The sequence below is a fragment of the Coregonus clupeaformis genome, chromosome 7 (genome assembly GCF_020615455.1).
Source record: "Coregonus clupeaformis isolate EN_2021a chromosome 7, ASM2061545v1, whole genome shotgun sequence".
Lineage (NCBI taxonomy): Eukaryota > Metazoa > Chordata > Actinopteri > Salmoniformes > Salmonidae > Coregonus > Coregonus clupeaformis.
The window spans coordinates 10930003-11074181 of NC_059198.1; the positions used below are offsets into that span (position 1 = coordinate 10930003).

Consider the following 144179-nt stretch of genomic DNA (forward strand, 5'->3'; position numbering starts at 1 on the left):
TTGTACTGTGGAGACTGAAGGTGACGTGTTTGTTTTGTTTTGTGTAGAGCAGAGCAACATGATTTTGTTCATAATTCATAAGAGCATGCATAGAAAGCAACTTAAACAGTTTTGAACACAGTTCCTTCTGGGATTACTTTACATGAGTGTGACCGTGTTTTAACCTCTATTTAGTAGTTTGAATGATATGACAATGAACTGTCAACTTACACAACATTCAGTAACTTGTGTGTCTTGCCAGGGTGGGACTGGAGGAGAATGTCATGTATTTTGTAGTAAGAACAATGAAACAGGCAATAGTGACCTTAGAGATCAATACAGTATCTTTCTCTACAATAGTGACTAGAGCTGATTGAGTTGTGCGCATAGATTTATAAGAATAGGATTAAATCAAAGATTTTAAAATCATGCAAAAAAATCATTTCTCACAAAACTGGACACACTGGACACACACACACATACACTACATGACCAAAAGTATGTGGACACCTGCTCATCGAACATCTCATTCCAAAATCATGGACATTAATATGGAGTTGATGTTGCTGTGGGGACTTGATTCTATTCAGCCACAAGAGCATTAGTGAGGTCGGGCACTGATGTTGGGCGATTAGGCCTGGCTCGTAGTCTGCGTTCCAATTCATCCCAAAGGTGTTCGATGGGATTGAGGTCAGGGCTCTGTGCAGGCAAGTCAAGTTATTCCACACCGATCCCGACAAACCATTTCTGTATGGACCTCGCTTTGTGCATGGGGGCATTGTCATGCTGAAACAGGAAAGGGCCTTCCCCAAACTGTTGCCACAAAGTTGGAAGCACAGACTTGTTTAGAATGTCATTGTATAGGGCCTCCCGAGTGGCGAAGCAGTCTAAGGCGAATGTTTTGAAGGACGCATGACTCGACTTTCGCCTCCCGAGCCTGTTGGGGAGTTGCAGCGATGAGACAAGAAAGAAAATGGGGAGAAAAAGGGGGTAAAATACACAAAAAAAAGAATGTAATTGTATGCTGTAGCGTTAAGATTTCCCTTCACTGGAACTAAGGGGACTAGCCCTAGCCCGAACCATGAAAAACAGCACCAGACCATTATTCCTCCACCAAACTTTACAGTTGGCACTATGCATTGGGGCAGGTAGCGTTCTCCTGGCATCCGCCAAACCCAGATTAGTCCGTTAGACTGCCAGATGGTGAAGCGTGATTCATCACTCCAGAGAACGCGTTTCCTATGCTCCAGAGTCCAATGGCGGCGAGCTTTACGCCGACGCTTGGCATTGCGCATGGTGATCTTAGGCTTGTGTGCAGCTGCTCGGCCATGGAAACCCATTTCATGAAGCCGACAAACAGTTCTTGTGCTGACGTTGCTTCCAGAGGCAGTTTGGAACTCGGTAGTGAGTGTTGCAACCAAGGACAGATGATTTTTAGGCAATACTCACTTCAGCACTCTGTGGTCCTGTTCTGTGAGCTTGTGTGGCCTACCGTTTTGCGGCTGAGCCGTTGTGGCTCCTAGACGTTTCCACTTCACAATAACAGCACTTACAGTTGACCAGGGCAGCTCTAGCAGGGCAGACATTTGACGAACTGACTTGTTGGAAAGGTGGCATCCCATGACGGTGCCACATTGAAAGTCACTGAGCTCTTCAGTATGGCCATTCTACTGCCAATGTTTGTCTATGGAGATTGCATGGCTGTGTGCTCGATTTTATACACCTGTCAGCAACGGGTGTGGCTGAACTAGCCGAATCCACTAATTTGAAGGGATGTCCGTATACTTTTGTATATATAGTGTATTCAGACTAATGCGTACCATGTTCAAATGATCCTTCAATTGATTTACAAAACCTGACTAAAAAGAGCATGCATGACCCTCTTTGGGTAAACCTTCTAGACAGAAAATAATTTCTGGTCAAATATTTACATAATAGCAAATTCACTCCAGATACACTCACTGTAACACAATCCTGTATCACCCATTACGAATGTGTACATTTTATACAGTTTACCATCACAATTTTAAACAGCCTACCAGAGAAGTCAAGTGTAGACAACACAAAACACAAACAGAAATGTGACTAGAAATATTTGCATCACTAAATCAAAAGTGCTTAGGATAATAACTACAATTTCTTCCATTCATCAAAACAAAATCCATTCCTTTCTTTGATTGTCTCAACACTTAGTCTTTAAACCTGAGCCATATCCTGAATGTCTTCTGCCAATGTGTTATGCTGGTGAATGAGGAAGTATGGGATGGATGTACGTCTATTGCATATAAACATAGGGGTTGGCTTTGTGCTGCCCAGCGTTCATCACACAGTGGGGCATAACGTTCCTCTGAGAGTGCCCCATGGCATGACTCATGTCGTTGCTGCTGCCGTCCGACCACGGGGGTGAGTCCATGGGCTCCCGCTTTATGGCGTGGAGCAGTCCATGACCTTTGAACTCGTAGCTCAGCTTGTAGTCCTGCTGCATGTATCCCTTGTTGTGATCCACGGGGCCGCTTGCATACACGTCCATGCAGTTGATGCTCTGGCTGCTACATAGGGGGTCTGAGTGGGAGAGCCTCTGGGGACTGAACTGGGACTGGTCCTTGTTGATCACACTCTTCAAGGGCCTGCCGCCCCCTACATTATTATAGTTCTGGAAGTGGCCGTTGTTGTAGGGCGGACTGATGGGGCTGATACCTGCCTTGCCCCGCTGGCACGGCGAGTACTGCTCGTAGTAGTCCGCCTCCGACTTCATCTGAAGTCCATTGTTGTCGCCGTAGCCGTTGCCGTAGCGACGATCTACGGGCTCCCGGCACGTCCACGGACGGCCGTAGGCGTCGCAGCCGTTCTCCGAGTCAGAGTCCTGCTCCACCTTGATGGGCATCTCGGGCAGCAGGCGGCCATCGTAGCACTCGCCGTAGCCGTTCTCACTCTTCACCGCCTCTCCCAAGCAGTAGGGGTCCGAGCCGTCTGGGCTCTGGAGGCTCCCGTACATCTTGGGCACGTAAACCTCACCACCTCGCCCTCCTCCATGACACATGCTGGGGGACATGCGGTAGGGCTTGCCATAGTGGCCCGCCTTCCCGAGTCGATTCGAGAGGATGTAGCCGCCACTCTGCCCAGCCCGGACGGTCCCTGAGGCAGGCCGCATGGGCCACGGGGAGTCCGGGCCTGGACCTTTGTGGTGGGGGACGCCCTCCATAGAGGTCTTGCAGTAGTTGAGGGGCTCGTCCTGGCCGTAGTAGCCCCCCTCCGACTTGTACTTGAGGCGCTGCTGGGACCCCCCAGGGTTGGTGCAGTTGAGGAGCAGCGGGTCCCCGCCATCCACCATCGCCACACTGCCAGCGTGCCTCCTGAAGTGCTGCTCTCTCTCACTGCAACATGGAGGAAGAGGGAAGAGAGGTAGGAAGATTATGGTGATTTATTAGATCTGAAAACAAACCATTTTGGCAGCCCCAACTGTTTTGTGTCAGTATTGTAATGACATCTGATTACTTCAACAGATTATCCCTCCCGTTCATTACAGTATAAATTATTCTATTTATTTTTATGCAACATTTATTTCGACAGGGAGTCATGCATACCTATCAACACACATCAATATACACTATACACATCACTATACACATTAATATACACATCAATATGAGAGAGATGATCATATAGGGAACAAGACTCTTTTTTGCTATGTCAACAAGAGAGGAATACAATTCTCCTGCTTTATCCTGTCTCATCAGAACAGTGTATGTGGATTATAATAATCATATATTTCTCATGTCCTTTCAGCTATCCATTTTGTCCGTTCAAATAATCAAGTCAACAACAACATTGACATCGAATTCTCAGAATGACAAAAACGAAGCCGTATTTATTTCTGAGAATGATTTAATCTTTCCCAGGATCTAAACACAGCCAGGCAGATTATATAACTTCCTGCCAAAGCTGGGGATCAGTTAGCCTAGAGAACTGTGTTATCTTCCTTCCCTTCCCTACAAATTGTATTTCAATGCCCTCAGTGATAAACAGATACATGTTTAGTTCTTAAGACCCCAACTGTGTTTCAATGACACATTCTGGGCTTAAGTCTGTGCACCGTGTCGAGGGTAGGCCTACAGAGACCAAAACCTATTGAATGTCTCTTTAGTGAACTCTGCTGGTAAGAGCATGACCCGTTCTGTCATTTATCAACATCACAAACAATATCACTCCTTCTCTGTCTCTCTCCCTCTACTCATCATTCAATTCTGTCATTTAGCTGGTTTTGGCAGAGGGTAAAAGAACCATGGACTGTGGAGACACTGAGGTCGTGGAGGAGACACTGAGGTTGTGGAGGAGACACTGATGTCATGGAGGAGACACTGAGGTCACTTCATAACAGCTTTAACTGGAATTAGTGGGAAGCTCTTTTGACGTATGATCGTCGATTCACCTCAGAAGCAAGGTATGCTTCAGGTTTATAAAGTGTGTAGACCTATGTCTTACATCGGGAGTCTGTCAAATCCCTAATGCTTATGTAATGTGTATTGGACTTATACTCTGAACAAGTGTTGTCATGAAACATCATGATCCTATGGTAGAACAATAGTAATGGATTAAATATACATGGAATAATATCAAAGTCTGGTGCAACGTATTTTCTTTTGGATATCTGTACTGCCTCATGAAAGAACAGTCCGTTAAACAGTCACCTGGAGCTAACCTTGCAGATAGCATTACTGGGTGATCTGAAAAGTCATAGTCAATCGATCAATAATATAATAATACTTTTAGCAAAAATGTATTCTGTAGAAACAATGAGAATAGAAAGGTTCAGAATTTTTGTAAAACATCACAGTACAGTTTAAATATATATGGCAAATAGAAATCCTATATGGATGGTGTTAAGAGGTAGGGCGGCAGGTAGCTTAGTGGGTAAGAGCGTTGGGCCAGTAACCGAAAGGTCGCTGGTTCTAATCCCCGACTAGGTGAAAAATCTGTCGATGTGCCCTTGAGCAAGGCACTTAACCCTAATTGCTCTTGTAAGTCGCTCTGGATAAGGCGTCTGCTAAATGACCAATTATTATTATTATAAGAGATAGATGGGAGGTGTTGAATGGAGCTGAAGGATGGGACTAATAACAACTAACAACAAAATAATAACAAGATAACTAATAATGTAAGCATACTGTGTCCATAATAAGTATATAGGTTGTATGTTGGGAGCTTTTGGGAAAGAGCACAGTTAGAAAGATATGGCATATAGAAGCAAACCGGATGGACATCATAAAAATGATCGGAGAGGTTGAGAGTAGAAGAAGTTCAGGAGAAAAAAACTAACAAAATATAATTATTGTAAAATTGACTGTGTCCATAAAATGTAGATAGTAAGTATAAGCTGGAAGTAGAGGCCTAAGCATTGTTGTTCACTAGTTTACCCCAAGTAGGGAAAGGGTGGCGGGGTTGGAAAGTAATAAAGGGGAATATATATATAAAAAACATGGGGGATTGGAAGTGATGCAGACAATTACATTGATAGAAGTTACAATCTATCTGCAATATTAAGCTGATCTACCCCCCAAAATTTTTTTTACAGTCACCTCAATGTAGCTTTGTATGACTTTTACAATGTTTGAATCATATGTTGTGCAGGTGCAAGTCTATGATCCATGTACGTATAACCTCAAGATATCTGTGATTGTTTTAGGGCTTCATCACTATCACCCTAAAGTTACAAAGGGTTGATTTATTATAGAAAAGTAAGCCATTTTGTGCTTCTCCTTCATATCAACTGTGGAACCACCTGAGTTGGAGTGTGAAAAGAGAATACTATTTTGGAGATATTACACATTACTCATAGCGAACACAAGAGGGAGTTGTAGGGCCCTAGTTGACTACTACTGAGTGTGCCCTCCAACTCAACTTTTACCCTCAAAGCCTGCTTTACTCCCTAATGATCCATGAAGCACAGGCCCGAGTCCAAAAACAGAAAATCCATTTGTTGTCCTAATTGAGTATTGTGAGCCGTCCAAAGCTCCTTTTAGTGTGTGTGCGTGCGTGTTTGTGTGGTGTCTGTGTTTGAGCTGGTGGAAAGAGAAAGAAGCCAGCTTCTGTGTGAAGCTATTGTTCTTGATGTAACAGGTTGTTTCTGATTGGTCTAGGCGAGCAGGGGGTGAACACAATACCTGGCGGCATTTGCCCTTGGTGACCCAGATCTGTCCAGTTAATGCGCCGGGCCTAGCTTAGCCTGGCCCCTTGGCTGACCTTGCCCCTTTCTCACTCCAAACACTTGGACTGTGCCAACTCTGTCCCAAATCTAACTATTAGGACCACACTGAAGTTGCTGTTCAAATAAATAAAAGAATGGTCTGAGAATGGTTGGTCTGCAGATAAGGCAAAACTAGATTGACTGAGCCATGCTCCAAGGATTTCCATCCGCCTCAAAGTTAGTAGTAAACTTATAAGGCATGACATAGCCCCCATCTTCAATAAAAAATGGGAGTTTTAAATAATATCACTCTCAATTGAAGCCTATAAAGTGAGTACATTTAGAAGTATAGTCAGTGTAAGCCTATATGATGACGTCAGAGTCTAGCTGGGTCCTTCCATCCTTACCCATGATCTAGTGCAGTGATGATGCCCCCTCCGCTCTTCTGCTTGCCCCTCATCATCATGCCCTTCATCTTCATCTCTGTGATGGAGGGCAGCAGAAGAGGCACGGCCACACAGAACAGGGCCAGCTGGGGGGGTAGCAGGGCCCCCGAACCCGACTTCTTCTTCTGGCCCTGGAGGAACTTGAGCCGCCCCTGGAACTGCATGGTCTAACAGAGGGACACAAGGTTAGAGGTTACAACTTGGAGGTGGAGTGTTTAGCACCCAAAATAGGTACAGTGAGGGGAAAAAGTATTTGATCCCCTGCTGATTTTGTACGTTTGCCAGCTGACAAAGAAATGATCAGTCTATAATTTTAATGGTAGGTTTATTTGAACAGTGAGAGACAGAATAACAAAAACAAAATCCAGAAAAACGCATGTAATGAGGGAAATAAGTATTTGACCCCCTCTCAATCAGAAATATTTCTGGCTCCCAGGTGTCTTTTATACAGGTAACGAGCTGAGATTAGGAGCACACTCTTAGAAGCAATCAATCAATCAGATTCCAAACTCTCCACCATGGCCAAGACCAAAGAGCTCTCCAAGGATGTCAGGGACAATATTGTAGACCTACACAAGGCTGGAATTGGGCTACAAGACCATCGCCAAGCAGCTTGGTGAGAAGGTGACAACAGTTGGTGTGATTATTCGCAAATGGAAGAAACACAAAAGAACTGTCAATCTCCCTCGGCCTGGGGCTCCATGCAAGATCTCACCTCATGGAGTTGCATTGCTCATGAGAACAGTGAGGAATCAGCCCAGAACTACACGGGAGGATCTTGTCAATGAGCTCAAGGCAGCTGGGACCATAGTCACCAAGAAAACAATTGGTAACACACTACGCCGTGAAGGACTGAAATCCTGCAGCGCCCGCAAGGTCCCCCTGCTCAAGAAAGCACATATACAGGCCAGTCTGAAGTTTGCCAATGAACATCTGAATGATTCAGAGGAGAACTGGGTGAAAGTGTTGTCGTCAGATGAGACCAAAATGGAGCTCTTTGGCATCAACTCAACTCGCCGTGTTTGGAGGAGGAGGAATGCTGCCTATGACCCCAAGAACACCATCCCCACCGTCAACCATGGAGGTGGAAACATTATGCTTTGGGGGTGTTTTTCTGCTAAGGGGACAGGACAACTTCACCGCATCAAAGGGACGATGGACGGGGCCATCTACCGTCAAATCTTGGGTGAGAACCTCCTTCCCTCAGCCAGGGCATTGTAAATGGATCGTGGATGGGTATTCCAGCATGACAATGACCCAAAACACACGGCCAAGGCAACAAAGGAGTGGCTCAAGAAGAAGCACATTAAGGTCCTGGAGTGGCCTAGCCAATCTGTGGACACACCCGTCGCTATGGGCGGGCCATAGGGGGCCGGGCCCGCCCCAAAAAATGCTTGTGCCCCCCCCACTTGAGGGAATGTATTATTAAATATACGTACTGTAGGCTAATAATAATTGTGCCCTGCCCTCCCATGCATTTCATATGCCCCCCTTAAGACTGAGGTCTGCCGACGGGTCTGTCTGTGGAGGGAGCTGAAGGTTCGAGTTGCCAAACGTCAGCCTCGAAACCTTAATGACTTGGAGAAGATCTGCAAAGAGGAGTGGGACAAAATCCCTCCTGAGATGTGTGCAAACCTGGTGGCCAACTACAAGAAATGTCTGACCTCTGTGATTGCCAACAAGGGTTTTGCCACCAAGTACTAAGTCATGTTTTGCAGAGGGGTCAAATACTTATTTCCCTCATTAAAATGCAAATCAATTTATAACATTTTTGACATGCGTTTTTCTGGATTTTTTTGTTGCTATTCTGTCTCTCACTGTTCAAATAAACCTACCATTAAAATTATAGACTGATAATTTCTTTGTCAGTGGGCAAACGTACAAAATCAGCAGGGGATCAAATGCTTTTTTCCCTCACTGTATAAAGAACATGTTCATGTCGAGAACTTTTGCCAGATGCTGTTTAGAACACTATAATTTGAAGCACTATTATGCTATTAATGAATTCTGGCTTACAACTTGTCTGATCTCAGCACTTTTGGTAATGCAAAAAATAGTTTATTCAGTCACAACAGCCTAGAGAAATAACTGAACGACCAAAGCTGTCTTTGCCAGCCATCGAAATGGACCCGTTGACAGGAGGATCTCTGTTGACCTTCCCTACAGTGTTCAAACCAAGGCCAACTTCAAGCCCCATCCATTTCCATTGACGGATCCAAACCTCCAAACCACTCTGGTCAGAACTATGGAAGGTGGACCAATGGCTGTAAATAGTAAATACATCTGTGTCCAAGCACCAAATCTCCTGGCCTGCTATGCCTGGGATATGGGGACATTCTATTTATACCTACACTCAAGTTACAATTTCAGCAAACATGACACCAAATGGGAGATTTTCCTTTGGTAAGTATATCCCAGTCAGTTCTCATTAGAGGCATCATGGCTGGGTGGGGTCTTTGGATGGGTTAGTCCACTCACCAGAAAGCCAGAGGTGCTGTCCAGCAGGCAGCGTACGCGAGAGATGAAACAGCGGTTGAGGAAGGAGGAGAACTCAGGAGCAACTCCCCCCGCCTCCTGAGAATGGAACAGGCTGCTCACCACAAAGTCCTCTCCTATCAAAATAAATAAACTAATATTCACTATATTGCAGATTTCCAGTATCTTACTGTAGACAAGCCTTAAAATACTTACAGTGTAGGTAAACAATTGTAGAGTCGATTATGTTAGAGATAGGCCTTCATATTTCTCACACACCTCATCCCTGTGGTGGAGAGGTGGCATTGGAAGGAGGTGTTTTTGTGAGAAATACGAAGGCCTATCTCTAACATAATCAAGCATAGTCTGGTGGGGACTTTCCGCTCATACATTGACCATTAATCACAGTCTGGTTAGTGGTTGTGAATAGAGTTAACAGCATTTGATTACAGTGCTCCTTATTCAAAACAAACAGTCTAGTCTTACTGTTTGCTGAATCAGTGCTCCTCATTTCTGCTCGCTCACTCCCGCTGTTTCTAGGCAGAGGGCCTCCCTCCACTAAAACCCCCCTGACCCTCCCTACCTTTACTGTTGCGGGTAATTATATACACACCAGTTTCTGCGGCTGAATGGTGGTCCTGGGACGAGCCGTGCTGGCTGGGGTTCATGGCCCAGTGGAGCTGTTTTCTGAACTCCTGCCGGTCATCCACGTGGATATAATCAAAGACGTTCTGGTGCATCACGTCCGTCTGCATGGAGGGAGAGACCGAGACTATAACACATCAAGACCCCAGAACCATTAACCATTACCCCCACCCATAACCCATAACCCAGAGCCCATTACCAGGCCCCCCTCCGCTTGAAGTATTGATGGGATCCAGGATCTGGTTTATTGTGTTGGCAAACAGTGGCGCTCTCGCCACGTGACCTCTGCTGTGGTTCACTGGGTTGGCCTGACGGCCTCACACGCAGAGGGCTCTGGGGGTGACACCATAGTTCTGTAATGGGTCTGGCTAACGGGCTGCTAATCGGTCTGTCTGTCGCTCAGATTGGGATTGGTGTGATTTTGTATGAGTTTCGAAGCTGGATCGAATCTTGTTTAGGACATTTTGTGGTTGGAATAACTTATAAATAACTTGAAATCTAAATAAATATACAACACTTTGTTTAAAGAATGTGACTGTTTGAATGACTCAGTGAATGACTTTACACAATTTCAGTTAAATCGTGTATTCAGAGCAATATCCACAGCAGCTCTGAAAAAGTGGCATATTTACTGGAAGATTGTCTGAGATCAGCTGGTTGTTGTTGCCAATATATTACACTTTTTTTGTGTGCTGCTGCAATTCCTCAAGGAATGCTTCTACTAAACTACACTACAGGCAGCATTTACAGTGGCTCTCCAATGTCACTGAGCCACGGGGCCAGTGAGGGCAAGTCTTGTTTGTCAAACATTGCGTGACACCAGCTCCTGAAGAGCAGCCCAGCCCAGCCCTGCTGAAAACCCCCCTTACAACCCAACCCAGCCCACATTTGTAATGCCTCTTTCTTTCCAGCAATAGCTGTGCTTTCTGTCAGGGAAATGACAGATCCCCACTGAAATATTCAACCTTCCCCCCATAATTTCCACATTGGAGACACGCAAGGTTTTTTGAACATTTGCCTTGCAAAACAATTCCTCCAACCGAAGCACATGGCAAGCGCCACCACAGTTCCCACCGGCAGACAGATCGGGTGTCTATTGTGTGAGATTCTCTTGTAAAATAAGAATAAGTGATATTTTCTCTGGCCCTCGCGTCTTGATCTTCAAAAGCATAATTACAACGGAACAAATAGGATCAAAGCGACAATGCTGTTTCTGCACCATTTCAGTGCTTTCTTGTGGTGTCGTCCTAAAAACAGCCCTATATATGTCTTCAGTGTTGCCTATTAGTGTGTCTGTCTTCTTTATGGCTTCTTAATTATGGATGTCTGGAATGTTTTGTCAAGGTTTAAGTGGTATTATCAGACTCTTTCTCACAATCACACCCAACTGCATGATGTATACATAATGCCACAACTTGACAGTTATAAGCCGTAAATTAAATAGTAAACTATATTGTGCACACTCTATATACAAAAGTATGTGGACACCCCTTCAAATTAGTGGATTCGGCTATTTCAGCCACACCCGTTGCTGACAGGTGTATAAAATCAAGCACACCGCCATGCAATCTTCATAGACAAACATTGGCAGTAGAATGGCCTTACTGAAGAACTCAGTGACTTTCCACGTGGCACCATCATACGATGCCACCTTTCCAACAAGTCAGTTCGTGAAATTTCTGCCCTGCTACAGCTGCCCCTGTCAACTGTAAGTGCTGTTATTGTGAAGTGGAAATGTCTAGGAGCAGCAACGGCTCAGCCGCGAAATGGTAGGCCACACAAGCTCACAGAACGAGACGTGCTGAAGCGCGTAACGTGTAAAAATCGTCTGTCCTTGGTTGCAACACTCACTACCGAGTTCCAAACTGCCTCTGCGAGCAACGTCAGCACAAGAACTGTTCGTCGGGAGCTTCATGAAATGGGTTTCCATGGCCGAGCAGCCGCACACAATCCTAAAATCACCATGCGCAAGCGTCGGCTGGAGTGGTGTAAAGCTCGCCACCATTGGGCTCTGGAGCAGTGGAAACACGTTCTCTGGAGTGATGAATCACGCTTCACCATCTGGCAGTCCGACGGACGAATCTGGGTTTGGCAGATGCCAGGAGAACACTACCTGCCCGAATGCCTAGTGCCAACTGTAAAGTTTGGTGGAGGAGGAATAATGGTCTGGGGCTGTTTTTCATGGTTTGGGCTAGGCCCCTTAGTTCCAGTGAAGGGAAGTCTTAACGCTACAGCATACAATGACATTCTAAACGATTCTGTGCTTCCAACTTTGTGGTAACAGTTTGGGGAAGGCCTTTTCCTGTTTCAGCATGACAATGCCCCCATGCACAAAGCGAGGTCCATACAGAAATGGTTTGTCGAGATCGGTGTAGAATAACTTGACTGGCCTGCACAGAGCCCTGACCTCAACCCCATCGAACACCTTTGGGATGAATTGGAACGCAGACTGCGAGCCAGGCCTAATCGCCGACCTCACTAATGTGTCCGACCTCACTAATGCTCTTGTGGCTGAATGGAAGCATGTCCCCACAGCAATGTTCCAACATCTAGTGGAAAGCCTTCCCAGAAGAGTTGAGACTGTTATAGCAACAAAGGGGGGGCATTTTGGTCATGTAGTGTATATATAAACTCATATTATGAGTTGAAGTTTGTTTTGTATTAGAAAATTGAACAGACTTACACGCTTAAAAAATGATTAATTGTATGTTTTTTTAAAGGTGAACAACGATTTATACTGAGTGATCTATAGTCACAAGTGTGTGTGAGTGAGTGTGTCAGTGGGGGTTAGGACAACTTATGGGCTACTGTGAAATGTAACAATTCTGTGTCAGACCATGCAACATCCTTCTGTAGGTGATTCTAAATGGCAGGACTAAACACTGTCACAGAAACCTCCTTTTTCACACCCCTTGTGAAATATAATTTGTGAAATATAATTTTAATCTCCCCAATCCTCTACAGAATTGAGGGCCGATGACACAAAGCCACTTGAACTGGACACAGTTGAATTTGGCTGTAAACGCGGCTGTGTCATGAACGAGCACTCACAGCTCCGGAGTGACATACGGCTAAAGTCTCTGGCACGCAGCAAGGCACCACTTTCAGACCACTTCAGTTTTCATTTCATTTTAATGATGCTGTTATTGCACCCAACTCCTTGTAAGGCAAGTGCAGGCACTCTTGCAGAATAATCTCCCGCGCTCAAACGGCTGCCTTGTCTGGGGAGCTGGTGGCGCTGCTAATAGTGTTAAAGCACTTTATTCATGACTGTGAGGGGAAATGATTTAAGTAGGGGAGGACAGGCATGCCCAGTTGATAAAATCAATAATTAACGTCATGGAGGAAGTCGGAGAAGCCGGAGATCGCCTCGTCTTACGCCTGCCTGGCCCGGTCACTACCTCCTGACCCCCTCAGAACCTTTCTCTCTCTCTCTCTGAACAGCTGCTGAGCTGACCTCCCCATCACCTTTTCCCTCTGGTGAAGGGTTCAGGGAGTTCTTTACACCCCACCAAATAATCTGACAGACCCGCATAGAGAGGGATGGAGAGATGGAGCAAAGTGAAGGGGAGAGAGGCTAAGAGAGGTCAGGGGATGGAAAGCCAAGAGACAGTGGCAGGGTAACTAGGCCTAGCCTTTGACTGACACCTCAACATTGTGAACTGGTGTGACTGTATCTTCTTTTGTGTGTCTGCTGCTGTGGCCGGCTCCCATTGGGACAGCAGTTTCTACCAGGCTGACACTGAGTGCAGTGGGCCATGGCCCCTGTCTCAACCCTCTTGGGGCTCTCTCAATGTGCAGAGTACATATACAGTCCCTCTACTCTAGTTAGCCTGGCTGTCGCCCTTAATCGCTGCTTCACGACTGTGGTAAATGTCAGCAGAAATACCTTTAACTGAACGTATGTTATCTGTTACCAGTATGCCCTGGAAGACCATATAAAATACATAAAATTAATAAAATATCTTAATAATGAGACATACCTGATGGAAGCCCAAGTAGTCAACGATGGTGGAGGAGGCATAGAAGACCATTCCATCACTGCTCACCACCAGCGCAAAGCCAGTCAGGGACTAGAGGGGACAAAAGAGAGACACACGTTAGTTTGCATGAATCATGATAGCGGCACTTGGCTTTGGAGCTTGGCTCATCTTGTTTGGGTTATTAGCAATTTAATATCACAGATATGAGGGTGAGTTTTTACATTTCCTGACAGTGTTTGTCTTCCAAAAGCCCTTCCAAGGAACACTCAAAAGATGACAACACCGAGCAAAGCCATCACAGAGGTTTTCAATCGACTGCCCTCATATTGAAAGTATTCATTAAATGGGATTCATACAGCTCATTCACAACAGGCTGTCCACAACTGAGGGGGAAGGAGGAAGTGCAGGAAGGAAGGAGGGAAGGAAGTAAGGGGGAGGGAGGCAGGGAAGGAGGGAGGGCGGGAGGGAGGGAGGGAGGGAGGGAGGGAGGGAGGGAGGGAGGGAGGGAAGGAAGGAAGGAAGGAAGGAAGGAAGGAAGGAAGGAAGGAAGGAAGGAAGGAAGGAAGGAAGGAAGGAAGGAAGGAAGGAAGGGGGAGGGAGGCAGGGAAGGAGGGAGTGCGGGAAGGAAGGAAGGAAGGGTGAGGGAGGGAGGGAGGGAGGGAGGGAGGGAGGGAGGGAGGGAGGGAGGGAGGGAAGGAAGGAAGGAAGGAAGGAAGGAAGGAAGGAAGGAAGGAAGGAAGGAAGGAAGGAAGGAAGGAAGGAAGGAAGGAAGGAAGGAAGGAAGGAAGGAAGGGAGGGGAGGGAGGCAGGGAAGGAGGAAGGGCGGGAAGGGAGGGGGGAGGGAGGCAGGGAAGGAGGGAGGGGAGGGAGGGAGGGAGGGAGGGAGGGAGGGAGGGAGGGAGGGAAGGAGGGAAGGAAGGAAGGAAGGAGGGAGGAAGGAAGGAAGGAAGGAAGGAAGGAAGGAAGGAAGGAAGGAAGGAAGGAAGGAAGGAAGGAAGGAAGGAAGGAAGGAAGGAAGGAAGGAAGGAAGGAAGGAAGGAAGGTAGGGAGGGGGAGGGGGAGGGAGGCAGGGAAGGAGGGAGTGCGGGAAGGAAGGAAGGGTGAGGGAGGGAGGGAGGGAGGGAGGGAGGGAAGGAAGGAAGGAAGGAAGGAAGGAAGGAAGGAAGGAAGGATGGAAGGAAGGTAGGAGGGAAGGAAGGAAGGAGGGAGGGAAGGAGGGAAGGAAGGGAGGGGGAGGGAGGCAGGGAAGGAGGGATGGCGGGAAGGAAGGAAGGAAGGAGGGAAGGAAGGGAGGGGGAGGGAGGCAGGGAAGGAGGGAGGCGGGAAGGAAGGAAGGAAGGAAGGGGAAGGGAGGGAGGGAGGGAGGGAGGGAGTGAGGGAGGGAGGGAGGGAGGGAGGGAAGGAAGGAGGGAAGGAAGGAAGGAAGGAAGGAAGGAAGGAAGGAAGGAAGGAAGGAAGGAAGGAAGGAAGGGAGGGAGGGAGGGAGGGAGGGAGGGAGGGAGGGAGGGAGGGAGGGAGGGAGGGAGGGAGGGGAAGGAAGGAAGGAAGGAAGGAAGGAAGGAAGGAAGGAAGGAAGGGAGGGAGGGAGGGAGGGAGGGAGGGAGGGAGGGAGGGAGGGAGGGAGGGAGGGAGGGAGGGAGGGATGGAAGGATGGAAGGAGGGCGGTGGAAGCAGAGGAGTCGGTTCCCCAAACTGTAATTTATGAACTTCCCAGTGTTTGTACTGGGTCCAAGACCCCGGCGATCGCGTGACTGGCGCTGTGCTCCTGCCAGAACCTGTCACCTCCAGTTTACTGTGAGCAACACCAGGTCAGCCCAGGCTGCTACACTGCTCCAGTCCTGGCTAGCACAGGCTAGCACTGGGACTACTACTGCTGCTGTTTGGCTATGTATTGATCTATGTTCAATGATGCTGTGTGTTTGGGGTGTGTGTACAGTCCATGATGGATAAGGGGTGGTCTGATCTGGTCTGGTGTGGTAGCTGTCTGTGGGCTAAGGTTTATGTTTGCCCTCTGTGGCTGCCCAGCTCTTACAGAGTGTGGCACAACACAACATACACAGCCACTGGCCTTCTGTTTCCTCAACCTCAAACTAACAACACGCCTCAGACTTCAACAGGCTTCTGTTCTTTGTCAACTTCTTTCCCCCCATTATTTTGCTCATGTCCTAATTCCCTAGTACTCCCTCATTTTGAGTGACAGGCATATTTCACAGATTTATTGAAAAACAAATTCCATGGCTGTGTGTCTGGTGGTGTAACCTCAAAATGACCGTCACATTATCTTAGCGAATGTGTTGTGATGCCTTGCATGATGCATGAGGACTACGGATCAATTAGCTCATTTAGAGGGGGAATGTCAGGAAGACGACAAAGAACAATAAAGAGAATGTCTACTAGACAATGCAATAAACAGCAGCAATAATGTAGCTTCTACCATGAACTACTAACTAACACCTTTTGACACCTGTGTCAATATAAACCTTTTCTAATTTGACGGTACAACAATTTGACAGTGTGTTTGATTTTGTGTGTAGATAAATACACTACCGGTCAAACGTTTTAGAACACCTACTCATTCAAGGGTTTTTCTTTATTTTTACTATTTTCTACATTGTAGAATAATAGTGAAGACATCAAAACTATGAAATAACACATATGGAATCATGTAGTAACCAAAAAAGTGTGAAACAAATCAAAATATTTGAGATTCTTCAAATAGCCACCCTTTGCCTTGATGACAGCTTTGCACACTCTTGGCATTATCTCAACCAGCTTCATGAGGTAATCACCTAAAATGCATTTCAATAAACAGGTGTGCCTTCTTAAAAGTTAATTTGTGGACTTTCTTTCCTTCTTAATGCGTTTGAGCCAATCAGTTGTGTTGTGACAAGGTAGGGGGGGTATACAGAAGATAGCCCTATCTGGTAAAAGACCAAGTCCATATTATGGCAAGAACAACTCAAATAAGCAAAGAGAAACGATTGTCCATCATTACTTTAAGACATGAAGGTCAATACGGAAAATGTCAAGAACTTTGAAAGTTTCTTCAAGTGCAGTCGCAAAAACCATCAAGAGCTATGATGAAACTGGCTCTCATGAGGATCGCCACAGGAATGAAAAATCCAGAGTTACCTCTGCTGCAGAAGATGAATTCATTAGAGTTACCAGCCTCAGAAATTGCAGCCCAAATAAATGCTTCATAGAGTTCAAGTAACAGACACATCTCAACATCAACTGTTCAGAGGAGACTGTTTGAATCAGGCCTTCATGGTCAATTGCTTCAAAGAAACCATTACGAAAGGACACCAAGAAGAAGAAGATACATGCTTGGGCCAAGAAACACGAGCAATGGACATTAGACCGGTGGAAATTTGTCCTTTGGTCTCGAGTCCAAATTGGAGATGTTTGGTTCCAACCGGCGTGTCTTTGTGAGACGCGGTGTGGGTGAACGGATGATCTCCGTATGTGTATTTCCCACCGTAAAGCATGGAGGAGGAGATGTTATGGTGTGGGGGGGGGGGCTTTGCTGGTGACACTGTCTGTGATTTATTTACAATTCGAGGCACACTTAACCAGCATGGCTACCACAGCATTCTGCAGCGATACACCATCCCATCTGGTTTGGGCTTAGTGGGACTATCATTTGTTTTTCAACAGGACAATGACCCAACACACCTCCAGGCTGTGTAAGGGCTATTTTACCAAGAAGGAGAGTGATGGAGTGCTGCATCAGATGACCTGGCCTCCACAATATCCCGACCTCATCCAAATTGAGATGGTTTGGGATGAGTCGGTCCGCAGAGTGAAGGAAAAGCAGCCAACAAGTGCTCAGCATATGTGGGAACTCCTTCAAGACCGTTGGAAAAGCATTCCAGGTGAAACTGGTTGAGAGAATGCCAAGAGTGTGCAAAGCTGTCATCAAGGCAAAGGGTGGCTATTTGAAGAATCTCAAACATAAAATATATATTTTTTGGTTACTACATGATTCCATATGTGTTATTTCATAGTTTTGATGTCTTCACTATTATTCTACAATGTAGAAAATAGTAAAAACAAAGAAAAACCCTTGAATGAGTAGGTGTTCTAAAACCTTTGACCGGTAGTGTATGTTGACCACAAAAACCATTGCAATTACTTAAAGGGATACTTCCGGATTTTCGCAATCTACTTCCCCAGAGTCAGATGAACTCGTGGATACCATTTTTATGTCTCAGTGTGCAGTTTAAAGGAAGTTGCTAACCAGCGTTAGTGCAATTGCTAACTAGCGTTATCACAATGACTGGAAGTCTATGGTAACTGCTAATATGCTAGTAGATACCACAGACTTCCAGTTATTGAGCTAATGCTAGTTAGCAGTGGCTCACGAAACTACCTCTAACTTCCTTCATACTGGATGCAGAGACATAAAAATGGTATCTATTAGTTCATCTGACTCTGGGGAATTAGATAAAGGGCTTGATTGCCAAAATCAGGAAGTATCCCTTTAAATATGACCAATAAAGTTTACTCAATTCAATTCACTACTGATCCTCCACACCCCAGGTTGAAAACAATAACAAAACCATGTTCATAGATTACAGGGAGACACTAAGAAAATCCACCCTGGTAATTGTCAACGGATGTATGACATCTCTCTTTATCACTACTGAGTCTCCCCAGATCCTTACAGGGTGAGCTCACTTCACTGGCATGCCATTTAATCCCCTGTTTATTGTGCACGCTCACTGCTAATGTACTAATGTATACAGGTACTGCTCTGAGACGTGTGTGTGTGTGTGTGTGCTTATATGTTTGCGGGCAATGGATCTCTAAGTGTGTGTGCATGAGTGCGCTGATGTGTGTGTGTGTGTGTGTGTGTGTGTGTGTAGAAAGATAGAGTCTCCCCTCCCCCTCTGTGTGTAGCGTTGTGGATGAAGACAGTGTTTGACATGTTTAAACTGCACATGCCTGGAACTGTCAGGGGGGCTGCTGATACACACACACACTCCTGCAACAGTCAGTGGGGTTGCTGACCTAGTAAATGCACTCCCCTTCCCCCAGCGACCAGCCATGGTGCAACCAAGCACTGCTCAGCGAAAACAGCAGGCCAGTGCGTGATAAGCTACTCTTGCATTCTGGCACGAATATCTATTATTGTTCTTTAACGCAGGTGTATGGGGGGGGGGGGTTAATAATGATAGTGGATATAGGAAACAGTGTATGTATTAGTAAATGTTTATTACTACTCACAATGAAGATGTAGATTTAGTATCACTTTCTTTGATGCCTAATGTGGTTTCACCAGTGCTTAATAGGACTTGCTATAAGCATTCATTGCACTATAACAGTCCAATACATAAATGCCGATAATGAATTCATAATACATTACACACCCAGATGGTTCATAGACAGAGCTGTCACTGTGTTCATGATGCTGCAGCACTCCAGCCAACCCCTCAGATATGATATGTTCTCTCTAAGCCAGATGTCACTGTATCACACTATCAATACTATCCCCTTGTTGGAATTCTCTCTCTCTCTCTTCCATTTGTTTTCACAGAGAGAGCGAGAGAGGGAGCATTTTAAAATCACTGCTTCCCAGCATTTATTTTTCTCCCGGTTCATGGAATTCCGACAGCATTAGGTAATGGAAACTTGCACCTGCTCCTGGCCTGGACCAGAAAACATTTCAAATTCAAAGTCCAAATACCCTCAAGACTCCTATAAACGAGGTGGAAGGTTAAAAGCTTTGACTTATAACTCTTAAGAGGCAGTTTGCACGCATTACCAAAAATACGCTCACTACATTTGGACACGGCAGAGGGCTGCGCTGAGGGAGAGAGAGAACGAGAGGGACTGGGATGGAGGGGTGACATGCCTTTGTCTCCACACATTTGATAGGTTTCCTCCTCTCTCACATTGTCACCACGAGATCAAAGCAGCAGTGCCAGGGTCGCAGTGAAAAAGAGCTGTTCCTAGTATTTTGAGTCATCTGCGGCAGCCGGCAGGGAGAGAGAGGGGAAACTCACTGGCAACCTCTCGCTGCCTCAGGAGAGCCCGTTGCCACAGCAACGGCAACCACCGTGAAGCTAGTCATTTCTGGAGTCACGCAAGGAAAGGCGACACATTATTGCCACAGTCAATCGACTCTTTGTTTATAGCCTGTGTTGTGACAGCCTGACACGTTAACCGAAGCCTCACTGGGCTCTTCTCTATGTGTGTGTATGTGTGTGTGTGTGTTTGTGTGTGTGTGTGTTCTGAATGTGTTTCTGTGTGTGTGTGTTTCTGTGTGTGTGCGTGTGCATGGGGGGATAGGCAGGGGTTGGTTAGGTTAGGAATAGTGTTATAGCCCTTTGTTTAATAAAACACTCATTACCACATTGAATGCCTAATTAGATCACAAACAATGATCTGAGCACACTGTGGTTCACATGTGTATTATAGCTCAGGACTAGCTCCAGTTGGGTCTCTCACGAACACACTGTTGTTCACACTCATCAGCCATGCACCTGTTTGGCTGGTATGGAGTCGGTCACTTCATGATGCAGTGGTACAGACACTTTAACAACATCTCTTATTTTGCAAGACTACTCTTCAATCTTGCACCTCCTCTCTTCTCTTATGCGCTCATTTTAGCACCAGTGACTGAGATTTCTCTCTGTGCATTTTCAGCAAGTTAACATTTATTGTCCTGAATCTTGTACTGGAGGCAGAACTGAGCGATTTCCGCTAGATGGGCCAGTCAAAATGGGTTATATTGTAAAAAAATTAATGAAAGCACAAATGTGCTTTTTGGTCTAAATTTAAGATTAGGATTAGGCATTAGGGTCAGCAGTGTGGTTAAGGTTAAGGTTAGGTTTAAAATGTGATTTTATGACTTTGTGGCTGTGCCAGCTAGTGACCATTCTGCAAAGCTGCCTCCAGAAGAAGATTAACGCTGAAAAATTCTAACCTCCGCATTTCCATGACTCCGGGTGTTTAAGTCAGTTTCCCGCCAGCAGACCTGCAGCGGGCCAACTGGTCATGATGAGTCCACTCTGGCATCTACTGGAGCTAAACTGCACTTATCCATTCCCTCTCTGTCCACCATCCCCACGTCCGTCATGCGATATTAGATCGCTCCAGCAGAGGTCAGGGGAAGAGGAAGGGGGGCTGTTGCCCCCTGTGCCCCACCCCTCATCCCAAAAGCCCTCAGGGCCTGCTACGGGATAACCCGAGGAGATGGTCGCTGTTGTGACAGGCACACTCTCTAACAATGACAACACACACACACAGATGCACTAAAGCACACACACTGACACACATATGCAAATGCATGCACATGTACACACACACACACATACACACACACACACACATTTGGCTGCTTACCTCCAGAAGGAGCCCACTCTCTGTGATGCTGTTGCCCATAGCCATAGGCAGGCTGTCTTTTCTGGGCTCGGGGAGGGGGTTGGTGGATGGACTGATATGTTTTCTGCTGGACGGCTTCTCATGATTCACTGGAAAATATGAGATAGGGAAAAGTCATAAATGGAGTCTCCACATAATATAAGAGTTACAAAGTTTCTATTCCCTATGACTTGACTTTACCTTTACTTGTTCTTACTTAGTGGTTGGCAAATTCAAGCGTTTTGCAAGAAAAAAGAAAATCAACTAGCTTTATCATTATGGAATTCCAAATCGACATTGATACATAAAATGATATTGTATGGGAGTGGGGAAAGGTTAGGCATAACCCCTACACAACATATTCCCAGTTAAATACAAGTTATTTAGCAGTGAGGATGGGGTACTTAAGAAGAGCAAACTTTACACGTTTCCACCACATGGCGCACTCTTTATTTTGGAAAAACCTCACAAAATGGCATTTAGAACATCTGATTTTCTGATCTGATTGGCACGAAACAGTGCGCACACACTGGCAATAACATTTCCCTGAGACTATTAAACCAATAGAGCTCTCGTGTTATCCTGCACTGTAAAGACAAAACACACAGGCTATCCTATTTTATTTGGTTTCTTACTCACTATTGAACGTACACATGGTTAATTCAGAAAGTAAACCAAATGCCAATTCCACATTTTCCTCATTGAAAAGCATTGAAGGGAATTGGAATTTCAGTGTACTTCCTGAATTGGCTGGAATTGACCCCAACCCTGCTCCACCCAGATGGGATCAGTGGCCGGCCTGTCAAACCTACACAGTCACGCACACTCACCGGGCCATGGTCCCAATGAAGGAGCAAGCGCCGGGACCTTACAGTGTATTCTACCAACACCTAGGACTCATTTTAACCCGCTCTCATTGCTCCACTCAGACACAACCCCTAACTCCCTCCCTCCTTCCTTTTCCACACCTCCGCTGGTTCTACAGCACTACACCGGCGAGCAGCAGCTTTTCCGACAATTTCCCTGAACTTAATTCCGTCCGAGGCACGCGAGCGATTTGAACCACTTTTTTTTTATGATACAAAGGCTAGAGCTACATGTTCATGTTCCTTCTCTGTTTTTACCACAGGTTGAATCTTTACTTCAATACACAAGGCGTACTCTACCTACTTCACCCCCTACTCTCCCCTCACGCACTCTTATTCTACAGTCACCTCAGTTTAGTCTGACTGGTGGAAACCAGGGCAGGTAATGAATCAGAGTTTTTCAATGACCATGATTTTTCTCTAGCACACGGACGCACACACACACACACACACACACACACACACACACACACACACACACACACTCTACTCTAGCCCTTACGAAAGCCTTGGAGAGGATGCGAGTCCGGAAAGACAAATATACTGGATGATTAATCATTGGAGTTGTGCTTCCTCAGCCAACAGTGACTTTATTCATTACACTTGTTTTGGTGTTGTCTCAAAGAAAACAGAAAACCTAATGATTCGACGTTTATATGCTCTCTATTAAGACACTCCGTTTAGTGTGAGGTGACAACTGTCAGGATATGTAGACTAGAGGCCCAATTATGATGGTATAAGTGGTCCTTCTTACTTGCCCTGCTTTAAATAATACAGCCCTCAAATGTCAGTAGCAGTCTGTGGTTGAGCCAACAACATTACAGGTGTGTTCCTAAAACTACAGGACTTCATATATAGTCCTATATGGTGGTGCATCATCTAATGCATGGCTAATACCCATCAGTCAAATACACAACTTGTGAAGTGGACACATTGGGAAGGAAGTGAGGGGCTCTATGTGCTCACAGCCCCCACATTTTGAAAGCAAGGGTACTCAAATGGGTACTATACTTTGGCATCCATGGCCGGGGACTCTTCCGGCAGCCTCAGGCCCAGCAAGCTGAGATTCCCCTGATGCCTTTATTCAATCAGCATATTATCTCAACTTACCGCTTCCCCTGACCTTTCTCCAGCGCTTGGTTCAAGTAGAAAGGGGGGACAAGGATGCTCGTTTTGGCAAGGCTCCAATGAGTAGGCTAGGCTTTGGCTGCAAATGAGGAAAGGAGGACAAACCGGTACGGTGTCGGTGATGTGTGCGTGTTGGAGATGGCATCTGTTGACTTGATCGTGTTAAGCGGGGTGTCAACGCCAGAACCTTTGGGCTACCGTGGATGCTGCCTAACGATGGGGGTGGCGTGGGGTGTGTGTGTGTTGGGATGGAAGGGGTGGTGTGGGGTGTGTGTTGAGGGAGGCAAGGGGGGCCAGCCCTCAGTGGTAATGAAATATGCGGGTGGAGCCAAGTGCGGCGGAAAAAAGTGGGGTTCGTCACGCACCCTTTTTACGTGTAACATCCCTCCCTAACCCACATCCTCCCGTCTACCAAACGAGGAAGTGGAGAGAGGCTTTGGCATGACATGTCACTAGATCAAATCATTAATTCATCTGTTCACCGTGCGACATGCTGTTATTCCTGGTGTAATAGCCCATTATAGGCACACAAAGACATGTTTCACAAGGCAATGAGCAACTGAGAGAACCAGTCGTGGGTTCAGAAGGAGGGAGAGGGGGGAGGGCGGGTAGAATTATAGGTATTGCGTGCAAAGCTGGAAAGTGTCATATTTCATTGTCTGTATCCTCTCACAAGCTTTCTGAGATTGCTACCCGTGCAGTTCATAAATAATAAAAGCACTCTCGTTTCTTGAGTAATTTGGTCCACGTTTTTGGGGGGGAATGGAATGGAAAGCCTAAAATGACTGTTTTAGTAGCCTACTCATTAGCTCTATATTCATTCATACAAATTGCTGAAAAAGTGTGTCAAGTCATTACAAGACTTTAAAAAACTAAAAACAGCCCTGTCTTACATTTTCCCTGTGTGTCAATACAGTATTTTCAAGTCTCCATGGAAGTGCAGTATTTTATGGCTGCTCCCTGTGAAGGCCTAGCATTCAGCTCCCAGCTTAGTAAATATTACTGGGGTGCCATCTTTTGGCAGAGCCTGTTGGGCTTTTAAAGACCTCCAGTCACGTGAGAGCTCCACTCTGTTCCCCTCCCCTCTGAAAGGCCTTGCGTGCACGCAGAGATAGCACACATATCTTCACTTGAGGCTATGGGGTGGTAGGTTGGGGAGGGGAAGGCAACTGGCTGACAGCCACCTCCTTTGCCTATTCCCTTTTCTCCCTCCCTCCCTCCCTCCCTCCCTCCCTCCCTCCCTCCCCTTTGCAGCTCAGGAAATCCACAGGAGAACGAGAAACACCAGAGGGAGGGAGAGAGAGAGAGAGAGAGAGAGAGAGAGAGAGAGAGAGAGAGAGAGAGAGAGAGAGAGAGAGAGAGAGAGAGAGAGAGAGAGAGAGAGAGAAGCGCGGGAGAGGGGAGGGAGCTGCAGTACAGGCAGAGTAGGAGCTGGCTGACCGAAGCCCCGTTGTCACGCAAACTAACCGTCTGTCAATCTTCTCTCTGGTCCCTGACAGAGCGCTGGCACCTGGCCAAACCCTTGCGTGCAAGCCGGCAAGCCACATTAGCCTATAAAGAATTTCATAATAACAACAGCTGTTAAATATTGATGACTGCTGGCAAGTGCTCAATGCTCTCTGCAAAGGTTAAGCCCGCAGTGTAATGGAACCTAATTCTTCATTATGATGTATCGAATATCCGGAAATCTCTTTTTTAGGTAATGTGCCATGAATTTGACGACGGACTAACTAAAGGAAGAGGGCAGCTACTTCGGCAGAGGTTTTGTTCCGCTGTAGTTTCTGCAGAGAAACAGAAGCCATTTGTTGTCGGTTCAGTTGCTGAGTTTTATTGCCTTGTTATAATGCCATAACATTGTAGTATAATCTGTGTTATTATTGTCATTCTAGATCCAATACCACGTTCGCATTAGAACTATAAATCCTTAATCTGACATGTTGTTTTTATAACATAAAAAGTATGTTTGTTCCATGTAAAAGATAGTTATATCTCAGTGAATATGTTGTTGTAACCGGTTGTTATAACCCAGATTTGGCAACTCTCCATTTCTGTTTCATAAAACAAAAGCCAACTCCAATTGGGGGGAAATCACAAATTTCATATTTCACTGTGGATTAGAATCAAGTGAGTGATTTAATGGAGAGCAGGACAGCAAGCGGAAGGAAGCCATACAGTGAGGGAAAAAAGTATTTGATCCCCTGCTGATTTTGTACGTTTGCCCACTGACAAAGAAATTATCAGTCTATAATTTTAATGGTAGGTTTATTTGAACAGTGAGAGACAGAATAACAACAAAACAATCCAGAAAAACACATGTCAAAAATGTTATAAATTGATTTGCATTTTAATGAGGGAAATAAGTATTTGACCCCTCTGCAAAACATGACTTAGTACATGGTGGCAAAACCCTTGTTGGCAATCAGAGAGGTCAGACGTTTCTTGTAGTTGGTCCCAGGTTTGCACACATCTCAGGAGGGATTTTGTTCCACTCCTCTTTGCAGATCTTCTCCAAGTCATTAAGGTTTCGAGGCTGACGTTTGGCAACTCGAACCTTCAGCTCCCTTCACAGATTTTCTATGGGATTAAGGTCTGGAGACTGGCTAGGCCACTCCAGGACCTTAATGTGCTTCTTCTTGAGCCACTCCTTTGTTGCCTTGGCCGTGTGTTCTGGGTCATTGTCATGCTGGAATAACCATCCACGACCCATTTTCAATGCCCTGGCTGAGGGAAGGAGGTTCTCACCCAAGATTTGACAGTACATGGCCCCGTCCATCGTCCCTTTGATGCAGTGAAGTTGTCCTGTCCCCTTAGCAGAAAAACACCCCCAAAGCATAATGTTTCCACCTCCATGTTTGACGGTGGGGATGGTGTTCTTGGGGTCATAGGCAGCATTCCTCCTCCTCCAAACACGGCGAGTTGAGTTGATGCCAAAGAGCTCCATTTTGGTCTCATCTGACCACAACACTTTCACCCAGTTTTCCTCTGAATCATTCAGATGTTCATTGGCAAACTTCAGACGAGCATGTATATGTGCTTTCTTGAGCAGGGGGACCTTGCGGGCGCTGCAGGATTTCAGTCCTTCACGGCGTAGTGTGTTACCAATTGTTTTCTTGGTGACTATGGTCCCAGCTGCCTTGAGATCATTGACAAGATCCTCCTGTGTAGTTCTGGGCTGATTCCTCACCGTTCTCATGATCATTGCAACTCCACGAGGTGAGCTCTTGCATGGAGCCCCAGGCCGAGGGAGATTGACAGTACTTTTGTCTTTCTTCCATTTGCAAATAATCGCACCAACTGTTCTCATCTTCTCACCAAGCTGCTTTGCGATGGTCTTGTAGCCTATTCCAGCCTTGTGTAGGTCTACAATCTTGTCCCTGACATCCTTGGAGAGCTCTTTGGTCTTGGCCATGGTGGAGAGTTTGGAATCTGATTGATTGATTGCTTCTGTGGACAGGTGTCTTTTATACAGGTAACAAGCTGAGATTAGGAGCACTCCCTTTAAGAGTGTGCTCCTAATCTCAGCTCGTTACCTGTATAAAAGACACCTGGGAGCCAGAAATCTTTCTGATTGAGAGGGGGTCAAATACTTATTTCCCTCATTAAAATGCAAATCAATTTATAACATTTTTGACATACGTTTTTCTGGATTCTTTTGTTGTTATTCTGTCTCTCACTGTTCAAATAAACCTACCATTAAAATTATAGACTGATCATTTCTTTGTCAGTGGGCAAACGTACAAAATCAGCAGGGGATCAAATACTTTTTTCCCTCACTGTATCTCTAGAGGGAACTCTTTTTTCTCTCTGAGCACATGAAAACAAAAGGCTCATTTGTAGCTGAAGATACTGAGCAAAGGGAAGTGATATCAGGACAAAGAAAAAATGATATCATATAAACAGAGGTTTTTATAGAAACATGATTGCTTCCATTGCTGTTTTCATTGGCTCAGAGTTGGAGGGTAATAGAAGTGTCTACATAGACCCCTGTCCTGACTGACAAAACATACTGTAACTTAAATGTTTGAATGTTACTGGCATATAACTATTATAGCTACTTCCATACAGTATATTGTTTGAATTTCAAAATAGACTACCATAGGTTTGTATATTACCCTGACATATCTGAAGCTAAAGGTAACTTGAGCAAAATATTTAATGACAAAATGACAGCCTTGACCACCACCACGGCAGCAATGTGGCCTCAAAAACATTCCGGAATGCTCCATGTCATGGAATGGGAAAACAAACCAAATCCATGATTTCCGCTACTTATCCACTCCATTGGGAAGACCAACAACATGCAAATACATTTAAGCAAATGGCCACAAGGAGTGTATACATTAGTGTGAGATGATGAAATTCAGCAGGAAGCATTTTTTTCTTGTGCCCAAATGAAATCATCACTGAATTTCCATTTGGTTATAGGACTACAAAGTGCCGTTCAACGATCCGATGGTTTGTTTAGCCTTAGTTTCTTATGTGGATATCAATCACATATTTTATTCATCTCCAGCAGGTCAGACCAGGGTAGACCCATCCGTGAGTCATTTTCCTTCCCCCTACTAGTTTCCCAGACACGGTTAGAAGAAGGAGACACACACGGTGAGAACGTTCCCTGGGAATCAATGGTCAACTCCATTGTTTCAGCCTCAGCGGCACTCTGACTGACTGTATACAGCAGTTCTATTTCTAGCTGTAGTAAATACCGGTTTCCTTTGATAAACTAAACTTGCTAATTCATTTGTTTCTGGGTTCCTCCTCTTCCAGACACCAAGGGTCGTTGCGATAAAGCTTGACTCTGTTATGGGCAGGGGGGACTGGCTTCTCTGTTGCTTTATCAACAATATCTTGTTGCCCGTTGAAGTTCTCTCCCGTCCCAGTCATATGGGTTGGGGCTAGCCATCTATTCATGTAACAGAGAGAGACCAAGTGGGTGCGTTTTACAGTGATATAAAACCAGAGCTGGAGACCTCACACACTGCATTGTCTGAGGCCTCAACACCCATTAATAACCTAATTTGTGTGTGTGTGTGTGTGTGTGTGTTTGTGTGTGTATGTATGTGTGTGTGTGTGTGTGTGTGTGTGTGTGTGTGTGTGTGTGTGTGTGTGTGTGTGTGTGTGTGTGTGTGTGTGTGTGTGTGTGTGTGCGTGCGTGCGCGCATGTGTCAAAAGCTATTTATAGCTTTTCTTTTTGATTCATGTTCTGACAAGAATGGTGGGAGTGCAATATTCAGAAAACTGCAGGATAATAAAAGTACAAATGGGGATTGCAACTCGCCACAATAAAGAGGCTATTGCTGTACTTTTTTATTTACATAATCTCAATTTTCACAAGCAGGGTGTAAACATACTTAACCAGCAATTCATTAATTGTTTCAAAGGAGAATGAACAGAGGGTACTTTCTCTTAAACTAACTTTAATAAATTTACAAAATATAGGCCTAAGTTACGTACACACGTGCGAGTCAACTCTTTTAGTAAGCTGTAAACTCATTTAGTAAGCTGTAAACTGTAGAAATGTAATTGATTTTAAGTTTTATTAGAGCAAAATCTGAATTGAAAAGCTCCCATTTACACTAATGCATTAAAAACAAACAACTTTGGGACTGAAATAGACGTGTTTCCAGATGTGGTGTACAGTATAAACCATCCATGTTTTATAGCATTTTGAAATGATGGCAAATACAGAGAGGGGGAGAGAGAGCCATATGGGATGTTGTGTGAGCTTGGCGCTGTATCAGAGTTATTGTAAGTGTTTGGTAGGGTCCAGGGTCCTAAAGTAAATCCACTTAATCAAAGTCAGAGTAAAACACAATCTACTTTGGGGCCCAAGGCCTCAGTTCCAGAACATTAAAGAATTATACATCAGATCACATTTTTCCTTTTTCAGTATATTCAATCCATGTGAAAGCTGAATCGTCTCCGCCATTTATTTTTTCTTCATGAAAATGGATTGAGACTTTACTTAAGCCGTGAGTTAAGAAGACTCACTTAAAAGTAGAACATGTTATGCCGGTAAAACAACAACAACGATGAACCTGACAGTGAATCCCTTGAATATAGCTTTCCAAAGTTCTGCTACTTATTTACCCTGCGCAGGAAACCCTTAAGACAAGTCAAACAACTTGCTAGTGGAAATAATTATTAGTTTTGGAGCCCACTATTTTGGTATCTTGAATGCAGAGCAACATTCCATCACGAGAAGAGAAAGAGAAAGAGGTTTAAAGAGAAAGAGAGAGAAGTGCACCGCAAGCAATGGAATTCAACGTTTGAAGCCTATCCACAAGAGAAAGCGCATACGCTTATGAGCATGGCTAGTATTGTCCTCCTACTCAACTGGTCAACACTTAGCGTTGGTCTGTTTTGAGGTTACACTTTCTAGCTAACCAGCGCAGGCCAGGACCTGACACCTGTCTCAGAAGGATGTGTTTTTACTTGGAATGTTATCATCACCTTCATCTGATGAAGTATTGCAACAGTGAGCCCTTGGAATCTTTATCCACACAACAAGAGAAGTAATCTGTTAAAAAGATGATGGTCCATTTCAGCCCATTGAGGGAAATAATAGTGTGCAGATGGTCCAGCGAGGGGAATCCATATGGGAGCTGGGCCGGAGAGCACTGTGGTAATGCACCCACAACACGCAATGCTAGCTCACTATGCTAACCTAACCCTGAGCTACAGCAGCAGCCTTCTGCCAGTAGGACTTTGCATCTTTTCATGTTGTACTACTGTGCCTGTTTAGCATTAGCGCTAAGGAAAACAGCTTTGTGGGAAAACACACGTGGGCACTGAACTGTTCTCTTCAGTTTCATTCAACATCCCCCGCCGGCCGCCACCACGCCTATCGCATGCATGTTTATATCTTTATCAAGAGTTAGTCTAGCCAAGTAGGATGCACAGCAGAGCGTAGGCTAATGATAACTAGATGGTCATTTTCTATTAAGCAAAATTGTGTGCCTTGCTTCAGCTCTTTGAAAGTATTTTTGTGGTAGTGGAAGAAGTGTTCTGATTTCTGATTTAAATAGCAGATAAGTAGAAAAATATTTTTTACGCTCTAAGTTTTTGTCTAACTTGTTGGGAAAGTGGTCAAAGTAGCTGATTTGTGTCAAAAGTTACATTGTTTACAGTAAATAGAATGTTGGAAGTCACAGTTTCAGAATGGGAGGTTTAGAATGTTGAATAAATCCCATTAAAGTGGATGAAGTTGAATAAAAGTTCAATAGTTTAAAAAGTATAAATGGTATCAAAAAGTTGTATGCAAGCACACTATTCCAGACCAGTCTATACGTTTTAAAGTTTGAATGGCGTTTCTAGCATAAACGATGTAAGAGGACTAGCGCGCTAAAGAATAATAATTATCAGTCCGATTTTTTTTAAACAACCACAGCAGCAACACTTTGGTGGCGGCAGGTAGCCTAGCGGTTCAAGCGTTGGGTCAGTAACCCAAAGGTTGCTAGTTCGAATCGCCAAGCTTACTAGGTGAAAAATCTGTTGATTTGAACTTTACCCTAATTGCTCCAGGGTCGCCATCAATAATGACTGATCCGTGACCCTACTCTCCGAGGGTGTCTCATTTCATTTAGCAGACGCTCTTATCCAGAGTGACTTACAGTTAGTGAGTGCATACATTTTCATACTGGCCCCCCGTGGGAATCAAACCCACAACCCTGGCGTTGCAAGCGCCATGCTCTACCAACTGAGCTACACGGAGTGGGATATGCAAAAGTGGCATATGCAAAAAACACATTTATATTTTACACTACAGGTTACACACTTGTACATGTGTGAAACAGGACAAATATAAGCACCCCCTTTTGACCTTTTGGCCACACTAATCAGATTGCTAAGAGTTAGTGTGCTGCTTAATGAGCTAGTGCTGTTGTGTAACATTACTGATGAGGGGAGACACAGAGAGCCAATGAGCTGAAGAATCATGGACCCTGTTGGCATTGACATTGTTAATACTGCCTCTGGCGAGAGAGGTAGAGTAAACGGACACCACCTGGCAACAGTCCAATCGGCTCTCTATGCAGCAATCAATTACCTGATTCACAAGGCGCAGACGGACCTGGCAGCCCGAGCGACAATCTACCTGTCACACAACACCTCGAAGTCGACCAAAGATTGAAATGCTAATGGCGATCATGAATTAGGTATAATCCGGATCACGGCTATCACTTGATCCCCAAACTGTGGGCACATTTTCCACCTTACGCCCACTTAATTGCAGTTCCTGGTCCAGGCCTCTAGAGCTGCTGTGGGTTTTGATGCTCCCCCCTGGTCACATTATCGCATTTTAGGTAGGCAGGTATTGACTCTTAACAAATCAATAATCAATGCCTTCGGAAATAAAGTGCCTTCGGAAAGTATTCAGACCCCTTGACTTTTTCCACATTTTGTTACGTTACAGCCTTATTCTAAAATTTATAAAATGTTTTTTTTTACTCATCAATCTATACACAATACCCCATAACGACAAAGCAAAAACTGGTTTTTAGAAATGTTTGCTAATAAAAAATAAATAAATAACTGAAATATTACATTTACATAAGTATTCAGACCCTTTACTCAGTACTTTGTAGAAGCACCTTTGGCAGCGATTACAGCATAGAGTCTTCTTGGGTATGACGCTACAAGCTTGGCACACCTGTATTTGGGGAGTTTCTCCCATTCTCTGCACATCCTCTCAAGCTCTGTCAGGTTGGATGGGGAGTGTTGTTGCACAGCTATTTTCATGTCTCTCCAGAGATGTTTGATCAGGTTCAAGTCCGGGCTCTGGCTAGGCCACTCAAGGACATTCAGAGACTTGTCCCAGAGCCACTCCTGCGTTGTCTTGGCTGTGTTCTTAGGGTTGTTGTCCTGTTGGAAGGTGAACCATCGCCCCAGTCAGTTCCTGAGCGCTCTGGAGCAGGTTTTCATCAAGGATCTCTCTGTACTTTGCTCTGTTCATCTTTGCCTCGATCCTGACTAGTCTCCCAGTCCTTGCCACCACCATGCTTCACCGTAGGGATGGTGCCAGGTTTCCTCCAGATGTAACGTTTGCCATTCAGGCCAAAGAGTTCAATCTTGGTTTCATCAGACCAGAGAATCTTGTTTAGGTGCCTTTTGGCAACCTCCAAGCGGGCTGTCATGTGCCTTTTACTGAGGAGTGGCTTCCGTCTGGCCACTCTACCATAAAGGCCTGATTGGTGGAGTGCTGCAGAGATGGTTGTCCTTCTGGAAGGTTCTCCCATCTCCACAGAGGAACTCTAGAGCTCTGTCAAAGTGACCATAGGGTTCTTGGTCACCTCCCTAACCAAGGCCCTTCTCCCCCGATTGCTCAGTTTGGCCGGGCGGCCAGCTCTAGGAAGAGTCTTGGTGGTTCCAAACTTCTTCCATTTAAGAATGAAGGAGGCCACTGTCTTCTTGGGGACCTTCAATGCTGCAGACATTTTTTGGTACCCTTCCCCAGATCTGTGCCTCGACACAATCCTGTCTCGGAGCTCTACGGACAATTCCTTCCACCTCATGGCTTGGTTTTTGCTCTGACATGCACTGTCAACTGTGGGATCTTATATAGACAGCTGTGTGCCTTTCCAAATCATGTCCAATCAATTGAATTTACCACAGGTGGACTCCAATCAAGTTGTAGAAACATCTCAAGGATGATCAATGGAAACAGGATGCACCTGAGCTCAATTTCGAGTCTCATAGCAAATGGTCTGAATACTTATGTAAATAAGGTATTTCTGTTTTTAATTTTTATAAATTTGCAAATATTTCTAAAAACCTGTTCTCGCTTTGTCATTATGGGGTATTGTGTGTAGACTGCTGAGATTTTTATTTATTTAATCAATTTTAGAATAAGGCTGTAACGTAAACAAATTGTGGAGGCACTGTATATGGATCATATTATGGACATAATATGGATCAGTGTAGTCATCTAATGTTGCGTGACATTTTCTCCTAGCTCGTATGTGACTTTGGATTTGACATATTGCATGTCATAAAGCATCATACACAACATGGTTCATGTGCCTCGTTCGTGACCACCCACTTCAGCCCTCTCGACAATCTCCCATTCGCCCCGTTCACATGTCACAGCCAGCCTTATTTATACATACAAACATTGTTTTCCCTGTTTATTCCAATCACTTCATTAGAATGTATGGCAGGCGGCCGGAGAGGAGGGGGGGGGTTATTTTCCCATGCATCCCCCTTGGTGCGATCTTCCTGCAGGCTGTTGAGGCTCACGCGCTTGACGGAGAGCGACCACCAGATCACGCAAGCCTGCTAAAAGGGGAAAAGCCATGGGAGTCACGCAGGACCCCAACAGAGCTACACGGCCCTGCTGCATTCTCTCTCTCTTTATGTACTGTGTGTGTGTCTATATATATTTTTTTTTTATATATATATTGCTCATCCAATGAAGCTTTAGTGTACAGTGTATACACTATACTTGTCTTGTCTTCCGTTCCACTTAACTACTGTCACTCTCAATATAGGCTAATTTTTCTCACTATACATCAAGTCAAATCACATTTTATTGGTCACATACACGTTTACATGCAAATGAATTTCAGCCACAATCTATGCCCCCTAGATTTCCACCACATTCCGTGCTCAATGTTGTTTATGAAGAAATCAAACGTGAGGGTGAAATACTAAACTGACTGGATTAATTTGAGATGCAGGATGCAGTCGCTAGGGGCTAATGGTTTGTCTAACAGCCATGGCCACTGGAGCTACTATTCCAACCGTCTGGGAGGAGAGGAGGAAGGAAGGAGGAGAGGATTTTTGTGCTACTATTCCAACCGTCTTCTCCAGAGATGGGAGGAGGAGAAGGGAAGGAGAGAGAAGGAGGAGAGGATTTTTATGCTACTATCCCAACCGTCTTCTCCAGAGGAATGAGGAGGAGGAGCGAAGGAGGGATGGAGGAGGAGGCGGAAGGAGGAGGAGGGGATTTTGGTGTTGTTGGCGAGCTGCGAGGCCACTAAGCCATGCGATTATCTTATTACCACGTGGTCTGATTTGGGGCCGGGCCCTCCCTCTACTAGAAAAAAAGCAGAGCCCTTCTCACGGAAGCCCGAGGAGGAGCTGCCGGGGTGTAACAGCGTCACCTCTGAGGTCAATTCAAAACCTCCTCCAAGCTACCGCCCCCCCATCCCTCCTCCTCCTCTCTTTCTCCCTTGGTATCCCTCTCCACCCGTAGCATCAAATAACCTCACTGAGTGAAGCAGTGGATCAGTTGAGTGCTTGATGAAATAGCTGAACATATGTTACTCTCCTGAATGTGTCCCTCGTTACCCAAAACAACCAGGACAGCACCAGACAGCTGTTCCATCTTTGTTAATCGCTTCTCGATCGAGATCAACGTGTAATGGACCGTTGGGGCCGGGCCTTAAGCTTTTGATGTGTACGGCTTATGATATTGTGGGGGGAATAATTACCATCCTAAACATGAGTCCAACTGTGAGAATAATCCCCAAAATGGACACCTCTAAAATGCCTATTGTGTGTGTGTGTGTGTGTGTGTGTGTGAGTGGTTGTTTGTATGTTTATACGTTTACCCTCATCTACAACTGCCCAGTGTTTACAATGTTTTTCATTCAACCAGATTACAGCAGTGTATGAATCTGCCTGGGTTTTACTGCTGATCCGATGAGCAGCTAGGTCAGGGCATCAGTGAGCAGCCTGCCAGCGGAGCTCCAGTCAAGCAGAGGCTTCCCTGATTTTGGATCGTGCCATAGAGTAACAAGCAGGAAACCTCCGGAGGGCAATAGGGGCAGTTGCCTGGCCTAGCTAGGCCCAGATTGGGGGGGTGGAGAAGGGGAGCTCCAAGGCCCTGTCGGCCCTGTCAGTGGCTGAATCATGCAGCTGTAACCTGGGGAGAGGAGGGAAACAGACAGTGGGCCTAGACCTTGGAACCTTGGAGCTGCCACAGCCATGCTCCTCTCCACTGGCTACTGACACAGAACGGCCCATGGAAAGCTGGCAGCCTCTCAACTTCCAGCTGCTTTTGGCCTGGTTCTCCCTCTTCCAAAAGAGTGAATAGAGTAATTATCTGCCCTATTCAATAAGGAGCTCAGCATTCTGGATTCTGGCATGGCCTGGCCTGCCTCAGTCTTTTTTGTCTCAGACTGCTGCCTAGCATCTCCTAACCTAAACGTGAATTGGCACAAATGATCGTAAATATTACTATGGTATTCATGTGGTCAGACTTGCAGGTGTAGGCTACAGCAATTTTAAATCCCTAATTTAGGTAAAGGGAAAAATTAAACGCTAGAAACTGCATTTATTCTCATTCCTAAATGTTTAGTTTTTGAAAACGATGCCAGTCTGTCTGTAACTTTTTGTGATGGGATAGTGGAAATTAGAAAACGTCTTCTCATTCCCTTTCTCAAAGCCTAAAATAAGAGGGCAGATGGGTGTTCAATGGGATGGTGAATCCAGCTTAAAGCTGTTATTTTTTAGACCAAATGACCATCAAAAAACGTATATCACAGGCAATATTTAGGGGGACTGGGTGCCATAGATTTCGCCCAGACCTTGTCACGAGAATGGGCCACTGTTAACAAACTCACTGTAAAGAGTGAATGGGCTGAAATGGCGACCTGCAATCATACATTTTGCATGTCGGTATTGTAGATCATCCATGATCACTCTTAGCGGAGAAAAGTTAATTTTAGTTATATTGGAAACATGTGGACTTCACTATGTTGCCATATAGGGTGATCCTTCAAAGCCTGTATTAAGGATCATATGTCAGATCCTGCCTCAATGTTAGAGAGAGAAAGCTAATCAAATATTGCCAGTGACTCAACGCGCTGAAGTCTAGGTCCATCAGGAGCTTTGAAGACATTAAGCCGTGCTACAGGATGTCCTGAGAACATGTGGGAACCTTAGTGAGATGAAAAAGGAGGGGAAAGGAGGGGAATTTGACTCGTTGCATGTGTACCCTAATGTGTGGCACGCTTTGCCAGATAACACTGGTAATTATCGCTGCCACAGTAATGAAGTTCTCCTATCATCCTGAGCAAATAAACAGTTTTTGGGGGTTGGTGTTTTGCTAGCAGCTGAATGAAGAAACCTGTGGCTAGGATTGTTGGATCGGGGCCCATGGTTGGCTGGATTGTTGGAGCAGGGCCCATGATTGGCTGGATTGTTGGAGAGGGGCCCATGATTGGCTGGATTGTTGGAGTGGGGCCCAATGGTTAGGCAGACAGACCATGTGGTTAGCTAACATCCCCAGTAGTGGCAGCCATAGACAATGTACCAGAGTCATATAGACAGATTGATCTAAAATGCATTAGGGCTGATGCTCTTGATGTTGCAGTTGAATGTTATACAGACATGATGTCAGTCAGATGCTACTGATATACAATGCTTCATACAAAACTACTGAATGGGAACATAAAGGCTATAGTATTGGTAGAATATTTTCATGACTTGTTCCTATCATCTCAAGTCTTTGAATGTAAGATGTGTTGGTTAGAAACTAAGGACCTAGTTCCAGCAATCACATGGGAAAAGGAAAGAACTGTGGAAAACAGCACTGTGAATATGGTACACTCAGAAATAATTAAGGTGTATTTTAAGGACAGGTGTGGTTTCACATTGATATCCAATTATAATGTTTTCTAAAAGGAATAGCTAGCATGGTGTGTTGGTTTGACAAAGTCTTGGGTATTTGTGGTTTGAAATGTTTGAGAAGAAACTACAGCAACTACCTATAATATGGTTACCTGATTCATTATGCATTGGTTAAAAAAAAAGTTGCATTTATGATGAGAGTTTCAGAGAAGTAAAATAACTGCTGTGTCTCCAATGCACTTGCAGGGCCTATATGTCACTCTGCCAATAGTTTCCTTCATGTTTTCCTTGCAGTGGAAGTTGATTTATGACACGCCCACAGGAATCTCTTTCAAATGACTTCAGTATGTTTCCAGAGTGGGGAACATTGCTGATTTCGCAAAGTATTAGCAGCTCAAAAATACTCCTTGTGTCACTTGGAGGAACTCACGCAAGCCTTGAGAGGCCGTTGAGGCCGTTCTCTCTCTCTGAACCTCTTCCACTGTGACTGGTGGCTAGTTTGTTTGGTTTCCTTTATCTTCCCATCAAAGCTCTCTCTGTTCTGCACTGAGCTGTGGAATCAGAACAAATGCAATACCCCTGACCAGACCCGTGACCTCTCTCTCGCTCATGGATGTTTTTTACCAGCTAAGGGAACCAAAAAAGATGAGCCAGACAAGAAAGGCATTGAGCCGGATGGAGGCAACATGTGCTAAACTCCTTACTTTCTCACCCGGCCGAGCCGACGCCAGATCAGCAGTATGGTGTAATGTTACCGCGGCGCTCGCTTACATCACCGTGCCACGGTGCATCCACAGGGGCCACCTGTGCTCTCAAGATTTTCACTGACTTCACACTTCATCCAATGACCCACCCGATCCACTTGCATCATAATATATCCACTTGTACCAGATAGCAACCATATCCAGACATCCAGTACTGCTGCAACTGCTTTCCATGTGACTGAATGGGAGCAGTAGGGGGGAGAGGAGGGAGGGAAGAGGGGGGGCACGAGGGGAGAAGAGGGAGGGGCGCGAGGATAGCGTGCAAAGAGCTAATGGAAAGTTTTAACCTCAAATTAGTCACATCAGTAGCCCGCAATCAACACATTTCGGGGTGCCAAATTTACATGCTTTACATTTCAAAGGGCAAAGACCTGCTGTTTCTTTTTCTTGACGTCTGTCTTAAATTACATTTATTAATTGCGTGAGCTGATTTTCCACTGCAGCGGGCAAAAGACTGCCATCAGCGATGGAGGAAACTCGTCTGGCATTTGATGGAAAATCTGAAGCGGATCGGTTCCATATCTAGAAACCCCTTACTTTGTAACCATGTTAACTATCCTGCCCCCATCTGCAGCTGCATTTCAATGGTTCAAACCAGTCAAATATGATATTAGGGGAAGTCAAGGAGGTATGTTGTGTGCTTGTGAAGCCATTTCATAATAAAGACGGTGATTCATTAACACCAGTGACTATTATCATCCCCACAAAGCAATTTTTAAAATGCTGTTTACCCTACATTATCCCTACAGGCTCTAAAGTCAAATGAGGTCGTGAAAGATTTGAATTTCAATCTATTTTTCCATAGCAAAATCTATTTACCTATCAGTACAAATGCAACTGGAGGGCCAAGTTAAATTATGGTAATTATTCTAACCTATATGCAAACAAGGTAAAAAAACAAATCATAAAATTAAACATGTTTGCTTGCAATGCTGGAAAATGTCAAGAAGATAAAACATAAATTGACATAAATCAATACAACTGATCCAGTATTTTGCTTCAACTCTGACGATCCGAAATATTGTCATACATCATGTTACCTGCATACCTTACCTATTTGTTAATCTCTTAAAGCTGGACACTTGTCAGTCTATGTCCTTGTCTGTGTCTGTGTGTGGTTGTTCTATCCACTAGCGCTGGATTTGTTTCCACTTTGCTCTGTGGTCCTATCTTTATATAGAACGTTGTAACGTATCCTTAAGAGCTACACCTGGGTCTCTGGAGTTTGGGTTGGAATCCCCACTCATTCTGCTGTGACTGACCTTGGGCCAAAATCACTCTCCACACTTTCCATATGACACGACTCCTGGTTTAATAAGGTTGGAAAAAGAAAATCCACTGTCCTGGGGAAAGTTTATGAAGAGACATCAATGTTAGGTGTAGTCAGCCTTTTAAACTCTACTCCCTATCTTCCATGCACCTGGCCTTATCCCGTCCGAGAATTGAGAGCAGAAAATATGCAACAGTCCACCAACTGCAACTGTTGGACTAATGCAGACCAAGTTTCAAAGCGCCAAAGAAAGAACAATTAAAATGTGACCGAAGGTTGGACATGTCATTGAGCACTGGACCTTGACAATGATCAATAAGGCCCAAGAGAGTTCTTTGTTTAAACGGTTAAAACATTTAAAATCATTAATATCATTCAAATCAGCGATCATTTTCCTTATATTTCCAATGAGAGAGTTTCTCATAAAGAAGCGATGGACCGTCGAGAGAAAAAAACATCAGCCCATCAAGAAGAAAAAGTAAGGGTTGGAGGAGATCTGAGGAGGACCATAAAGAGCACAGGCCTAATCCAACCCCTGCCATTGGACCATTAAAAGGTATGTGTGAAAAAAAAGTAATAGGCCTACACTCTGAAATGATTCTGTTGAAACACCTCGATGGGAGAGGGCCAGATGTGGCTCAGTCGCAGTGCCAGTTGGCACGGGTTCATGTTTCCCTGTGCCCTTGGTGGAACTTAGTGGGTCTTAGTGGACCGGGGTTCTTATAAAAGACGGCGGGGACCGACCCGGTTAACCCTGGGCCATATGGTGAGCGTATGCTAGTCTAGCTGTGCTGAGAAAATCAGACTCTGGGCCTGTTGTCGTCTGAGGAAGGCTTCTTCCACAGACTGTTTTGACTGTTCTGGAGTCACAGAGCCAGGGGAAAACACCCCTGAGTGAGGTAGACAGCAGCCCATATCACCCCTCTCCTCTCTCTTCTCCTCCCTAGACATCCACAGCTTCAGTCCATCCAAATATTTAGCCCCTATATGGCACAGTGGGAGCTGGCCGGTCCGGTCGCTGACTCTGTGCAAATGCTAACTTGCTGTGACATGGCAGCGTGGAGAGTAGTGTGGACTGGAGAGGGAGGGGGATTTAATGGGGTCATGTCAGCCAACAGAGAGGCCAATGGCAGACAGGCCCAAATGCTGTCGCTGCCCACTGTACCTACCTGCTCTTTCAGTGCATTTATGCTTTCTCATAGATAGAGAACAGAATAATCATTTACCGAACAGAGAGAATGCCGTGGTGTCCCTCTCTTTTCTGCTAATGTTTTCTTTGAGGTTTTGGTAACTCTTGATGTCCTATTCTGGCAGGCTTATAGTTTAAAGAGATTCTACCCCATGTCATTTCAATGAAATTACGCTGAACAAACGTGGAATGTGTGTGTCTGTGTGTGATTTCACCTGATCTCTGTTAGCTGTGACAGCTTTGTACTGGGGGGGCACGGAGGTCTGGGATTCCCAAAGCATGCAGAATAAATCCAGAACCTGCATGGACTCCCGGTCATTGCGTGCAGAGAGGCGGGGTTCCTCCACTCGCTCGCCCAGCCCACCTGGCAAAATCCCGCCCCTGATCTGAGTGAAGCCTCACAAGCATCCAATAGCAGCACTGTGCCCAATCAAGTAACCTCCATCCCCTCCCAACCCCTCCCTCCCAACCCCTCCCTTAGGCACCCAATTTAGCCTGAGCGCCTAGGTTTTGGCCATGCCGTGACAGACTTAATGGTGTTTAGCCATTGATTCATCTTTCACCCCCATTACCTCCATGGCTTTACCTCTATAACCAAATGAGCCCTTTGTCTATTTATCTATATTCTCATCGCCATGTGACTTTAATAATCCTCTGGAGATGCAAATGATTTCATGTTAACAGCTGATGGCTCTGAGCAATCACAGGGGGAACAGGTTTTAACTTGGTGGGAAGGATCATAACTGTACATCTGGATTTGACAATGGCAAACATGCCATTGTGAGAGAATGGCAGTTTCCCAACTGCTATTCTGATGTCTTATTGAAAGCACATTCATTTCCATACACATGCTGTACTTACAGTTATCAATGAGGGATAGGTACAAAGCAGCTTTATTACAGTACAAACACCTCTGAGTGATATTGAACTACTGTTCATACACAGAAGTTTTAGAGACATGCCTATTATAAAGTACTGCGATACTAGTTCAAATGAAACAGGAAAAAGGAAGTGGTCTTTTTCATATTGACTCACTTTTCTTGATAATGGCATTTTAATAGATTTAAAGCCACTCTGCGCTTCATCAGGCAAAGCCAGAAGGCCACACTACTCAAGAACAGGGAGCAAACAGATGTAGGAGTTTAGCCATATCCCATCGTTCAGATAAGAGTTCATTTGATAACAATAACAGAACATTACATTCACTTGATGCAAGAAGTGTCCTCAGAGGCGCCAAGCTGGTTCATTCTCATCTTGTGACACTGGCCTGACACCTCTGGTTAAATGTACAGTCACAGTGTGTTCTGCCGGGAAACATTTAAAAGTGAAAAAAGGAACACCACATTCTGCCAAATACTGATTTGATTTGACAGGGGTTTTATTTGCAGCGGAGCAAAATAATAATCCTGCAATACTATATTCATGTAAATAGAATATCAACCTAATGTTTTATCATTCAATGTCGCAGAGGGATAAACAAAACTTTCTGTGTTCAACTTTCGGGAAGGAAGATATTGTACCACATCCTTATTCCCTTGTTACCATATTAATTTGATTAACTGAACAAATACACCAGTTTAGCCCTGAAATAGTTATCGAAGGGGAAGTGTTGGTTCCTCATAGTAGTGCAGAAGCATGTTCTGATATGATGACATGGCCTAACTGTGACTAGCCTGTTTAGACCCGTCCATTGTCAAAAATCATGTTGTTGTTTTTATTACTGGTGTGGCTGATTCCCATGCAGAGGAAAGTCCCTGAAAGACATCCAAGACTGTACGAGTCCATCCAGAATCTCCTGTCAGGAATAATGTGGATCGTCCAATCCGATTTCCCAGTGAGGTGAGTGGAGAGAAGAGGGAACGGTTTGGCCAGTCATGAGGTGTAAATCTGATACTATTACAGCATTTGATGAAAGCCACCTGCACAAACAGCACTACAAAGGCTGCCCTGTTTTCACAAAGACCCTCCGTTTAATTTACTTTTAATTGAGCCTGATCTCTGACAGCTGACATTTTGGATTTACGGAGGCCGGAATGTCCGTAAAGACGGATGACTCGTTTGTGAATGGCCATAGGCGTTGCGCAACGTGCCACCCGCCCATTCAGTGTTTTTTCCTACAACTTATAATCAACAATTTGTTCTATAATAAACTGTCTCCTCTGGTGACAGCAGTGTTCATAAATGCTTGGTGAACGGCCTCTCTATTGAACGCAGCGCCGGACAGTGAATCCACCATCCACCGGACGTCCCACGAGGGTTGTGTTTACACAAGGGCAGCCGAGGAGATGTTCAGCGAGAAATACCCCCCAAATACATAATGATTTACAAACCACGCTACAGAGTTATGCAATGTCAAAACATGTGGCCTCCATGCAAAACAAACCCTCTGCACGCAAGGCAAGAAGCCACGGAGGTCATTCTGTGTTGAGGGAGCCAAGTTTCTCCTGTGCACTGTCTCCGTGCTCCGCTTATGCCGAACGTGTGGTCTGAAACGCTCACAACAGTACGTTTCTCCCAATATACAGTACCTTCAGAAAGTATTCACACCCCTTGACTTTTTCCACAGCCCCTTTCTATTGGTAAGCCTAAATAAGTTCAAGAGTAAAAATGTGGTTAACAAGTCACATAATAAGTTGCATTGACTCACTCTGTGTGCAATAACAGTGTTTAACATGATTTTTGAATGACTACCTCATCTCTGTACTCCACACATACAATTATCTGTAAGGTTCCTCAGTTGAGCAGTGAAAACACAGATTCAACCACAAAGACCAGAGAGGTTTTCCAATGCCTCACAAAGAAGGGCACCTGTTGGTAGATAGGCTAATACAAATTAAATAAAAAATTAAAACAGACAGACATTGAATATTCCTTTGAGCATGGTGAAATTATGAATTACACTTTGGATGGTGTATCAATACACCCAGTCTCTACAAAGATACAGGTGTCCTTCCTAACTCAGTTGTCAGAGAGGAAGGAAACCCCTCAGGGATTTCACCATGAGGCCAATGGTGATTTTAAAACAGTTACAGAGTATAATGGCTGTGATAGGATAAAACTGAGGATGGATCAACAACATTGTAGTTACTCCACAATACTAACCTAAATGACAGAGTGAAAAGAAGGAAGCCTCTACAGAATAAAAATATTCCAAAGCATGCATCCTGTTTGCAATAAGGCACTAAAGTAAAACAGCAAAAAATGTGGCAAAGAAATTAACTTTATGTCCTGAATACGAAGCGATATGTTAGGGGCAAATCCAACACAACACATCACTGAGTACCACTCTTCATATTTTCAAGCATGGTGATGGCTGCATCATGTTATGGGTATACTTGTCATCGACAAGGACTAGGACGTTTTTTAGGGTAAAAAGAAATGTAATAGACCTAAGCACAGGCAACATCCTAGAGGAAAACCTGGTTCAGTCTGCTTTCCAACATATACTGGGAATCAAATTCACCTTTCAGCAGGAAAATAACCTAAAACGCAAGGCCAAATATACACTAGTTGCAGTTTTTACTTAAATTGGCTTTAAAATCTATGGCAAGACTTGAAAATGGCTAAGAATGATCAACAACCAACTTACATGTACATTTACATCATTTAGCAGATGCTCTTATCCATTACAAATTGGGTCGGAACTTGACAGAGCTTGAAGAATGTTAAAAATAATTCAATTATTGTACAATCCAGGTGTGTAACACTCTTAGCGACTTACCCAAAAAGACTCACAGCTGTAATAGCTGCCAAAGGTGATTCTAACATGTATTGACTCAGGGGGTTGAACACTTATGTAATCAAGATATATTCTGGTTTTTTCTTTTTCTTTTCTTTTTTACAAATGTTAGAATTTTTCTTCTACTTTGACATCGCAGAGTATTTTGAGTAGATAGTTGACAAAAATCAATTTAAATCCCACCTTCTAACACAACAAAATGTGGAAAAATCAAGGGGTGTGAATACTTTCTGAAGGCAATGTAAGTCAACTGCTTAAATGGATTTACAGAGCACATGGACAATTTATTCCTACACGAGGTTGGAGAAAAGAGTAGTCCTACCCTGATGATTCGCAAACAAGAGCTTTCACACTGTAGAACACCAGTTTCTAAAATGTTACCAATAAAATACACAATAGCCTTGTTGTTACTCTGCAAAAGAGGAAACCCAATCATCTGATGGGCAGCACTTCCTGGTATTGTCCATCAACATGTCAAACGTCATTCCCAAAATATGAAAACAGTGGTGATGTCACCTCTGACCAATCACAGCCTTCATTTCAGTCTACACTAATCTCTATGTCAGTGAGAACCTCGCACTCTGAGCTGTTTATTGAAACAATGATTCTCTGATTTGATTATACTGCACTAATCTTCATGGATGGTGGATTTCTTATGCAATTGAGATTTTACAGTATTTATGTAGTTTGGATAGCTCCATCACTCCAAACTCCGCAGAAAGTATAAACATAATTTAAATCAAATTTATCAGCAGTGTAATTTGGAAGTTTGCTTCGCAGAGATTCCAGATTTTCTCTGGAATGGGAGAATTTATTGGGTGCGGCAGTATGTTTGCTTAGAGCCCAGTTAAAGAGTGTAAAACAGTAAAATTGTGAAATTAGAGATTAATCAGATGATACTAGGAAATCTAAGACAACTGCAGCTGGATACCTAAACTTATACGAGGACGATCTGATGGGAAACTGGCAGTGAGTGCAGCATCACCAGTAAACTGTCCTTTTAAAAGTCCTTGGTTGTAAAGTGAATGGGATCTGCATGTGTTCCTCTCATTGTTCTCTTCTCATAATGGACACAGACGGTTTGACTCTGGGGAGAAAGGGCTGGCGGAGGTCATTTCCTGTGTAACACCAGAGGGAAGGGAAGTCATCCTATTGTGTTCTATCCCATGCTTATGCCCCTTTCCTGCCCAGGATGACTAAGATGGCCGCCGCTGGCCATGACGAAGACTTGGACTAGTGGGGATGATATAAGAATAGTGACTCACCATTAGATTTTTAGACCAGTTAGAGAATTAAGGACACTGATTGAATTAACTTTCTACATATCATCTTGACTTGTGTCTATTCGTTTTTTCAAGCCCCTATAGGTTACTCCCAAACTGTTAAAAAGGTTTCAATCAAAATGCAGTTTAGTTGTGCTGGTATATGGTACATAAATCCCAAAGAGCATTCGTGTAGCACAATATTTATATTTTACACCTCTTTGCCAAGATTAAGCTCAGCACAAACACTCAAATCTATTGTGTACCATCCCTATCCTGACTCAAGCCATAACTGTCATAACGTAATGAGAAAAGGCCATACCAAAATCATGTGGTAGCGTAAGGGAGGAAAGCTTGGCACGGGCTGAGAGTTTAATGTATTGCTTCCACAGGCTGCATTGACTGCCCTCACAGAATGTGTCTTAATTTGCTAGCAGCACTCTCATCCCACAGATTCACAGCACAGCCAGTGTGACATGCGGTCGTTGGAGAGAGGGAGGAGAGGAGGGAGAGAGGGAGGAGAGGAGGGAGAGAGGGAGGAGAGGAGGGAGAGAGGGAGCAATTTACAGGTGGGGGGATGTAAATGTAAATATTGCCATTGTGAATAGGACAAAGCAGTGGCACTGTCCCCATGGGGAAAAACTGTCACCGCCACCTCCCCCATCTCCTCCTCTTCTCTCTCTCACTCTACCTCTCCCTGCTGTTCTCTCCATCGAACGATTCATACATGGACTCGATGTGCAACACTGCAGCGGAGGCTGTCATTTACATTCATACACAATCTATACACAGTGATATAATGCAACACTTCAAGATGGTCTCTCTCTCCTGTTGAACTCAATAACCTCTGCCTAATAGAGGATATTAAAGGCTTTGAGGGTCTTTATCAACTCTGGCAGGAGATAAAGACAAATGACTGTAAATTCAGAATTAACTAGAGAGGGTCAGGAACAGTGTTGTCTGAGTTAATGACACCACCCACAGAGAAGTGTCTTTGCAGTTTTGTACTGGGACAGTATATGTGACAGATCGTTCATTCAATCATTAATTCACTTATGCACTCATAACTGATCGTTTCCACACAGTTATGGCAGCAGACAGGAATCTTTTCTTGATATTCCCAGCATGTGATCCTGATACTGGAATAGGATACCTGACCCAGAGTCTCCGTGAGCCCTGCTGACAGAAATAATCCTGCCCCCCTTTTTATATCCGGCTGTCTAAGCACACTATCTCCTTTTTTTAACTCCTCCTGTTTAAATTCCTCTTTATTTTGGTTGCCTCAATAGTCACAGGCTATTAAACTCTGGAGATATAGATAAGCACCCGAGCCAGTCTGTTTTTAAACTCTCACACTGTGCCCCTCTGCCTGCTGCCTGTAAAGCATTGCAGTGTGTGTGTGCATGCTTCTCTATGTCTAAGTATGTGTCTGTATATGTTCATCTGTAAAGATCTGTGTGCGTAAGTGTATTTGTGTGTGTGTGCGTGCGTGCGTGTTTTTTGTGGAAGCTCACGCTCATTTCTGCAAGACTGGTCTCCTGCGCTCCTCGTTCGACAGATCGTTTTCATAACCACTTTTCTGAGGTCAGAGCCCAGCCTGCTGCAGTCACGCAATCCCCCGCCTGCCGGGCTGCACTACACCACTACTACTTCACCAAAGCCTCTTAAAGGGCCAGCAGTCCCTTTGTTTCTGCTGCTCTGCTGCTCTAAGCTGAGCTCAGAGCAGGCAGTCAACTGGTGGCAGGATGCTATGACACAACTGTGGTTTCTGCTCTGTAATAAATGTATTAAAATATATATTTAACTCTGGATGATATGATATATACAGTAATCGATGTTCTATTATGCCAGTTAATAAAACTATGAGGGATTCAGCCTGTGCCACTATAGCAGCTGTATAAATGGATGCTCTGTGACTGAGACAATATTACGTGTCAGAAGTCAATTAGGCTAGAGACGGCGTGGTTAGCACATACTTCACAAAGCAATTTCTAAGCATTGACTTCACAAACCACAGGTGAATAAAGGATGTTGGCTGCTCCTCCGAGTGACATCATAAAACCCTCAAGAGACAGACAGACACACACACACACACACACTGCTAACCCCACCCAACACATCAGGCCTATAGAGTCTCTCACTTCACTCAATAGATTCTCCTCCACTCTGACAAGTCAGGCCCTAACCAATAAATGACTCCACTCTGACAAGTCAGGCCCTAACCAATAAATTACTCCATTGAAACTCGGCGCCTATTTACACTTCTCTTTTTTTCCTCTGAACAGAACGAGGAGGTTTTTGTGTTTCTGTCAGACTGGGCCATGACATGGTAATGGCTGTCTGGAGCTCTCGAATTCCAATGGCGCATTGACAAAGCCTCCAATTGTCCACTGACCGCCTGTGTCCGACTCCCATGTTCTCCCCTGCCCGCACCCTGTCATAGACACCGTGCCAGCCAACATACAAAAACAACTGAGACTGAAGAGAGTGGTGGGAGAGGTAGGGGTGGGTTGGGTTGAGGTGGAAGTCACAATTTGAGAGGTTGCAGTACATTGCGTGTGAAGGTCGGGGCTAGAAATTGTCACATGTGGCCAAGTTCAGCGACTTAATTGAATCCAAACCTCCAGACAGACCAAGCGAGCTCCAGCAGTTCCACACAGATGGGGTGGCTGTGGCCATTTGATGTTTCGCTATGCTAATTGTCTTAGCTTTCTTCTCAAACGCTGTATTTTAATAGCTGGTCCACATGAGCTCCTGGATGCTTTGAAATGTCATTATCATAGGGAAATAACGCTGACACATACTGTACGCGCAGAGTGTAGTGTCGAATAAAAATGGCCTCATAGGTTTTTATGTGTTTTTCCAGATACATCCTGGAATCCCTGTTTTTGATTTTCATATTATGTCATCACTTGTGAGCCCCAGAATCCTGAGTCTTCTGTGAACCTGCCCCAAATATTGTATGATAACCAGAGGTGGTGGTAAATCTGGTTGGCCAACAGTGGGGGGACACTGAAGCATTCTGACTGCTGCTCTAGCTTCCATCCATCCAATCGGTGAGTCACAGACACTGAGGTGTTACACTCCAGCACAGCAGATTATCACCCTGCCCTTGTCATTAACTAGTCTCCCAGGAGACTGAACCAACATTCAAATTCAAATATGCTTTATTGGCAAACACCAAAGTTACCAAAGCACTTAATATACAGTTCATTTCATTCCGTAATATCATTCTGAACTAGTAGCTAATTTCCTACTAAGTAATAAATTCAACAAAACTCAATAAATTCAGCCAAACAGTTCAGAATCTCATAAGTGGAAATGAGCATGTATGCTGATGCCAATTAGGTCAATCTGGTTGAAGCGACATGCAAGTTGATGAAGGGATTTTTTGCATAAATCAGCAGCTTTGCCAAAATCCTGCTTGGTGCCTCACTGCGTGGTCGGCTTTTTAACCAGGGTTCCCACATAGACAATTCATGGAGAGGGGAGCACTTGAACATGATTAATGGGACACTGTGACTACACACACACACACACACACACACACACACACACACACCACACCACGGGCATATGGCTATTACTAAGTGGTCCTGTGTAGAGTAGTATATAGCAGAGACAGAGAGAGAAAGATCCTACATGATACACAGAGAGAGGACAAACGAGAGAGAGAGAGAGAGCGAGAGAGGAAGAGAGAGAGAGAGAGAGAGAGAGAGAGAGAGAGAGAGAGAGGGAGAGAGCGAGAGAGGAAGAGAGAGAGAGAGAGAGAGGGAGAGAGAAAGGGAGAGAGAGAGAGAGCGAGAGAGCGAGAGAGCGAGGGAACACCAAGGTGTGGTGCCGTGTTGTGTTGAGGGCCTCGCCAGGCCCTTAGGCCAGGGAGTGGTGTTGACACAGAGGCAGAAGGGTGTAAACTCTGAATAATTGGAGAGAGTCAACGAGGTAGTACATGACAAGACAGGATAACTTTATCTGCTACAAGAATCATAACAGCACCAATACAAGTGATATACAGTCGTGGTCAAAAGTTTTGAGAATGACACAAATACTAATTTTCACAAAGTCTGCTGCCTCAGTTTTGATGATGGCAATTTGCATATACTCCAGAATGTCATGAAGAGTGATCAGATGAATTGCAATTAATTGCAAAGTCCCTCTTTGCCATGAAAATGAACTTAATCCCCAAAAAACATTTCCACTGCATTTCAGCCCTGCCACAAAAGGACCAGCTGCCATCATGTCAGTGATTCTCTCGTTAACACAGGTGAGAGTGTTGACGAGGACAAGGCTGGAGATCACTCTGTCATGCTGATTGAGTTAGAATAACAGACTGGAAGCTTTAAAAGGAGGGTGGTGCTTGAAATCATTGTTCTTCCTCTGTTAACCATGGTTACCTGCAAGGAAACATGTGCTGTCATCATTGCTTTGCACAAAAAGGGCTTCACAGGCAAGGATATTGCTGCTAGTAAGATTGTACCTAAATCAACCATTTATCGGATCATCAAGAACTTCAAGGAGAGAGGTTCAATTGTTGTGAAGAAGGCGTCAGTGCGACCAAGAAAGTCCAGCAAGCGCCAGGACCGTCTCCTAAAGTTGATTCAGCTGCGGGATCGGGGCACCACCAGTGCAGAGCTTGCTCAGGAATGTCAGCAGGCAGGTGTGAGTGCATCTGCACGCACAGTGAGGCAAAGACTTTTGGAGGATGGCCTGGTGACTCCTGAGTGGCGCAGTGGTCTAAGGCACTGCATCGCAGTGCTAACTGTGCCACTAGAGATCCTGGTTAGAATCCAGGCTCTGTCGCAGCCGGCCGCGACCGGGAGACTCATGGGCGGCGCACAATTGGCCCAGCGTCGTCCATGGTAGGGGAGGGAATGGCCGGCAGGGATGTAGCTCAGTTGATAGAGCATGGCGTTTGCAACGCCAGGGTTGTGGGTTCGATTCCCACGGGGGGCCAGTATATATAAAAAAATATGTATTCACTAACTGTAAGTTGCTCTGGATAAGAGTGTCTGCTAAATGACGTAAATGTAATGTAAATGTCAAGAAGGGCAGCAAAGAAGCCACTTCTCTCCAGGAAAAACATCAGGGACAGACTGATATTCTGCAAAAGGTACAGGGATTGGACTGCTGAGGACTGGGGTAAAGTCATTTTCTCTGATGAATCCCCTTTCCGATTGTTTGGGGCATCCGGAAAACACCTTGTCCGGAGAAGACAAGGTGAGCGCTACCATCAGTCCTGTGTCATGCCAACAGTAAAGCATCCTGAGATCATTCATGTGTGGGGTTGCTTCTCAGCCAAGGGAGTGGGCTCACTCACAATTTTGTCTAAGAACACAGCCATGAATAAAGAATGGTACCAACACATCCTCCGAGAGCAACTTCTCCCAACCATCCAAGAACAGTTTGGTGACGACCAATGCCTTTTCCAGCATGATGGAGCACCTTGCCATAAGGCAAAAGTGATAACTAAGTGGCTCGGGAACAAAACATCGACATTTTGGGTCCATGGCCAGGAAACTCCCCCAGACCTTAATCCCATTGAGAACTTGTGGTCGATCCTCAAGAGGCGGGTGGACAAACAAAAACCCACAAATTCTGACAAACTCCAAGCATTGATTATGCAAGAATGGGCTGCCATCAGTCAGGATGTGGCCCAGAAGTTAATTGACAGCATGCCAGGGCGGATTGCAGAGGTCTTGAAAAAGAAGGGCCAACACTGCAAATATTGACTCTTTGCATAAACTTAATGTAATTGTCAATAAAAGCCTTTGACACTTATTGAATGCTTGTAATTATACTTCAGTATACCATAGTAACATCTGACAAAACTATCTCATTACACTGAAGCGGCGAACTTTGTGAAGACCAATACTTGTGTCATTCTCAAAACTTTTGACCACAACTTTAGTTTAATCTGGGCCCAGTCCAATGACAACAATGCCTCTACGTATTTACATTTTAGTCATTTAGCAGACGCTCTTATCCAGAGCAACTTACAGGAGCAATTAGGGTTAAGTGCCTTGCTCAAGGGCACATCGACAGATTTTTCACCTAGTCGGCTCAAGGATTAGAACCAGCGACCTTTCGGTTACTGGCACAACGCTCTTAACCACTAAGCTACCTGCCGCCCCGAATAAAGATAAAATATCATACTCTTTGTCACTCACGATATTACCGCTCACAAAATGCATCCCCCCTCCCCAATGTCAATAATATTTTCACAAGACACTCCCCTTGTACTGAAAAAATCCCCCCCCCACAAATAATTAACTAAAAAATAATACAATAATATATTTAACTAGGCAAGTCAGTTAACAACAAATTCTTATTTACAATGACAGCCTACACCGGCCAAACCCGGACGACGCTGGGCCAATTGTGCGCCGCCCTATGGGACTCCCAATCGCGGCCGGTTGTGATAGAGCCAGGAATCAAACCAGGGTGTCTGTAGTGACGCCTCAAGCACTGAGATGCAGTGCCTTAGACCGCCGCGCCACTCAGTTAACAATAACTGTAGCAACCCTGTGTTTATAAACGTGGATATCGACTTTTCCACTTCAGCATGGTTTTGTGGCACAGTCGATGCCACACAGGGCTACGGGTCAGAAGGTTGAGGGTTTGCCGAACACCACGGACAAGCTCTCTCCCTGTCTGTTTCACTACACTACAATCAGAGCCGGCTGCAGACAGTGATCAGCTATGCTACATTTAATGCTATATTTATAATTATATAAAATATATGCAACTAATTTTCCACCAACATTGTGACTGCTTGTGTTTATGCCACAAATAATAGGTAATACATTTTAAAAGTTAAATGACAAATATTTAGGCTATTCTGAAGCATTATGTTGTAGGTGTGTGAGGAATAGCCGCTTGGATTGGAGAGGAGGCAGAGCATGTGTTAAGCTTTCCTGAATAACTGGGCCTGCCGGAAGTATATATGGCCACATTATTACAGGATGACTTGGGAGAATGATGATTCTCAACAGACAGCACATCAGTATCAGAAGTAAAAATACAGCCAAACTGGCCTGCTACTGTGCCTTTCTAGACCATATAAACTGTCGAGAGTAGATCCACAACTGATTCAAATCGAATGAAACATTCAATTCACAGGGCTCTTGCGCCTTTATTCAAATGACAGAATTTTGTTCTCACTTGAAAACAATAATGCAATATTGTAGGCTAGTCTAGGAAGGATAATTTTATTGTCCCTAAACAAGATCAATAGGGGAGCTTTTTGAGCTGCATGTCTCATGTCTTCACTGATCTTTCATGCGTAGTGACGCACCTGGCCTCTCCGCTGCCTATCAGCTATTCTCTTTGTTCTTGTGGATTTATATAGGAAATTGGTGCAGCTTTGAATGATTTTATGTGTGGTATGATTGCTAATTAGCCTATTGCAGATCTGGACAAACAATCCACCTACCACTATTGTCACTATGAATGTTGGATAGTGAGCAGGATAGACAGTTAGACTGTATTGACCTGTAGTTAGCGTGCAAAAAAGCATAGTGCATAAGGGAAGTACCAAACCTTGATAGAGGAGGAGCATGCAAGCAGATGAGGAAATTTGGCTAGGATGGAAGAAATTATATAGTAAAACCTGCAAAACGGTGAATGTAAACCAGGGAGAAAAAAAACACCATAAAGCAGTGAATCACTGAAAATCATTTAGATATTGACGTGATTATACCACGGTATGTGGAAATACATTAACGACATTGCATGCGAACGGATCGGTATCCTGTAGATCCAACTGCCCTCTGTGAAAGGGCGTCTGCGTCTCCATGAATGTGCCCTTTGAGTCGTCTCAGCGCTAGGCAGGTTGTATTTACTGTATCAAGTAATAAGGGTGATGTTACTTCAAACAGCCACTGGAACGTTCAATTGATGTTATTATGGTATTTTTTTACTGCATGGTTCGACTGAGTCATGTTCGTGGATTCTTGTGTTGCACCCTTAAATTCCTCTGTGGATCTACTGTGTGATGTCTGTTGGCGGCTGGGGGAAAAACACTGGGAATTTGTTACAGTTAGAGAATTCCATCTGAATATGGAAGTTTGGATCAAAGTTCAGAGTTCTAATTCTTAATTCTATGGTTCAGAACTTCCAAATTTCCCCAAGAGATCTCATGAACCCATGGGAGAAACTGATAAGAGTGAGAAAAAAACATTTGTCAACCAACGCCTAATGAAAAGTCGATGACATTGTCGACAACGGTTGAGGTGGGAGGCGACGGCCAACAGGTCCCGATTGGGATAGGGTTTGGGTGCTGCTGTGTTTATGCATATTTAAATCTGTCTATCTGATGAAAACAAACACTAGTACATTAGTGTGGAGAATTTCCCCGGCATCGCACGCATCCTATTCGGGTGCTCTGACAGGGAGCCTCGGCAGCTGCTGAAGATGAGCATAACGTACTGTTCCTCAGCTGGCCAATTTAAACACGATACTCAGGGCCATGTCAACAGACCGTGGCATGGAATTCTTCCTTTGCGCAACGCTCCCGTTTGTAGCTAGTACAGGGGTACATCTTGATTAACTAATGTTAAAAGAAAATAGCACGCCCTCGCCCCTTAGTCATTCATTTTTGAGTGAAATCGGGATAGTTGACATTTATCGAATTCAAATCAAGGATTCCGTAATAATAAGAAGACATTGGATCATTTGATATCATAGTCATTCATTCTGCATTGTCCCATGAATAAGTTATAATAGCGCTCTGTATACACTCTGTATTCGTAGCACTAGGCCTCACTGTAATAAGGTCAGGATCAGGGATGATTTTGACAGTAACTGCTTCATAAATTGGGCTAGTAGGCTAGAAGCTCGGGTTACCAGGCTAGACTATGGTTTAACTTTGTTTTAGTTTTGGGCTTTAGTTATTTCAGATATGGGCACTTAAAGTATGTGCCCATGACAGGTCAGGTGTGCGACCAACTTACATATAAAACCATGGTGATGCATGTACAGTAAGCATCATTAACAGGCAATGGGGAAGAGTGTTTGTGCTCTTTGTACAGTGGCCAAATACAAAGTGCTGTACAACTGGCATAGGGGCCCAATTCATTAGCTCAGATTAGCTCAATTTCAGTTGCTATAATGAGAGACATCTGGGATGAGGCCTGTAAAATCGCCAGCGCTTTGTAACTGAGTGCTGTTTTATCTGGAAATTAGACAAAAGCTATTACAGAAAACAAACACATTTCCTGTTGGGTCTTTGAGAGGTGCCAATGCCAGCCCATAAATAAGTAAATATCACTATGAAATCTTTACGTGTTTAACTGGAACTCTTGGCTGTTAGAATGTTGAAGCTGAGAATTTCTGACAGCGTACAAACGTGTTTTTCTTCACAGACATTTTTTTCAGCTAGTTAATTAAATTATTATTTGTAGTTTATGCTCAGATAGTAAATGACACTGCAGTTCTCGAAGTGATACATATACAGTGGGGAAAAAAGTATTTAGTCAGCCACCAATTGTGCAAGTTCTCCCACTTAAAAAGATGAGAGAGGCCTGTAATTTTCATCATAGGTACATGTCAACTATGACAGACAAATTGAGGAAAAAAAATCCAGAAAATCACATTGTAGGATTTTTTATGAATTTATTTGCAAATTATGGTGGAAAATAAGTATTTGGTCACCTACAAACAAGCAAGATTTCTGGCTCTCACAGACCTGTAACTTCTTCTTTAAGAGGCTCCTCTGTCCTCCACTCGTTACCTGTATTAATGGCACCTGTTTGAACTTGTTATCAGTATAAAAGACACCTGTCCACAACCTCAAACAGTCACACTCCAAACTCCACTATGGCCAAGACCAAAGAGCTGTCAAAGGACACCAGAAACAAAATTGTAGACCTGCACCAGGCTGGGAAGACTGCATCTGCAATAGGTAAGCAGCTTGGTTTGAAGAAATCAACTGTGGGAGCAATTATTAGGAAATGGAAGACATACAAGACCACTGATAATCTCCCTCGATCTGGGGCTCCACGCAAGATCTCACCCTGTGGGGTCAAAATTATCACAAGAACGGTGAGCATAAATCCCAGAACCACACGGGGGGACCTAGTGAATGACCTGCAGAGAGCTGGGACCAAAGTAACAAAGCCTACCATCAGTAACACACTATGCCGCCAGGGACTCAAATCCTGCAGTGCCAGACGTGTCCCCCTGCTTAAGCCAGTACATGTCCAGGCCCGTCTGAAGTTTGCTAGAGTGCATTTGGATGATCCAGAAGAGGATTGGGAGAATGTCAGATGAAACCAAAATATAACGTTTTGGTAAAAACTCAACTCGTCGTGTTTGGAGGACAAATAATTCTGAGTTGCATCCAAAGAACACCATACCTACTGTGAAGCATGGGGGTGGAAACGTCATGCTTTGGGGCTGTTTTTCTGCAAAGGGACCAGGACGACTGATCCGTGTAAAGGAAAGAATGAATGGGGCCATGTATCGTGAGATTTTGAGTGAAAACCTCCTTCCATCAGCAAGGGCATTGAAGATGAAACGTGGCTGGGTCTTTCAGCATGACAATGATCCCAAACACACCGCCCGGGCAACGAAGGAGTGACTTCGTAAGAAGCATTTCAAGGTCCTGGAGTGGCCTAGCCAGTCTCCAGATCTCAACCCCATAGAAAATCTTTGGAGGGAGTTGAAAGTCCGTGTTGCCCAGCGACAGCTCCAAAACATCACTGCTCTAGAGGAGATCTGCATGGAGGAATGGGCCAAAATACCAGCAACAGTGTGTGAAAACCTTGTGAAGACTTACAGAAAACGTTTGACCTGTGTCATTGCCAACAAAGGGTATAAACAAAGTATTGAGAAACTTTTGTTATTGACCAAATACTTATTTTCCACCATAATTTGCCAATAAATTCATAAAAAATCCTACAATGTGATTTTCTGGAATTTTTTTTCTCATTTTGTCTGTCATAGTTGACGTGTACCTATGATGAAAATTACAGGCCTCTCTCATCTTTTTAAGTGGGAGAACATGCACAATTGGTGGCTGACTAAATACTTTTTTTCCCCACTGTAGATATTTTCCGTTTGTGGAAATAGGGTGATTTTGACACTGTGACACAAACATTCAAACAGAGGAATGCCATGCAGACACTAAGCACCACTGACTCCATCTTGTGAAGAGAAGCACTTTGTCAGAAGCCTACTGATAGGCAAAACATTATTATCTTCCCATCTCTCACGCACAGCTTATTTTCTCTGTTTCGTTTTTTTATTTTACTCTGGCAGCTCAGTTTTAGACATTTAAAGCCTCAACGCTGATCTCCCTGCAGTGCTGAGCGACGTGATGTCATTCAACAGCCTAGTGGGGCCGAGGCTGTATATCCGGCAGCATGTGGCCCTGTTTACTGTCAAACACTTCAGACATACCTTCCTTTCTTCTGTGTTACAAATTGTGCTTGGGGGCTTGAGAGCCCTGCCAAGGAGTAGTCACGCAAACTGCTCTGCAGCAAATAACTGGAGCATTCATTAGCCATAACTGTCCTCTGCCACTTCTCATTCACAGCAATTACTCCCTTATGTGCTTGGAACCATCCACTCGTTATGATCCAACTAACTGTTGTTTGGGTTAGCTTTTTTCTCCAGTTCGCTTTCTTTCGCTCTTTTCAGTTTTCTCTCTTTTTTTCCTCCCTCCCTCCCTCTTCTCCCTCTCTCTCTCTCTCTCTCTCTCTCTCTCTCTCTCTCTCTCTCTCTCTCTCTCTCTCTCTCTTCTTTCATTCAACAATAAAATATTTTCTGCTACACTCATTTCGTTGACATTGCTCTGTGTCACACAGACAGGTGATCCAGGAAATTACATATATAACAAAGTTTTACTTCCTCATGTTTTTTGTGCTTTCTAACCCTAAAAATATATATATTAGTTTGCAATACCTAATAGAAAAATGTAACTCCAACCCTTCGTTTCACATCTGTATTGAGTTACAGTGTCATGGTGTTTCCTACATATTGATAATGATAGGATTACTGGTACATATTCTTTATGATAAACTGGTACGTGTATTGAACTTTTACCGAGACATATACAATGGAGTAATTCATCCTATTACCACATAGAACCAGATAAATTTACAGAACAGTAGACATTAGATGGTGAAACCAGTGACAGCATGTTAACCCAATGTCCAGTACAGTACAGCACTTTACTGATTGGACGGTATTCCATAATCGCCCCCTTCTTCCAGATCTTTACCCACAGTGCTCACTTGGGGTCATGCCCAGGGCCACCTTGTTACCCCGACATTACTTTTTGCTGGAACAGCCATACTGAAAAGCTTTCCCCTCGATTTATTCATTAACGGATCCTATTACTGCCACCAGTGCGCCCGTTGTGGGCGCCCATCTCAAATTGGTGAAGTCCTGCGTGATAGCTAATAGGTCCTGGTATAGGAAACTGGCAATGGGGGAAGACCGGACGCCTGCCAACAGGGCCATGGTTGGTGATGCGTTGTAATCAATTACTTGATTACCAAAATCTACCGAAAAGGCATGGTTAAATGCACCTTTGAAAAATGAAGGTGTTTAGCTGGATTACATCGCTAAATCACAGCAATACAAAACTGGACAGACATGCAAAACACATTAAAATATCACTATCAATACATTTATCCATCTAAAATATAAGATTACAAATACATAAGATGACTACATATACAACAGCTTTCAATACCGAAGTGCTTAGGCTTAAGTTAATCAACTCAAATCAAACCAATGGCATTAAAAAAAAAAAACATTGTTGTTGTACTTTTACCCCTTTTTCTCCCCAATTGGTAGTTACAGTCTTGTCCCATCGCTGCAACTCCCCTATGGACTCAGGAGAGGCAAAGGTCGAGAGCCATGCGTCCTCGGAAACACAATCCTGCCAAGTCACACTGCTTCTTGACACACTGCGCACTTAACCCGGAAGCCAGCTGCACCAATGTCTCAGAGGAAACACCGTCCAGCTGGCGACCGAAGTCAGCTTGCAGGAATCCGGCCTGACACATGGAGTCGCTAGAGCGCGATGGGACAAGGAAATCCTGGCCAGCCAAACCCTCCCCTAACCTGGACGATGCTGGGCCAATTGTGCGCCACCTCATGGGTCTCCCATTCACGGCCGGCTGTGACACAGCCCGGGATCAAACCCAGGTCTGTAGTGACACCTCAAGCACTGCAATGCAGTGCCATAGACCGCTGCGCCAATCGGGAGGCCCGTTTTTCACAGTCTTAATGAGTTATCAAATGAGCTCTCTACATATGGCTGCAATAGTACCACATCTGCAAACCATACAGTGTACTTACACAGAGGGAAACGTGTATTTGTATGTGGTTTGTACAGTCTTAAAAGACGAAGAATTACGAAATTATAAAATCTAACAGCCCAATAAACATTTAATTTGTCATAACATCTTTTTATAAGAGCTGATTAACATTTGAAGACCTTGTTGAGTGCAAATTCATATCCCCCCCCCCCCCAAAAAAAAAAAACCATGAAACTAAACAAATGAATTAACAGCAGGAGTTGCTAACTGAGAATGAATTGTTATATAAATGGAAAACAAAGCAATAGGTGCCTCCTACACGTTGCCTATCCAGCTCATTGCCAGTACATTGAGATGTATAAAGGCCTAAGTGACATGCAGGGGAGGGGAACATAATTTCGCTTGTCTGACTGTGATTACAGAGGACAGACTCCAACAATTGTGTTGGGCCAACAAAAGGCCTCTTGGTTCCATATGAAGGCCACACAAACACCCCGCCATGCTGGGTTCTCAGCTCTGTGCTGCTCTGTGGTGCTCAACAGTAACAGTTTGCTGTTTGCAGTGTGAGGCCCCTCAATAAGGATTTGTGGTAATTCACTTATGGCCTTTTGTGATCCTGGGGGCGTCCTATGGTCTTTGTTCGCCAGTGGCCACTCAAGCGGAGAGGTCAGCTCAGACAAAGGGAGTGTCACGCCTTTGATTCAAACGGCTAACGAGTTCGACATTAGGATCCTAAATACATACACCAGCTCGCCATTCAGCCCCTTACTGCACACATACAAGAGGTTAACATGTTAACACTATTTTATGGTAGTGTATAGAGCTGAACCTGAAATATGGGTGGGAGGTACAAGGTCAAAAGCTCTTTGCAAGGAATGTTCAATTCATCATATAGAATCGCATTATCGTATTAGTTACCTCAATGGGGGGAAGACGCACTCATATTTGCATTGCAAATGTGATGATAAGCATACACGTACACTTATGTTGCTCATGCAAACATAACTTGCTCACGCAACGCATAAATAATTACCCATGGCGTTGTATGCAACAACCCAAAAAAAGGGCAATATTGGCATTTAGGTTAGTCAGGAGCTGTCGTAGAGAGAGATGCTCAAAGTCAGTGAAGCACAAGCAGATGGGAAGAGACTCCTCCACAGTGGATTCAACAGGAATACGCAGCAGGGGTGTCAGCTCACAGAGTGTGAATGAAGTGACTGGAGGGAGCTGTGTCTCAGCAGGTAGCCTAGCAGTTAAGAGCTTTGGGCCAGTCACCAAAAGGTCACTGGTTCAAATCTCTGAGCCGACTAGGTGAAAAATCTGCAGATGTGATGCCCTTGAGCAAGGTCCTTAACCTTAATTGCTCCTGTAAGTTGCTCTGGATAAGAGCGTCTGCTAAATGACTAAAATGTCTCTTTTAGTGGGGTTGATGATCACAGAGCCGCAACAACACTCCTCATTATCCTTCATTCCAGTGAAGAAAGGGGACAACTCATCATCACCAGAGCCATGAATTTAGAGAGTTCGGCAAACTTTTGTAGAATTTTGAATATTGTTCTAATTCTAGATATTCAGACACATAGATTTGTTAAAATATTCCCCATGTTATGTTGTAGTGTCAACTCTCTAAATATATGGCTCAGGTCATCTTTAGGTCCATTACAGGGGATAATCGGGAGAGATGTAAAGATGAGCAATCTGATGTCCGTTGTTGTAGAGGAAGAAGATATTATGGTGGACGTTGGATTGGCCCCCCCGGGTTAAGTTAGCTGTAGGAAGACAATAGTAGGACTTTCTATGAACCACAACAGTTTATAATGCATTACGATCACATTTATAGTCCCCGCTATCACTTTATAGGTGATTATACGACTCACTAAAAGCATATAATACAGCATTTCCAAATGCATGTACATGCTGTAACATCATTCATAATGCACTAGACAGAATGTACACATACAGGAGTTCAAAACACCATGAGAAAATAGTCCACGTTACATTAATTCCAAAGACAAAAGTGTTTGACATAGGCAGGAATGACCTTTGTCTTCTCAAGAACATTTGGGGGGGGGTGATTAAAAGTGCAACGGAATGAGCAGGATGAGGAATGAAGAGGAATGCAGCCACAGGCAACCTAGTTAGGATTCTGTTCTGTGCCTCTCTGACACCACAGCACAGCAGCAACGGCTAGTCACTTTGGATAATTCGTCAGACTTGTTCTGACACATGACATTCAACTAATACGATATGTTGAAACCCCAGGATCCCTCGGGCGCAATATATCGCGTGCAAAAGAGCTGACAGTGTATCTATAGGAGATGCACAGGGTACTGGATTTAGAAGGGTTGCAGTCATTACTTTGTAGTGTGATTGTGATAAATGTTCAAGTTTTGACTCTATTGTTTGGTTTTATTGTTCCATCACCGTGACATAATAGTTGGGTGGCAGTTTAGTCACAAGCATCAATTGAAAGGTCAATTAGTATGCTTTATCTGTCTGCAGATTGGTGCCTCTGTTGCCTCTTTTAGTAATTTACACAATTAGCCAACCATGTAGAAGGCACGGCATACTGAAACATTTGTTCTCTATATGCTTTTAAGATGTGCGACTCCACACATCAATAACCTTTGGAGTGGATGTCTTCAACTTGTCACAATCACTAATTGATAAAACATTACGGCACACTTCAACTGTTAACCCTTGTTAAGTGTTGTGTCAAGTTGGCTGAATGTCCTTTGGGTGGTGGACCATTCTTGATACACACATGAAACTGTTGAGCGTGAAAAACTCAGCAGCGTTGCAGTTCTTGACACATTCAAACCGGTGCGCCTGGCACCTATTACCATATCCCGTTCAAAGGCACTTAAATCTTTTGTCTTGCCCATTCACCCTTTCAATGGCAGACATACACAATCCATGTCTCAATTGTCTCAAGGCTTAAAAATCCTTCTTTAACCTGTCTCCTCACTTTCATCTACACTGATTGAAGTGGATTTAACAGGTGCCATCAATAAGGGATCATAGCTTTCACCTGGATTCACCTGGTCAGTCTGTGTAATGGAGGTGTTCCTAATGTTTTGTACACGCAGTGTATTGTATGTACTGTACAGTATCTCTATATTGTGGAGACATGTTTGATCCTGTGCCCACCAACCCCACGGCAAATACTGACACAGATTACAGACTTTCACTGTCTGAAATCTCCTGTTGTAAGCCTTTGCTTACATGTCAACAACATGATGTTGATGCATCGTTGCACTCTATAGTGTTAAACTAAGGGACTTCTCTGACCAGAGGTTTCATATGTATGGGGCAACTTCCCGATTGACGACCTCAAGGTAGAAAAGTTTAGTGGGACACAAGGGCCTTTGTGGCGTGATTAAAACTTGAGCCCGTCTAGGGCTCGACATCTTGCTGACGTACATTGAGCATGAGGGTTAGGTTCCTGTAGCCATCCTCTTCCCCATTATTGGCCCATTTATAGTGCTGAGGACAAAAGAGGCAGACATGTCTTACCAAAGCAGTTTCCTCAAAGTGTTGCACTGTGGCAGGAAGGCCCAGTCCTTAGTTTCATGTCAACTAGTACCTGACAGTTAGTTACATCACATTGTTTCCACAGACAACCCCCTCTGGCACACAGCCATGTCTGAATTGACTTTGCGCAATGTCAACAAGTCTGCGTGCGAAGGCAACATGCTGATCTAAAAAAGTACAAATATTTACAAAGTTCCTCAGACTACAGTACAGATGTAGGATTTTAATTTGGCCTATATTGTCACAGCAAAATAATCCTGCAGCAACAGGATTTGAACATTTAGTCCATAATGTTGTATGATCGGTGGTTAGGCTATTAGCTTGCCAAAAGTAGGCTACATGAAAAGTGCAATACTGTTTTCAGTGCATTTATGTAAATCTCTAAGCTCATCTGTATTTCCTGCAGTGCAAGAAAATTCTCAGCAACATAAGAGTGATCAAATTAAGATCCTACATCTGTATTAGTTTGGAAAACAACATTTGGAAAGATTTTACAGGATTATCACAGATAAAGCGTAGATAGTGCAGGCTGTTGAACCTCTCAACACAAAACAGAGCCTCACTGACAGATGGATCTAATGAAACACATGTTCCAGAGGTTAAAATAAGCGTGAAATCCGAGATAGAGGCCTTTAAAATATTTTGATTTACCATGTAACGCATAGAAATATAATTTACTTCATCCCACACATTTACAGTAACTCTGTGGTGACGAACATCCAACCTGTTGTGTAAGGAAGGAACGAGAATGGAGTGTGTGTGTGTGTGTGTGTGTGTGTGTGTGTGTGTGTGTGTGTGTGTGTGTGTGTGTGTGTGTGTGTGTGTGTGTGTGTGTGTGTGTGTGTGTGTGTGTGTGTGTGTGTGTGAGTGCGTGGGGGTTGTGTGTGTGTGTGTGTGTGTGTGCGCGCGCCCGTGTGCATGCTAGGGGATTTCGATATGATAGTACACTCTCTTGAAGAGCACAGGGCAGTCAGACTAAACAAATGTTATTGTGATACCAATGGATGGACCTGAACTGAACTGCCCTGGCTCTATGTCATAGAATCCCATTAGCTCTCACTGGATGAGGCTAGTTCCCTTACTCATCCCTATTGGGAGCACATGACTACTTTAAAAGACCCAATCTAATTACAGGGGGAAAAACATCCTAAACACGCAGCAATATGGCCCTTTGTAGTTCCTTCAAATTCGAGCTCAAACAGACTTCAATCAGACTTCAAGTCCCACGTTGCACTATGGATGCTCCCTGAGGACTGGGTACATTAGATACGTAAACATATCTCTATAAATCATTGTTGTTTTTTCATTAGAACTTCAGAAATCCACTAATGCTAAGTGTGACTCTGTCAGACAACCCCAGCAGCACTATCAGCAGTTTATAAGAAGGAACAATTGCTGCCAAGTTTACATTTATCACATCTCTAGATTGGATTAGGTTTCACAACTCTGCTCGAATCTTTCAGCATGGACGCTGCATCTCAGAGAGGCCGGAAACAGACTAATTGAAAATGAAAAGATTCTCTTGCATTGATAATTGTTAGCCAACTGAGACACTCATATGAACATGCCCAGGCTTGTATTTGATCAATCCTCAGTGACAGATATAACCAGAGGTGGCAAGAGGCCCCGTTTGCCCCCTTAGCCATCTGCCCTATGCCTGTCCTTGTCCAGAGGAGGGAGGGTCAGGGAGGAGGTGTGGGTGAATGCCAGTCCAATGTGCCAGTCCCGTAGGGGTGACGATGGGCGAAAGGGAAACCCGATCAGTCAGCCATGAGGAGCACGGCGCACCGCCCGGGGCAAGAGGAGAGACGGTGACAGACGTCTTCAAAATAAACCTTAGTCACACCCTGGCTGGCAGTCAAAATTGTCTGTAAGGCCATCCTCCCATCGCTTGACTACCAAGACCACAGATGGAAGTGGAAATGCTCTGCCTGGGTAGTAAGGCAGGCTGACTGGGTGCTGAGGAGGATGTGGTTCTTTAGTACTGCACTGCACACAGACATAGCTAATGCTTCTTTATGTCAATTTCAGCTGCTATTTGCCTCGCATCAACACACATAAAATAATGTCATGGTCTTTCTGAGTAAATAACAACTAGAAAAAACAAGCCCAAATGTCACCAACTCAAGACCTACAGACATAAACCGTATCATACACTTTGGACTGTATTCCATAATTTGGTTGAGCAGAGCAACGCTTATGTGGGTAAGGGGTCTCTTGTGAGATATTGTTAATCTTTTAGAGTTGAGAGTGTGGATGGCATTCTCTCTGGACTATAACCTTGTCTCACACTTCCCAGCTGTGAAGTCACACAGTCACACAGCCACACGCCCATCACACAGCCCATCACACAGCCACACGCCCATCACACAGCCCATCACACAGCCACACGCCCATCACACAGCCACACGCCCATCACACAGCCACACAGCCCATCACACAGCCACACGGCCCATCACACAGCCACACGCCCATCACACAGCCCATCACACAGCCACACGCCCATCACACAGCCCATCACACAGCCACACGCCCATCACACAGCCACACGCCCATCACACAGCCACACAGCCCATCACACAGCCACACGGCCCATCACACAGCCACACGCCCATCACACAGCCCATCACACAGCCACACGCCCATCACACAGCCACACGCCCATCACACAGCCACACAGCCCATCACACAGCCACACGGCCCATCACACAGCCACACGCCCATCACACAGCCCATCACACAGCCACACGCCCATCACACAGCCACACGCCCATCACACAGCCACACAGCCCATCACACAGCCACACGGCCCATCACACAGCCACACGCCCATCACACAGCCACCCAGCCACACAGCCCATCACACAGCCACACAGCCACACGCCCATCACACAGCCACACAGCCCATCACACAGCCACATGCCCATCACACAGCCACACAGCCCATCACACAGCCACACGCCCATCACACAGTCACACAGCCACACGCCCATCACACAGCCACACGCCCATCACACAGCCACACAGCCCATCACACAGCCACACGCCCATCACACAGCCACACGCCCATCACACAGCCCATCACACAGCCACACGGCCATCACACAGCCACACAGCCCATCACACAGCCACATGCCCATCACACAGTCACACAGCCACACGCCCATCACACAGCCACACAGCCCATCACACAGCCACACGCCCATCACACAGCCACACAGCCCATCACACAGCCACACGCCCATCACACAGTCACACAGCCACACGCCCATCACACAGCCACACAGCCCATCACACAGCCACACAGCCCATCACACAGCCACACAGCCCATCACACAGCCACACGCCCATCACACAGTCACACAGCCACACACCCATCACACAGCCCATCACACAGCCACACGCCCATCACACAGCCACACGGTCATCACACAGCCATACAGCCCATCACACAGCCACACACCCATCACACAGCCACACGCCCATAACACAGCCCATCACACAGCCACACACCCATCACACACCCACACGCCCATCACACAGCCACACGCCCATCACACAGCCACACAGCCCATCACACAGCCACACGCCCATCACACAGCCACACACCCATCACACAGCCACACACCCATCACACAGCCCATCACACAGCCACACGCCCATCACATAATCACACAGCCACACGTCCATCACACAGCCACACAGCCCATCACACAGCCACAGGCCCATCACACAGCCACATGCCCATCACACAGCCACACAGCCCATCACACAGCCACACGCCCATCACACAGCCACACGCCCATCACACAGCCACATGCCCATCACACAGCCACACGCCCATAACACAGCCACACTGCCATCACATAGCCACACGCCCATCACACTGCCACACGCCCATCACACAGTCACACAGCCACACACCCATCACACAGCCACACAGACCACCACACAGCCACACGCCCATCACACAGCCGCATGGCCATCACACAACCACACAGCCCATCACACAGTCACACAGCCACACGCCCATTACACAGCCCATCACACAGCCACACGCCCATAACACAGCCACACTGCCATCACATAGCCACACGCCCATCACACTGCCACACGCCCATCACACAGTCACACAGCCACACACCCATCACACAGCCACACAGCCCACCACACAGCCACATGCCCATCACACAGCCACACGCCCATCACACATCCACATGCCCATCACACAGCCACACGGCCATCACACAGCCACACGGCCATCACACACCCACACAGCCCATCACACAGCCACACAGCCATCACACAGCCACACAGCCCATCACACAGCCACACTAAACTCTCTGCGTTGTAAAAACAATACACATAATGTAGATGTTTTACTGTAATTCTAGGCTACTGCACCTAGCAGACATACACACACACACACACACACACACACACACACACACACACACCACACACACACACACACACACACACACACACACACACACACACACATACATACATTCATGATACACACACATCACAACTGCTGCTACCAGACTCTTATTATACTGCTCAGTTCATACACTGCCCTATATCCCCCCTTCCCCAAAACACGTGTAAATAGTGGACTATAAATTGTTCCTTCCTGTATTATACTTATGCTAAAATGTTTTATTCTATTCTACTGAGACATTTACTTTATGTTCGTATTCTTATATTTTATTATTTCTTATTGTTGTTGCATTGTCGAGAAGGAACCTGCAAGTAAGCATTTCGTTGGACGTCGTATACCATGTGCATTCCGTACATACAACTAATAAAACTAGAACCTTGAAACTAACATCCCTCTATTCTATCACACTTTTCATTATGTTGCACAGATACTATTTATGAAATGGAATCTTAACTTGTTGTTATTCTGTAACTACAGTACATGGCATAAGTGTCTTGCCTTGGATTAAAATCTTATGACTCTAAAATACATCAATTTCAATGATCCTCCAGTTCTTCAGTATATACCCCTTTCCATTCCTGCAGCCTTTCAGAAGCTTGTAGTGTGTTAGCAGGGATTAGATTCCCAGGACTGATAGAGGAGAAGAGAGAAAGGAGAGCAGATGGGCCTGGCCTTTATTACTGGGTCAGGACTCAGGGCTGAAGGCGGAGGGCTGAGCTCAACCCATCTGATCCTCATCACAGGCCCTATTGACTTCCACTTCTGGACGCCATTACCAGCAAATATCTGATAACGGAAAAAGAATCACATCTGAGAGGCAGCGTGATAGTGTATAGCACAGGACCAGGAACAATGGGGATTCACTGGTGAAGTTGCTGCTGAGTGTTATTGAGTTATTTGGGGATTTTTATTGGTCCCTCCTGCTACGTTATGTTGCATTACAGTCATACAGCAGACGCTCTTATCAAGAGCACCTTATTGCACAGTCATTATATAGTATATTGACTGTACATGTGAACCCACAACATTGGTGCAGCTAGCACCACCTAGAACATACTACTTAGCAAACATGCTGGAAAATGATTACGCTGAATGTTTTGGCAAACCTGTTAGTTCATGTTAGAAACCCAGGGATATGCATCTATTGTTATCTTTACAGAAACAGTGTATGTCCTACAAATTATTTGGGTTTACCCTTCAATTACCCTTCCTAACATACAGCAGTAAGCACATTCCTGTGTGATTGGAGACTCAACCCTGTTATGTGGGATATACTGCGAGTAGCTTAGTGGAATATAGAATAAATGGAGGAATAAATGGAGACAGGAAGACAAAAGAGGATGGTTCCTTAATCTCCAGTGTAAACCCAGAGCTGACTAATTACACCGAAATCCCAGGGCTGTGACCCACCATAAAACATGGGGGGGATTACAGCTCACTACTCTGACAACAAACAGAGACCCAACGACAGGTCCTGTCACAGACACAGCAATCTGGTGTCTAAAACCCAGGCAGATTCATACGCTACTGTAATCTGGTTTAATTAAAACATTGCAAACATTGGGTGGCTGTAGATTAGGGTAAACACACATGTACACACACACAAACATACGCACACACAGACACACTCTAACACACACATATATGCAGTATGTTTTAATTGTATTGTTTATATCATATTTTTGTTGTGTTGCTTGTATATGGTTATATTAAAAATGTGTGTGACTGTCCTTGTCTATCAATGTATTAGTGTTTTGTAACTTGTCATGTTTTGTGTTTTTTGTGGACCCCAGGAAGAGTAGCTGCTGCTTCTGCAAAAGCTTATGGGGACCCAAATTAACAAATTATCAAATAAACACACACACGCTCACAGAGGGGAGGGAGGCTAGAGCCGTGGTTCTCAAATAATGGGTCATATTCAGTGATTCTTGGGCTAAGGCTTAACATCTTTTTATTTTTATTTATTTGGTCACAGGCAGGTCAAATGGCTTTAGCAGGGTCAGAAAGTAAAACATTGGAAGCCACTAGGTTAGAGACGTGAGTAATATGTGTAATCAAGGCTAATAAGACTTTATGCTAACCTAATCATACATAGGGGCAGCCAAGGCAACATTTAGGCTTTTATGATTTGTGTAGCAGAAAACACAGAGAAAGGAGCTACGTTGAGCGTTGCAAGGTTTAGCGCTGGCTTCAGTGTAACCTAAAGCTTTTGCATTATATCGAGGCACACAAATTATTGACCACTCACAAACCCATCGGGGAGACAGGATTGGATACTGTTCAACTTCCTTCAGTGAGGATATACAATCGGAATCTAAAAGGATTCTATTGTATGCCAACTCAGTCAATCCATATTTTATCTTGATCTAATGTAGTCAACTTTACTGCCTCCAACCATGCAGCTACCTTAGAGGCAGAATCCTTGGAGAGGGCCTGAGAGCTGAACATGATAGATGGATCAAGTCGACACACACATTCAAAGTTCAAATACCAGACACCCATGCTCATCACAGTCCTCAAGAGCACTGGAAACAATTTGCATCGACTTAAATGAGTACTGTACTACACAGTGGTTAGCTATCATGACCTCTTAACATAGAAATTAAACAGTAACCAATAGGTTTTTGAATATTAAACATTATAAACTGGGTTGTTTGAACCCTGAATGCTGATTGGCTGACAGCTGTGGTATATCAGACCGTATACCATGGGTATGACAAAACATGTATTTTTACTGCTCTAATTACGTTGGTAACCAGTTTATAATAGCAATAAGGCACCTCAGGGTTTTGTGGTATATTGGCCATATACCACACCCCCTCGTGCCTTATTGCTTAAATATACTGTACCTGTATATATAAGTATCACGTATGTATTCTACACTCACATAATGCCAATAGGTCTTATAGGCTTGATACAAACAAACCCTCAACATTTTATAACATTTTCCAATTCCTGTGGGTTACCCAGTTCCCTTAGACCCTTAGGGTAAATTTGCACGCAACTGTACACACTACACTCTTTACTACTGTACACTCTGTTCTACTCCACCCAATGGTACAAGACAGGGGCGGACTGGGACCAGAAATCGGCCCTGGCATTTCTAACACACCAGCCCATTTTCTTCCATGAGGCCCCCACACCGGCCCATTTTCTTCCTCAAGGCCCCATTATTAGCCAGAACATTACCATTTTGAGTAAAAAACCCAAGTAAGACAAGCCAACTAGGTTAAAAATGGACCAGCCCATCTGGCATTTGCCAAAAATGCCAAATGGCCAGTCCGCCCCTGGTACGAGAATAACCGCTATCAGCCACTGTCTCCTGATCCAGCCAAAACCAGACACCAGGGCCCGTATCCATAAAGTGTCCGAGAGTAGGAGTGCTGATCTAGGGCCTTTCAGATAACAATTGTTAAGATTATATGGACAGGTGGGACCTGATTCTAGATCAGCACTCCTCTGAGATGCTTTGTGGATACGGGCCCAGATATGTCGTTATTGTTTCTGTCTTTTCCAGTCATCCTCCCATCTGTACACCTCCCATCCTCATCTCCCTCCTGATCCTGCCTCTGAGACCACTAGTCCCCCTAGTGGTGGGAAGGAAGACGGCACCGTTACGTTCTGACTGGGGCCTATAAAAAAACACTAGATATAATAGGAGAGCGCAGACACAAGGTGTCACTTTTATGTGTGGTTCTATTCCTGCTGTCTTTACGAGGAAGTCATGTAACAAATGAGAGCTGACTAGATTCAATTCAGAGAATGATCGAGATCCGAGGAGGACAAATGCTTAATGCCAAGCTGTAATTGATCTCATTAAATAGACCTAAGCATCAAAGCACATCTAATCTGTTCACTATGACCACTGTCACTACTGTCCTCTGTAGCTCAGTTAGTAGTGCATGGCGCTTGCAACGCCAGGATAGTGGGTTTGATTCCTGGGACTACACATATGTAAAATGTATGCATGCATGACTGTACGTGGCTTTGGATATAAGTGTTTGCTAAATGGCATTTATTATATATTACAGATAAGAACAGGCTAAATTAGGATAACTATTCCTTTGTATGATTAGTTCTTCACTATGCCCACCACATTTCCAGGACTCAGGCTATGCTACTGTACATTGCTTTGATGAGATCTGGTCCCTCTTTCCCTCTATGATCAAATCCATTCAATCCACCATGTCCTCATCTCACACTGGCACTTTTAACAGCCTTAGCACCTGTGATCTGCGTGATGGATAAGCTGCCCTCTAGGTAAGGTTAATGGGGTTAAAGGGTGCCCGAAAGGTGCCACCACGCAAAGAGTTGAGAGGTCAGGGAAGTGCATCAGGGCATGTGAACTTTGACCCCCCTGTTTCAGTGTCATAGAGCAAAGGACAGCAGAGTACATCAGTCCTGCTCCTGCCTTTTCCATGCTAATTGGTCATTCCAGCCAAATCATTCTCTACTTGACTACAGTACACCTGTTCACCCCAATCCATTCTATAGCCCAAAAGGCACTGACGTGATTATGATTGCTGTAGCATCCTCAAAGGAATTGCCTTGAATGAGGCAATTTATGTTCATTGCCCTGTGCCCCACTCACACCTTAGCAGGTGTAATCCCTGTTCATAATAAAGGCAAAAAAGCATTGGGATTTAACATGTTTTTGGTTTGAGATCTCTCTCTCTCTCTTTCTCGCTCTCTTTCTCGTGTTTCATTTGAGCTTTCTCTCTCTCGTGTTTCATTTGAGCTCTCTCAATCTCTCTCTCTCTATTTCTCTCTCTCTCTTTCTCTCTCTCACGTGTAACGAGGGAATAGAGAGAGCGAAAAGAGCCAGACACTCAAAACGCACTGATGATAGATGTTGCTGGAACGCACCCGCCTGTTTTCGCTATTGTTTGAATACACAAGAGACTTGAGGGGAAAGTAACGACTTAAAAGAGAGAAAGAACATTATCAGGTCATCTGTCAGAGAGGAAAACATCTTTCACCACTTTAAAGTATTCCAGATTGTTGGTTGATACTCTACTGGCGGGACACACAGTAACTCAGTGTAAATTAGTGTAGAGCATTGAAATTAAGTCCAGAGCATAAAAATCAGGATTGGCATCAATTCGAATTGAAGGCGGTCAATTCATGAAGTGACAAAAAAATAATAATAATTGAAAGAAATTGCTTCTACTTTTCAGTTTGTTGGGAAGTCGTTGAAAATAGATGCCATTTTTCAATTATTGAATTGGAATTTCAGTTTACTTCTTGAATTGACTGCCCTCAATTCGAATTGACCCCAACCCTGATGAAAATAGCCACGACCTGGATGGAAGACAGCTCAGGAGATAGACTGAGAGAAAGACAGAAAAGGGGAGGCAAAACAAGAAAAAGGGAGAAATGTTATGATAAGACCGAAGAACGTTTGTACAACGTTACAGTATAAGATAGTGGAGAGTCATGTTGATTGTTGAAGAAGTAGTGGAGAGAAGCTAGAAGAATTCATATATAAATGTCATTGATTGCCCCTCGTCAATCCAACTAAAATGTCAAATATTGCAAATCAAATAACCTGTTCAAATGCACTTGTGTGCTAAATGACAATTTATTTAGAATTTTTCTTACAATCAGAATGTTCTTAAACTATGCCTGAGGATATGTTGACTAACCATGTGTATCACACAGTTTGTGTAACAAGTGTGAGACCCTGAACAGGATATTTAAACTGTAGGTCTAGGCAATCACACAAGCTCCCGGCTGCTACTGAAAAGACTGAGGATATATTCTCAGTTCGTCACACTGTGCCCAAGAACTGAGTTCACTGACTTCATGTCTGTCCCTAAAAAGAGAAGCGTTATCCTGAATGTACTCCTGAATGTATCTCCAGTCATACACACAGACTGAGATCTACATGTTGCAGTCGACTACAAACACTTGCAGTGTAGTGTAGTGTAGTGTAGTGTAGTTCACCTGATCTGTGATGTGCTGTGTCTTGTTGTGTAGTGTACTGTAGTTTCTGTAGTGAGAGTCTCTACTCCCTACAAGACATTGGGGGAGGAAAAAGTGTCTTCTTACTTGTGAAGAAGCTCTTGACCCGCAGGTAGCTGACACTGAGGCGCAGCACAGACAGTTTATCCAGCTTGGAGATGATGTCTGGGGAGAAGGGCAGCATACTGGCTAGTCGGTCCAGCTCCGCGTTCAGGCGGTCCCGATGCCTTTTGGACGGGTTGGACTTCTCACTCACCGTGGCTGGTTTCCTGGTGAAAACACAACGGGCATATTTTTGTGTCTGTTATTGTGACGGGTTGGTAGCGGTTTGATTCTAAAATATCTGTCAGGCTCAACTGTTAACAGAGAGATGTACTATGCTTTTGGGTGCAGTACGGTCAAGAGTTACGGTTGTAGGGGTCGTTGACACAGCAACAGAATATAAACAGGGAATCATTTTGTAAATCATTAAAATATACTTATATTCTTTGAAGAGTTTTATTAAAGCCATTTTTGATGACTCATTGATATAGTGAAACATGCAATATGTGAGGTCAATATACAGACATTTTTCATTCGGCAATTGCATACACACACACACACACACACGCACGCATACACGCATACACACACACACACACACACACACACACACACACACACACACACACACAGGGTAACAGCATTGCCAGTGTCGGACAATCAACAGCCACCAATCAATACTACCTCTAAGGGCTTGAACACACCAATAAAGTTTGCCTGCCAAGAGTGCTAGCGGACCGAGTGCAAACCGATTTTACATGCAGAATCGTGCGAAAATGACATCAGTCAGACGTCAACAGCACTCTAAACGATCGGTTGACAAACGGGAGATCCACATTTGGTGCGATGCGTGCGACCCTTAAGAGAACCTGTCCAGATGGGTTGATGGCCTAAAGCACCCCCTGTGCCTGTCCAGTGACTCAAATCACCACCCCAAACCATCTCGGTGGTGCCTGTCTCAGATCTCCACTGCATGGTGCCCCTACTACTGCCCCTGTCCCCTGGCTGAAACCTCTATCTCCTCCCTGCATCTGTCCTGGTCAACAGGAGAAAGAGAAGGTAGAGGCCATGTCAGCTGAACTCCCTCTCTGTTCAAAAGAGACTTGACTGTAAAACAGCAAAAAATGACAAAAAGATGTTGGTTCAATGTACAATTGTAAGGCAACCAGCTGCAATAGGATTGTGAGTTTGCGCAACAAAAATGTTGTTGAGCAAACTCACAATCCTACTACAGCTGGTTGTTTTGTTGAGCAAACTCACAATTATTTTGCATCTGGTTGCCTTACAATTGTACGTTGAATCAACATCTTTTTCTTTTTACAGTGCTGCATCCTTATGAGTCTGATTTCTGTCAGCTAGCTACCCCCTGACTCTCTTGCACGCAAACCCAGAGCTTCAATTAAACCAGTCACGCCACTGCTGTTTACTAGTCCAAATGGGATGTTCAACTGAAATGTGTTGTGTCAACTGTCATACTATTAAAGCAATGTAGATCATTGATTGAGATTAATTTCATATATATATATATATATATATATATATATATATATAATGTTCTCAAATTTGACATAAATTGTAGCTCACTGAACCCTGTGGTTGGATTCAACATTTAAACTGTTAAGTGCTACAGTAGCAGACAGCTAGCTTGGTTAGCCTATACAGTCTTTTTCTATGGCTAACATTTGAAACCATCAGGTTTCCTATCAGTCATTTTAACCTTGCCTCTCCTTTGAAAAAATCTAGTCTGGAACCACAAGCAAACACAATAATCTGCAAATGACTCAATTCAACCCAAGGCCATGTGAATATTCGATATGTAATCGCATAAATATGACAACAGCAAATCTATAACATCTTAAATTTGTCCAAACTTTTGCAAATCTTACTCATTTTGTTAAAAAAAAATGTCCAGTGTTTGGTGAAACACAGTAGCTAATGTATCTGCATGCTTCTGAAAAACGAAAATATCACACAAATAATAAACTACATTTTACTATTCGGCTGTCATGTAGGCTATCCCAACATCAAAAAAGTTTCTACAAACATCAGAAGTAGGAGAAAAATACACATAAAATCCATAAAACAAATGTCACCATGCGTCAAATATCAATGTTAGAATATTACGGAGAAACATGTGATTCTTAACTGTTTTTGAACGGGCTTCCTTCTTTTCCTGCCCGCATACATGCAGTCTCCCGGTGGTATCATCGTCTTGCGCTCCGTTAAGGTAACAGGTGCGCTGCAGAGAAGATGGAGAAAACTTTTCAGCGTCCCACATATGACATAGGCTACAAAAAGTTTAATGAACAGGCTAATGAACTCGATAAAGTAAATTATGTTAAAGTAGTTCATATAAGTCTAGTGATGCTATCAAGATCGAGTCATTTTTTAACTAGGCTACGTTGAGAGTTGAGACCGACTATTCCCATTAAAATAATCAATAAGAAAATTCATAGGAATAAAGGCATAATTATGTCCTAAACGGTTATAAAGACTGTCAATATTTTGTTTACACTGGTGAAACTTAAATATGATGAAAGCTGCCAAATGCATAGACAAGTCAAAGCCATGCTGCCAACATTCACTAACATTATTCGAATCAAATACATACATTATGAAGCCGAATAAAACGTTGAATGGCATTTTAAAATAGGCTACTTGGAACAAAAGGGATAAAACATCAAATCAAAACACTTACCAAGAAGGTCTGTCAATATTACTTAATTCCAGTATAATGTTAGATAGGTCATTCAAATTGAATGGGTCTATTATAGATGGCACTTCCTTCGTGAACAATAATAATTCCTCGAGAAAATACAGCAAACGTCTACCAGAGCTCTGAACTGATGTTTACAAAGCTCGAGGCAGATGTGGTTGATGCTTTATACCGAATTGAGTCGCCTTCACTTCCTCGCGTTTCAGGTGGCAGATTCCTCTGAATTACATGTCGAGCTCTTCGCACGCAACTGCCTCACAAACAGACTGCGCGCGCGCACACACATTTACACACACACACATTATGAGCAGCACAAGGGGAGGGATCTCACGCGAAGCACCACACTACAAATCTCTATGTAACAGGGAGATTTTTACTGTCGAGTGCCTGATGCGCTGTCCGAAATGGAAAGGATATCTGGAGCAAGCATTTAGGAAAAATATATTGCCACTGAAATATCCTTGGACATTTACCTGGAATCGTTTTGGATTCGCAAAACCACCTTTAATCAGTCAACTATTGCTGGATATATTATCTCCTCAACTTGGTTTGAATGGTGCGTTTGGCATTTATTCTAGGTTGTTTCATTCACAGGAGATACCAGAAGTTTTAATGTTGTACAGTAATGACTTCTTTTGTTTACTAGCCCATAAATAAGTGCGTGCTGTATGGTATTATGATGGTTTTAAAATGACCAAATAGTTTGAACCGGGACTAGGCTGTAGGCCCTATACGTCTTTGACGCAGCGAATGTAGGACAATTCCAACCAGTCGAGTTCAGTTAGCGATCACATTTTATCGCATTACGTCGCTGCCAGATGCTATGACATTTTCTGTAGTCTATACGTACATTTTAAGTAAATGTATTGCCCTTTTGTGTTCACAGGTTAATCTTTATGTAAGGCTATATAGTGTACAAAGAGACGGGTTGGAGGGAGCGGTGAGAGACTATCATTTTAGCTTAATTCAATTGATGTGGTTGTCATATGGGATCTATATAGTTTTTTATTATAATGTAATTGCTAGTTTATATTCACTGATGAGAACTTGGCTTTCACCTCATTTGTCAGTCATTTATGTAACTGACTGAAAACTGAGGCCTTTGATGTGATTAAAATATCTGAAACCAATTTTAATTGGCTCCCATGTTTCTTGTTCTTGACTTTAAAAAAAATAATCAAACACACAAATGTTCTAAATGTTATGCAAAGGGTGTAAATAACATACTCTCTCTCTCTCTCTCTCTCTCTCTCTCTCTCTCTCTCTCTCTCTCTCTCTCTCTCTCTCTCTCTCTCTCTCTCTCTCTCTCTCACTCTCTCTCTCTCTCTCTAGCTCACAACACACATGGCATTAATGAATGAAGCAACTGCAAAGTAGATGAACACAAACATCTGTAAAGCAGATTTCAGATTAAGCTTTATCCTCAAAAGGTTATCACACTGACTTATAAAACATGGAATCTGACTTCCCAGAAAAAAGAAAAATCCTTTGTAGAATGCACTTAGGAAGGCTTGCATATGGAATTTTTAAAAAGAGAAAGGAAACCCACAGAGTGGATGAATGAATGAAGGAGTCATTTTGTGAGGGTTCCACCACCATGTGTCTGTGTGATTTAAGTTGGGCTGGAGAGTGCTCCCTGCTTCCTTCCCATAGTCCCTTATGAAGAACTCTACTCTTGTGTGCTGGGGGAGCTCATGTGTGGCAAATGGGACTTGAGACTGTGCACTGGTGACATGGTACATGGAAGGAGTTCAATCCAACAGGATATAGAGCTGTGTTGGAGAGAGTGAGAGAGAGAGAGAGAGAGAGAGAGAGAGAGAGAGAGAGAGAGAGAGAGAGAAAGTAGGCTCAAAGAGGGAGCATGTAGGATAATGTACAAACCATTTAAACCATACCAGCTCACTTACTCTCCAGACAATGGTGTGCTTGACTGTAGTTCACATGCCTGCATATTATATCACCCTGGGGTGAGAGTGGGAACGTCTTCATGAAATAAAGATCTGCAACAGGAAGGACTTGGAGTGCAATGCTTGTCTTCTGTGAGTTAAATCATGATAGACATTGGCTTCAGGGTGGTTTCCAGATGTTGGCAGGGCCGGCTCCAGGCATAAGCGACATAAGCAGTCGCTTAGGGCCCCGACCCCCCAAAAAGAAAAAAGGTATTTTTTATTTTAATTATTATTTATTTTTTACTCAGTCGGAGTCTCAGCTTACTGCTGAGAATTAGAAAAGTAGAATACACAAGGTGCAAGTTCTGACATTTGGTTGTGCATCAGCAGTTTTTCTCTTGTTTTGTCAGCCATGTCAGCTAACCATTTTTAGATTGGTAAATTACTCTAGCCAGCCATCTAAAGTTGTAGTAATCAAGGCCAAATACTGACCGGGCACGCAGGACACATGCCCAGGGGCCCTGAACTCTAGGGGGCCCCCATTTATTTTGGTAGTCACTATCACTCATATATCATTAACATGGCATAAGTCATGGCAAAATGTGTAGAATTGCAGGAAATGTGTTATAAAATTGCTAAATGTTCTCGCTGCAATCAAGAGTGGGGCCACTAAAATGGGGGGACAACCAAATCTCGCTTAGGGCACGTAGACCTTGTGTGATGCATGATTTGAAGGAGTCAGGCGCAGGAGGGTAAATCACAGTATACAGAGTTTATTCCGTAATCCAGCATAACCAGTCCAGTGTGCAAAACAGGCGCACTGGAACGAACATGCACATGGGGAAAATACACCGGCAATACAAAATACTGAGCTCAACCGAGCTACTAATCCTCACAATGAACAATCACCCACAAGGACAAGGGGGCAGAGGGAACACTTAAACACATACTAATGAGGGGAATATGAACCAGGTGTGTGTAATTGACAAGACAAGACAAATGGAATGATGAGATATGGAGCGGCAGTGGCTAGAAGGCCGGTGACGATGAACGCCGAAGCCTGCCCGAACAAGGAGGGGAGGCAGCTTCGGAGGAAGTCGTGACACCTTGCTGTCGCTGGACTTGGGCCACATGCCGTGGACAGTTTTCCACTGTAGATTGCACTATATAAGGTGCAGTGTCTAGACCACTAAACAAACTTCACCTCACTCCCCTAAAGGTTGTTTGATGACATGTCTGCCTTAAAGTTCACTCTGGGCCTTCTGGCCCTGCTTGTGGCGGCCGCCTGGGCAGAGGAAGAGGAGCTCTCTGTCTCTGCTGCTGCTGGAGAAGGCCAACAGGGACGTTGTCCGTATCCACAGCGAGCCCATGGTGGTGGGTGACATCGCCTACAACAACGACGCTGAGTGGGACGCTGACCCCTGCACACCTTTTGGCTGCATGTGGCCCAAGTCCAGCGACAGCAAGGTTTACATGCCCTACACCATCGCCAATGGGTACTCCATCCCGAGAGAGGTCCATCATCGAGCGTGGTCTGCAGTCTTTTGCCAGCTTCTCCTGCATCAACTTCGTCAAGCGCACCAACCACAGAGACTACCTGTCCATCCCTCAAAGGGTGCTACTCCTACTTTGGTTGCCGCGCCAATGCCTAGACGTGTCTCTGGCACGTTCCGGGCTGTGTCTATCATGGCACCACCCAGCACGAGCTGCTTGCACGCCCTGAGCTTCAACCACGAGCAGACCCGCAACGACCATGACAACCACATCTGCGTCCTCCTGGAGAATGTCCAGTCTGGCATGGAGCACAACTTCAGGAAGATTGCCACTCTGAACCAGGGAACCGGCTACAACTACAACTCCATCATGCAGTACCACAAGTACGCCTTCTCCAAGAACAACAAGCCAACCATGGTGCCCATCCCCAACCAGAATGTGGAGATCGGCAAGGCCTCCCAGATGAGCCAGAGAGACAACAGGCTGTAGTGTTGAACAGACACCATCAGCCAGGTGATGACCTTGAGAAGTCAGGACGAACCCAAGAGGAGGATCCAAATTGAGGTTGAGTCAGTGACTCTGTGTTGAAATTAACACAGGGTGATGTTCAGTCAACCGGCCTTTAAATAAATTAAATACAAAAAAATACATTTAAAAAAATGTTTTCAGTCTTTGAAGAACAGAATAGAAATCAATAGAGACAAAAAGGTGTGGCCAGTATGATGCAAATAAACTTGAGTGAACTAATCACATTATTATTAATTTTTTTATATACTTAGGAGCAGATCCGCATATTATTACACCAGTTTTCATACTAAGAACAGAACGGCTCAATTGATATCACATGTTTAGTGATGTTCAGATGGTCCATCTACTGTGTTTTAGCCTGATTACTTTATAACCTACAATATCTGTCAGTCAGGGGTGATACATCAATGTTGTGGCAGGTGGAGCCAAAGGCCACAGTCAGTCGCTGCTATAGCAGGCTTTAGAATCAATGTACAGTAAATCCCATTACATCCCTAACCATAGTCCCTTTAAGATTAGTCTGGGCTCAAGCATCAGTAAGCTTGAGCAGTTGTAGCAGAAACATGCCTTTGCACGCAACCTGGTGAGTGCTCAGTGTATGGTTCAATACATGACATTAACCCATCTCATACTGCTGCCCCATTTTAAGCCAGCTGTCATCTGTATTGAATGGTGAAGGGCTTCATTGATTAAGCCCTCTATTTGCATTGCCATTGATTTCAAGCTGAATGTAGACACTCGTTGTGACAAAACATTGTTCTAATAAACATTTATGAACATTTACTGTCTCATCAATTGCAATGCATTGCAACTGCCATTCCTAGTGACCCACACAAGGGACTTCGGAAATTAACACCCATATTCGAAAACCCTTAACAACCCTGGAAGGTTCCATCACATCCGTATATGTTTCTAACACACTTTGACCTGAGATTGTAAAAGTGTCATTATGTTTCACTATTATTTTATGTAATATATTCTGTATATTTGCCAGTTCTGTCTTTTCCCCCCTTCCACCAATCCAAACAGAGTGTGAGTCAGAGCTCAGTGCATTGTGGGTTTTGACCTCATTTGCTCTTTGCTCTGAAAGCAGAATGGTCCATGCGATGGCAACCATTGGACAACGACAGTTGTGTAATCCTGTTTTGGAGGGGGTGAAGATTATGTCAGCAGACCACTGCATGCTGTGACGTGATAGACACACACACACACACACACACACACAGTAGGGTCATTTCAGGATTTTAGGGAAAGGCCGTAGCGTAATCCCATTCTGGGAATATTATTTCAGCAGAGTTCTCTCTGCATCATCGTGCTGATCTAGTATCACCCTATAGCATTTCCCAAACTGTAGATCGGGACAGGGGTCCAGGTGGGTTGTGCACGGAATGACATTTTTGTTGCATTGCAAAACATGTATTTATATGAAATACATTTTTGGGATGGAAAACGCTTTTAGTGTAAACTGCCCTATAGGACTCACATAAGTGAATGCAGCAGCCTTGGGCCTGACATCTATCACTGTCCAGTGTAACTGATTGATTTAATATATTAGATAATTAAAAGTAGTAGGCTGCTCCAGTCGCAGACAGCAGCTAGGTAGACATTCTCTCCAGAACGAGTAAGTCAACATAGCATTATTGTGATGGGACAGGACCTATATTTGTTATGCTAATGTTGACTTACTCATTTAGGGAGCAGTTATAAAGAACAACAACATAACCTGAGAAACTTGAGGCAAACATAGAGGCATTTCTTCGATTTTCTTAAATGAAAAGTTGACCGCAGCAAGCCAGAAGACATTGGTGACATTAACTAGGTTTCCATCCAATTGGCGACAGATTTTCATGTGAATATTCTAAAATATGCAAATGTTCCCACCAGAAATGTGTTTCCATCAAATGTTGCGGATAAAAGTCTATGCTGTGTGTGATGACGTAGTGCACATAAAAAGTACTTTTGTGGTCAAATTCATGCACCGAAAGAAATATACAAGTTAAATCAGTTTCCATCGCATTTTCAACTCTACTGATGGTTTTGGCACATTCGCTCTCTACCCAACAGCTCGCAGATACAGTCCAAGTAATAATGAGATTATTATGAACAAAATAATTTTTATTTGTTAAACGCCAGCCAAGCAACGATCATCATGTCACCAGAATAAGACCCTCGATTTTATTGGAAAGGAGAATCAAGCTCATCACCGTACACTTTCCCCACCCTGTGGTTCATCATAATTTACAGTGCCTTCGGAAAGTATTCAGACCACTTGACCTTTTCCACATTTTGTTAGGTTACAGCGTTATTCTAAAAATGATTAAATTGTTTTTTTCCCCCTCATCAATCTATTCACAATACCCCATAATGACAAAGCAAAAACATGTTTTTAGAAATGTTTGCTAATTTATAAAAAAATATATATATATATATAAAATGTATGTAAGTATTCAGACCCTTTACTCAGTACATTGTTGAAGCACCTTTGGCAGCAATTAAAGCCTCGAGTCTTCTTGGGTATGATGCTACAAGCTTGGCACACCTGCATTTGGGGAGTTTCTCCCATTCTTCTCTGCAGATCCTCTCAAGCTCTGTCAGGTTGGATGGGGAGCGATGCTGCACAGCTATTTTCAGGTCTCTCCAGAGATGTTCGATTGGGTTCAAGTCCGGGCTCTGGCTGGGCCACTCAAGGACATTCAGAGACTTGTCCCGAAGCCACTCCTGCGTTGTCTTGGCTGTGTGCTTAGGGTCATTGTCCTGTTGGAAGGTGAACCGTCGCCCCAGTCTGAGGTCCTGAGGGTCTGGAGCAGGTTTTCATCAAGGATCTCTCTGTACTTTGCTCCGTTCATCTTTCTCTCGATCCTGACTAGTCTCCCAGTCCCTGCCGCTGAAAAACAACCCCACAGCATAATGCTGCCAACACCATGCTTCACCAAAGGGATGGTGCCAGGTTTCCTCCAGATGTGACGCTTGGAATTCAGGCCAAAGAGTTGAATCTTGGTTTCATCAGACCAGAGAATGTTTAGGTGCCTTTTGGCAAACTCCAAGCGGGCTGTCATTGTTACGGTCCGGCACTGTTGGTCCTGTTCCTGCTGGTTTTCCTTTCCCTTTTTCCCTGTGTGTGTTGTTTGTGTCTGTCTCCCCCTGCTGTGCAGTCCAGAGGATCTAGGTCAGGGGGCGTGGCCATTCTCTCACAAGATCAGTTACATCCAGCTGCAGCTCGTTGTCAACAATCAACCAGCAGTTATCTACCCGGGCTGGACACCTCTCCAGCGCCAGTTCGTTCCTACACTACCTGTGATCCCGTCTGTTCCTGCTGCCTGCCTACCTGCCATTCCCACGCCGCAACCTGCTCATCTGTTGTCTGATATCCTCGTCATCCAGCTCTCCGGACTACTGGCTCTCCCCCCCACTCAGCTCCTACCCCGGTCTGAAGCTATTCCACCCTGAACTGTTTCTCTCTGCCAATTCACGCTGAATAAACGACATCCTAATTCACCCTCTGTTGTCCGTGTGTCCGTCTCTGCACCTGAGTCCCCCACCAAGCCTAATAGTCATGTGCCTTTTACTGAGGAGTGGCTTTCTTCTGGCCACTCTACCATAAAGGCCTGATTGGTGGAGTGCTGCAGAGATGGTTGTCCTTCTGGAAGGTTCTCCCATCTCCACAGAGGAACTCTAGAGCACTGTCAGAGTGACCATCGGGTTCTTGGTCACCTCCCAAGGCCCATCTCCCCCGATTGCTCAGTTTGTCCAGGCGGCCAGCTCTAGGAAGAGTCTTGGTGGTTCCAAACTTCTTCCATTTAAGAATGATGGAAGCCACTGTGTTCTTGGGGACCTTCAATGCTGCAGACATTTTTTGGTACCCTTCCCCAGATCTGTGCCTCGACACAATCCTGTCGCGGAGCTCTACAGACAATTCCTTCGACCTCATGGATGCACTGTCAACTGTGTGAAAGGTGTGTGCCTTTCCAAATCATGTCCAATTAATTGAATCTACCACAGGTGGACTCCAATCAAATTGTAGAAACATTTCAAGGATGATCAATGGAAACAAGATGCACCTGAGCTCAATTTCGAGTCTCATAGCAAAGGGTCTGAATACTTAAGTAAATGTGATATTTCCGGGGTAAACCTCTTTTCGCTTTGTCATTATGGGGTATTGTGTGCAGATTGCTGAGGATATTTTTTTATTTAATCAATTTTGAAAAATGTATGCACTCACTAACTGTAAGTCGCTCTGGATAAGAGTGTCTGCTAAATGACTAAAATGTAAAATGTAGAATAAGGCTGTAATGTAACAAAATGTGTAAAAAGTCAAGGGGTCTGAATTTTTTGGGGGTCAACATTTGGAAAGATTACCGACAAATTTGCTGTTTCCATCAGCCCTGTCATAAAAAATGTTTTATTAAACACGTACTCGCATAAAAAGGTTGGATGGAAACCTGGTTACTGTCTTCAAAGAATGTGTTACTTAACACATTGTCCTCCGAAACCTTTGAACAAAAATGTCTAACTTCTGTAAAAGTCCACATTTCCAGAAACAACCAGAACTTGCAAGCCAGTCGTCCACGGGTCAGCAGCAGACTTGAAAAGGTTTAACTGGAGCTGAAAGGTCAGCGAGAGGTTGTCCACTTCCTCTTCCCTTCCTCTCTTTAATCTATTCAGTCACACAACGCAGTAAAAGAGGCCTGTATGCAAACTCACATCAACCAGCACTCAGCAGGAAACAGTTGGAAGAGAATGTACATTATCTTGTATCTTTAGTCTATATAGCCTCTGTTCTATTTCTCAACCTTTTTAGTTCCGTTTTATGAGTCAGAGTCTTTGACCTCACATGTCAAAATTAGTAGTGCACACATGACTTAGAACAAGATAAAGATCAAGACGAGAGATTCACAACCAAGGACGATGGACAGCAAAGCAGCAAAGAATGACTTGTGACATCTCACAAAGTATTCACAGCCTCAATGATATCCTTTGAAAGAATGAAAACAAACAAAATATCCACAGTACATTTATAAACTGATATTATATTCTACAGGCTTGTGATTGACCAAATGTGCCAGGAGAAACATAGTGGAAGTAAATCTCTAGATATAAGGTTAATGGGTTCAGTAAGAAACCGGAGGGCATACACACTGTAGAGACTATAGACCAAGGCTTTTCACTTCAAATTTACATTGAATAAACACCATTGGAATGACTAAAGAATAACTGACTAAATACGAAGATAAAATTTTTTATTTGTATTGTTACCTTTAAATAGTTGTCAGCATGTCGTACTGTATGTTTGCACACTTCTCTTTCATCTCTTCTTGTGTTGCAAGCCGGTTGCACTGTTTTTAATGGATCTAAGCTACCCTACCAAAGACATGGCACTGACATGTTTTGTCTCACACGTTATCATCAAACAGACCACTGCATGCTGTGAAGTGGTACACGCACACGCTACAGGCTTTAAATATTTTGCCTCAAGTGCTGTACGGCAACTCTCACTTACACACACACACACACACACACACACACACACACACACACACTAAAGGCTTTAAAGCTTTGGTTTTAACTACATTGTCTAGTCCTGCCAGTGGCAGCCAGGCGTGATAATAGAGGGGATCTGTTATTCACAGGGTGTCTGTTTGGACATAGCACCGGGCCAACATGCTAGGCAGTGCTCTGAGTACCTGGCACAAAGAGTACCTGGAACCTTTCAACACATTACTGTATACTGCTGCTGTGAGATTCCAATTTGCTCTACATGTCACCACCCTAACCTCTTTTAATATTTTGCATCCCTAAAATCACAAAACACCGTAATAGTGTTTGTGTGTGTGTGTGTTGTATTTTCTTCTGTCTGTCCTATAGTGTGAGATTATGACTTCAATAAAGAACACACCTCTATTACATTTGATAATTGTCCATGTGTGTGTGTTTCATGCACACACACATGGACATGTGCTCCAAGGGGCAGTTTAGGTCATAACTCAGAAAGAAGAACCTAGGCTCCTGGGTCCTGACCCAGACAGACACCCAGTTTCCTTCCATCAGCACATTTTGCACTGACACACAAGACGACTTCCCCTAGTGGGTGACATCTTGGATCAAGTCGGAGGGGTCCTCCCGGTAGTGAAGTTGTAAATCTGGCAAATGAAAAACAAATGTGAGCCAACAATTAGAAAACTAAACAAACTCAAACAGGGATTGAAGCAATTAAAGGAAGATCCGGTGATGATTTGGAGCAGTGGTTATATGTCTTAATAAACTGGTTTATCAATTTTATATCTGATATATTACCAGCAGAAGATCTGTCTCAGTTACATTTTAGCAGACGCTCTTATCCAGAGCAACTTACAGTTAGTAAACACATATATATATTTTTATACTGGCCCCCCGTGGGAATCGAACCCACAACCCTGGCGTTGCAAACGCCATGCTCTATCAACTGAGCTACATCCCTGCCGGCCGTTCCCTCCCCTACCCTGGACCAATTGTGCGCCACCCATGAGTCTCCCGGTCGCGGCCGGCTGCGACAGAGCCTGGATTCGAACCAGGATCTCTAGTGGCACAGTTAGCACTGCGATGCAGTGCCTTAGACCACTGCGCCACTCAGGAGTATATGAATAAAACGTAAATGTTGGAATTAAATGGTTGGTGTATACTATGTCAATCTATATTACACAGAAATAACAACTGGCTCTTAAAAAGTAATGAACTACATAGCAAGAAAATAAACTTTGAGCAGTGACTCATTACATTTGTATCCCATATGTCAGGAAGAAGCTAACTCATTCCAAATGTTTCTTGAACGTCAATGGGGTCTTACCTCGCAAGATGATTTTGCATCCAAACGCACCAGAAGCTGAATGCTCAGAAGGAAACGCTTTCGACACTAAGTAATTGTTTTAATTCAACACAACAGGCCATAATAGTATCCGTGTTGTCTGAGAGTAAGGCATCTCAAACAATGAGACATACTGTAAGTGAAAACATACCAGTAATCAGTATTAGGGTAACACTTTATAACAACTTTCATTTAAAAAATAATTAGTAGGCCTATTTCATGAATTTGTATTTCATTATTTGTACATATTTATAAACATTTATGAGCATGTATAAGGGTCGTTCCACGAAATTAGTTCATTTTTTGTCCCTTTTATATTTTAAGTAGAAATTGTGCACCAATATAGAATTTTTAAAGCCTGTTGGATTAAATGAAGTGCCCTTTAATATAGAACACATGGAGAATACAATAATAAAAAAAAAAGGAATAAAAGTTTGCTAAAGTGCCAAAATTCAGCATTTTGACATGTCCCTCCATCAACACTGTGTCACTTCTAGGAAGATTTCAACCCACTTAATCAAAAAATTTATCCACGATTCACCATCATTGTAAAGCCCTAGTTATTTTTGTTGCTTTGACAAAGTAATCTCTGAAGATTATTATTTATTTCATGTGATTAGGGATTAATTTACGTCTGTCCCTCATTTTAAGGTGAACCCTGTTACGTGAACTGAACTCTTGTTTTAATATGGTGAAACTATTCCTTTTAAAATATTTTTTTCAAAAGAAACATTGAACATCTAATAGTCAAATCAGAGTGTAAAAGCAGGTGAGCTGATTCTACTCTTTTTGTCCATTTTGTGGTGTTTTGTGGCGTAAAACTGAGCGGTCGAGCATAACATATCAACCCTGTTACCCATTGGCTAGAAATGTTTTAGCAATAATCTTTGGGGGGTGAAGCTTGCATTCAATTGCCACTCCCTGTTGCACACAGCAAGCTTCCATTCCCCCTGTCACGAGGAGATTTATGACTGATTTAAGATGAAATCGTCAACCTTGTGTCACGATCGTCGTAATGAGTGGACCAAGGTGCAGCGTGATATGCGTACATCTTTTAATTAGTACTTTACCAACACGATACAACAACAAAACAACAAAACGAAACGTGAAGTCCTCGGTCATAAAACACAAACCTAAACGGAACAAGATCCCACAAATGACAAGTGCACAACAGGCTGCCTAAGTATGGTTCCCAATCAGAGACAACAAGACACAGCTGCCTCCGATTGGGAACCACCCCGGCCAACACAGAAACACACGATCTAGAAAAGAACACATAGAAAACAAAACATAGACACTACACATATAAACTAACACCCTGGCTCAACATATAAGAGTCCCCAGAGCCAGGGCGTGACACCTTGTTACGGTCAACCCTGTTACTTCGTTTGGCACTTAATAGTCATTTTTTTATTTAACCTCTTGAGATGGGAAAACATGTTTTTTATGAATTTGAACATGACCATGTTAAAATTAGGTGAAAGTTTTTATTTTACCAAGTTGCACTTCTCAATAGGCACCGAATTAGCGGAACAACCCATAAGCATTATAAGCTTTGCAATTTATAAAAGTTTATAGTATAAAACATGTATACAAATTTAGCTAGAATGTTTTTTTAAATGAAAGTTGTTATAAAATGTAACATTATTTCCATATGGAATCTCTCATATGGAAATGACAAAAAAAATATGTTGGAGGGGTCAGGCAGTGACTAAAGCTATATGTAAGGTAACACTTTACTAAACTTCAACAAATGCAAAGACTATGTTATAACCTGACTACAATGAATGAAACTCGAACTTCAAGTCAGGTAGAAAAGGTGACTTACGAAACACGTTAAAACTCTCATACATACAGTCAGATTATTCAAATGCCCTTGAAAAACAGTAACAATAGCAACAGTGACTGAAAACATGGCTCCCAATCAAGCTGCTTTAGATGCAGAAAATTGCTTACACATCTTATACAGCGATTGGAGCCCAAAATGCAAGGACAAACCTCAGAGGATACATCCCCACAAACTGTGTGTCAGAGATTGGGGTATCCACAGCAGTGGTCTGCACCTTTCCAAAACCCACCATCACGTCCATGCCCATGCATACTGGCTCCATACACTGGAGAGAATCCATACTTCTGTTTAGTCAATGAACCACACATAGGACAAAGGGCATATGATGCCAAGAAGGCCATAGGCTTAAAGCAATGATTGGCACTGTCCTGTCCATAATCCATTGCTATTGTCCTCCAACTAAGTCAGCATGAAGTTAAAATGAAGCCCCATGTTTTCATTGCTGTGCTTTATCCCATTTCACATGTTGAAATGTTTTCAATTTACTACTAGACCACCTTTTCATCAGAATTGCATCAACTATTTTTCTATTCATCAACAACTTGCACATTAATGAAGGCTGTTTTTAGCATTTTAACAAGTGAAAGGCCCTTGGGAATAGTAATGCCTAAGTTGAAAGGCAATAGAAGGTTTTATTGATTCAAGTCCTCCATCTAGTGGGCATTAATGGCCACACAGTGCAAAGATTCAGTAGGGTTTATCAGTCATGTCTTCGATAAATTCTTCAACCTGAATTCGCCCAATTATGCTTGGCTATGAATTAAAGCTACTTGTACATTTAATTGACATACATTCCCATGTTACATTACAGATAGGCGTAGGCCTACTTTACCAAAGACAGGATGTGATCTCATAAGAAATGACTGAGCACTTTTATCCCTCTCTCTTTAAATACTGGCTTAAATAACTGATATATCACAAGGATATACTACTTCATCATTGTTTGCATGCTAACAGTCCAAACAGGTAGCATCATCGAGCTAACTAGTTAAGGGACATAACTTCAAGTTTGACATATATAATGTCTCTACGTTATATATGTCTAACTTGGAGTTAAGTGCCTTAGCTATGAGCCAATGAAACAATACTATTGTTGATTCTTCTAAAGCTGATGACATCCATCATAATTTCCCTCATCCCTACACGAAGCATACGTATTTCATCTACTACATATGTCCGTCATACGTTTTTTATTTTCTATATTTTATCATCCAATTGCTACACTACTATAAAAACATAATTTTGATTAATGAAGCATGCACAATTAATGAAGCAAGTTGAGGAGACTAAACTGCTTGGAGTAACCCTGGATTGTAAACTGTCATAGTCAAAACATATTGATGCAACCAACAGTAGCTAAAATGGGGAGAAGTCTGTCCATAATAAAGCGCTGCTCTGCCTTCTTAACAACGCTATCAACAAGGCAGGCCCTACAGGCCCTAGTTTTGTTGCACCTGGACTACTGTCCAGTCGTATGGTCAGATGCCACAAAGAGTGACTTACGATAATTACAATTGGCACAGAACAGGGCAGCACGGCTGGCCCTTAAATGTACACAGAGATCTAACATTAATAATATGCATGTCAATCTCTCCTGGCTCAAAGTAGAGGAGAGATTGACTTCATCACTACCTGTATTTGTGAGAAGTATTGACATATTGAATGCACTAGCTGTCTATTTAAACCACTAGCACACAGTTCAGACACCCATGCATACCCCACAAGACCTGCCAACAGAGGTCTCTTCACAGTCCCCAAGTCCAGAACAGACTATGGGAGGCGCACAGTACTACATAGAGCCATGTCTACATGGAACTCTATTCCACATCAAGTAACTCATGCAAGCAGTAAAATCAGATTTAAAAAACGGATACAAAGTACACCTTATGGAACAGTGGGGACTGTGAAGACACACACACACAGGCACAGACACACGCATACACACACACATGGATTTTGTGTTGTAGATATGTGGTAGTTGAGTAGTGGCCTGAGGGCACACACTTAATGTATTGTGAAGTCTGTTGTGAAATGTATTGTAATGTTTTTAAAATTGTATATATCTGCCTTAATTTTTTCTGGACCCCAGGAAGAGCAGTTGCTGCCTTGGCAACAGCTAATGGGGATCCATAATAAATAGAAATACAAATACAAAAAACGTTCTGTAGAAAATGTACCTTTATCTAAAAAATATATTTTTTCCATAAAAAACTGTATAATAGTCTTCCTCTTCTTCTTCTTCTTCTTCTTGTAACCTGTGGCCAGGTATCAGAATGGGCTCATGTCTCGTATTGTATTTTCCTGCAACGATTGTATTGGCTAAAATCAACCGTGTGCACGCAGTGACAGCCAATGAAACGTCTGCTTCCGCATTCATCAAAGTCTCCTGCGAATCAGTAGAACTTTACATATAGCGTTTTGGGCATGTTGTTGAAGCTTGGCTGTAAATTAGATACGAAATATTTGATGTAAATAAGGGTGTATTGATTTCAATATAGGCGAAACAATTGAGGATTAAGAGTTCGGAATTGTTTCACTACCATCATTTGTAGCTCTATTTCGAAATGCCGTTTGGGTGAGTATAGCTGCAATTATTTCAAATTTGTTCTAGCATAGGCAAACTTACTAACTTTTCTCACAACGAATTGTCCCCGATCAGTAAGTACGTCTATTATAATCACTCAGCTGCTTATGTTGTGGAAAATATTTTTGCATACTTATGTTATCAAAACTGCCATAGCCTGGCTTGTTGGCATTTTTGTGGATAATGACCTACATTTCTCTATTGTTAGCTTAACAGTGGTTTGAAAATTGTCTTAACATTTAAATTCGTTATCCTTGTGTGTAGAGTTGTTCCGCACTTCTTTATTATCAGTGGTCCACACCCTATGGCCTGCTGAGTCATTGCAGAGGAAAAACGTGATTTCTCTCAATGTCTTAGAAATCTCTTCCGGAGACCATGGTCATCCACAGCCAGACTTGATGACAAAACAGTACTCATAACTGGGGCCAACACTGGTATTGGCAAAGAGACAGCGCTGGACCTGGCAAAGAGAGGTAGGCCTACAGTGATACATAAGCCATGGTGATATTTCCATACAGGAATGTGTTGTAACAATTATGCAACATGTTTCACCATGACCTGTTGAATGAGTCTTGGGCTATTTCTCAATTGGTTGTTCTTGATTCCTCAAATCCTCTCTCCTTGCCAAAATGCTTTGGAGCCCATGCTTTCTCATGTACGTTGGGATGCCAAGCAGTAAAACACATGATTGACTAATCAATTGATCATAGTTTGCAATTTGTAGAATCAGTTGTGTTACAGGTTCTCATCAATTTGCTAAAGATTTTATGTAAATCAGAAAACAACACGCAGTAGTAACTGTAGTAGTATATCAACATTTGTCCAACATGGCAGCAGGGGTGTTGTGCTGCCGGAGCGCGGAGGAGTGGAGCTGGTAAAACTATTTTTGGAAAATTTAATTCTGATACATTCTAAATAAATTATATTAATTACCACGAAAAATCCATGAAAAACAATAGAATGACAAACCAAATATGTGTAGTAGCCAAGGAGCTTGACCCTCTGCAAGTTGCCCTAGTCCTGCTTGGGATATTTAGCCTAAATTGGCTATTGGTTGAGACCAGAGGAGGTTGCTGAGGGGAGGACGGCTCATAATAATAGCTGGAACGGATCGAATGGCATCAAACACATAGACACCATGTGTTTGGTACCATTTCACCTATTCCGCTCCAGCCATTACCATGAACCTGTCCTCCCCAATTAAGGTGCCACCAACCTCCTGTGGTTGAGATGCAGGGTCCGTACTAGCTTGGTATGTCAGGGTGGGCAATTGGAAATGTGAATTGGGCCAAGTTGAAGGTAAAAATGCATTTAGGTTATAGTTTAAGATGCGTGAATACACCACACCAAAAGGTTGATTTTATGGCTGTTTTAAAACTAATTTCTAGGTAGTAATGATTTATGTTCACTTCCTTTCAGCACCAGGAAGGGGGCTCCAATCGCTTAAAAAGACATCTCATCAAGATCTGTTGTCTACGCCTAATAGTCATACTCATCTTATTATTATTACAATTACAAATATATAATCACTTCTAACGATGGTGCTCATTTAGTAAAATTAGATCAAAGCTGAATCAATGTCTCGCACGATAACATAATGATTCATTAGCATTTTACATAACATAACTGAATATAATAGCATAGCATAGTATGGTAGGCCTATAACGTTACTGTTACAGCAAAAAACCCTCCTCATTTCTAATGAGATTTTAAGATGGTTAGCTGAAGCTGAATAGTTTTCCCATGCGCCTGTTGTGGGTTATGCATGGTTGTCTGAGCTGTGTGCTAGTAGTTTAAACAGACAGCTCAGTGCCACTAGGCAGGATATACAGTGCATTCTGTAAGTATTCAGACCCCTTTTTCCACATTTTGTTTCCCTCAACCTACACACAATACCCGATAATGACAAAGCGAAAACAGGTTTTTAGACATTTTTGCAAATGTATTCAAAATAAAAAACAGATGCCTTATTTACATAAGTATTCAGACCCTTTGCTATGTGACTCGAAATTGAGCTCAGGTGCATCCTGTTTCCATTGATAATCCTTTATGTTTCTACAACTTGATTGGAGTCCACCTGTGGTAAATTCAATTGATTGGACATGAGTTGGAAAGGCACAAACCTGTCTATATAAGGTCCCACAGTTGACAGTGCATGTCAGAGCAAAAACCAAGCCATGAGGTCGAAGGAATTGTCTGTAGAGCTCCGAGACAGGATTGTGTTGAGGCACAGATCTAGAGAAGGGTACCAAAAAATGTCTGCATCATTGAAGGTCCCCAAGAACACAGTGTCCTCCATGATTCTTAAATGAAAGAAGTTTGGAAGCACCAAGACTCTTCCTAGAGCTGGCCGCCCGGCCAAACTGAGCAATCTGGGGAGAAGGGCCTTGGTCAGGGAGGTGACCAGGAACCGATGGTCACTCTGACAGAGCTCCAGAGTTCCTCTGTGGAAATGGGAGAACCTTCCAGAAGGACAACCATCTCTGCAGCACTCCACAAAATCAGGCCTTTATGGTAGAGTGGCCAGACGGAAGCCACTCCTCAGTAAAAGGCACATGACAGCTCACTTGGAGTTTGCCAAAAGGCACCTAAAGGACTCTCAGACCATGAGAAACAAGATTCTCTGGTCTGATGAAACCAAGATTTAACTATTTGGCATTAATGCCAAGCGTCACGTCTGGAGGAAACCTGGCACCATCCCTACGGTGAAGCATGGTGGTGGCAGCATCATGCTGTGGGGATGTTTTTCAGCGACAGGGACTGGGAGACTAGTCAGTATCGAGGGAAAGATGAACGGAGCAAAGTACAGAGCGATGCTTGATGAAAACCTGCTCTAGAGCACTCAGGACCTCAGACTGGGGCGAAGGTTCACCTTCCAATAGGACAACAACCCTAAGCACACAGCCAAGACAACGAAGGAGTGGCTTCGGGACAAGTCTCTGAATGTCCTTGAGTGGCCCAGCCAGAGCCCGGACTTTCTGTGCAGCGACGCTCCCCATCCAACCTGACAGATCTTGAGAGGATCTGCAGAGAAGAATGGGAGAAACTCCCCAAATACAGGTGTGCCAAGCTTGTAGAGTCATACCCAAGAAGGCTTGAGGCTATAATCGCTGCCAAAGTACTATCATGGTCCAAACACACCAAGACAGTCGTGAAGAGGGCACGACAACGCCTATTCCCCCTCAGGAGACTGAAAAGATTTGGCATGGGTCCTCAGATCCTACAGCTGCACCATCGAGAGCATCCTGACTGGTTGCATCACCGCCTGGTATGGCAACTGCTCGGCTTCCAACCGCAAGCCGCTACAGGGGGCCAAGCTTTCTGCCATCCAGGACCTTTATACCAGGCGGTGTCAGAGCAAGGCCCTAAAAATTGCCAACGACTCCAGCCACCCTAGTCATAGACTGTTCTCTCTGGTACCGCACGGCAAGCGGTAACGGAGCGCCAAGTCTAGTTCCAAAAGGATTCTTAACAGCTTCTACCCCCATGCCATAAGACTGCTGAACAGCTAATCAAATTGCTACCCGGACTGTTTGCATTGACCCCCCCCCCCCGCCCCTTTTTTTTACGCTGCTGCTACTCGCTATTTATTATCTAATATCTATGCATTGTCACCTTACCCCTACCTACATGTACATATTACCTCAATTACCTTGACTAACCTGTACCCCCGCACATTGACTCGATACCGGTACCCCCTGTATATAGCCACTTTATTGTTGGTCTTTAATTTTTACATTAGTTTATTTAGTAAATATATTTATTTAGTTAACTCTTATTTTTCTTAACTGCATTGTTAGTTAAGGGCTTGTAAGCATTTCACGGTAAGGTCTACACCTGTTGTATTCGGCGCATGTGACAAATACAATTTCATTTGAGTAAAGGGTCTGAATACTTATGTAAATGTGATATTTCTGTATTTTTTTATGAAGACATTTGCTACAATTACAAAACCTGTTTTTGCTTTGTCATTATGGGGTATTGTGTTTTAGATTGAGGATTTTTTTTTAAAATCCATTTTAAAATAAGGCTGTAACATAACAGTGGAAAAAGTCCAGGGGTCTGAATACTTTCCAAATGTACTGTATGCTTTGATTGAAACAAAATACAAGCAAGGCTAATAGTTTAACTCCATCTGCTCTAATTCGCTCACGAAACAGTAATTGAAGAAGATATAAATGCATATTCCCATGAAACTGATTGAGATCAATCAAATGATTGGCATAGAGATGCAGTTTGGACGTTTCACCGGTTAAACGTGAAGTATTATCATTCACGATTGACAGTGATGATGGCCAATTTTGAAATTAGGTTTTACAAATGTGAAGGTTTTAAAAATATCACATTTTCTTGAGACAATATGTGTGGGCATCAGGGGCGGTGTGTTCAATAGGGCGATATGGGCGACGCACTGCCAAACGGGAAAAGGAAGGGATTTTTTTTCTAATCAATTATATCACGGCAACAGTAGTTATCAGTGTTGTAATGTCCAATCAGGCTAAAGTCGTACTTCAAATGGCTCCCCCCCCCCTTTTGGGGCGATTTCAGTCAGGTTGAAAATCGCCCAGAAGTCTGTCATAGACTCCCATGTAAAATCTATTTTTTTCAAATTTCAGAGCTTTCAATACAATCTCTATGGGTGTCTGAGGGCTTGCACTTACGCGCTTTCGTCATACGTAACGTAACCATGAACGTAACTAAGAAAAGAGCGGATTGTGTCTTTGAAAGAAGTTCCTTTTTGTCGGCGAACAAATGAAGATAAATTGGCAACGAAACAATTAGGACCTCCCAGACCAAATGTAATAATTCAACAGGTTTCTACTAAAGGCGGAAAGTCCTACACCCGAGGATTTTCCAAAAATTGGTACTAACGAAAAAGAACATTGCCACTCAACTGGATGAGGGATACAGGCTAGCTGTCCGCCGCCACAACGATGAGGTTAGTGTTGATAATCACAAGTTTACTGGAGAACTGAGACCAAGTAGAGACTTTGGACAGGGTGGATATGGTATAATAAAGGCAGTTTATTCAGAGGTAAAGATATCTGGAATCGCGTGCACGGACCCGTTCGTCAAACTCTTAGGGAGCTATACATTAAGCCCCATTACTTACCATATCAGATAAGAGAAATTGCTGCAGCTACATATATTTTACATCCTGGCCCTACATAGTTCACTATTTGCATCACTTACCAAAATATTACATGTGGTCATATATGCTTGGAAAGTGGAGATGCCATAGAACGTCAAAAAAGTAAACATTGCTGGAGACACATTGCCGTTTTGGAGAAGACATCGCGTTTGCTAGCGAAGAGATTTGTTGTGGCAAATGAACTTGGGCTGGGAATTGCCAGGAACCTCACGATAAGATATATGCATTGCGAGTCTCATGATTCTATACGTATTGCGATTCGATACTGTGATTTTATTGCGCACCATATGTCTGTTGCAGAGGGATCAGAAAGCCATGAGAACGAGTTTTGATCAGTCATGGAAATAAAAGTGCTGAAAACAAATTGGCTCCCAATGTGAAAAGATTGAGAACAAGCTATGAAGGAACAATAATGGTGTTTTGGTGCAGGTACAGCCAACTAGCGCTAAAATATTGCGATATTGTCAATACAGTATATCGTAAAGTATCACTATGTAACTCGATTTCTTTCACCCCAATCCCTCAAATTAACGGTAAATAACTGAATTGTTTGCCCCACATTTAGCTAAGATGATTAGCTAGCCAGCTAAAATGTTTTATTTAGTTAGCAGTCGCATCTACAATAGTTTACTGTCAATAACATGTCTCCAAAAATGACGTGGTGTCTCCAATTGTGTTGACATTTTACAATTGCGATGCGCATCCATGAGTATCCACTTTCTGTAGCTCAGCTGGTAGAGCACGGCGCTTGTAACGCCAAGGTAGTGGGTTCGATCCCCGGGACCACCCATACACAAAAATTTATGCACGCATGACTGTAAGTCGCTTTGGATAAAAGCGTCTGCTAAATGGCATATTATTATTATTATTATTATTATTATTATTATCTGAAGAGAGCCCAAACATTGTGTGCAGACATTTTATGCAATAAATGAAGTAGGTTGAATCTAGTAGTTCTGATCTTCTGATTGGTCCTGATGAGTTGGGCGAGGTCCCCTCCAGGCTACTGTCACTGTTGCATTGGCTCTGAGTCGGGTTCTCTGTCTTCAAATGTTCAGCCTAAGAGAGGGGATTTTTGTGTGTGTGTGTGTGTGTTTAACAGTGATGATGTGTGTGTGTGTGTGTGTGTGTGTTTAACAGTGATGATGTGTGTGTGTGTGTGTTTGTGTGTGTGTGTGTGTGTCCTCAGAGCAAGAACTCGTGAGTTGGAAGAACTGAGAGGCCTATGGCGTGGGTGTTGTCCTTGGCCACCTGCTGACAAGGCTGACAAGATAGGACCCTTTTGTCCATTGTTATTGGATAGGAACAGAACTTATAACCAGCTCCTGACCTAAATAGATCTTAGCACAACATTTTACTCAACATATCATATTCCATATTCACTATAACAAATATATTTACTACGACATTAGCAAGAACCGCCACATCCTCAGCCGGCTAATCCAGTGTGTGAAGTTTTGCGGAGTGTTTGAGTTAGCTTTGCGAGGCAAAGATGAAACTGAGGGCTCCACCAACCCTGGTAAGCCAACACTTTTGAGATCAGTCAATAAATGCTTCTGGTATTGACTTATATGCTGCCCCTGTCTTCATGTTGTTGCTGGACATATCTTTTTTAAAATGTGTGTAGGTCACCTAAATCATCAGAAAAATTGCCCCCCCTGAGAATTTTTTCAGGAGCCGCCACTGGTGGGCATAGGTAGAGGATGCATTTTATGCATATTCTATAATTATATGCTATTCAATTGGCTACATCTGTCAGTACAAACTTTGAGGAAATTATGACACGTTTACTTTTTGTATTATTTATTTTAATGTATATTTCCTCACCTAAAAAATAGCACTACACCACTGCATAGAAGGTGATGCCAGACAGTCTTGTTGATGTTTGTGACTGTCCAGCAGGGGTTGCTGCTGTTTATTCTTTTACCCAGATATTTGTGGGATCCTTCCATTTTAGAATAAAAAAATGTATGTAGCTATGAATGTTCTGTCAATATCCTCCTGAAAAGCATGTATGATTGACATCCTGAGTTGAATTCTGATTAGGCTGGAATAATTTTCATCCACAATATTCCCCCAACAAATTTCTTTATAGGGGCCAGGATAATAATGGCCTGCAGAGACATGGAGAAAGCTGAGGGGGCCCTGAAAGAAGTTATAGAAGGATCTGGCAGCCAAAATGTTGTCATCAAGAAGCTTGATTTGTCAGATACCAAGTCCATCCGGGAGTTTGCAGAGACCATCAACAAGGGTAAGAGAAAGTAAGACGTGACTTGACACTTTTGTCAGTTGCTTAGTTACTCCACATGGTATCTCTATAGAGAAAATCAATTTGAATTCAATCACTTTTTGACAGCACCCCTTTTGATTTGAAAGAAACCTTCCATACATATTTGCCAATTTGTAGAAGTGCTTAGAAAGTTCATTTTTGGACCTGGATGCCAAAACATTCAATAAATAAAGGTGCTCAAAGTCGACACATTTTACGTACCCCACCATACCATGAGACATCCATGTCTCCATCACTGCAAAAGATAAACGGTTGAGGTTGATATCATTTAAAAGCTTACAAACAGGGTTGTCAAACTATTTTATAATTTCTGGAAAAAAATGCTTTTAATCAAAATTGTCATTCTTTATCTAAAACCGCGTAACAATATATATATTTTTTTATGTTCGGATATGTTGGAGCTTAGACCCTATTTTACATCAAGGTTTTTGTGTTGTGCCTGCCATTGGTTGAGAGACAACATGGTCTTGATACAGTGTGGGTGTCATGTTTTGGCTGGAAAATATAATTCCCATTTTAGTACATTTAAACTTTCAAATGGTACCACAGTGATGGTTGGAGGTCCACACATCAGATAATGTTGACCTGAATGGGAATATCTGTTTTAAATTATACTGTCTATCTTCCATAGGAAACCTATTGAAATCATAGAAATATAGATAATAGAATATACCATTTTAAGTTGACATTCAACGGTGGGTGGACCGGTGGTCATCTTTGAGGTACTTAGAAGTTAAAATGTCAATTTAATGTACAGTTGTGATCAAAAGTTTTGAGAATGACACAAGTATTGGTCTTCACAATGTTTGCTGCTTCAGTGTTATGAGATATTTTTGTCAGATGTTACTATGGTATACTGAAGTATAATTACAAGCATTCCATAAGTGTTTATGCAAAGAGTCAATATTTGCAGTGTTGACTGTTCTTTTTCAAGACCTCTGCAATCCGTCCTGGCATGCTGTCAATTAACTTCTGGGCCACATCCTGACTGATGGCAGCCCATTCTTGCATAATCAATGCTTGGAGTTTGTCAGAATTTGTGGGTTTTTGTTTGTCCACCCGCCTCTTGAGGATCGACCACAAGTTCTCAATGGGATTATGGTCTGGGGAGTTTCCTGGCCATGGACCCAAAATGTCGATGTTTTGTTCCCCGAGCCACTTAGTTATCACTTTTGCCTTATGGCAAGGTGCTCCATCATGCTGGAAAAGGCATTGGTCGTCACCAAACTGTTCTTGGATGGTTGGGAGAAGTTGCTCTCGGAGGATGTGTTGGTACCATTCTTTATTCATGGCTGTGTTCTTAGGCACAATTGTGAGTGAGCCCACTGCCTTGGCTGAGAAGCAACCCCACACATAAATGGTTTCAGGATACTTTACTGTTGGCATGACACAGGACTGATGGTAGCGCTTACCTTGTCTTCTCCGGACAAGGTGTTTTCCGGATGCCCCAAACAATCGGAAAGGGGATTCATCAGAGAAAATGACTCAGCAGTCCAATCCCTGTACCTTTTGCAGAATATCAGTCAGTCCCTGATGTTTTTCCTGGAGAGAAGTGGCTTATTTGCTGCCCTTCTTGACACCAGGCCATCCTCCAAAAGTCTTCGCCTCACTGTGCGTGCAGATGCACTCACACCTGCCTGCTGCCATTCCTGAGCAAGCTCTGCACTGGTGGTGCCCCGATCCCGCAGCTGAATCAACTTTAGGAGACGGTCCTGGCGCTTGCTGGACTTTCTTGGGCGCCCTGACGCCTTCTTCACAACAATTGAACCTGTCTCCTTGAAGTTCTTGATGATCCGATAAATGGTTGATTTAGGTGCAATCTTACTAGCAGCAATATCCTTGCCTGTGAAGCCCTTTTTGTGCAAAGCAATGATGACGGCACGTGTTTCCTTGCAGGTAACCATGGTTAACAGAGGAAGAACAATGATTTCAAGCACCACCCTCCTTTTAAAGCTTCCAGTCTGTTATTCTAACTCAATCAGCATGACAGAGTGATTTCCAGCCTTGTCCTCGTCAACACTCTCACCTGTGTTAACGAGAGAATCACTGACATGATGGCAGCTGGTCCTTTTGTGGCAGGGCTGAAATGCAGTGGAAATGTTTTTTGGGGATTAAGTTTATTTTCATGTCAAAGAGGGACTTTGCAATTAATTGCAATTTATCTGATCACTCTTCATGACATTCTGGAGTATATGCAAATTGCCATCATCAAAACTGAGCCAGCAGACTTTGTGAAAATTAGTATTTGTGTCATTCTCAAAACTTTTGACCACGACTGTACTGTTCTGACACGGTGGTGCACATGTAGCCTATAACCTGTTTTAGAGAAATGTCATCATTGAATATTGTAAGAGCTTTCATTGTCTGCTTATATGCCACCTTTATTTATCCCACGGTTCTGACTTTGTGTACAGGGAGTACACTGTAAGAACGGCCCATGTTCTGAATTCTGTCGCTGTACATTTCAAAAGTGCTGAACAAATAGTTATATTGACTACGTCCGTCCTAGCTCCCTCATTTAATGTCTTAATTACAGATTGCCTCTTATCCAATTGTCTTCCCCTTTTGCCATAGTTTGTACATCTCAATTGTCAGTAGAAACCACATTTATTTAAGCAAGTCAGCCATATCAGCTATGGTTTTTTTTAAGGCAGTAAATGAGGCTGAATGAACTGTTTCGCTGCCAGACAAGGCTCCGCTGATAGCCAGGTGGTAAGGTGTTGGGACACTGCTGTTGGGACAGCTTTATGTAGGCCCTACCAGTTTGTGGGCACAGTTTGTCACCGTTATAGTGCAATTAATGTGTTGTGTAGTGGCTTTGCTGGCATGCATCCCCCCGCCCAACTGTTTTTTTTGCCCCACCAAGATTTACATGCTAAAATCGCTACTGCAAACATGTATGGAAAGTTGTTTTAAATCCAAAAGGAATGCTGTCGAAAAGTGATTGAATTCAAATGGATTTACCCTATACTGCTTGTATTTTACCATAGCCACCTGCTTAATGCAAACCTCAGATGCTCTTTTCAACATATACAGGCTTGATTGTATCACAACTTCATTGATACAATGGATTGATTCATTTGCACTCCTGACCAACATTTTAGACATTTCACATTTTGAATACCCTTTTCTATAGAGGAGACAAAACTCAACATCCTCATCAACAATGCTGGTGTCATGGTGTGTCCGCACGGGAAAACGGCTGATGGATTTGAAATGCAGATTGGTGTCAACCACATGGGTAAGTGAAACTATGTAGCACAGGGAAGTGGAGCAAAATTATTATTTTGGCAGACCTCACATAAATCTAAAAGAGCACGGACGTACCACATATCATTGATAAGTGAGAAGAATGTTTAACTGCGAAACGTCTGTACTAGTATCCATTCCCATAAGGAAGTGCTAATTTAGCTGCTTAAAACAGACAAGGGCACAACTATGGGGCAAAACAGACTGGGTTGGCTTAGATTGTTTACAATATGTAAGCTATTTTTCGTTTCCAATGTTTATTGAAAACATAAATAAATTATCACAATGAGCACTTGTCTCTCATACATCGTTAGTTGTTGGTTAGCTAGTTTGACTTGGTGTCAAGAACAAGGTGAAACGAGCAACTTACGATTCCCCACATGGCAGTTTGTTGTCATTCTTGCTAGCAATCTGTCCATCCAGAATCACAACAACACGCTGACTTCTGCCCCATGGAAGTGCGCACATCGTTTTCGTGATGTTGTCAGCTAACCCATCTGTAATATAAGGAAGTGTGATAATGAATTCAGTTATTGTCTTTCTTATGATTTATAAGTTCAGTCAACACATTCTAAAGTTATGTAGAGGAGATGTAATGAAAGGTCAGATCACAAGTGATACTAACTAATCCACTGCATTGAAGATGACCAAGATGTCCATCACCAGAACATGATTTTTGCACAATCACATTTCAAATGCATGAATCAAATACAACTAATCAACATCAAATCTACCAATCAAAAGCTTTCAAAGCACCCCATCTTGTCGCTTAGGTCACTTCCTGTTGACCCACTTATTGATTGACCTGATCATAAGGTCGACACCGGCCAGGATCATCAATGTGTCCTCCATGGCTCATTCCTGGGGCACCATCAACCTGGACGACATCAACAGTGAGAAGGGCTATGACAAGAAGAAAGCCTACAGCCAGAGCAAGCTAGCTAACATCCTCTTCACCCGCTCCCTGGCCAAGAAGCTACAAGGTTTGGGTTTGTCCACTACATCTGAGGCTTATACTGTAGCTATTTCTCTGGGTGTTTGTCATAGTTATAATCATGGAGTCCCAAAGAATCAAAAAACAATAATGACGATTATGTTATTACTGCATAATTACAATTTTACCACGTAAGTTCATAACAAATACCTGGTCATTTCTGTTACCGTAAAATAAAGTGCTACCACAGGATTTCTGAAGGTTATTTGAAGCTGCAACCCTTTTGTCAAAAGTATTGAATTGAATGGTCCTCTATCAGGCACAGGTGTGACAGCATACTCCCTCCACCCTGGCGTGGTTCAGACTGACCTGTGGCGGCACCTGAACGCACCTCAGGCAGCTATAATGAAGATGATCAGTCCCTTCACCAAGACATCCGTCCAGGGAGCTCAGACCACTATCTACTGTGCTGTGGCCCCTGAACTGGAAACCGAGAGTGGTGGATATTACAGGTAAACAAATGTGTATATACACTGAGTATACAAAACATTAACTGACCCGGTGAATCTAGGTGAAAGCTATGATCCCTTATTGATTTCACTAGTTAAATCCACTTAAATCAGTGTAGATGAAGGGGAGGAGACAGGTCAAAGAAGGATTTGTAAGCCTTGAGATAATTGAGACATGTATTGTGTATGTGTTCCATTGAGGGTGAATGGGCAAAACAAGAATTAAGTGCCTTTGAACGGGGTATGGTAGTAGGTGCCAGGCGCACCGGTCTGTGTCAAGAACTGCAACGCTGCTGGGTTTTTCCACGCTCAACAGTTTCCTGTGTGTATCAAAATTGGTCCACCACCCAAAGGACATCCAGCCAACTTGACACAACTGTGGTAAGCATTGGAGTCGACATGGGCCAGCATCCCTGTGGAACGCTTTCAACACCTTGTAGTCCATGCCCCGACGAATTAAGGTTGTTCTGAGGGCAAAGGAGGGGGAGAGGAGGGGGCAACTTAATATTACACTGAACAAAAATATAAACTCAATATGTAAAGTGTTGGTCCATGTTTTATGAGCTGAAATCAAAGATCCCAGAAATGTACCATACGCATAAAAACATTATGTATCTCAAATTTTGTGCACAAATTTGTTTACATCCAAGGTAAGTGAGCATTTCTCCTTTGCCAAGATAACCCATCCACCAGACAGGTGTGGCATATCAGGAAGCTGACTAAACGGCATGATCATTACACAGGTGCACCTTGTGCTGGGGGCAATAAAAGGCCACTCTAAAATGTGCAGTTTTGTCACTCAACATGATGCCACAGATATGTCAAGTTTTGAGGGAGCGTGCAATTGGCATTCTGACTGCAGCAATGTCCACCAGAGCTGTTGCCAGAGAATTTAATGTTCACGTCTCTACCATAAGCTGCCTCCAACGTCGTTTTAGAGAATTTGGCAGTACGTCCAACCGGCCTCACAACCGCAGACCACGTGTATGGCGTTGTGTGGGCGAGCGGTTTGCTGATGTCAACATTGCGAACAGTGTGCCCCATGGATGGCGGTGGGGTTATGGTATGGGCAGGCATAAGCTACGGACAACGAACACAATTGCATTTTATCGATAGCAATTTGAATGTACAAAAAGATCCTGAGGCCCATTTTTTCTTTTAAGGTATCTGTGACCAACAGATGCATATCTGTATTCCCAGTCATGTGAAATCCGTAGATTAAGGCCTAATGAATTTATTTCAATTGACTGATATGAACTGTAACTCAGTCAAATCAATGAAATTGTTGCATGTTGTGTTTGTTTTTGTTCAGTATAGGAAGGTGTTCCTAATGTTTGGTATACTCAGTGTATATGCATATGCATGATGTTTATATTTAGTTTTAAATAAATCTGTGAGTGAGATTCTTCCAGCTTCATCAATACATTTAGTAGAGATGACATTTTCATTTGTTCTAATATTATTGTATTTGTATGTAGTATTTTATATTCAACTGTGTTAGATACATGATCATCTTGTCTGTGTGCCCACAGTGACTGCGCACAAGCCAACTGCTCAAGCTCTGCTTCAGATGACGACACGGCCCAGAAACTGTGGGAGCTAAGCTGCCAGATGCTTTCTCTATCATGGGATTGAATAACTCAGAAATAGTGTATGGTTTACATTGAGATGTATGAGCACTGAAATGCTATGAGCACTGAAGAGTACAACAAATGTACAGCATTTTAAATTAAAGTCCTTTGTCCAATGGATATATTCCAACATATTATATTATGATGTGGTATTTTAATTGAAATTATGTGGTTGACAGATCTTGTAGATGTAACATTAAAAAATACAATTTAACATGGTTGATTGCCACTGGCATTTGATGAGATGGAATACATGGTTGATATTCTTATTTTTTTTATACTGTACATATATAGTCATATAATATTGCACATTATTATTATCCGTCAGGTTGGATGGGGAGTGTCGCTACATAGCTATTTTCAGGTCTCTCCAGAGATGTTTGATCGGGTTCAAGTCCGGGCTCTGGCTGGGCCACTCAAGGACATTCAGAGACTTGTCACGAAGCCACTCCTGCGTTGTTTTGGCTGTGTGCTTAGGGTCGTTGTCCGGTTGAAAGGTGAACCTTCGCCACAGTCTGAGGTCCTGAGCTCTCTGGAGCAGGTTTTCATCAAGGACCTCTCTGTACTTTGCTCTGTTCATCTATCCCGCGATCCTAACTAGTCTCCCAGTCCCTGCCGCTGACAAACATCCCCACATCATGATGGTGCCCGGTTTCCTCCAGACGTGACGCTTGGCATTCAGGCGAAATGGTTAAATCTTGGTTTCATCAGACCAGAAAATCTTGTTTCTCATGGTCTGAAAGTCTTTAGGTGCCTTTTGGCAAACTCCAAGCGGGCTGTCATGTGCCTTTTACTGAGGCGTGGCTTCCGTCTGGCCACTCTCTAACATAAAGGCCTGATTGCTGGAGTGCTGCAGAGATTGTTGTTCTTCTGGAAGGTTCTCCCATTTCCACAGAGGAACTCTGGAGATCTGTTAGTGACCATCGGGTTCTTGGTCACCTCCCTGACCAAGGCCCTTCTCCCCCGATTGCTCAGTTTGGCCGGACGGCCAGCTCTAGGAAGAGGCTTGGTGGTTCCAAACTTCTTCCATTTAAGAATCATGGAGGCCACTGTGTTCTTGGAGACCTTCAATGCTGCAGACATTTTTTGGTACCCCTTCCCCAGATCTGTGCCTCGACACAATCCTGTCTTGGAGCTCTACGGACAATTCCTTCGACCTCATGGCTTGGTTTTTGCTCTGACATGCACTGTTAACTGTGGAACCTTAGACAGGTGTGTGCCTTTCCAAATCATGTCCAATCAATTGAATTTACCACAGATGGACTCCAATCAAGTTGGAGAAACATCTCAAGGATGATCAATGGAAACAGGATGCACCTGAGCTCAATTTCGAGTCTCATAGCAAAGGGTCTGAATACTTATGTAAATAAGGTATTTCAGTTTTTTTATTAGCTGCGATTAGGTTGCCTACCCCTGCTGTATAGCCTCACCATGGTTAAAACTATAATATTGATATCATGGGTGCTCAGTCCTTGCATTATAGCTCTATGAATTTGAGAGTGGTTATTAACCCAGCCCCATCCCTCAGCTCTTTACTATATCAGTGGCGGGGTGTTCGCTTTGTTATTGTTTCAACTGCAGATTTCCCCTTTTTTAAGGGTATTTACTAACTCAGCATTTCATAATGAATTTCCACTTATTATACTTTCAGAAAATATTATCGAAGCTTTTTTTTAAACGTTCTAGTGACCTTTTTCTAAAATGATGGTATAATTTTTCTAAACACTTACAATTACAAAGGGATGCCTATAGCATCATGTAACTTCCTTGTTTAATGTGGTCAAATTTTCTATTATGATAGAGCATTAAAATATCCTTCCACCAACATGATTGTAAGTGTGTGTTTCCTTTTCTGTAATTTATATTTTGTTGGATACAGTACATTTATAGAAGTGATCAGATCTGGACAATTTGCAATATTTTTGTTTAATCGTTTCTTAAAGACATGAACATAGATATTTTCAAGATCACTAAACCTCTGCTCCACTTTTAACATTCCAATCCTTAGTTTTGTAATATTTGACTTATATTTAATTGCCACTCCATCTGCTGCACACTACAAAGATTATTGAACACAACCAGAATAAACAAGAATAGCATGAGATGAAATAATCATTATACACAACTTTAAGATGATCTAAAATTGACCATGATACTCAGAAAGGTTGAAAGAAAAATGTCAGATTAAACTATAGTCAAAACATAACAAAAAAATTTTTTGGGGGTGAAAATCAATCACCATATGTGAAAGGTTGTCAACGTTTTACCATAAAAGAAAAGGAGTGAAAATAATTCAGCCTGATATAGTATTTTTGTTTCGCACAAGTATTTTGAACACTTTGTCTTCTCTTGTGAAAATCCCATCTTATATTGCACAAGTTTTGCATTAATAATTTTTCTTCAAGTAACAATGTATACAGTATTGATAATTAATCATTCAAATAATAATAAAGTTAGCCTTCTGTATGGCTAAACATTATGACCAAATCAAACTAAACTGACATTAAAAGGGTAAGCAGTGTGGGCTCTAAACTCCAGACAATCCTATCTGCCAACCAGGGCTGTGTATGTAAAATATTTCAATTTGTATCAACACGCCTATACAATCAGACTGAGCATTTCAATGGCAAAACGAGGCTCAGGGAAATAAATGATTAAACATATATATATATTTGGCGTTATTGTCATGAAATAAACACACACAGTGATTTATCAGACAAACAGTTATATTTTGACTTGAATACGTCTCTAAAGTATGGTAGACATGTAACTTTCTTCCTCATTATTTTCCATCAGATCCAAAGCAAGGTCATCACCATGCTCAGATTCCAGGTTTGCACCCTCTTTCAGCATGGCTACCAACGTAGACAGTGTGCTGTTGGGGTCCAGTAATTTAACCAGGGGAACATTCACACCCCTGTCTTGAAAGATAAGATTCTGTAAAGTCATGGCTAGCATTGAGTCTATGCCTAATGCAGTGAGAGAAGAATCGTCATTCAGCTCATCATTCTCAACACCAAGCGTTTCCCTGAGCACCGACTTGACGTATTCACTTGGTGACATGGACACGGTAGTTTGGTCATATCTTGCATCTACCCCTTTTTCTTTTGTTAGCCCCTCATCCGCCAGTTCGCCTAAACGTATGTTTAGGGATGCATTCTGAGCAAGAACATGATGCATCAGGTTTTTGAAATTAAACTTGCAGACAACCTGTTGTGGCCTGTTCAGCAGAAGGCATTGTTCTAGGCTCTCATTGATTTCTGCTACCCCCATGACCATCATCCCCTTTGCTGCCAGAAATCTTTGGAAATGGTCTTTGTCCAGCAAGAGACCAAGGTTCAAAGCTCCCCAGCTTATGGACTGTCCTGCAAGTCCAATGTTTCGCCTATACTGACAGAATGTGTCCAAGAAGGAGTTGGCTGCACAATAGTTTGTTTGTGATGCATTGCCAATAAAGGCAGAGATGGAGGAGTAACAAACAAAGTAATCTAACTTGCAGTGTTTTGTGGCGTGATGCAGATTCAGAGCCCCATTCACTTTGGGCTTCAGGACTTTCTCATAGAGAGATTTGTCAAGGGTTTCAATCAGGCCATCATGCAGGACGACGGCGCTGTGGAACACCCCTCTGATTGGACAAGACGGGAAACTTTCCCGAATCGCAGTAATGGTCTTCACCACTTGTGCAGAGATTGAAACATCACACTGCAAGCTTACGACTGTGGCGCCATACTGACTCTTAATGTTGCTTATCTCCTGCTGTAAGTCTGGCGAGGGACTGCTTCTGGAAAGAATGACAATGTACCCTCCTCCTCGCTGTGCAATAAACTTCACTGTTTCAAACCCTAGTCCAGTTAGACCACCTGTGACAATGTACACAGAGTTCTTCTGGAAAAGCTGGTTTGGTTTAGGCAACAACTGAATGTTGGACAGTGTGCCTTTGGATTCATCTTTACCCAGTACCACAACAGGCAGGGTTTTTAAGCTGAAGTACGATTCAGACTCTTCAGCAGGCATGAAGCCAATGTTACCGGATGACACTCTCTGAAAGATGGTGGTTTCGAAATCTAAAGACTTCTTGTCCAAATGCATTGATTTGAGCCAACGGTAAATGTGAGGCTTCTCTGCTCTGATAGAACCCTTTTCCAATGCGCTAGACATTTGAACAGTCTGAATGCGAATGTTGTCATTGCCACATCTGAAGCCATTTTGTGAGATGGAGGATTGGCACTCATTTTCACATACAGCAACAATGTGTCTCACACCGGAAACATTGCATGCTTTTTCAAACTGAAATTTGTCAAATGGAGGCAAAAGGACAAATGCATCAAGCTTGTTCACATTTTGAAGCTGATCACTAAACTGTGGCAGAACGATGTTATACCATCCTGATTTGTTTGCAGTTTGGGCTAAGACCTTTGTCAAACCTGAGTCAGGAACGGATGAGATGATGCCCAACCTCTGTTGTTTGACTTTGGGTAATGCACGATGCAAGACTTCCCATGCAAGTATAAAGTAGGACACACAGGGTGCCTCCTTCAGAAATGTGAGCCTCTTTGTCTTGTAGCATGCTGCTTCAGGAATCACAATCTTAGAAGATGCAGCAATGGGATAACATGAAACTACATGGTCTCCCACTTTCAGTTTGCTCACATCTTTCCCTACAGCTGTGACAGTTCCACTGAAGTCTAGAGCGAAAAGCTGGTGGTTGTGAGTTGTGTGTTTGTTCCAGTACATTGTCGGGCCATAGTTCATATCAGCGACACTGACAGGAAAGTAGTCAGAAGAATGAACACAAATCTTACTGAGCTGAATCTCAACTGAATTCTCCTTGATGTTCTTATCCTCAACATCACAGGGAATGGCAGACAGGCTAGTCATTCTGTATGGGTTAGCAGTCTGAAGGATGAACTCCTCAGACTTGAAAGAGTGGACATTTTCCTGTGAGTTGTCACTGCTTTCAGTGGGAGTGTGTACTATGTAAGGTTTTAGAATCTGTCCATCTTTCACCACCAATTCTGGGTATTTGCTGCAGGGGAATGAGTCAAGAACCTGATACAGAACTCTGATGTCCTCTGTAGAGACAGAGCTGATGTCAATCAGCTGGAAGGAAAGATCTGCCATTTCTGCAGCACACGATCTAGTCATGCCTGACAGGACAAAGCCTGCACTGATGCAGTCCACTGTGTTCTCTGCTGACCGGTAGGTTATTACTCTGATGGAGTTTGGAAATTTCATGGCCTTCAGTTCCAGGACTATTTGTCGGAACATCTCACAGCAGCTTACCATGTTCTCCAGGATAGCCTCTGTTTCGTGGGAGGTGACATTGTCAATGCTCCACACAAACAAGATTTCTGCAAAGCTTTTCAGATCTGAGATTTTGAATGTAGACAACAGTGCTTTCAATCCACGGCTCAAGAGATCATTAGCATGTGTGAAAGAGATGTATTGAGACTGTGAGCTCAAATGTTTTTGCATGGCTTCAGATACACCCATCTGGTCAGCGAAGACCAATGCCTTGGGATTATTAATGGGCTTGTAGTCATCAGAGACAACACTGAAGTCATTGTGGAAGAAGTACTCTTCAACAACATTAGATTGGCTCCGAAGATACTTGACTATGACATGCTTCAGTTCAACCAAGACCCGACCTGCTTTGTCGGTGAAACAGCCAGATACTTCGAAATGGTCGGCTGCAACGTTTGCGGCTCTCAAATATAGAACCATTTCAGGCTGCAGGGGTTCGTGAACAGTCAAACTGCCTATTTCTGCAGGGAAGCCAGGCCTTGCCATGAATGCATTCACTATTGTGATTGGAGTCAGTTGTAGCAAGTAGTCTAGCACTACAGGGTGAATGCAGAAATCATGCAACTGAGGTAGTAGTTCATCAGGGACAGTCACAACAGAGATGGCTTCCATCAAGTCTGCACCATAATGCACATCTCCCTTGTTTCTGAAAACAGAACCATACTGAAACCCTCTCTTACTTAGGTAATCATAAAAGTAATCAGTACTCATAGTTGATGTGCATCGCTTGTAAACTGAGTCTAGAGAGATATACTGTTCTTCAGCCAACCTCCCTTGCTTGCATGATATGCTGCCTGATGCATACGTTGCTGTAGGAGATTGTATCTTAAACATTGTCTCGTTTTCAATGTGATCCAGTTTGACACTCATCTCTGGAGAATTTGGCGAAATTAGAAATGGACTCTGAAAACTGACACTGAGTTGCAGCGTGTTGAGTGGCACCTTTGATTTGGAACTGGCCATGAAGGCAGCCAAACCCAACTCAGCATAGAGGGCACCAGGGACAATGGCAACATCATTGTTTCTATGGTCCTGCAGGTAAGACACTGAGGCTGAGGCCAGATCACAACTGAATGTTTTTCCATCATTGCCTGTCTGAGTTAACACAGGATGACTGCCCGATGTATCTTTCTGTGCTACCTCAAAGATGACATTTTTCTTCACACAATTGAACTGATACATTGGGGTAGGTGTTGGGGATGTCTCACAACCTCTGTAGAACTTGTCCCAGTCTACCTGAACCCCCAACTCAAACAGTTTGGACACAGTGTTCAGCATTGTCTCATGATCTTTATCTTGCTGCACTGATGTGAGCACTTGTGTCTCATTTCCCAGAGTCTCCTGGATGTTCCTTTGTAGTGCCCTTCTAGGTCCTATCTCTACAAAGACCACATTGTTTTTGTCTTTGGTTGCTGATCTCACAGCCTGTTCAAATGAAACAGGCTCTCGAATGTTCCTGGCCCAGTATTTGCCTGTGCTGAAGTCTGGCTGCTCTACCGCCTTCCCTGTCACTGTGGAGAACAATTCTGTCTCAACATGATTCACCTGTAAAGAGCCAATACTGTCCTCTAGTTGAGAGAGGATGGGATCCATCATCTGGCTGTGGTATGCAGCAGGGACATCCAGAACATGGAGGAACAGATTCTTACTCTTGACTGAGTTGCTTAGCTTTTGATGGAGACTGTCTATAGCATCAGCATCACCTGCAAGGGTGCAGGACTGTGGGCTGTTGGAGGCAGCCAGGCAAACCTTATTTAAGTAGGAGGGAAGGAGGTTCAAGACCTCTGACACAGCCATGTTACTGACCACAAGCATTTTCCCCCCTGTGACCTTATTCTGCAGAGTACTGCGGAAGTAAATCACCTTCACTGCATCCTCAAGGGACAAGAGACCAGAGCAGTGGGCAGCAGCAACCTCTCCAACAGAGTGGCCAAGAATGGCATCTGGTCTGATTCCCCAGTGCTTGAAGAGACTGGCAATGCCAACCTGAATAGCAAAGAGTAGGGGCTGGACAACATCTGGTTTTGAAAAGTCGTCATCAACTGATGCACTTTCCAGTCTCTCTGTGATGGACATTCTTTGGTACCTTTGAAAAAGCGCCTCAACCTCCCTGATCTTCTCTCTGAACACTGGTTCCTGTTTCAGGAGCTGCTTGCACATGCCTTGGTAGGCCACACCATTCCCACAGAAAACAAACACTAACTTTGGATCTAGTTTGGAGGGGACAATCTTTTTGTTCAAAGCAGATTTCAGCTGGTTTCTCAGATCAACCAGAGAGGATGTTGTGAATGCCTTCCTGTATTTATGTTTCATGTGGCTTCTTCTACAGGCTGATGTATATGACAGACCCTGGAGTTCCACTGTTTTGTCTGCACTTATCTGTTCAGCTGTGTCCTGTACCATCATGGTAAGGGATTTTTCTGAGGCTGCTGAAAGGACAAAATACTCATATGACCTTTCAACCCTGGCTGTTTGGGTGTGAGAGTTGTTGTACTGTTTAACAATTGTGTGGGCATTTGTGCCTCCAAAACCAAAATTATTGATCCCTGCAACCCGTTCGACGGAGCCTGCATTTCCCCACTTTTCTGCTTTAGTGGGAACTTTTACGTTTAAGGCTTTAGCATCTATACTGGCACTGTCCTCAGAGTAGAAGAGTGAAGGGACAATGGTTTCATGCTTCATCATTAGGAGTACCTTGATTAGCCCTGCCACTCCAGCTGCAGATTCTGTGTGTCCAATGTTGCCTTTCACAGAGCCGATGCGGAGTGTCTCTGAACCTGGAGGTCTGGCTTTGGCAATGACTTTGGAGATGCTGCCTGCTTCTATGGGATCCCCCACTGGAGTTCCAGTCCCATGAGCCTCTATGTACTGGACAGTTGACAGGTCAGACTCTGAATAGATTCTGCGCAGAAGATCCTCTTGTTGGACCATGGATGGCTTGGTGATTGGAGTGACAGTGTGGCCATCTTGGTTTACTGCAGTTTTGCTTATGATGCCCCATACGTGGTCACAGTCTTTCAAGGCCTGTAAAATATTTGAAATTCAACAGAACTGCTGATGTCATGTTTGATAGACCAGTGTCTGTGCCAACCTTTTACTGCATGAAACACTACATGGAACTGTTGGGCTCCACCCTAAATGGCTATTGGTATGTCAAATTGTACAGTATATGCAGATCTGCAATAAAACTGTCAAGTAAAGTCATAATGATTAGAAATAAGAGTTTGTCTATTGCAGTCTAAATAAAATTGGTTATAAAGGATGTTAAATACAGTATATGTCATATGTTAGTCATATTCTAGAAGTTTTGACTAAATGAAAGCTTGAGAGTTAATTCAATGCATCAAATACTCCCAGACACATTGTATAGCCAGCCTGGCTAAATGTTTGCCCAGTTTGAATATGTTTGAACTGTACTGCAAAGAGTGCAAACTGACGAAATCGTAAGCACTCACTTGTTTCAGTGGCTTCAGCAGAATAATCCCGCAGCCCTCTCCTCTGCCATAGCCATCTGCTCTACTGGAGAAAGGTTTGCTGGTGCCTTCAGGTGAAATCATCTTTGCCTTGCTGAGAGCAACAAAGACTTGTGGATCTATGATACAGCTTACACCGCCACAGAGAGCCATCTCGCAGTCACCTGGTAGGACAAACACGTTTTAATATAATTGCAGGTGCCACTCAAACAGTGCTTTTTCATGTAGTTGAAAATGGGCTAATAGTCAAACATATTATTCTAACTTTTGCTTTATGTTTTTTGAAATTACCCTCTGGGCACAATTGGTAGATTGACAGGGGTAGCCTGCATGAAATCTAGGTTACATATTAAAACAAGCAATCTAAAATAATCTAGCAATCTATAATCATCAATGCTAGCAAAGCAATTATCTTGCTCACAATTTGATAAAAGAGTTGTACCTTGTTTTATGGCTTGACAAGCAAAGTGCAGAGCCACAAGAGATGATGAGCAGGCACTGTCTATGGCAACTGATGGACCAGTGAGGTTGAAGGTGTAGGATATCCGGTTGGCTGCAATACTCATGGCTTTACCAGTGCCAGTCCAATGGTTGGCCAAGCATGGATCGTACTGGGCGGTTGTGATATCGTAGTCTCTGTTCATTAGTCCTTTCATAGAGAATTGAAAGTGATATTAGTAACAATCATGGTATCACAACATCACACTTATCTGTAAAGTAAAAAAAAAGTATATTACCTAGGTATACTCCAGTCCTAGTTCCGCTAGCTTTCTCCATTGGCATCCCAGCATTCTCTAGTGCCCTATAGGTGCAGTGCAGCAAGAGTTTCTGCTGAGGGTCCATGTAGTCGGCCTCAGCATCGGTGATACCAAAAAACCCTCAGGTCTAGTTCATTAAAGCTGAGAATAAAAACATTAACCAGTAAACAAGAGTGGAAAAGGCAATCAGAAGCTGGGAATTCGGAGGTAAAAGCATTTGTATATTTTATTTTTAGGGGGTAGATCAGCTTTAATATTGCAGATAGATTGTCGCTTCCATCAATGTAATTGTCTGCATCACTTCCAATCCCCCATATATTTATTTGCGAACATGCATACATACATACAGTACCAGTCAAAAGTTTGGACACACCTATTCATTCAAGGGTTTTCCTTTATTTTTACTATTTTCTGCATTGTAGAATAATAGTGAAGACATCAAAACTATGAAATAACACATATGGAATCATGTCGTAACCAAAAAAGTGTTAAACAAATCAAAATATATTTTAGATTTTAGATTCTTCAAAGTAGCCACCCTTTGCCTTGATGACAGCTTTGCACACTCTTGGCATTCTCTCAACCAGCTTCATGAGGTAGTCACCTGGAATGCATTTCAATTAACAGGTGTGCCTTGTTAAAAGTTAATTTGTGGAATTTCTTTCCTTAATGCGTTTAAGCCAATCAGTTGTGTTGTGACAAGGTAGGGGTGGTATACAGAAGATGGCCCTATTTGGTAAAAGACCAAGTCCATGTTATGGCAAGAACAGGTCAAAGAAGCAAAGAGAAACGACAGTCTATCATTACTTTTAGACATGAATAGTCAATACGGAACATTTCAAGAACTTTGAAAGTTTCTTCAAGTGCAGTCGTAAAAACCATCAAGCACTGTGATGAAACTGGCTCTCATGAGGACCGCCACAGGAAAGGAAGACCCAGAGTTACCTCTGCTGCAGGGGATTAGTTCATTAGAGTTACCAGCCTCAGAAATTGCAGTCCAAGTAAATGCTTCACAGAGTTCAAGTAACAGACACATTTCAACATCAACTGTTCAGAGGAGACTGCGTGAGTCAGGCCTTCATGGTCGAATTGCTGCAAAGAAACCACTACTAAAGGACACCAATAAGAAGAAGAGACTTGCTTTGGCCAAGAAGGGCTATTTTGACCAAGAAGGAGAGTGATGGAGTGCTGCATCAGATGATCTGGCCTCCCCAATCACCCGACCTCAACACAATTGAGATGGTTTGGGATGAGTTGGACCGCAGAGTGAAGGAAAAGCAGCCAACAAGTGCTCAGCATATGTGGGAAGTCCTTCAAGACTATTGGAAAAGCATTCCAGGTAAAGCTGGTTGAGACAATGCCAAGAGTGTTCAAAGCTATCATCAAGGCAAAGGGTGGCTACTTTGAAGAATCTAAAATCTAAAATATACTGTACATATTCCTATTTTTAAATATATTTTCCTTTATTACTTTCTAACCCTACCACCCCTCCCCTAATTGGAGTAAGCTAGTGAACAACAACGCTTAGGCCTCTACTTCCAGCTTATACATACTCTATACATTTTATGGACACAGACTATTTTACAATAGTTCTAATTTGTTTGTTTTTACTCCTGTCCTTCCTCTACCCTCAACCTCTACCATCTATTTCTGATGTTTTTGATTTCTATTTGCCATATCTTTCAAACTGTGCTCTTTCACAAAAGTTCTTAACCTATAACCTATATACGTTTTACGGACACAGTATGTTTTACATTAGTTATGTTGTTGTTATTAGTTGTTATTAGTCCCAACCTTCAGCTCCATTCAACCCCTCCCATATATCTCTTAACACCATCCATATTGAATTTCTATTTGCCATATATTTTTCAACTGTGCTGTGATGTTTCACAAAAGTTCAGAACCTTTCTATTCTCATTGTTTCTGCAGATTGTAAATTGAAAATAATTATTTTTGCTAAAAGTATTATTAGATTATTGATCGATTGACTATGACTTTTCAGATCACCCAGTAGTGCTATATGCAGGGTTAGCTCCAGGTAAATATAGCAATTCTTCAGCCATTCCTGAACCTGTGAACAAAAACAAGCTATATATGGACAGTACCAAAACAAATGATCTAATGATTCTGTCTCTTCGCAGCGAAATCTGCAGAGCTGCGAAGGTTGTATCCCCCATATAAATAACATTCTATTGGTTGCAAGAATTTTGTATAATAATTTAAATTGAACAATTCTAAGTTTTGAATCCGGCATCGTTTTGCATATCAGTTCATTACATTTACATTTTGACTTACAGTTAGTGAGTGCATACATTTTTCATACTGGCCCCCATGTGCCATGGAATCGGTACGTCAAAAATCTCTTCCCAACTTTCGTAATCTATATGGCACGGCTGTCAATTTTCTGGTCCTTAAATTAAACTGGTATGCTTTTTTATTTATCACAATTCTCTTTAACCAATTATGGTCTTTAATGCAGGGCCGACAGAAAAGTTCCTTACTTTTTCCCCCTTCCACTTTCCTCTTCCATTTTTGCGGTAATGCTGCAATTAGATGGTTGTAATTTTGGGTAGAGCAGACATTTCCATTTGTTTTTGTTAGCTGAATGTGTGACATAACCACCAGTCCTACCTATGATATAATTTACGAAGATTATGCCTTTTTTAAACATTTTCAAAAAAAAAAAATGCTTTTTTATCAATTGGTATATTTGAGTATAACAACAATATTTGTTGTATTATTTGTTCTGTCGTTTCTGGTGGATGAAATTGAAATTGCAACCAACTTTCTATGGCTTGTTTTAGAAATAGTGATATTCTTACTAATTTGCTAGAGAACCAGTTTGGATTGAAGTATAACTTTTGTATGACTGAAGCCTTTAGTAAGAGGTCTAATGCTTTAATACTTAATCATTTCTGTCCTCCGAATTCATATTCATTATATAAGGCCTGTTTAATTTTGTCTGGCTTGCCAGTCCAAATAAAATGGAATATTTTTTTCTCATATAATTTAAACAACTGTTCACTAGGTGTAGGCAGGACCATAAGCAAATAGGTAAACTGGGCTATTACTAAAGAGTTAATCAGGGTGATTTTTCCACAAATAGACAGGTATTTCCCTTTCCATGGTAGCAAGATCTTATCTATTTTTGCTTACTTTCTATTAAAATGTATTGGAGTGAGATCATTTCTTTCTTTCGGGATATGTACAGTGGGGAAAAAAAGTATTTAGTCAGCCACCAATTGTGCAAGTTCTCCCACTTAAAAAGATGAGAGAGGCCTGTAATTTTCATCATAGGTACACGTCAACTATGACAGACAAATTGAGATTTTTTTTCTCCAGAAAATCACATTGTAGGATTTTTTATGAATTTATTTGCAAATTATGGTGGAAAATAAGTATTTGGTCATCTACAAACAAGCAAGATTTCTGGCTCTCACAGACATGTAACTTCTTCTTTAAGAGGCTCCTCTGTCCTCCACTCGTTACCTGTATTAATGGCACCTGTTTGAACTTGTTATCAGTATAAAAGACACCTGTCCACAACCTCAAACAGTCACACTCCAAACTCCACTATGGCCAAGACCAAAGAGCTGTCAAAGGACACCAGAAACAAAATTGTAGACCTGCACCAGGCTGGGAAGACTGAATCTGCAATAGGTAAGCAGCTTGGTTTGAAGAAATCAACTATGGGAGCAATTATTAGGAAATGGAAGACATACAAGACCACTGATAATCTCCCTCGATCTGGGGCTCCACGCAAGATCTCAGGAATGGGCCAAAATACCAGCAACAGTGTGTGAAAACCTTGTGAAGACTTGCAGAAAACGTTTGACCTGTGTCATTGCCAACAAAGGGTATATAACAAAGTATTGAGAAACTTTTGTTATTGACCAAATACTTATTTTCCACCATAATTTGCAAATAAATTCATTAAAAATTCTACAATGTGATTTTCTGGAGAAAAAATTATGAGTAACAGTAGGACTAGTAGCAGTGCTAAAAAAGAAATGGTGAGGGTCAGGGAAACTTCATACTAACCCATCTATGAGAGCAGCTTTGCTAGTGTGAGTCTTTCCAGGTTTGCTGTTGTCAGCATCATACCAGTAAGTACTGTTAAACCTCTCGTTAGGGATTGGCAATGCACAGTTCTTCCCTTCCAGAAGAACCTTCCAGAAATTGTCAAGCCCCTCACCTGGAATTGAATATGTGTTGTATCAGAATAGGAAATACATTGGAATTGTTTTAACATTAATAAGTAACCTATGTATACATATTTTTAACAAAATGTTTTTCCTAACAATGTATATCGTTTTTGAAACAAATTGTAACTCGTCTATAAATAAAACATTTAAAATTATAGCTACAGATGTTAAAACAGTCATAGATTAAAATGTCTACATTCATGTTATTGCATGAATCAATACCCAAGTTAGCTGATGTTTCATAATAGTTGTAATCTCTGTAGTCTGGGGTTTTACATTGCTGGCATTGTAATTATTTAATTAATCAACATAAATTAAGCAGCTTCATATCCCACTGGGCAAAAACTGTTTGAATTAACGTTGTGATGACATTGAATCAAAGTGGAAAACTGATTGGATTTGAAAAAATGCATCAATTTAAGGGAATTTCGTATTTTATTCACCCAACTTTTAACCTAAATCCAATGACATGGTGAAATGTTTTGTTGATTTCACGTTGAATTCACATTAGTTGACAACTCATCCAAATGTAAATCAAAACTAGACGTTGAACTGACGTCTGTGCCCAGTGGGATGGTGCTATAAGAAGTGAAAACATTCCATAACTGCCCCTCCCCCTCTTTGCATATAGCAATTAACCGTGATTTGCCTAGTGATTCTAGACCTTTTGTTTTCTCATACACCTGTACAGTAGTTTTAGTAATCTCAAATTGCTTTAAAGCTAGAATCCTTAGTTGCGACATCCATTTTTGAATACGGTCAGGTCCAAAGTTATTGACATCCTTGATAAAGATGAGCAAAAAATACTGTATAAAATGAATAATACAAATACTGAGCTATATTTTATGCAGAAAGGGGGAATTATATTATATTACACTAAAACAATTATTAAGAGATTTTGTTTAACAAGTGATCTTTTTTATCTCAAAAAGATAGGGGTCAAAATTATTGGAACCCCTGTTTTCAATACCTTTCAATAACTCACCTTTCGAGGATAATGGCATTGAGCCTTTTTCTAGAATGTTTTATGAGATTGGAGAACACGTTGGGAGGGATCTGAGACCAAGTGGACCACTTGGCCGCAGGTGGATCTTCCAGCAAGACAATAATCCCAAGCACTCATCAAAATCCACAAAGAAATGGTTATTGACCACTAAATCAAAAATTTTGCAATGGCCATCTGTCTCTGGACTTGAACCCCATTGAAAACCTATGGTTTGAATTGAAGAGGGCAGTCTATAAGCACAGACGAAGGATATCAAGGATCTCGAAGGATTCTGTATGGAAGAATTGTCTAAAATGTGTTCTCCAATCTTATAAAACGTTTTAGAAAAAGGCTCAGTGCCGTTATCCTCGCTAGGTGAGGTATTGAAAGTTATTAAAAACAGGTGTGCCAATAATTATGACACCTATCTTTTTAGAGAAAAAACTTTTTCTTTGAGGAATTGCATTATTATTAAAAATATAATTTTCTAAAATGTTTAAGAAAGCAATATAGCTCAGTATTTGTATAATTTATTTTATACAGTCTTTTTTGCTAATCTTTATAAAGAGTGCCAATAATTTTGGACCTGACTGTATACCCATTGATTCTTGAAGAATATTACTTATAAATTCCTCATGAGCTTAACCCAAAATATACGCTTGTTTTACTCCTATGTTTGTAAACAACGTAAATGTAAATGAACACTTGTATAGCTTAAAAATATGATTAAAGCGTATTAATTTGATATCATGGTCAGTCCTTGCATCCATAGCTCTGTCTAGGAATTTGAGAGTGGTTACATTTCTCCAGGCCCATCCTTCAGCTTTTCACCAATACAGAAGCAGGGTGACCGCTTTATTGTTTCAACTGCGGATTCTAGCTTTAAAGTGATTGAAAATATAAACTGAAATGAATTACAATACTTGAGAGAACTAGCTTCATCACAAAAAAAGGTAAACTGTCAAACCTCCAGGGAAGCTGCATCCCATGCCAACCACTGCAATGGCTCCCTCTTCCTCCTCCATGCTGGCTGTCTGTCACACCAGCTGGACACTGAAATGCATGCACTTGTTTCTAAACTTCAAGTATAAACTCAGCTCAGATAGAAGTTCCTTTGGCTCATTGGCTCACCTGCATTGTCTTTATATCCGTAAGGACAGATAGCAGCCCTGTAAGGAAATGATGATTCAGTTCCCCAGAAATACCCAAGTGCAATCACTGCTCTAAATGAATTCCAGGAGGTGACTGAGTTATTCATTTTATCCAGAGGTTCCTTGGTAAATTGATATCCTCAACCAGATACAGTTCCTCATTACTCATAAACTATCCTGACAAGTCATCTTATCGTTCACAATAGGACACTCTATTGTAAGTCGCGCTGGATAAGAGCGTCTGCTAAATGACTAAAATGTAAATGTAAAATGACTGATTATCCAGCCAAATTTGTTCAAAAGAGCTTATCTGAGATCCATTTTTCCTTTGCCTGATATAGAATCTGTTAATTACATTTAGAAACTAAAATATTTTCTTCTTACCTTTTGGGGTGTACATAGTCAAGAACCTTAACTGAAACAGTTTGTAAAAATGATAGGAAACCAGAACTGTCACTGTAATGATCAAATGAGTCATTACTAATTAGTTGATCATTCCATTCTCCACGAACCATTAGTAGTATTTTGTAATAATCTGCAAATCTCAGTGAAATGTGTGTACTGAGGAGAGAGATATTTGCTGAGGGCATGGAAAACTCAAGGTGAGCTGATAGGGTGACATTAAAGTCTGCCAGTACCTGATTTACATGGTAGCCAATTTGAGTTTTACTGCTTTAATATAATGCATCAGAAGAACAGTTTATTCCACTATGGTTGTACATTTTACAGGTGTAAAACAATCAAGAATTGTAACAGATCAGTAGGTAGATTAACGTCAGACACAACTTCCAGTGAAAATAAGTTTCATGCTGAGCGTCTGAAAGCGTGTACTATCTGTTCGTAAGAATCCATGATCACATTAGTATGTACTGTACAATACAGTGGTAAATGGAGTCCTACCTTTTCAACTGGGGACATACCCCCATAAAGCTTATTTTCATGGCTCACATAGCCGTATAATATAGGCCTAGTTCATGGAAGATGACAGCATGTAATATACAAGTATAGATACCCAAACAGAAACATTCAAATGATATAAAGCAGTAACACATCAGGTTTAATTATTAATGAATGGCCTGGTCATTTTTACAGGTGCTCTTTACAGTTAGAACTTATTTTCATGATGACGAGTTCCTCTTTTTGAATATGTATTTTAAGGTTGCAGCTCACAAAGTAGCGGCCAGTTAGTGAGCGGTTCCATTTGAAGCACCTGTGCTCATTGCAAGGTCCTTACAGATCGTTTTCTCTACTATACATACAAAATAATACATTTTGATAATAACTTCTTAAATCTTAACCGGTGACCATGCCTTCGTGTCACACAGACTGCATTGAAAAACCGGTGTCAAATTGGTTTCATAAACTTGGAGGTTTTGTTGGGAGAAATCCATGGTGGTTTCTACTTGTCCCTTTGTTCATCTCTGCGGGGCTTGGGGCAGGATTTTACTTCCTTGAAGAGAGAGAGGCACATGGCATAGAGGACCAGTTTACCCCAAAGGACGGGCCTGCAAAAAAGGAGAGACATTTTGTCAAAGAACATTTTCCTCAGAATGATTCAGAGTTCTCTCGTTTGCGGCTGTATACCGAGGGGAGCTATGGGTCTTTCATCGCTGTTTCAAAGTCATCGGATATCTTGAGTGAGAAGGCATTTGAGGAGATCATATATTTAGATGGAAGAGTTAGAGAGATGGGCATAGGCCATGAAAGATTAACTTATGAAAACCTTTGTGCCATGAAAAGTAACAGGTGCTTTTCAAATTACATGTTAGATGTCACTAATGGCACAGCTAGTACAATTAAGAATGCAAACTTGACCTTTCCTTTTCATAATTCAATGTTTTTGGGGACAGAACTTGGTGGAGTAGTTTTGAATTCAAGTATCATCGTTAGTGCAAAGGCTGTTCGACTCTCCTACTTTCTCAGAGAAAACAACAAGGCAGAAAATGATATTTGGCTACATGGGTTTACACAAGTGTTTTCCAACTTGTCAGATGAATTGAACAAGGTAAGTACAGTTTATTATATTTTACAAATTCAGAACTGTCTGGGCATACTGCCAGGTTTGGTCAAATACTTTTGTCCATATGTATACAACTATTGAGTGGCTTTACTTATTTGAGCCATATATAATTAGATTACTTATATTCCCTGAAATATAAAAAGGAATGTTTAGTTAAATACTCTGTTCCTAAACTTAACCCTCTACAGTTTACACTTAGTCTCACAGTATTTGCATTTGTTTTTATATCGGCAGATTCAAGTTTCATATTTCACGTCTAATTCTAGAGAGGAGGAGTTGAAGGGAAACTCAAAATCTGTGATTCCTCTCTTCTCCGTCGCATACTTCCTGGCCATAAGTTTTTCCATGATATCTTGCTTGAGGTAATTTGATGTCTTATGTGTCATCTTTTAAATGAATCAAAATCAGCAAATGTGTGCACCATGTTAAAACACTAATTTAAATTACTATTTAATTGAATATATAATTGCTATGTGTGATGTACCATATGAAGTAAGAATATTTTCATCTCTAGGTTGGACTGTGTGAGGAACAAGGTGTGGGTGGCCAGCTTTGGTGCTCTGTCTGCAGGCCTAGCAGTGCTGTCCAGTTTCGGGTTGTTGCTGCTCTGTGGAATGCCCTTTGCCATGACTGTTGCAACTGCTCCTTTCTTAATACTTGGTAAAGTTTTTTCTTCAGATACCTTAGATGGTTATCTTAACAACCCAGAACCAAATCTCACGTGATTTTAATGTTTTTGTCTGTCACACGAGACTACTTAGATGGTAACGCTTTACCTTAAGTTGCCCTTATACCTGTGTAACTACACAGTAATAACTGTATTAACAACATTGTAGTAACATTGTAACTAATAAAGTTTGGCGGTATTTATTACAGTGGTAATTCCCTCTAATGATCTTTGTTCTACTGATGTGTTGTTCCATATACTCTATGTTGATTGCAGGAATTGGTGTTGACGACATGTTCATCATGATTTCCTGCTGGCAGCAGACTCAGGTTCATGACAACGTAGAGGACCGTATGGCAGCTACATACAAAGACGCAGCTATCTCTATCACCATCACAACACTAACTGATGCCCTGGCCTTCTATATTGGTCTGTTAACTCCCTTTGGTTCTGTACAATCCTTTTGTATGTATACTGGCACAGCTGTCCTGTTCTGCTACTTGTACAATATTACCTTCTTTGGTGCATTTCTGGCACTGAATGGAAGACGTGAAAAGGGCAACAGACACTGGCTGACATGCATGAAGGTTCCAGAACCAGAGGATAGTCCTGAAAAGTACAATATCTGCTGTGTAGGAGGGGCATATGACCAGGAAACGGGAAAAGAGGAAGTTATGCCAATTAACAACTTCTTAAAGATGTACTATGGGCCATTTCTAACAAATACTTGGACCAAGGTGTTTGTGATCCTGCTCTATGCTGGATATTTGGGCTCAAGTATCTATGGTTGCTTCCAAATCCAAGAAGGCATTGACCTTAAAAACCTAGCAGCCGATAGCTCATATGTGGGTAGCTATTATGATAATGAGGACCAGTACTTTTCACAGTATGGTCCAAATGTAATGGTTGTTGTGACTGACAGTGAGTTTCAATATTGGGACGAAACTGCTCGAAAGCGTCTTGATACTTGTCTCAGAAGTTTTGAGAGTCTAACGTTGGCTGGTCAATCATTGGTTGCTAAAGATATGACCCTTTCTTGGCTTAATGAATATGTAAAAGCGGGTGTAGTTTCAAATCCAAATAACGAAACCATTTTCATGGATAGTTTACCTACATTTTTACAACAATCAGGTTTCACACAAGATGTGAATATTTCAAACAAAGTCATAATTGCCTCACGTTTGTTTATTCAGACAATCAACGTCAGTACAGCTGTTGATGAAAAGAACATGTTGAATAAGCTTCGAGAGACAGCTAATGGTTGTCCAGGAAAGTTGGTTGTTTACCACCCTGCTTTCATATACTTTGACCAGTATGCAGTCATTGTTAGTAATACCATCCAAAACATTGTAGTTGCCACTCTTGCTATGCTGGTGATCTCCCTCATGTTGATCCCCAACCCCATATGTTCTCTGTGGGTGACCTTTGCCATTGCCTCTGTCATAGTGGGTGTTGCTGGTTTCATGGCATTATGGGATGTCAATCTAGACTCTGTATCCATGATCAATCTTGTCATCTGCATTGGTTTCTCAGTGGATTTTTCTGCTCACATTTCCTATGCTTTTGTCTCTAGCAAAGAGCCGACAGCTAATAAAAAGGCTGTAGATGCTGTCTATCACTTGGGATATCCCATCTTACAGGGAGCTGTGTCTACTATTTTAGGAGTGGTGGTGCTGTCTGCTGCTGAGAGCTACATCTTCAGAACCTTCTTTAAGATCATGTTCCTGGTGATTTTGTTTGGGGTACTTCATGGCATCGTTTTCATCCCTGTGTTTCTGACCTTCTTTGGCATATGCAATATTAATTGACCAAGATTCACACACAACACACTAATCATGGTTGAAAGGGTTGGTAGAATAGTAGTTAAATTGTTTTAATGAACTGACTTGTTAGCTTACTTATAATCTTGCGATTATGTCATACTTTGCTTTTATGGTATCAAAATATGTATTTTTATGAGTCATCTTTTGTTTTTATTTAATCATTTTAGAAATAGTTTGTAATGTAAATGCTGTGTTGATTGTTACTACAGTGTGCTTATATTTACCTTTGTTGTAATTGTGTTTTAAAAAGCTAATAAAATGATCTCAAATTATATATTGTCTTTTACATATTTATTCAAACAATAGATGCTCTCGGTTGTCATTATGACCACATCAATAATGGGAAGTATTATTATGGTTAGTAACAGTGCTGAGTTTGCATACTAAACTTATGATGTAATCTATTTAACTGTTCGCCTATTCTAGAGATACACCCTCTTCAGAAACATTTCAAATGAACCTGTTCGTCAGTGTTCATCACCCCAAATATCCATCATTGCATGGCAATAATCAGTTAGCTTCCTTCATCTTCAGAATATTTTGTATAACTTAACTATTATAAGGAAACCAGAGCAGTACCTACCATAGCTATAATAAGGAAACTGGATACGTAACCCGCATTTGTTAATATGTAACCATATTTATTGCTCTGACACAGTCATCGTGGTTGTTATAGGATCACAGAGACATGTCCAGGGCTGTCAGAGCTATTGATTAGAACTCTTCAGAGGAACGTTATCGTGTTGCTATGTTCAGATGAAGTATAGTTTATGGCTGTGATGTCAACAGAGATGCAGATATAATTCAAGGCAAGTTTTTTTTTCTAATAGTACAACTTGAAAAAGAGAATAGAAAATGGCTAGGTGCAAAACAGATTGCGTAGAGAAGCCTATAGCTAGGGGATTTGAAATACTTGGGGGCTTTGTTGGTAGACACCCCTGGTGGTTTTTGATTCTTCCCATGTTCATCTCTGCGGGTCTTGTCGGAGGATTTTACTTCCTTGCGGACAGAGAAGCAAACGGCATTGAAGAGATGTTTACTCCTATGAATGGACCTGCCAAAGAGGAACGACAAGTAGTCAAAGAATACTTTCCACAGAATGATGGCGACTTCTCTCGTTTGCGACTCTATACTGAAGGGACCTTTGCATCTCTCATAATTGTTAAGCCTAGAGCAAATATCCTCACAATTACTGCTTTTACAGAAATATTGGAAATGGATAGAAATGTAAAAAGTATGAGAATTAGTGCATTAGCATTTGAAGACCTATGTGTTAAGAAAGGTGGTGTGTGTGTGTCAAATTCAATCATTGATATTATTAAAACCAACACAACAACGATTAATTATCCATATCATGGCAACATTTTCATCGCATCTGAAATTGGTGGTGTGAAACTGAAAAGTGGATTAACTGAAATTGATAGCGCAGAGGCAATTAGACTATTTTACTTCTTAAAAGAAGACAACCAGGCTGTAAATACCATGTGGCTACAGAAGTTTATAGAGACTGCTTCCAAGATGACAAAAGAAGGCGTGAGTACTCCGTTTTAGAGATGAAACACTTCTCATTAAGCTCCATAGAAACCATGTAGTGTCATGATAATTTGATTATTCTACTATCTTGAGTTGTTTTACTAATATGTTAACTGGATATCTTATGTTTTTATATTCTTATTTGTCTTTGCAGATGACAATATCTTACTTTACCTCAATATCAAGGGATGACGAGTTTGAGAAGAGTTCTGACTCAATCATACCTCTCTTCTCATTGACATATGCCCTGGCCATCAATTTTTCAATCATATCTTGTTTGAGGTATGTTTTGTAATTTTTACATTTCAATACCATTCAACATTATCAATCAACATTGGACACCTCAATTGAAAAATCTGTTTAACAGTGTTCATTAGGCCTATCTGAAGCCAGATTTGGGTCCCAAATCAGGCGAATCCACAATGTGACTGCATTACTGTTTTTAAGGCATATCAGAGAACTCTATGCCTACTTATCAGCATTTACCTACATGGATGAATGTTGTGTTTTTGTGTTTTTCTTCCCTAGGTTGGACTGTGTGAGGAACTGTCGTATCGGGTGAATGGTGGCAATTATTGCTGATAAACAAAGGAGTCCGCTCATACTGAACTTTGATCATAAGGTTTATTCAGATCACAAGCTTTCAGCATAAGTTACAGGTGACATGCCCACCCGGAGAGCGACGCCTCAGAATGGCCGCTCTGCCTTCTTCTTCGTTTAGCCCCTACTTATAAACAATGCAAAAAGATGCTCCCTCTTCTGGCCAATCACCAGTCTCCCCTGTCTACAACACACTTCCTGTCTGTTGTATGTGGCGTTACACTAAAACATTCCCTCTTGATACTAAAATTAACGTCCTCTCTGGTTCCACTTAAAACATTTAACAAAGGCATAATCCTAATACACGACATTTCCCCCTTCGAGACGAACTAAAAGTCTCGAAAACAAACAGAATATGATTATGACAAGTGACAATTTATCTTATTGAGTATCTTTAACATTAAACCAAAAAACATTATTCTCTAGAGTGTATATACCTTTCTATGAAATATGAATAACTGTTTATGAAGTGTGAATACATTACTATGAAATATGAACAAATCTTTATGGAGTGTAAGAGCGAAAAACTGTCCGGCAACCTTCGTTCCAAATCCATCCATCAATCAAGACAGTAAAATTCTCTCACGGTCCCTCTGCCCCAGGCAACCACCTCGGTACTCCCGATAAACTCATAAACAATGTAAATGCATTTGAAACTATGATGCAATTAAATACACATGTAAGCCCCTGCAAACAAAATCCTATCCAAAAAATATCCACTCTAAGGCTGGTCAACCCATTGGACCCTACAGTGGACCTCTCCCTGCCTAGACTCCCTGTCCCTAAGCATTCACGAAATAAACAAAAACATCTAAGATCCTCACATGTATTCAATAACATCAAATATCATTCTACAAAAATTAATACGTAAGAGTATGACACAAATTATGTATTACACATGCCTATATTTCATTGCAGACACTGGAATGTAGTCCACTACACTTCATCTCCTCCGTAGTCTCGACTTCCAATGGATTGTTGATGATGGAATCGGAATCTTTCCACACCCTCCTTGTTTCATCTCCTCCAGTCATATTGTCCCTTCATATTGTCCTTGTTTGAGTATTTCAATCTCCACATGTTACCCCAAATGCTTCTGAAAGAAAAGAAAAGACCAAACAGTATCTTTTGCAAAACAACACTTTCAAATTGAACATCAATATCAACTAAGAATATAGAAATGATATATAAATGATGTATGAATCACATTAAATGATAGAATAATGAACTAGGATAATTATTCATTCATACACTTCCCCCCTTTGATTCATAAAATCATACCAAAATCACCCTAATATTGAAAGAAAAAAAAAAATTTTTGAAAAATGATCAAATAATCAAAAAGGATATTTATCTATTCAGTTCTACTTGTCCATCTTCATCCAGATCAGGAACAGTCAACACCGGCATCTGAGTGTTGTCTCCAGGCATCACTCTCCAACCTATCTCAATATCATAACTTTCTCAAAGGTCAGTAACAAATTACAAACCTCACACACAGTGCTATCAAAGCTGCAATTAAAATGTGAACCATCACTGCCCCTACTGGGCCTACCTGATCTTGCAACCAAGTCTTCGCTGACTTCCGCTCCTTCAGATCTACCAAATGCATCCCTTATATTCTTCAATGCATATATAACCCTAGTGATAATATCTGAACTATCTGGACTCAAAGTATAACTAACATTATCAATAGGATCTTCCCAAATGTTACACCATACCATGGAAAAAGTCATCCTATTTCCAACCCTAGATTTATCTGTGTCCGGTGGTACCCCTCTTTTAATGGTAGAAACCTCATATGGAGGCTTCAACGTTGACATGTAACAACCTCCTATCCATCCATAGGGTAAGAATATATATGCTTTATCACCACAAACCCTCAAAATATCTCTAAAATTTCCCATAGTCACATTGTCAGGCAAAAGCTAATCTTTTAACCCTCAAAGTCCTGCTCTTCTTACTACCTGGTACATAAAAAGTAACATATTTCTCATTACTACCCTTAAGGTCATGCATACCCAAAGTTATCATATAACATCACAATCTGATATTCCCATAAATATACCCCTTACCTCATATGTTTTATTAGAACCAAACAACTTTTAGCCCTCAATGGTTTCACCTCAAATGCTTCAGGGCTCGCTGTTACCTGAGTTTCCTTCCCATCTAACAAATGCACACAAGTTAATTCACTTAACCCAATAACACCTAACCCTAGGCTTAAACAAATGTTTTGACAATGACATTATTTTATCTGTTACTGACTGTTGCTGATACCACAGTCATGACAAAGCATAAGATTGACACATACTTGATAGAGGTCGAGCGACCGTCTCTAACATGTTTGAACAGACATGGACCCTCAAGATTCCTCACTGATATTACAGAATGAGCTGCCCATCTATCTCTAATTTTCACAACAGAAGAATCAAACCACATGCATATAGTTTCTCTCTTCCCTAACGAGCGGTACTGATCAGATACCTCTCCTTGTCTGTCATTAAAATCAAAGACCTCATCCTGTACCTCCATGATGAATCTATATTCTCTCTACTACTATCTGTTCTCATTTTAACCCTATTCGTACTATCATTGACAGCACTCTCCATCCGTAACATAAACCCCTGAGTCCTTCTTGCTACCCCCTTTAATTTCAGAAAAGTTGTTGTCGGTGTCATACTTCCTACATTTGCTATTGCCATCGTATCATTAATCCCTTTCCAAAGTTACCATTAAAGTAGTTGATTTAGTTGATGTATTAACCTTAATTATTTCTAGTAGGAAAGCTACCGATATCCTATGTGCATTATTTACTGTTGGAGTGACTACTGTAATCTACTCCTCCTGAACTCCTTTAGTGGAAACTTCAACAGACTTCAAATCTTCCATTATAAGCGTTACTTTACAAATTACATAGCCTTTTAACCAATAATTCTTAACCGGAACAAATTTTAATGCTTGCACTAGATAAGTACACATATATTCTCCCTGATCTTTCTCTGTAACATTACGCAAAATAAGTGAACAGTCACTCCTAACCCTCTTCCAAACTATACCTCCTTTGACTAGGTGCAACAGCTTGCTTCTACTTCTGGTCCTGATAACAATACTTCTTCTCCATAATTATCTCTCCATGTGGGAGGAACGTCCCCATCCTAACCCTAATAAGTATTTTTCCTCTAAAATTGGTGCTGGAGCCATTGGCTCCCTTATAATCAAATGCGATATATTTATGGCTTTAATAACTATCCATGTTGAAAGAGTTAAATTGCTTCTCACTGTTGTTATAATAGACTGAAGTGTTAATGTCCTTAGTTACTTCATCCATTTTCCCCAAAGATTTGAACTCTTTGCTTGTACTTCCATCTATCACCACTAGTGTCAAATGACGTAAATGTAACTTACATTCACTCTCTCTCTCTACTCTAAACCCTAACTTTCAAACTTTTGATTATAAAAATACACCTATAATTACCTTGATCTCCCTACTCTAAAGTGTCCTTCACCATTGTTCTCTCTCTTACTACTAACTTTGAAACTTAGCTTACTGTCTTAGAGTTCCTTCAACCTAGTTCTCCTAACTTATTTTAATCTAATCTTTTCTCCTAACCTTTAAAAACCTTTTCCACTGATTTATTCACAAAATCCCTTTACAAAGTTACCACCAAATTTTTAGGATATGTGATCGGGAAAGTCCCCACCTGCTTCTGACTTCTTTACACACAGACTTGGCAAACGACTAAACACCTTTTAGCCTAGCCTGAAATCTCTTGGTGTAAGAATGTAACCCAGAATAACAGTCCCCCCTTTTAACTTTATTTTTCAGACAGATTGTCTAATAGGCAGTCTAATAGATTATCATCCTTCCTATGATATTATCTTTTTAAGCCAATATGATTCCCAAAAACCCTACTTTTTAAAATCTTCTACCAGACAGCCGTTTAGTGTACATCTTATTGTACAATTCAATTTACACCATGCATCTCTTCCCAACACTGCAATAGGTATATCTTATAATATTAGTATGTCTATTTTAATTTCTCCTTGATTTTTCATAGCATAGCTCAATTGGTTCCCTAAGAGTAATTAGCTGTTTTACTACCTCAAATCCCAATCCTAATTAGTTAATTTTACATAGTGAGATGTTTAACCTCTTTAGGCTCAACACAGATAAGTTTTTCCACTATTCACCATCACTTCTCATAGTCCTTTTTATTTTCACTTCAATTGTTAGATATTTTCTCTTCTTCTCTAATCGGTGCTATCAGCTGACACCCCCCTTCGTATCTTCTAGGCACTCTAGAATCCTTAGGATTCACCTGGAGAACAGGTGATCTTGACTGGCCCCTGTATCTTCCTTAAAAATGTTCTCTGTTGTTTCCTCCTGACTTGTTGCACTCACAGGTAAAGTAACCAATCTGTCCACAATTATAACAGTCTTCTGAAAGTTGCTGGAAGTGTAGCTGAAATCTTCCTCCTCCTTCTATTTCTTCTCGTCCTCTTCCTCTCCAATTCTGTGTCTGTCCAGAAACTGGCTGTGGATATGGAACACCTGGTACCCCCCTTGGTGGCTGGTACATTACATTTGATATTGTTCAGTTGAAGCTGTAGTAGTGATTGTTGATTTGGTTCACTCTGATTCTTCATAACCAAAGCTTCTCTTCTCCTTCTTCTTCTCCAATTCTTGGGATCCTTTTCGCAGCAGTTTCTCCTCTTCTGTATCTTCAGCTGTGTTACTTCTTCTAAACTATTTGCTTTATCCAGGCATGATAAACATCGGTCTATATCTCTATTTCTTCTTTGCTAGTCATTGTAGGATAACCTCCTTTTGAATACACAGCACCTTTAGTCCCCTCTTTATCGCTGTCTTCATCTGAACTCGAATCTCTAGTATCCTTCTTCTTTCCTCTCTTGCCAACTTCCTTCTGATCACAGAGTCATATCCACCCATGACCTCTTCTCAATCACTCTCATCTTCATCATCCTCGTCTTCTTTAACCTCACTCTTCTCTTCCAGACATCTCATTTTCTTCCTTCTGGAGTTTTGGATTCATCTTTATCGTCGTTTCTGCTTGTCCTCTATCTATTATTCGTCTTCATCTCTGATGCAACAATCACCCTCCTGGATGATCCCTGGAAGCTGAGGATAAGCATCCCTAAGCTCTACTTCCTTCTCGTAAGGTGGGTGTCTTTTTGCTGAATCCGTGCGTGAGAAAGGTGTACTAACTTCTGCCATTAGTTTTCCTGTCGCCTTTTCTTCCTTTAGCATTTTCTCTATACCTTTATCTTATCGCTGGAATCTTTTATCAGTTTTTGTTTGAGAATGAAGGGCAACTTTTGTTTCATTTGCCGGATAACCTAACACTACTTTAGTTAAAGGATTACCATTTTGTACTATATCAACCGGTGTAATCACTTTTATAGCCTTGCTGTCCTTTCTCCCCATTGTAACAACCCTTTTATATTCCTTTATCGTGAATTATTTTATTTTAGACTATATAGCCTATGGCTTCCCCCCTTTAATTTTTTTTTTTAAATAAATCAATAAAAATATGAATATGAAAAAATTCAATTACATTTTTTATTCAAAAACCATTTCTAATTACAATAAAAAATCAATTAAAAAATCAATTAAAAATTATGAATAATTAAAACCAATTTTTATTTATATCCTATCTTACCAATTAGTGGCTATCTTACCACAACCCCTCAAATGCAAGTAGTCAACTTCAGACTACCATACCCATAAACAAAGCCTGTAACCCTACCATTACTACAATTCCCATAACCCCTTGCTCTATCAGCACCTAATTATCTTAAATTTACAGAATAATGTCAGTCCTTGATTCCCAACACAACTCCAATCAAACCCAGTGATGCACAGAGCCTCCCAAATGCAATTTTTAATGAAATAGTATTTGCCAAGCCTATGTGAAATTGTCATAACATCAAATATTTTGTAACCAGACCAGTCTCAAACCCTTTTTGACTTGATCCTCTGTCGCGTCACGTGACGTGTACGTCAGCACCCCCTCTCTCTCTCTCTCTCTCTCTCCTGTCGTATCGTCCTATTGCTCCACTCATATGACAGAAGAACAGAGACACAGGAAAAGATTTTAGTAGTTAATGCAATACTGAGTTACTTCAACCATATTCAATATTCCCCCACTCATATTCGCTCTAAGACTAAACTCAGGACTAAATAGATTGCTCAAAAACATTTTTATTTACTTTTTATTTATTTTAATCCGTCATTTAATTTAATTCATTATACTCCGTCAACATATATTTAATGTATAAATTCACTACATCTCAACAAATAGTTTCATGTTCAAACACCAGCCGCTTTAAAACTATAAGATTCGTGTTAAAATCTCTCCTCTTTGTTCCCTCGTCTGTGTCTCCCTGTCTCCCCCTGCAGTGTAACAGATGTGTTGTTTAGTAAAATCCCACGCATGCGCGATACATTCAAAAATACTTTTTCACCGTGGAAGGGAGATTCTTAGATCTCTCCCCAACCCAAATAGACGGTTAACAGTCCTGCTGTACCTCCGTTTCCCCTCATAGTCAAACAACATTTAACAGCGCTCACAAAACATAGAACCGAAATTCCACATACAAACATAATTTAAGAGGCTTTATTCCCATCGCAGTGGACCTCTACGGTCACATGTTAGCATGCAGCATATTAGCATTTAGCCTTAGCCTGTATGCACCATGTAGCATGAAAACAATGCACCCGACATTGCGTCTTTAATTACTTTTTCCTTTTTCCTAACTTTAGGCTGCCGTGAGTTCTGGATATTTTTATGAGCGGTCCCCCCCAAGCAGATATCCCGTCGGACAGAAGATGGGCAAGCAACCCCCACTAAATCTACAACCAAACCCCAGTCTAAGACTGACCTGAAACCCATAACGCGTTACCAGGATTTTATGGCCCACCATGCGGTCGCCTCGTTGAGGGCTTATCAAATCCTGCAATGTCCTAACTTGTATACATATCTTGGCCCCGATTGTTCTTGACTTACTATTCAAGCAACACATCTCTATAAACAATCCATAAGCTCTACCCACTTTTGCGCTGGTTAAATTTTTTTATAATGATTAGCCAGACCCCCAGTTATCAGCAATAACGCCACACGAGGCACGGTCGTATGGTACATTTCTCCAGTGTACAATCACATAGCATCCAAACCAACAACCTGTGAGGAAAACTCACCCTTTTCTGGCACTTCAGACCGAGTTAGCTTGGCGGCTACGAATGAGCAAAGGAGAGATGCAGACCAGCCCCACGTTGGGCGCCATTTGTCGTATCGGGTGAATGGTGGCAATTATTGCTGATAAACAAAGGAGTCCGCTCATACTGAACTTTGATCATAAGGTTTATTCAGATCACAAGCTTTCAGCATAAGTTACAGGTGACATGCCCACCCGGAGAGCGACGCCTCAGAATGGCCGCTCTGCCTTCTTCTTCGTTTAGCCCCTACTTATAAACAATGCAAAAAGATGCTCCCTCTTCTGGCCAATCACCAGTCTCCCCTGTCTACAACACACTTCCTGTCTGTTGTATGTGGCGTTACACTAAAACATTCCCTCTTGATACTAAAATTAACGTCCTCTCTGGTTCCACTTAAAACATTTAACAAAGGCATAATCCTAATACATGACAGAACAAGGTGTGGGTGGCAACCTTTGGTGTTCTCTCATCTGGTATGGCAGTGCTGTCCAGTTTTGGGTTGTTGCTGTACTGTGGGATGCCCTTCGCTATGACTGTGGCAACAGCTCCATTCCTGATTCTGGGTAAGCTTACAAATTGTTATACAATAAACCCAGTGCTTAATTTGAGCCGGATCCTGCCGGAACAGGATCCGGTGTGGTGAAACTGAGGATTTGTCGCCACAGATGGTTTGTTTACATAGCTGGTTAGGAAAACTAATGTAGCAGGTAAGGATAATTAACGTGGCAGGTTAGGTGAATTAACGTGGTAGGTTAGGAGAACTAACGCAGCAAGTTAGGTGAATTAACGTAGCAGGTTAGGAGAATTAGGTTAAGGTTAGGAAAAAGGTTAGGCTTAGCTAGAATGCTACAGTTGTCAACGATGCGACCACTAGACAGAGCTGTAAGCCTACTCCATCTAGCCACAATGGTAGAAACGTAAACAAACCATCTGTGGTACAAATCATCTATCATAACATCGGCTCGGGCTTATGGTTTGCGCAACATCGTAGCTAGCCTATGTTAAATTGAGACCAACTCGTAGTCGTTGCTGTGTTGAGAGAGAGAAGCGTGCCTGTGTCTCTCACAGAACTAGAATGAGATTAACTTTCTATGATCTCTCTCCCTCTCTCTGCTCTGATAGACATGAGTCTGCAATTTATATTTCTCCAGTGTAGCACTTCATCATTTATTTCCTTATAGAATCATAGCCATGGGAAGTGTGCTGGAAGTGCTGCAGCACCCCTGATCAATTTAAATACATTTGCCAAAGTTATAGAATTACTGCTGTCTGTTCAGAAAGAAATGAAAAAATTCAGAATACTACTAATACTACAGAGTAATACTAGTAGTGTTAATAGTAGTACAATAGTAGTAATACGAATAATACTAATAATAATAACAATAGTAGTAATACTAGTAATACTACAGAGTACTTCAAGATGGCGTAGCAGTGCGGTTGTGTTTTCTGTAGTGTCCTCATGTAAATAGCCTGTTTTTTGTTGTTTTTTGTCTTTTTCGTATATATTTCTCAATCTCACTTTCCATCCTTTAACTAAATATACTTTCCTGCAACCCGCCTCACCCAATGTGGAACGGATTCTATTATTTCTTCATACATTTTTATCCAGAACCTCTGGCTGAAACTAGCCAGCTAGCCAGCTAACTAGCTACTTGCTATTAGCCACCGTTAGCGGTCTTCACCATTGTCCGTGGCAATGGCCTGCACTACCTACCAGCCAGCTCTAGCCTGGACAATTATCTGCCAGTCTGCACAGTCTGCACATCGCGCTATCGAGCCAGAGCATATCGGATTTTCTGCCGGAATCACTGAATCACTGGACCTTAACACCGGATCATCGCAACTAGCTAGCTGCAACCAAATGGCTGTTGTTGTTGTTGGCTAATCACCACTGTCCTGAAGCTAACCCCAGTTAGCCTTGAGCTAGCCTCGAGCCAGGCCCATCTCCCGGCTATCTACCTCTCTGTCAACTGGACGGGACCTCCTAGTGTTGACACGGAGCCCCGCCGATCCATCACGACTGGTCTGCCGACGTAATCATCTGATGTAGTTTCAACAGGCTTCCCGTTGCGACGACCACGAAGATCCATCTGCTAGCCCCGGCCCGCTAGCACACGCAATCAACAGCCGTGCCTCCAGCTCGCCTGTAGCGTAGCAGCCACTGAACTGCTCCCGGACTTACTTATTGCTGTTCACTGGACCTTATGATCACTCAGCTACACAGCTGATGCCTGCTGGACTGTTCCTTTATACGGTACCCCATCCTGTTTATCTGTTTAGCCTCAGCTCAAACTTTCGTCGCCATTACCAGCTGTTGTCTTAGCTCTCTCGAATAACACCTGTGACTGCTTTATGCCTCTCTCCCATGTCAATATGCCTTGCTTTTTGCTGTTTAGGTTAGTTCTAACTGTACTTTTTCAATGTAGAGCCCCCAGTCCTGCTCAACCTGTCTCAGATAGCTCCTTTGTCCCACCCCCCACACACGCAGAGACCGGCTCACTCGGTGCCTCCAGTGATGCTATCTCTTTCATCTTTACCCAACGCTTAGGTTCAGGGGCGGTGTGTTCAATAGGGCGATATGGGCGACGCACTGCCAAACGGGAAAAGGAAGGGATTTTTTTTCTAATCAATTATATCACGGCAACAGTAGTTATCAGTGTTGTAATGTCCAATCAGGCTAAAGTCGTGCTTCAAATGGCTCCCCCCCCTTTTGGGGCGATTTCAGTCAGTTTGAAAATCACCCAGAAGTCTGTCATAGACTCCCATGTAAAATCTATTTTTTTCAAATTTCAGAGCTTTCAATACAATCTCTATGGGTGTCTGAGGGCTTGCACTTACGCGCTTTCGTCATACGTAACGTAACCATGAACGTAACTAAGAAAAGAGCGGATTGTGTCTTTGAAAGAAGTTCCTTTTTGTCGGCGAACAAATGAAGATAAATTGGCAACGAAACAATTAGGACCTCCCAGACCAAATTTAATAATTCAACAGGTTTCTACTAAAGGCGGAAAGTCCTACACCCGAGGATTTTCCAAAAATTGGTACTAACGAAAAAAGAACATTGCCACTCAACTGAAAGAGGGATACAGGCTAGCTGTCCGCCGCCACAACGATGAGGTTAGTGTTGATAATCACAAGTTTACTGGAGAACTGAGACCAAGTAGAGACTTTGGACAGGGTGGATATGGTATAATAAAGGCAGTTTATTCAGAGGTAAAGATATCTGGAATCGCGTGCACGGACCCGTTCGTCAAACTCTTAGGGAGCTATACATTAAGCCCCATTACTTACCATATCAGATAAGAGAAATTGCTGCAGCTACATATATTTTACATCCTGGCCCTACATAGTTCACTATTTGCATCACTTACCAAAATATTACATGTGGTCATATATGCTTGGAAAGTGGAGATGCCATAGAACGTCAAAAAAGTAAACATTGCTGGAGACACATTGCCGTTTTGGAGAAGACATCGCGTTTGCTAGCGAAGAGATTTGTTGTGGCAAATGAACTTGGGCTGGGAATTGCCAGGAACCTCACGATTAGATATATGCATTGCGAGTCTCATGATTCTATACGTATTGCGATTCGATACTGTGATTTTATTGCGCACCATATGTCTGTTGCAGAGGGATCAGAAAGCCATGAGAACGAGTTTTGATCAGTCATGGAAATAAAAGTGCTGAAAACAAATTGGCTCCCAATGTGAAAAGATTGAGAACAAGCTATGAAGGAACAATAATGGTGTTTTGGTGCAGGTACAGCCAACTAGCGCTAAAATATTGCGATATTGTCAATACAGTATATCGTAAAGTATCACTATGTAACTCGATTTCTTTCACCCCAATCCCTCAAATTAACGGTAAATAACTGAATTGTTTGCCCCACATTTAGCTAAGATGATTAGCTAGCCAGCTAAAATGTTTTATTTAGTTAGCAGTCGCATCTACAATAGTTTACTGTCAATAACATGTCTCCAAAAATGACGTGGTGTCTCCAATTGTGTTGACATTTTACAATTGCGATGCGCATCCATGAGTATCCACTTTCTGTAGCTCAGCTGGTAGAGCACGGCGCTTGTAACGCCAAGGTAGTGGGTTCGATCCCCGGGACCACCCATACACAAAAATGTATGCACGCATGACTGTAAGTCGCTTTGGATAAAAGCGTCTGCTAAATGGCATATTATTATTATTATTATTATTATTATTATCTGAAGAGAGCCCCGAAACATTGTGTGCAGACATTTTATGCAATAAATGAAGTAGGTTGAATCTAGTAGTTCTGATCTTCTGATTGGTCCTGATGAGTTGGGCGAGGTCCCCTCCAGGCTACTGTCACTGTTGCATTGGCTCTGAGTCGGGTTCTCTGTCTTCAAATGTTCAGCCTAAGAGAGGGGATTTGTGTGTGTGTGTGTGTGTGTGTGTGTTTAACAGTGATGATGTGTGTGTGTGTGTGTGTGTGTGTGTGTGTGTGTTTAACAGTGATGATGATGTGTGTGTGTGTGTTTGTGTGTGTGTGTGTGTGTGTCCTCAGAGCAAGAACTCGTGAGTTGGAAGAACTGAGAGGCCTATGGCGTGGGTGTTGTCCTTGGCCACCTGCTGACAAGGCTGACAAGATAGGACCCTTTTGTCCATTGTTATTGGATAGGAACAGAACTTATAACCAGCTCCTGACCTAAATAGATCTTAGCACAACATTTTACTCAACATATCATATTCCATATTCACTATAACAAATATATTTACTACGACATTAGCAAGAACCGCCACATCCTCAGCCGGCTAATCCAGTGTGTGAAGTTTTGCGGAGTGTTTGAGTTAGCTTTGCGAGGCAAAGATGAAACTGAGGGCTCCACCAACCCTGGTAAGCCAACACTTTTGAGATCAGTCAATAAATGCTTCTGGTATTGACTTATATGCTGCCCCTGTCTTCATGTTGTTGCTGGACATATCTTTTTTAAAATGTGTGTAGGTCACCTAAATCATCAGAAAAATTGCCCCCCTGAGAATTTTTTCAGGAGCCGCCACTGCTTAGGTTTACCTCCACTGTACTCATATCCTTCCATATCCTTGTCTGTACATAATGCCCTGAATCTATTCTAGATAGAACTGCCAAAGGGGGCAGAGTTGCAATCTACTGTAGAGATAGCCTGCAGAGCTCTATCATACTATCCAGGTCTGTGCCCAGACAGTTTGAGCTTCTACTTCTAAAAATCCACCTTTCCAGAAATAAGTCTCTCACTGTTGCCGCTTGCTACAGACCCCCTTCAGCCCCCAGCTGTGCCCTGAACACCATATGTGAATTGATTGCCCCCCATCTATCCTCAGAGTTCGTATTGCTTGGTGACCTAAACTGGGATATGCTTAACACCCCGGCCGTCCTACAATCTAAACTAGATGCCCTCAATCTCACACAAATTACAGTATCAAGGAACCTACCAGGTACAACCCTAAATCCGTTAACATGGGCACCCTCATAGATATCATCCTGACTAATCTACCCTCTAAATACACTGCCGCTGTCTTCAACCAGGATCTCAGCGATCACTGCCTCATTGCCTGCGTCCGTAATGGGTCCGCGGTCAAACGACCACCCCTCATCACTGTCAAACGCTCCCTAAAACACTTCAGCAAGCAGGCCTTTCTAATTGACCTGGCCCGGGTATCCTGGATGGATATTGACCTCATTCCGTCAGTAGAGGATGCCTGGTTGTTCTTTAAAAGTGCTTTCCTCTCCATCTTAAATAAGCATGCCCCATTCAAAAAATTCTGAACTTAGAACAGATATAGCCCCTGGTTCACCCCCAGACTTGACTGCCCTTGACCAGCACAAAAGCATCCTGTGGCATACTGCATTAGCATCGAACAGCCCCTGCGATATGCAACTTTTCAGGGAAGTCAGGAACCAATATACACAATCAGTTAGGAAAGCAAAGGCTAACTTTTTCAAACAGAAATTTGCATCCTGTAGCACTAACTCCAAAAAGTTTTGGGACACTGTAAAGTCCATGGATAATAAGAGCACCTCCTCCCAGCTGCCCACTGCACTGAGGCTAGGAAACACTGTCACTACCGATAAATGTACGATAATCGAAAATTTCAACAAGCATTTTGCTACGGCTGGCCATGCTTTCCACCTGGCTAACCCTACCCCGGCCACCAGCTCTGCACCCTCCGCTGCAACTTGCCCATGCCCCCACCCGCATCTCCTTCACCCAAATTCAGATAGCTGATGTTCTGAAAGAGCTGCAAAATCTGGACACCTACAAATCAGCTGGGCTAGAAAATCTGGACCATTTCTTTCTAAAATTAGCTGCCGAAATTGTCGCAACCCCTATTACCAGCCTGTTGAACCTCTCTTTCGTATCGTCCGAGATCCCCAGAGATTGGAAAGCTGCCGCGGTCATCCCCCTCTTCAAAGGGGTGACACTCTAGATCCAAACTGTTACAGACCTATATCCATCCTGCCCTGCCTTTCGAAAGTATTTGAAAGCCAAGTTAACAAACAGATCAACGACCATTTCGAATCCCACCGTACCTTCTCCGCTATGCAATCTGGTTTCCGAGCTGGTCATGGGTGTACCTCAGCCACGCTCAAGGTCCTAAACGATATAATAACCGCGATCGATAAAAGACAGTACTGTGCAGCCGTCTTCATTGACCTGGCCAAGGCTTTTGACTCTGTCAATCACAGCATTCTTATTAGCAGACTAAGCCTTGGTTTCTCAAATGACTGCCTCGCCTGGTTCACCAACTACTTCTCAGATAGAGTTCAATGTGTCAAATCGGAGGGCCTGTTGTCTGGACCTCTGGCAGTCTCTATGGGGGTGCCACAGGGTTAAATTCTCGGGCCGACTCTATTCTCTGTGTATATCAATGATGTCGCTCTTGCTGCTGGTGACTCTCAGATCCACCTCTACGCAGACGACACCATTTTGTATACATCTGGCCCTTCATTGGACACTGTGTTAACAAACCTCCAAATGAGCTTTAATGCCATACAACACTCCTTCCGTGGCTTCCAACTGCTCTTAAACGCTAGTAAAACTAAATGCATGCTCTTCAATCGAATGCTGCTTACACCCGCCTGCCCGACTAGAATCACTACTCTCGGCGGGTCTGACTTAGAATATGTGGACAACTACAAATACCTAGGTGTCTGGTTAGACCGTAAACTCTCCTTCCAGACTCACATTAAGCATCTCCAATCCAAAGTTACATCTAGAATCGGCTTCCTATTTCGCAACAAAGCCTCCTTCACTCATGCTGCTAAATATGCCCTCAGAAAACGGACTCTCCTACCGATCCTTGACTTCGGCGATGTCATTTACAAAATAGCTTCCAACACTCTACTCAGCAAATTGGATGTAGTCTATCACAGTGCCATCCGTTTTGTCACCAAAGCCCCATATACTACCCACCATTGTGACCTGTACACTCTCGTTGGCTGGCCCTCACTACATATTCGTCGCCAAACCCACTGGCTCCAGGTCATCTATAAATCACTTCTAGGCAAATCCCCGCCTTATCTTAGCTCATTGGTCACCATAGCAACACCCACCCGTAGTATGCGTTCCAGCAGGTATATTTCACTGGTCAACTCCAAAGCCAACACCTCCTTTGGTCGCCATTCCTTCCAGTTCTCTGCTGCAAATTACTGGAACGAACTGCAAAAATCTCTGAAGCTGGAGACACTTATCTCCCTCACTATCTTTAAGCATCAGTTGTCAGAGCAGCTTACCGATCACTGCACCTGTACACAGCCCATCTGTAATTAGCCCACCCAACTACCTCATCCCCATATTGTTATTTACATTGTTATTTATTTTGCTCATTTGCACCCTAGTATCTCTATTTGCACATAATCTTCTGCACATCTATCACTCCAGTAATAATACTAAATTATAATTGTAATTATTTTGCACTATGGCCTATTTATTGCCTTACCTCCATAACTTACTACATTTGCACACACTGTATATATATTTTATATTGTGTTATTGACTGTACGTTTTGTTTATTCCATATGTAACTCTGTGTTGTTGTTTTTACCGCACTGCTTTGCTTTATCTTGGCCAGGTCGCAGTTGTAAATGAGAACTTGTTCTCAACTGGCTTACCTGGTTAAATAAAGGTGGGGAAAAAAAGAAAGAAAAAAATACTACTAATAGGCCTATAATTTAGCCATAGAGGAGCAATAGCTTCTTTTAAAAAATAGCCTAGCTGTGAATTGTGCGTAACCCAATCACAAGGCATAGCCTAAAGTCAGGAACGCGCTGCAAATCTGTCAGTGAACAGCATGCAGCCAAAACAGGCCTTTCGCAATATTTCAAATACAATTGCGGGAAAACACAGGTTGAAAAGCAAATGGCTCCTGCTGAAAAGAGAAGAGTCCAATCTGTCTGTAGGCTACCAAAATATTATAGCAACTTCCAAATAGGCCTATTGAGCGAACAGTAGCCTAGGTACAAAGTAAAACAAGAGGGAGATCCCACTGGGCACACACTGGTTGAATCAACGTTGCTTCAACAGGATTTGTCAACATATTGTGACGTGGAATCAACGTGGAAAATTCATTGGATTTGAAAAAAGTCATCAACCAGTACTGTTTTTGTCTCATTTCAACCAGCATTGTAAAGATTGAAATAAGGGTAAAACATCAACTTAAATACATTGACCAACCTTACTAACAGGTTGTTACATCAATCTAATTTCAACATAATCATCAGAACTATGAGTACGTTGAAATTGTGTTGAAAATTCCACAAACTTTTTCATCCTGTATATTGGGTGGTTGAAATTATATATAATGTTTGATTTGATTAGACACATTTTATTTGAATCAACGTCATTGTTTCAATGTCATGCTATCAACCTAAATAATTAGGTATATTGAAATGAAATGTGAAGCCACAATCCAATGATTTCTGCCTGAACATTGACTCCTACTGGTATAGTGGTTAGAGTGTTGGGCCAGTAACCAAAAGGTTAGAATCCCTGAGCTGACAATACTTTTATCTTGGATATTGTCTTGTATATGAAGGATGGTTGGTTGATTTCACATTTAATCTAGAAGTTATTCACATCTCCATCCCAACCAAAAATCTAAGTTGAAGAATAGTACTAAATTAAATAACATTTTGGGTTGACATGGAGATGTGAATCCAACATATTAATCTGAAAAACTGGATATTAAATTGTGAACGCAACCAAATATCAACATTTGAAAGAGATGTATCTTCCGTTTGGATAGTGTACTGTATATTATGAATAACATATATAAAAGACAATATACAGAGGTACAAGTTTATTACTATTTATACAGTGAGGGAAAAAAGTATTTGATCCCCTGCTGATTTTGTACGTTTGCCCACTGACAAAGAAATTATCAGTCTATAATTTTAATGGTAGGTTTATTTGAACAGTGAGAGACAGAATAACAACAAAAAATCCAGAAAAACGCATGTCAAAAATGTTAGAAATTGATTTGCATTTTAATGAGTATTTGACCCCCTCTCAATCAGAAATATTTCTGGCTCCCAGGTGTCTTTTATACAGGTAACAAGCTGAGATTAGGAGCACACTCTTAAAGGGAGTGCTCCTAATCTCAGCTTGTTACCTGTATAAAAGACAAATGTCCACAGAAGCAATCAATCAATCAGATTCCAAGGCTGGAATGGGCTACAAGACCATCGCCAAGTAGCTTGGTGAGAAGGTGACAACAGTTGGTGCGATTATTCGCAAATGGAAGAAACACAAAATAACTGTTAATCTCCCTCGGCCTGGGGCTCCATGCAAGATCTCACCTCGTGGAGTTGCAATGATCATGAGAACGGTGAGGAATCAGCCCAGAACTACACTGGAGGATCTTGTCAATGATCTCAAGGCAGCTGGGACCATAGTCACCAAGAAAACAATTGGTAACACACTACGCCGTGAAGGACTGAAATCCTGCAGCGCCCGCAAGGTCCCCCTGCTCAAGAAAGCACATATACAGGGCCGTCTGAAGTTTGCCAATGAACATCTGAATGATTCAGAGGAGAACTGGGTGAAAGTGTTGTGGTCAGATGAGACCAAAATCGAGCTCTTTGGCATCAACTCAACTCGCCGTGTTTGGAGGAGGAGGAATGCTGCCTATGACCCCAAGAACACCATCCCCACCGTCAAACATGGAGGTGGAAACATTATGCTTTGGGGGTGTTTTTCTGCTAAGGGGACAGGACAACTTCACTGCATCAAAGGGACGATGGACGGGGCCATGTACCAACAAATCTTGGGTGAGAACCTCCTTCCCTCAGCCAGGGCATTGAAAATGGGTCGTGGATGGGTATTCCAGCATTACAATAACCCAAAACACACGGCCAAGGCAACAAAGGAGTGGCACAAGAAGAAGCACATTAAGGTCCTGGAGTGGCCTAGCCAGACTCCAGACCTTAATCCCATAGAAAATCTGTGGAGGGAGCTGAAGGTTCGAGTTGCCAAACATCAGCCTCGAAACCTTAATGACTTGGAGAAGATCTGCAAAGAGGAGTGGAACAAAATCCCTCCTGAGATGTGTGCAAACCTGGTGGCCAACTACAAGAAACGTCTGACCTCTGATTGCCAACAAGGGTTTTGCCACCAAGTA

At 42.6% G+C, this 144179-nt stretch overlaps 5 protein-coding genes and 1 pseudogene across 7 annotated transcripts in view; 4 read left to right on the top strand and 2 right to left on the bottom strand.

Moving 5' to 3' along the window:
- Positions 1–1718: 1718 nt before the first annotated feature.
- Positions 1719–75062, bottom strand: LOC121569123. The gene is made up of 9 exons (XM_041879778.1): positions 74827–75062; positions 74275–74367; positions 72174–72355; positions 21063–21190; positions 13713–13802; positions 9698–9833; positions 9088–9221; positions 6571–6776; positions 1719–3353 (listed from the first exon to the last, which is right to left on the bottom strand). Exons 2-9 carry the CDS (start codon positions 74334–74336, stop codon positions 2255–2257), a joined length of 2037 nt encoding a protein of 678 aa, XP_041735712.1. The 5' UTR covers positions 74337–74367; positions 74827–75062; the 3' UTR covers positions 1719–2254.
- A 2903-nt stretch (positions 75063–77965) lies between these two features.
- Positions 77966–78716, top strand: LOC121570433 (annotated as a pseudogene).
- Positions 78717–89837: 11121 nt separating this feature from the next.
- The window catches only part of LOC121569122 (retinol dehydrogenase 12), an 86391-nt gene continuing 32049 nt past the window's right edge, over positions 89838–144179 (top strand). Inside the window, exons 1-7 of one of the 3 annotated variants that reach the window (XM_041879777.1) lie at positions 89838–90017; positions 90384–90499; positions 97274–97429; positions 100605–100709; positions 101491–101700; positions 101971–102163; positions 103693–104009. In XM_041879777.1, the coding sequence (XP_041735711.1) occupies positions 90007–90017; positions 90384–90499; positions 97274–97429; positions 100605–100709; positions 101491–101700; positions 101971–102163; positions 103693–103795 (894 nt within the window). In that variant the 5' untranslated portion in view covers positions 89838–90006 and the 3' untranslated portion in view covers positions 103796–104009. Of the gene's footprint in view, positions 90018–90383; positions 90500–96663; positions 96698–97273; positions 97430–100604; positions 100710–101490; positions 101701–101970; positions 102164–103692; positions 104010–144179 lie in introns of those variants that run through there. The other 2 variants (XM_045221152.1, XM_041879776.2) reach the window with 2 other exon arrangements.
- On the bottom strand, positions 106540–119541 carry LOC121570703 (probable polyketide synthase 1). Its single transcript, XM_045221001.1, has 7 exons — positions 119484–119541; positions 117364–117521; positions 114216–114231; positions 113306–113446; positions 113011–113217; positions 112551–112732; positions 106540–112119 (listed from the first exon to the last, which is right to left on the bottom strand). The coding sequence occupies exons 1-7, from the start codon at positions 119539–119541 to the stop codon at positions 106540–106542; spliced, it is 6342 nt and encodes a 2113-aa protein (XP_045076936.1).
- On the top strand, positions 120917–124306 carry LOC123481138 (patched domain-containing protein 3-like). Its single transcript, XM_045221153.1, has 4 exons — positions 120917–121672; positions 121922–122049; positions 122202–122347; positions 122631–124306. The coding sequence occupies exons 1-4, from the start codon at positions 120974–120976 to the stop codon at positions 124160–124162; spliced, it is 2505 nt and encodes an 834-aa protein (XP_045077088.1). The 5' UTR covers positions 120917–120973; the 3' UTR covers positions 124163–124306.
- The window catches only part of LOC121570345 (patched domain-containing protein 3-like), a 33914-nt gene continuing 14767 nt past the window's right edge, over positions 125033–144179 (top strand). The window contains exons 1-5 of the mRNA XM_045221002.1: positions 125033–125338; positions 125865–125992; positions 126239–126248; positions 132674–132679; positions 133984–134113. Coding sequence (XP_045076937.1) covers positions 125033–125338; positions 125865–125992; positions 126239–126248; positions 132674–132679; positions 133984–134113 — 580 coding nt within the window. The remainder of the gene's footprint in view (positions 125339–125864; positions 125993–126238; positions 126249–132673; positions 132680–133983; positions 134114–144179) is intronic.

Excerpts from the sequence above, each read along its gene's own strand:
- LOC121569123 (XM_041879778.1), bottom strand. The coding sequence starts at position 74,336 with ATGATACCACCGGGAGACTGCATGTATGCGGGCAGGAAAAGAAGGAAG. Across the intron at positions 72,356-74,274 it reads AGGAAGCCCGTTCAAAAACA|GAAACCAGCCACGGTGAGTG; the intron begins GTTAAGAATCAC and ends TGTTTTCACCAG. Across the intron at positions 21,191-72,173 it reads GGTCAAGAGCTTCTTCACAA|TGAATCATGAGAAGCCGTCC; the intron begins GTAAGAAGACAC and ends CATATTTTCCAG.
- LOC121570703 (XM_045221001.1), bottom strand. The coding sequence starts at position 119,541 with ATGGAGGAGGAAGAGGGAGCCATTGCAGTGGTTGGCATGGGATGCAGC. Across the intron at positions 117,522-119,483 it reads GGGATGCAGCTTCCCTGGAG|GTGAGGGGCTTGACAATTTC; the intron begins GTTTGACAGTTT and ends ATTCAATTCCAG. Across the intron at positions 112,733-113,010 it reads TTGTCAAGCCATAAAACAAG|GTGACTGCGAGATGGCTCTC; the intron begins GTACAACTCTTT and ends TTGTCCTACCAG.
- LOC123481138 (XM_045221153.1), top strand. The coding sequence starts at position 120,974 with ATGCCTTCGTGTCACACAGACTGCATTGAAAAACCGGTGTCAAATTGG. Across the intron at positions 122,050-122,201 it reads TCCATGATATCTTGCTTGAG|GTTGGACTGTGTGAGGAACA; the intron begins GTAATTTGATGT and ends TTTCATCTCTAG. Across the intron at positions 122,348-122,630 it reads TGCTCCTTTCTTAATACTTG|GAATTGGTGTTGACGACATG; the intron begins GTAAAGTTTTTT and ends TGTTGATTGCAG.